Raw genomic sequence first — 130,159 nt, 5'->3', positions numbered from 1 at the left:
ATTTGGTTCTTGGGCTCCCTATCGAGTGGCATAATAAAAGAAAAGAAGTAAACTCTGGTCCCTCACCATGGTAGGCCTGGTCCCAAAATTCCATCTCCATATTATGATTCAAACCCTCAAAATATATTTCATGTCACATAGACGACTTAAAAAGTTCAAAATAACAACATCAATGTCTACAAAGATAAAAAAATGGAAACATAAAAACATCCACAACTCATCTTAAAGAGAAGATTTTTGGGACATGACCTATGGAGTAGGCAGTGCCCAAAAATCTTTTTAAATTGATCTAAACCCTTAGATAAATTTAAATGTAACAAAGACGGCTTAGAAAGTTTTAAAAAATGACAATAAAAACCTCAAAAAAATTTAAAAAATACAACTTAAAAGCCTCCACAAATCAAAGGGTTAGAATCTTCCTTTGGAAAAGATTTTTGGGCACGAGAAATATTTATTTTTTATCTACTATATTGTTCTATAAGTGATGATTTTATATGATACTTGGATGTGTAATGATATTTTATGATGTGTGAGTGTGTATTTTGACATAAATACATGGACTCAAAAACAAAAGTCGGTAGATGGGTGAGAGCAAATCAATTACAAGGAGACTTGGGCAGCTGAGGTAATGTACAGTAATTCATTTTACATCAAATTTTCCGACATCCAGAAAAGTTTTACTTATTAGATGGGATCCAGATTTGTGGCAATTAGTGACAGACTTGGCAATGGAGAAAAATTGTAGAACAGGCTTGAATGGAGACCTTAAAAAGCACCCCACACTAGGTTCTTTTGAGTCCCAACTTATGTATGTTTTTGTGGGTTTGTGTATTTGTGAGGGGGCTGTATGTTCTATGAGTCACAACTTATGTAGCAAAGGTCTGTGTGAGTGGTTTATGTATATAAATGTTGTATGAGTCACAGCTTATGTAACACTGTGTAATAAGGTCTATGTGAATGTTTTAAACCATCATCTTATGTAACACAGTAGTTCCAGCTGAAGCTTTCTTCACTTCTCTGCGACTGAGAGTAAACTGAAAGTGGTTTGCAAAAAGTCCAGACTATTGTGTACGGTTTCCATTGCTTTCTACTGCAGCAAAGCTCACAGCTGAATTGGAAGGAGTCAAAGCAGCAACAAGAGATAATGCTCGGTCTGTTGAGGTCATTTGATTCTTAATCTTTAAATTTATTTGGCTCATTTTCATGTACCCTTTTTACCTCCTTATTAATTCTCCTTTTTGTCATTTATTTTTAGAAATTCTCGCTCACAACTTCTTGAATAGAGTAGAACTGAAAAAGTGGCTATTGAGGTCAGTTTAAGAACTCACTTTCTCATCTTTTTTCTATTGATTTTCAGGCAAAGAGACTAATATTTGAAGGTTTTATCACTAATGTGAAGGGTTTTTGTCAGTTGAAATCTCACAATTGGTCATCTAAGTTATATATGTACAATGGGTCCGGACCCTAACCCAAGAAAGGCACTATATAAGGTAGGGTTAACTATACAAGCAGAGTAACCAATCCTAGGACTGTAACCCATGAAAGGCAGCCAATCTCCATGGGTTGTAACCACCATTGATGGTGTTTTCTATTGGATTGGCTAGGCCCTACTAGTCCAGGCTTGAGGCCGTACCTGCGTAGGGTTAGATGCGATTCATTTGTTTGTCCCACCATAAGTGGCAGTGCCCAAAAATCTTTTTAAATTGATGAGCAGCCCAAAAATCTTTTTAAATTAATATAGACAACTTGGAAAGAAGAAAACAATGACAAAATAAAAACCTCCAAAAAATTAAAAAACAAAATTACAACTTAAAAGCCTCCACAAATCAAAGGGTTAGAATCATCATATGGAATAGATTTTTGGGCACAACCTATCTATAGGGGAGGGTATGTAAGTAATCTTTATGTTTTATCTACTACTTTATTTTTTTATAAGTGGTTTATATAATATGGATGTGTATTTTAATATTTGGACGAGCCCCAAAAATAAAAATAAAAAGTGGGGTCCCCATATTTAGATGTCATTCATTTGTTGGTCACCACCATATGTTGGCCGCGCCCCAAAAATATTCTCCAAAAGTTGATACAAACCCCCCAAACACATAATAAAATTCAGTGTAACATGACGACCTAGAAAGTAAGAAAAAAAATGACAACGTTAAAATCCTGCACATAAAAAAACCCTTAACGAATAAAGGGCTTAAATCATCCTATGGTGAAAATTTTAGGGGCACGACCTATCTACATCAATGCAAGTAATTTTTATTTTTTATATAAAACATTAACGTTTTATAAGTGATGATATTATATGATACATGAGTTTGTATTTCTATGAAAATACATGGAGCCTCACAGACAAGGTGGGTGAGGTAAACATATTAGTAATTCATTTTATTTCAAATTTTCTGACATCTAGGTGGGATCCTGATTTGTGGTAGCTCTAGATCAGGTCTTGGCAATGGAGAAAATGTGTTAGAACAAGCCTGAATGAAGACCCTTTTGGAGAGAACTTATGCATGATTGTGTAGGCTTGTGTATGTATGTAGTATGTAGCTATTTCTGGGGCTTATGTGTATGTTCTTGTTTGTGGGGGGTCATGTATGTATGTTCTATTAGTCACAACTTATGTAACAATGTGAGAGTGGTCTAACCATCTTGTTCTTGGTGTGAGGTCTGTGAGGATTTTAAACCATCTTGTTCTTAGTGGTTTGTAAAAATTCTCAAGTCCAGACCGTTGTACGGTTTCGATTACTTCCTCTGGTAGCAAAGTTCAAAGCTGAATTGGAAGGAGTCGCAGCAGTGGCTAGATCATGCTGGGTGTGTAGAGGACGTTTGATTCTGAGTCTCGAAATTTATTTGGCACATTGTTAAGTACCCTTTTTGCCTCCTTATTTTAATTCTCATTTTTTTTTGTCTATCTTCACGAATTTTTGCTCACAAGTTCTTGAATATAAGTTCAAGTGGCTGAGAGAAACTGAAAGTGGCTATTTAAGGTTAGTTTTAGAACTCTCTTTCGCATCTGCTGTAGTAATTTTTTAGATGATAGACTAATATTTGAAGGTGCTGATTTTGTGCAGGGTAGTTGGTGTTATTTGTCACGCGATAGCTCACAAGGCCATCTGAGGGTAGTTGGTGTTATTTGTCCCCCCTGTTCCTGTTACTACTTTCAATGGGTCCCAGGGTTACTTTCAATGGGTCCCAAGCTGCTATGTCTAGGCCCGAGCCCACAGTCGAACCATATAAGTTCATTGACCCTAGAGGCCCGGGGCCTAGCCAATCCCTAGTAACCCATACAAGCAAGGTACTAACCACGGATCCTAAGGGTTAGTAGGGGTGCAGCTTGGGTTGGGTTGAGTTGAGGTTTTGCTGAAAAATGAATTGGAATCAATCCGAACCCGACCCGATTTAAAGGTAATCAACCCGAATTCCAAAAAATCAACCCAAGTTGCACCAAATATTAGGCCTAGATCTTTTAGTTTCACGTTGAACCTCACAATTTTCATTGGGTACCGCGTGGGGTGTAAACCAATGGTGGTGTTCTCCACAGGATCGGCTAGGCCCTACTAGCCCTTGGTTTGAGGCCCTAGGCATTCAGGGTTATACAAGCATGGTTTATTCAATGTAGAATTATCCGGTTAGGCCCCACAGAGATCTATTTGGGGGGGGGGGGCGTGCTAGCCGGATTATGTGAACATATTGTGATTCCAAAACCAATTATTGGACTCAAAATTAAACGTAAATTTGAGTCCAATAATTGGTTCTTCGGCTCTCGAGCGGCATAGTAAAAGAAAAGAAGTAAAGCCTGGTCCCAAAAATCCATCTCCGTATGATGATTCAAACCCTCAAATATATTTCATGTCACATAGACAACTTAAAATGTTCAAAACAACAACAACAAAAATAAATCTACAAAAACAAAATAACAACATAATAACATCCACAAATCATCTTATAGAGAAGATTTTTGGGACAACCTATCGATAACGAGGGTATGCAAGTAATCTTTAATTCTTATTTTTATGGCAAGTGATATATCTGCCCGCCCCTTTGGACTACTCGAGACACCCAGTCAATGACTGCAGAGGGTCTGATGTACTTCACATCGGAAGGATTCAGTGGGGTTAATTGCCACGTACATCTGCTGGGTGTCATGAGTAATCAAAAGGGGCGGATTTATCACATAAATTTAAGTCTAATAATTGGTTCTTGGGATCCCTATCGGTTGGCCTACTCTTCTTGACATGTATGTTATACTCCAAACAAAAAACATGTAAAGTGTGGTCCTCACCATTGGTAGGCCTCATCCCAAAAATCCATCTCCATATGATGATTCAAACCCTCAAATATATTTCATGTCACATAGATGACTTAAAAAGTTCAAAATAACAACATAAAAATCTACAAAAATAAAAAAATGACAACATAAAAACATCCACAAATCATCTTAAAGAGAAGATTTTTGGGACATGACCTATCGATAACGGGGGAATGCAAGTAATCTTTTCTTTTTTTTTGTCTATTATTTGATAAGTGGCGATTTTATATGATACATCAGTATACTTACAAAAGTAAAGTGGGGCCCTCATATTTAGATGCGGTTCATTTGTTTCTCCCCACCCTACATAGGCAGTGCCCAAAAATCTTTTTAAATTGATGATCCAAGCGCTGAGATAAATTTAAATGTAACAAGATGGCTTAGAAAGTTTTAAAAAGTGGCAATAAAAACCTCAAAAAAAGTTTTAAAAAAAATACAACTTAAAAGCCTCTATGAATCAAAGGGTTAGAATCTTCCTTTCGAAAAGTTTTTTGGGCAAGACCTATGGTACAAGGAGGGAATTCAAGTAATGTTTATTTTTTATCTACTATTTTGATCTATAAGTGAAGATTTTATATGATACTTGGATGTGTAATGATATTTTATGATGCGTGAGTGTGTATTTCGCCGTAAATACATGGACTCGAAGACAAAGGTGGTCGGTACATGGGTGAGAGCAAATCATTACAAGGAGACTTGGGCAGCTGAGGTAAAATGTACAGTAATTTATTTTATATCAAATTTTCTGACATCCAGAGAAGTCAATCCAAATTTGTGGTAATTGTAGAACAAGCTTGAATGGAGACCCTAAAGCACCACTAGGTTCTTTTGAGTCCCAACTTATGTATGTTTTTGTGGGTTTGTGTATGTATGTTCCTATTTGTGAGGTTAATGTATGTTCTTGTTTGTGAGGCTGTATCTTCTATGAGTAACAACTTATGTAGCACTATAAAGTGAAGGTCTGTGAGAGTGGTCTAAAGTCTAAACCATTTTTTTCTTAGTCTATGAGTCACAGCTTATGTAACACTGTGTATGGTCTATGTGAATGGTTTAAACCATCTTGTTCTTGGTGGGGGGTCTAAGTTCCAGCTGAAGATTTCACTCCTCTGCAACTGAGAGTAACTAAAAGTGGTTTGCAAAAGAGTCCAGACTATTGTACGGTTTCCATTACTTTCTCTGGCGGCAAAGCTCACAGCCGAATTGGAGCAGCAACGAGATCATGCTCGGTCTGTTGAGGTCATTTGATTCTTAATCTTGAAATTTATTTGGCTACCCTTTTTACCTCCTTATTAATTCTCCTTTTTTCATTTATTTTTAGGAATTCTCGCTCACAACTTCTTGAATATGTTCAAGCAGCTGAGAGTAAAACTGAAAAAATGGCTTGCAAGGTTAGTTTAAGAACTCTCTTTCCCATCTTTTTGAAGTGATTTGCAGGTAAGAGACTAATATTTGAAGGTTTTTTCTCTAATGTGCAGGGTAGTTGCAGTTATTTGTCAGTTGAAAACAACATCTAAGGTATATCCTCTGCGATTACGTACAATGAGTCTGGGGCCTGGGCAGTATGTCTTAAAAGCCCTAACCCATGAAAGCCAGCAAATCTCCATGGGGTGTAACCCCACCATTGATGATGTTTTCCACTGGATTGGCTAGGCCCTACTAGCCCCGAGCTTGAGGCCATACCTGCGTAGGGCTCTCACTTTAGATGTGATTCATTTGTTTGTACCACCATAAGTAGTCAGTGCCCAAAAATCTTTATAAATTGAGGATCCAAGCCCTTAGATATATTTAAATGTAATATAGACAACTTGGAAAGATGAAAACAGTGACAAAATAAAAATGTGCAGAAAAAAAAATTACAACTTTTTTGCCTCCACAAATAAAAGGGTTAGAATCATGATATGGAATAGATTTTTGGGCACAACCTATCTATAGGAGGGTATGCAAGTAATCTTTATTTTTTATCTACTACTTTATTGTTCTATAAGTGGTTTATATAATATGGATGTGTATTGTAATATAAATAATATCCCTACAAGAAGAAGAAAATTAAAGTGGGGTCCTCATATTTAGATGTCGTTCATTTGTTGGTCTCCACCATAGGTTGCCGTGCCCCAAACATGGTGGGTGAGAGCAAATCAAATATAAGGAGACTTAGGCAGCTGAGGTTTATATCAAATTTTCTGACATCCATAGAAGTTTTACTTATTATTATGTGGGATCCTGATTCTTGGCAATGGAGAAAAAGTGTTAGAACAAGCATGGACGAAGACCCTTTTGGAGAACTTATGCATGATTGTTTAGTATGTATGTATGTATGTATGTTCTTGTTTGTTGGGGCTCATGTTATCTAACAATGTAAAGGTCTGTGTGAGTGGTCTAAACCATCTTGTTCTTGGTGTGAGGATTTTAAACCATCTTGCTCTTAGTGGTTTGTAAAAATTCTCAAGTCCAGACCGTTGCACGGTTTCGATTACTTCCTCTGGTAGCAAAGCTCAAAGCCGAATTGGAAGGAGTCACAGCAATAGCTAGATCATGCTTGGTGTGTAGAGGACATTTGATTCTTAGTCTTGTAATTTATTTGGCACATTGTCAAGTACCCTTTTTACCTCCTTATTAATTCTCATTTTTTTTGTCTTCAGGAATTTTCGCTCACAACTTCTTGAATATGTTCAAGCAACTAAGAGTAAAACTGAAAGTGGCTATTAAGGTTGGTTTAAGAACTCTTTCTCATCTGTTTTAGTGATTTTGCAGATGATAAGAGTAATATTTGAACGTTTTTACCTAATGTGCAGGGGTAGTTGCTGTTATTTGCCACTTGAATGCTCACAAGCTGCCATCTGAGGCCTATGATTACTTTCAATGGGTCCCGGGCCACTTGTCTAGGCCCTAACCCCCCACAGTCGAACCATATAGGTTCATTGACCCTAACCAATCCCTCAGCAACCCATACAAGCAGGGTAACCATCCTAGGGATTAGTCAAGATAATATTAGGCATAAATCTTTTACTTTCGCATTGAACCTCACAAGGTTCATTGGTAGGCGTGGGGTTCTCCACAAGATCGGGTAGGCCCTACTAGCCTTAGGTTTCAGAGGCCCTGGCCATGCAGGGTAACTATACAAGCATGGTTTATTCAAGGTAGAATTATCCATGTAACATCGACGACTTAGAAAGTTAAAAAAAAAAAAAATGACAGCATAAAACCAACCAGAAATAGTAACATAAACCCCTCCACAAATCAAAGGGCGAAGATATTTTCAGTCCCCCCTGCAGTACGCATGCGCCCCCCTTATAATGTGAACATTTGGCAACTTTAACGCTTTTTGATGTCCGATCACGTTAAAAGGGGAGCGTATGCGTACTGCAGGGGGAGTGAAAATATCATTGCCCAAATCAAATGTTTAAACTCCACAACGAGTGAATGCAACTGATCTTTATTTTTTATCTACTACTTTATTGTTTATAAGTGGCAATTTTATGTGATAGTTTGTATTTCAACATGTATAAATACATGCCTACAGAAAAAAGTAAAGTGGGGCCTTCATTTGTCTGTCGCCACGGTGCCCAAAAATCTTATTAAATTGATGTTCCAAACCCTCAAATTAACATAAAAAGCCTCCACAAATCAAAGGGGTAGAATATTCCTATGGAAAAGATTTGTGGGGACGACATCTTTATTTCTATCTATTATTACTTTATTATTGTACAACTGAAAGTTTAATATGATACATACATGGATGAGAATTTTAGTACAATTATATGCATACAGAAAAAAAAATGAAAACGAAAAGTGGGGTCCTCATATTTAGATGGTCCCCACCGTAGGTAGGCCATGCCCCAAAAATATTCTCCAAATGATGATCCAAACCCTCGATCGGATATATAACATGATCAGTACAACATTGATGACCTAGAAAGTTCAAAAAATGACAACCTAAAAACTGCCACAAATTTAAAAAAAATGCGTATGAAATCAACTTCCAGGAGCCGGATCCCTTCCTCCTAGGTGGGTCTCTGCACATTCAGTCGCCCCATCCCCTTCCGTATTTTCCGCATATGATGGTGTGCCACAAAGCCGATTTTTCAACTCCAAATCTCCATAGCCACTTCCCCAACATTGATATATTACGAAGTTTGATTCCTCCAATCCCAAGCCCTCCGTTCTTTTTAGAGATGCATACCTTTTTCCACTTGAGCAGATGCTTGAGACTCCCTCCCTCCCCCCCCCCCCCCCCCCCCCGTCGCAGGAACTCCCTTTGTAATTTTTCAATTCGGTTTGCAATCTTGACAGGTATCTTGAACAGTGACATGAAGTACATGGGCATATTGGACATGGCTTAATGATGGTAATTCTGCCCCCGAACGATAGGTATTTTCTTCTTCCATGATGCTAGTTTTCTTTCGATCCTCTCCACGATCATGTCCCATTGTGCCTGTTTGGGGATCCCATATCCCAAGGGGAGGCCCAAGTAAGTTACTGGTAATGTACTCTCCGTACATCCTAGAATTTGTGCGTATTTGCTGATTAAATGGTCTTCCAAGTTTATGCCTGCAATTCCACTTTTGAAGAAATTTATCTTTAGACCCGTTGTCATCTCGAACCACCTGAATAACCGTCTGAGATTTACGACCCGTGATTCCTCGTCCTTCAAAAGTACCAATGTATCGTCAGCGAACTGCAGATGAGAGACCGTCTCGGAATTACGATATGCTTTAAGCCCAGTGATGAGCTTCTATTAGGAAAAACCATAAATACAATATAGTTACGAAAGGTGACTTCTAGAGTGAAAATTTTACTTAGGCAATAGCTTGGAAATATATATAAAGAATGGAAACGAACAAATTGAGTTAGAGAAGAATTTCTAGCAATTGAACAAATTGATTGACATCATTCACACAAAATAAGGGAGCTTTTGTAGGTCATGTTGGTTTGATTAACTATCCTTGTTAGGGAACTTTTGGAATTTAGTGATGATGGTTTGTGATTTCAAAAGAAATATAATTAGTAATTTATAGATGTGTGTCAGCTTGTTTCCCTTTTGAGGTAGCGGGTTCTGGGGTTTTGAAAAAAGGAAAAAAAAAAATTCATATCTAAAAATTTTGCCCCAAATCCGGGTCATTACACACCTTGAGCAGGGGACTGTGAAACTGGATTTTCATGTCTAGTGGAGGCTGTGAAACTAAATACGACCTTCAGCAGTAGGGGTTGGACCGATCGCCAACCTATTGCCAGTAGTAAACTCCCCTACCTTGCATGTAACAATCTATTGTCCCTACCTCACATGTAACAATCTATTGTCTAGCCATGGTTTTAAATTTTGGTTTCGGTCCCAATTCCGACCTTGGCCGAAACCGAAATCCAGTAATATGAAAAAAAAAAGTAGTATTTTATTATATCCGAAATTTCAGCCAAAATTACTCAAAATTCAGAATAATACTATATTTTAAAAAAAAATCAATTTCCTGAAATTTAGATCCAAATTTTCGAAATTTGGAACCAGCCCAATGTCTAGGTGAGTGTCCTATCTTCCGGAGCAAGCCGAATTAGAGAGAAAGAGAGAGGGTGGCAATATCAAAAGAAGAGGATGTGCTATTTTCTATTTGCAAAAAGGTGCGCCAAAGACGCCCATATGCTTCGATGAAAAGGCACAAAGAGTACATTTCGAAATCGAGAGGGAAAGCAAGGAAGAACAAGATTCATCCATGGCGAGTCTTTCAAGCCTTGTTCACGAGCTTCGTGAACGCATAGCAGCTTCTTCTTCCTCTCCTTATGAGCCAGGATCCTCAGATTTCGACCCTTTAGAAACCCGATTTCGCACTGTACTTCCTAACCTCCTCCAAGCCTACGTCCTCCCCTCTTCCACAGGTTTCTCTTTCTCTCTCTCTCTCTCTCTCTCTCTCTCTCTCTCTCTCTCTCTCTCTAAATTTCCCCTCTTTTCTTCAACTTCTAAACAAAACTTTTATACTGCAGCTAATGAGAGAGAGGTGACAGCAGTGTTGAAGCTCTTATCTCACACCGCGAGGAATTTCCCCGGAGTTTTCTATCATGGGAAGGCTAGTGCTATTCTCCCCATCATCGGTCGAATCTTGCCTTTCTTTTCGGAGCCCGCTTTCCGGTCAGTCTCTGTATCTTTCTCTCTTTATATATCCATCTATCTTTATCTCTCTAACCTAGGTCATTTCTCTAATAAAGAAGGGAACTCATAAGATTTCTTCAAAATAATGGAATCTCCAAAAACCCCCAAAACATAAAACAAAAAAAATGTTTTGGAACACTTAATAGAACAGTTCATTTATTATGTCAATTGATTAAGCTATGCAGGATTAAGACAATGAGTTGTAAAAGTTAGAATAGAAATACACATAGAGGCTTAGGAAAACATAAAACGAAAGAATAGAAGAATTTCATCATAATAAGGATATAAGTAAGTATCTATTTGGAAGAGGAGATGGCTCAAGGCTTGGATGGAATCTTGGGATGCAGAATAAACTCCTTTCACCCACCTCTTATCGTGGGCTACCTCTAGGGGGCAGTAGGCCTAATAAGGCGAGTTGTGGCCATATAGTAGAGAGGGTAGAAAGAAGACTGGATACATGGAAAAGGAATTTAGTCTCGAGAGGAGGTAGAGTCACTCTCATAAAAGCAGTTCTAGCAAACATTCCTATTTATCAAATGTCGGCATTCAAATGCCCAATGAATGAGGGGCTCAGATGATAAGAGTAGCATTCCTTTGGTGAAGTGGGAGTAAGCGTGTAAACCCCTTAAAAGTGGGGGCCTTGGCATTAGGAGAATAAAGGAAGCAAATATTGCCCTATTAAGAAAATGTCTGTGGAGGTTTGGTAAGAAAGAGAATCATCTCTGGGTTAGAGACTTAGAGTTATTGAAGGTAAATATGGTGCTTCACCGGGACATTGGGTTACAGGAGTGACATTATGGAGAGATATCTTGAAATTTAGTCACCTGTTTGCAGCTGGTGTAAGATTCAAAGTCTATGCAGGGGATAGAGTTCGATTCTGGTTAGATAAATGATGTTATGATTGACCCCTAAAAGATATGTTCCCGGATTTGTATGTGCTAGCATTGTTCAAATTTGGTTTTGTTAAGGATCATTTGGAAAGAAAGGAAGATAGCGTGGTTTGGAATCCGAGATTCAAGAGGAAATTCTTTGATAGAGAACTTGCATCCATTGCTAGGCTATTGACAGTACTTAAAGAGGGATACATTAAGCAAGATGGGGAGGATAAATGGGTTTGGATCTGGAATACATCTGGTGAGTCCTCGGTTAAGTCCTTTTATCATCATTTAGTGGCTTGTCCTATGGTTTCCAAGGTAGCTAAAGTGTGGACATTCCAAGCCCCCTTAGAATGTGCACCTTTGGGTGGGTGGCCTTACGTCAGAGAATTCAAGCGGTGGACTTTCTTCGCAAGAGGGAGATGCTAATTGTGGACCACTATGGCTTATGCATTGAGGCGGGAGCAATAGCGGACCACCTTCTCATTCATTGCAAGCTAGCTCGGGAGGTGTGGAGCAAACTCCTAAGTAGATTTGGTATCAATTGGGTGTTCCTAGAAAAACTCGTTGATCTCCTTCAATGTTGGTCGTTAGTCCCTTGGAAGAAGAAAGGAAAAATCTTATGGAATGTGTCCTTCTTAGCTGCTGTTTGGGTGCTATGGAAAGAAAGGAATTCAAGAGTTTTTAAGGGGGTCTCAAAAAGTCCGACCTTCCTGACGATTCCCTGGGTGAAATCTCTTCCAAGTTTCAAATTTGTATCAGCCTATGACCTATGGGAAGGATGGAAAGGAGTATGCTGTAGTGTGGAAATTAAGCAAAAGATTGTTCAAGAATGGGTTCCCCCCGCCCCTAACTTTTTAAAGTTGAACCTTGATGGCTCTAGTTTGGGAAACCCCGGTCTAGCGGGAAATGGAGGCGTTCTTAGAAATGATCTGGGGAGGTGCTTTGGGCATTTGCAGGTCCCATAGGGGAGGCGGACGCATCCGAGGTCGAGGTGCAGGTGGTGCACCAAGGCTTAAAGTTGTTGGTAACAGATCGCTTGGACAATGTGGTGGTATAAGGGGACTCCCTAAATGTCATCCCGTGGCTCAATGGTTTGCAAAATCAATTTTGATGGTTCGAAAGATTCTTTGATGAGATGCAAGATTGGGTGGCCTTTTTCTCATCGATAGTGTTTCATCATGTTCGTCAATCCGCTAATAAGGTGGCGGATAGCCTAGCTAGAGGAGTTTCAAAAGAAGCCCTAGCGTTGTTTGATTCCTTTCCTCCCTGACTTCATATGTAGTTGCTATGTGATTTGCCCTCATTTGTATTGTGCATATTTTGTACTTTGACCATCTCGGTTTTTTTTAGCAATAAAATTGGCTGCCATTAAAAAAAGGATATAAATAAGATAAATGTAAAGGAAATAATGGTTATCTCTTCTCTTGACATGTTACTTTTATCATTTTTTTATTAATCACTCTTATAAACCTGCCTAAATTCTTCCAATTTTTTTTCTTTCCAACAATGGCAGTCTAGACAGTAGTTGGGAGCTGATGGTTTGCATTTTTTATTAGTCACTCTTAGAATTCTTCCAAAAAATGTTTTTTTTTCCTTTCCCACAGGGCCCACAGTGGCAGTCTAGATCGTAGTTAGGAGCTGATGGTTTGCAATAACAGCTGCAAGTAGATTAATTGACTTGAACTGATAATGGTGAAGATCATTTGAAGTAGGAACTCATGAAGCTATTTTGGGCTGTGACTGCTTTAAGCCATACTTTTATCGCCGGCATTGCCTTTCAACTGCAGATTCTGTGATCTGGATTTTGGTTGCTTGGCATTTGAGAAACTCCTCTTGAGTGGGCCCATACTAATTGGATCATAGTTTTAAAACTCCCCATGTCATCATGGACTCCTCCGATGTAACTCCCTTTTACCTTGGTCGTGTTCCACTCTTTGCCGCTGCATTCCACAGTCTGCCCTAGAGAGTCAATAAAAACTCCCTTGACTCTCCCGAGTTATGACTGTGTCAACCGAGTACTCAGCCGCGTCAACCGAGTACTAGACCGGGTCGTGCCAGGTCGACTAGGATTTTCTTCGACCGCGTTTTGACCCGCATCCGTCTTTTGAAACACTTCATTGGATAAAGTGCTTTTACTGTTGATTATTGTTATGAGATCATCATCCTTTTAGAAATTGTAGTTGATGCCCTTGTCCCGCAATAAAATGCTTTTCCGCTATGATTTGTGGACACGGACCATAATCATGGTTTGTGGACACGGATTTGTGTGCCGAGTTGTACACAGATATGAGGTATGTAACATGGCAACCCCTAAAAATCTAGAAATAGTGTCACACTAATACACATACATGCATATAAAGTTACTAACACTTCTAACAGTATACTTAAAAAGTGTCTAAAGGAGTGTCGACACGTGTGGACACGGGTGTTGTGTCGGACACGGCACAACACATGTGCCGGCCTTAAATTCAAAGTGTCAGCCAAATCATAGCTTTTCTGTCACATAGTGTTGGTATTCTGAGGGCATCTTGGATAGGTATATGCCGTTGTTAAATTATTTTCTTCTCATTATGTGTTGCATGCTTTGATGCCTGTTAGTTTTTTTAGCATTTTGATATTGTTTGTGTCAATTTTGACATCGTTCCCCTCTGCAACATGTTGGTTGGTGGACGGTATTGTTTGAACTTTCAGCTCTCGTCACGGGGTGATTTTTGAGACAGTTGCATCACTTCTATCCTTGCTCCGTACAGGAGAACGAGAAGCATATCGCCAGTTTTTCTTAGATGCCATGTTGGTTGTTGAAGGTATCATTCCTCAGTAGTCATTCACCTTTGAAAAATATATTATGGTATGGCATATCATATACTTGCACATACATATGTGTGTGTTACATGTATATATTTATACTTTACATCTCCATTAGCATTTATTTTCTCACATTTAGTCTATTCATGAGATGTGTGGGGACCATGGTTTTAAATTGCAACCAAAATGCCGAAAAATTTCTGGAAATTTCAGATTTTGTCCGGGACCTAGACCACAATTCTTAAAATTTCGGCTAAAATTTTAAGATTTACACTGAATTTTTAAAAATTTCCACCGAAATTTCGGTTTCAGAAACCTTGGTCAAGACTCTGGACTTGAGCTCTGTAAAAAAAAACTGACATGCCTATTCATGAGATGTGTCAGGACTCAGGACTTGAGCTCTGCAAAAAAAAACTGACATGATCTTCTTTTCATACAGATCTTTTACCTGTGGCATCACTGTATGCAGACAAATCAAATGTCGCCGGTTCCACTAAAGTGTCATTGAAGTGTTTCCACGGGTCATTTGCTTTAATATCTAGTGCCCCGGCTCTTCTTAGTGACCTCCCAGCATGTTGCAGACCCACAGATGGCCCTGGTGTTCTGATTGATCTCACAGATAAGCCAAGGTGGCAGCCTTTTGCCACTTGGACTATTAAGCTTCTTAGTAAATGTCTTACTGAAGGAACTCTTTATGTGGAAGGACTCATCAATGCATCTTTCGTGACTGCTGCGTGTACTCTATTATGTTATGGGGATTCTGCTTTGCATATGGTAAGTAGCATCTCAGATATGGTGTTGGGCATTATTAGTTATTTAGTTGAATTCTGAGATGTGCTTAAACCAATAGTTTTTAATTTGCTGATTCTTTACATTCTAAGGCATGCTTTGACTTCACGCGCATTACAACATCAGTGATAGATGCAGATATTGTTCCCAGCGAAAAACTTATTCGATCAATATCGTCCATATTGAGCCAAGATAAAAAGGAAATAATGTTCAGGTATGCCTTCATTTTTTTTTTTTGAATAATTCAGGTATGCCTTCAGCTATCATAAAATCCATGCCAACTTGTCTCTGTCTAGCTTGAATTATATGCCTTTACCGTGCTACCATAATTCAAAAACTTATGAAACAGTATTGGGCTTAGTACATATATTGATACATACATATTTTGTTTTTGAAAGATATCTATAGATACATACATATGTAAGTACGTATATGTATGGATGTATATATAACACATATATATGTAGTATATTCGCATGCCTTATGTGACGCTGTGAGGGTCATATCCATTAGATCCTTGATAGCCATATCCTTTAGGTCTATCATTGATCTTCCCACAATATGTGGATTAATTGATTAATTGTTGCTGCTCCCTCTCAACTGTAGCTATGTTGGCACTCATTGTTCTCATCTTTGGGCGAAGATGAGAATGGAGATCCCAACAAATATCTTGTGCATCTCCTCTTTTCTTGCAATGAACACATTTCATTTTGTCTCTATCATCCCTCAGTGTCCCTACACATGGTTGTCTTCTTCCACAATTGTTTCCACCTCCTTTATTGCCTTCAGTATAATCTGCTACAAGAGTTGAATGCTCTACTTTTGTAGCTGAACGAGGACCATAAAGGTTGCCTTTCGATTGGCTACTTGGATATAACTATAGATGGATTCAAGAGGAGGTAGCTCATCTTTCCCAAGCACCTGAACCTGTTGGAATTCTAGATCTTGGTTCAAGCTTGCTATAGATTAAAACTTCTTGCGTTGCTTGGTTTGTTCTTTATATCTTAGAGAGTAGGGGCTATTGGCAGAGAATGATCTAGTTCCAATCCCCATATGCAGCTGGTAAATTCAGGATACATCCTTCCTTTAAGAATAGGTTTGTGCTACTGTTTCCCATATATCCTAGGCAGTCCTAAAAAATAGTAGATTTCTACAAATACTTGTCTCCATTGAATGTGAGAGCCAAGCCATCATTGTGGGATTCTCACCTTCCCAATCATCATGGGATGGATCTTTTCTTTGGGTTCTTTAATCTTCTCGGTTATTTAACACAACTTACTTCGGCTACCGGTAAACATCCTATCCGATTATACCCATTCCAAATAGTTTCTTCCATTAAGTAATCCTGGGTGCTCATTGTTATCATTAATCCTGGGTTGTCATTATGAATTTATGACTACTTCAGTTGATTACTGGTTGTTTAACGTCAGACACCTTATTCAATGCTTCTTCCATAGGCAATATATCAAATCAAGATCTCACCCAAATAGAACATTGATAGAAAGAGATTAAGGATAGATTTATATGTTCTCAGAATGTCTTGCTCAGAAAATCTTCCTATTATGTTTTTAAAGGTAATATTTTTTGGACAAATAGAAAAATGACAAACCATTGAAGTGGGGTTGGATTTCACATGATTTGTCTTCACAAGATGGAATTAAGTTACGGGAAAGGATTAATTTTTTTAGGTTGTAATACTATTTTTATGTCTTCCTATCGTGCTTCGAGTTCTGGTTAGTATAGGCTGAAATTTTTGTCTTTGTTTTTTATCAATTTTGAGAGAAATGTAATAATCTGTGCGGCAGAAGCTAGTCTATTCAGAAGTTATTCTGAAAGTTCATGGGTACAAATTCAGAATATGGATAGTAGAGTTTCCCACAGTCATATATTGTGGTCATATCTTGCAATGTCAGAGGTTTATTTTCTCTCTTTTGGGGAGGTAAATTGGAGTTTTGGGTGATCCCTGCCAGTTTTTTTTTTTTAATGGTACCCCTGCCAGTTTATTAATTAATAAAAGAAAGTATTAGCATTACGTCTGAGTCATCTAGTTTTTGGATCTCAAACCAGAGGCTGTGCAGGAGACTCCAAACCCTCTATAAACAGAGAATGTTATTGATATTAACTTAACTCCATGGAGGAAATGGACTAGATGCAAACTGCAAATTCACAATTTAATATATTTATAGAAGAATGCTTTAATCTGCCTTGAGTAATGGGAGAAAAAAAGATGACGATCATCTATAATCTGGCTCCCATTTCTAGAATAACCAAGCATCATTTTGTGCCGTGGTTAAAGGTTTCTCATTGGTGATGGTACAAACATGTGGCTGAAATCTTTAATGTGTCTAAGCTCAAGAACCTGCATGTGCTTTGAGTTTCATTTTGATTTTTTAGTTAATTGAGCCCTATTTTCTTGATTACCATTTCTCTATTAAGTTGTCACTAAAAGATTTCCGTTCCAGAAATGCAGTGTATGATTCATCCATGGGTGCTTGCCTCCATGTACTTCACTCTAGCTGTCAGGATGATGTTGTTCAGGTCACAGCCGGTGACTTAGTTAGTGTTTTTCCTCAATCAATACGGAGCACAGATAGCCCAGAACTGGAGGTTAATATTTCTGCCCTTTTGTTCTTATGTAAACACACATGGCTATTCTTGTTTTACAAGTTTTACCCATTTCTTGGTAGCTGGTACCTATGTCACAAATATCTCCATTATTTTCAAAATATCGCATTTTTATTGCAACATTTTGATAACCAGAACTTGAAATATCACGATATTATCCTGATATTTTTACGATATTTTTTATTTTTTATTTTTTCTTTAATTTTATGTATTTTTATATTTATATAATTTTATTTTTATTGTTTTTCCTGATATAAACCCTACAAAATAAAAAAAAATTAATATATTTGCCGAGAAATTCCCGAGAACGATATTTGTGACATAGGCTAGTACTTGGTATGAATTTGAAGGGTTAATACTATTGATTGGAGGGGATATTTCCATATCCATTTCAGGTTGCTTTTTGCAGTGCATACATAAGAATTGCTAAAATCTGCCCCCTACATATCTGGAGGCCAGGGATCCTCATCAATATGCTCTGTTCTTTAAAACCTCCCTTGCAATTAATTGATTGCATTAGAGTGGCTTTAGGTATAATTGGCCCAGATCGTATGGGAGAGAAAGTCATCAATGTAGACATCAGAGGTGGCGAAGGATTTGAGAACTCTATAGTCGGAGAGAAGCGCCCGGCTCAGAATGTGGTCAATTTAGCAAGTAAGCGCCAAAAGATAGAGACGGAGAGATTGCTTTCTAATACTAATGCTCGACTGGGCGGTGAGGGTGCTTGTGTGTCTACATGTGAACGAGACAAAGAGTATGCTAATTACATGGGAGAATTACTTCATTCTTTTGTTGGCATTTTGAGTCCAAGTGATTCTAAAGCTGCTACTTTGACTCAGAAAACTGCTTTGATGGCTCTTAGCATGCTTTGCATTGTATTCTGTAACTATCCTCAGACCAATTTGTCTCTTACCATTTTTCAACATGTGATTTGTTGGATACCTCAGATATGTGAGCAGGTATGTGGAAATTGTTAAAAGCACTAGCAATTGGTTACTAGAATACCACCCTTTTATTTTTTTCTCTTCTCCCCCCTCCTATTATTCTAGTTAAGATTGCTTCTTGCAGGCAAAAGAAAGCAATTCACTCACATTTGATTTATCCATCTATTTGGAAGCAATTCACAGCATACTACTTCTGCAAAGTACGTCAGTTGACTGTCTTTTCCCAACTTTCACATCACATAATTAGACAGAATAGCTAATTCTTAGCACCTTTCAGGCTACCATGGTTTTAAATTTCGGCCGAAATACCGATATTTCGGCTGAAATTTTGGATTTCAGTTGGGAGCGAAATTGCAATCACCAAGATCTGAAATTTCAGCCAGAGAAAATGTGATTTTTTAAAGTTTTTTCCCCAAAATGTCGGCCAAAATTTCAGTTTCGGCTGTCGGAAACCGAACCCAAAACCAAAATTTAAATCCTTGCAGACTACTATGTCAACCTTGAGATCTATTCACTCTTCCCGAGCTTGCAAGTCTGTTTCCGATTCTGCCTCATCATTTTATATCTTGTCTATTCTGTTGTGCAGGTTCTCTTCCTTTGGGAATGAGGCCTTTTAAAGATGAGGATAATGGGTGGATGAATTGCACAGGGACCTCAAGTTATGACCATCCCAGATATGAAAATTTAATAAATTTTGTGTTAAAACTTCCTTGGACTCATTCTCTCCAAGTTACCCAAGCTCATCCTCTCTGGAAAACGAGATGTCTCTCTCTTCAAATTCTTTCCAAGATCGGAGTTAAAGTAAAATCTGAAGGTGATCTTGAAGTCCTGGACTTGGCTCTTCATGATGAAGATGAAAAGGTTAGAGCTGAAGCTGTTATTTGTATGCCTGTGATTGTCTTGTGCTCTGGTCGTAGTCTACTACAGCCTATCTTTGAAAGACTGGAGTAAGTCAATTATAACTTTTTAAACATATTTACATATGCAAGTTATGATTTGTTTAATTTCACAATTTCAGTGAAAATAATGTATGGGGTTCAGGATACCACTATGATGTGGACCGGGTCCCGGCCGAAGAGTACAAGGGCCTAGTGTAGTAGGTGTGTCAATTATAACTTTTGGAAGAATTGCTAAAATCTGCCCCTACAAGAGATTGTGGTTCTGTGATCTTTGTACTTTCCTTTTCAGTACGCCTAGTTTTAGGTACCTGCAAGAAGTAGGGATGGCAACTTGTGACCCAAGCAACCTTTGTCCAGCAATCAAACAAGCAAACACATTGTAAACATAGATATTTTATTGCCCATTTCTGTTTTCAAGCAGTACTGATCTTAAAGTCCCCTTGGCTATGCCCCTCATGATCCAGATATTTTATTTTATTTTATACTATAAAACTTGTCTTATTCACCGAAAAGATTGAACGTTTTTGAAGTTTAATGAACTTCACGTAGAATGTATACATGGCCTTCTAAGTTATTTTATTAACTTTTATTTATTTGTTGCTCAATTTTAGGTTACTGGGGAAAGACAAGTGTGACCAAGTAAATAAAATTGTTCCCTATTCTCTTGGCTACTTGTCATGCCTTTATGGGTGTTCTAATGCCATTGGTGATCTAAACGGAAATTATTGCAAAGTTTTCCTAAATAACTACCACAAGGGGCAGATTCAGACATTGGATCTTCTCTTGAGAGGATTTTGGTGTCCACAGTGTGACAAAAGGGTTCTGCATGATCAAGAACAAAATTCTGAAGTTCTAAATCTATGCCAGGTGCAAAGCATGGAGGCCGGTTTTGACTTTGATTTTCTTACTCTACAGTCTCTTTTTTTCACATTTCTATTTGATGAGTCATCAGAAGAGGTTCAACTTGCGTGCGTTGGGATCATCTCTAGAGTTCTCCAACATGGGCCTCAAGATATCCTGCTTAAAACAAGATTTCAATGGACACACTGTATTGAATATTTGCTTCTTCACAGAAAGAAAGCTATAAGGGAAGCATTTTGTACACAGATTAGCTGCTTCCTTGAAAGACATGCTTTGGATTGTTTATTTATTGATGGGGAGACATGCGGCAAAACAAAAGAACAAAAATTTCTGGACAAGTTGAAACATGCTTTGGCAGAAACTGATGATCCCCAGATTTTAGAGACTTTGTTGGAATCTACAGCTGAGATTATGAATACTGTTGATGTACATGGGCAGATTTTCCTTTTTTCGCTTATTTTATTGGTTGACCAGCTTGATAATCGTCACGTGACTGTAAGAATGACATCATCAAGATTAATACATAGATCATGCTATTTCCATCTTAAAGGAGGATTAGAATTAATCCTTTCTAAGGTTGTTCAAATCCGGGATGAGTTGTTTAATTATCTTTGTGCGAGACTTGTGAGCCGCCCTGCTATGATCCGAGAGTTTGCAGAGGCTGTTGTTGGTATTCAAACTGAGGAACTTATTAGGAGAATGGTTCCTATCATTCTTCCAAAACTTGTGGTTTCTCAGCAGGATAATGACCAAGCTGTGATGACCTTAAATGAGCTGGCGAAATCTTTGAACACGGATTTAGTACCGTTGATTGTTAATTGGTTACCCAAAGTGCTTGCTTTTGCACTTCTTCGAGCTGAAGGGCGGGAGTTATTCTCTGCTTTGAAGTTTTATCATATGCAAACTGGGTCCGATAACAAAGAAATTTTCGCAGCTGCTTTACCGGCACTTCTTGATGAACTTATATGCTTTCTGGGTGATGGTGATTCAGATGAGACTAACAGAAGGTATTTCCCTCTCTAGAAATTCCACATTGTTTTGACAAAAAAATTGCATGTATTCTGTTTCATACCTATGTCACAAATATCGTTCTCAAGAATTTCTCGGCAAGGGAAAATCTCAGGATATATTATTTTATTTTTCAGGTTTTACCGGAAAAAAACTGAAAATATATAAATTGAAATAAAATAAAATAAAATATATAGTAAAAATATAGAGGGCGAGCCTTGGCGCAATGGTAAGGTTGCTCCATTGTGACCTGGTGGTCACGGGTTCGAGTCACGGAAACAGCCTCTCTGCAAAGCAGGAGTAAGGCTGCGTACATCTAGCCCTCCCCAGACCCCGCAGTGGCGAGAGCCTCGTGCACTAGGCCGCCCTTTTTATAGTAAAAATATCGTTAAAATATTGTTAAAATATCGTGTTATTATCGTAAAATTATCGCGGTAAATGAAAATATCGCTATTTTTTTTAATTCTCGGGATTATCTCAGGATTTTGTCGTTTCATCAAAACACTGTGATAAAATCGCTATATTTTGAAAATATCAGAGATATTTGTGACATACTTTCACTCATTTGTGGACTTGAATACCATATATTGTTGTTAATTCCCTTGCTAATTACAGGACCACAAGAATTCCTCAGATGATAAAAGAGGTTGCTATAATCCTCACAGGTTCTGATGATCTGTCAGGATTTTTGAAGAATCACTTTGTTGGTCTTCTTAACAGCATCGATAGGAAGATGCTTCATGCTGAGGATCTATCACTGCAGAAACAAGCCTTGAATCGCATAGAAAAGCTGATTGAAATGATGGGCACTCACCTTAGTACATATGTTCCTAAAATTATGGTTCTTCTAATGCATGCCGTTGATAAAGAAACACTTCAAAATGAAGGTCTTTATGTCTTGCATTTTTTCATCAAACAATTGGCCAAGGTATCGCCTTCCAGCACTAAACATGTAATTTCTCAAGTTGTCGCTGCTCTTATCCCATGTTTGGAAGGATATAAAGAAAACCCATCTTTACATTTGGAGAAAGTGGTTGAGATTTTGGAAGAACTAGTGGTCGAGAACAGGCTACTACTAAAACAACATATCCGCGATCTCCCTCTGTTACCTAGCATTCCTATCTTGTCTGAAGTAAATAAATCTATACAAGAAGCACGGGGAGCAATGACTTTGAGGGATCAGCTGCGAGATTTTGTCGATGGTCTAAACCACGAGAGCTTGAATGTAAGGTATATGGTGGCTTGTGAGTTAAGCAAACTGTTGAATCTAAGAAGGGAGGACGTTACAGCTGTGATAGTAGGTGAAGTTGATTCAGATTTGGATGTTGTGAGTTCTTTGATTACATCCTTACTTAGAGGATGCGCAGAGGAATCAAGGACCGCAGTGGGCCAACGGCTGAAATTGGTTTGTGCCGATTGCCTTGGAGCACTTGGGGCGGTGGACCCCGCCAAGTTCAAGGGAATTTTATGCCAACGCTTCAAGATCGAATGCTCGGATGATGATCTTATTTTTGAGTTGATACACAAGCATCTTGCTAGAGCATTTAGAGCTGCCTCTGATACTATAGTCCAAGACTCAGCTGCATTGGCTATACAGGAGCTGCTTAAGCTCGCCGGTTGCCAGGCATCACTGGACGAAAATGTTGCAGTTTGTAATGGAAAGGAGTCAATAACGATTGGGAGTGTCATTACCGATAATTGCAATGAGATGAATAATAGGGGTCAGAGGTTATGGGATCGTTTCTCGAACTATGTTAAAGAAATAATTGCACCATGCTTGACCTCGAGATTTCAACTTCCAAACGTGGCCGATTCAACATCTGTGGGACCCATTTACAGGCCTTCCATGTCGTTCAGGAGATGGATATTCTTTTGGATTAGAAAGTTGACGGTACATGCAACTGGGTCCCGTGCAAGTATTTTCAATGCATGTCGTGCTATAGTAAGGCATGATATGCAAACAGCAATGTATTTACTACCATATTTAGTTCTGAATGCTGTTTGTCATGGTACTGCCGAGGCACGTCAGAGTATAACAGAGGAGATACTATCAGTTCTCAATGCCGCAGCTGCGGAGAACAGTGGGGCCGCAGTTCATGGAATTGCCGGGGGACAGAGTGAGGTTTGCATTCAAGCTATATTCACTTTACTTGATAATCTAGGGCAATGGGTAGATGATCTCAAACAAGAGGTCGCTCTTTCCCAGTCACTTCAAAAGCAATCATCTAAAGCTAAGGAGCCTCTATCTGATTTTGATCAACAACTTATACAGTGTAACAATGTATCTGAGCTTTTAGATGCCATTCCAAAAGTTACCCTAGCTAGGGCTTCGTTCCGTTGTCGGGCTTATGCTCGCTCTTTGCTTTACTTTGAGTCACACGTGCAGACTAAATCAGGGTCTTTTAACCCGGCAGCTGAGAGGAGTGGCATCTTTGCAGATGAAGATGTGTCATTTCTCATGGAAATATATAGTGGTTTGGATGAACCAGATGGTCTCTCTGGATTGGCGCATCTACGGAGATCGTCGAGCCTACATGATCAACTGTTAATCAACGAAAAAGCAGGTAATTGGGCTGAAGTTTTAACCTCATGTGAGCAAGCTTTGCAGATGGAGCCGAATTCAGTTCAGAGACATTCAGGTGTTCTTAACTGTTTGCTAAACATGTGCCACTTGCAGGCCATGGCCACTCATGTAGATGGGTTAATTTCTAGGGTGCCCCAATACAAGAAGACTTGGTGCATGCAAGGTGTACAGGCAGCGTGGAGGCTTGGACGATGGAATTTAATGGATGAGTACCTTTCGGGTGCCGATAAAGAAGGCCTTATCTGTGGTAACTCTGAGAGTAATGCGTCCTTTGATATGAATCTTGCGAAGATTCTCCAGGCAATGATGAAAAAAGATCAGTTCGTGGTTGCCGAAAAAATTGCCCAGACAAGACAAGCTTTGCTTGTTCCTCTAGCTGCTGCCGGCATGGACTCTTATATGCGTGCGTACCCATTTGTTGTAAAGCTTCACATGCTACGTGAATTGGAAGACTTTCATGCTCTTTTGACCGATAACTCGTTCTTGGAAAAATCATTTCATTTGGATGATCTGAGATTCTTGAAAGTAATTAACGACTGGGATAATCGTCTTAAATTTACGCAACCTTCATTGTGGGCAAGGGAGCCATTGTTGGCTTTCCGAAGGTTGGTTTTCAGTGCTAGTAATCTTGGTGCTCAAGTTGGGAATTGTTGGCTTCAATATGCAAAGCTTTGTCGTTCCGCCGGCCACTATGAGACCGCGAGTCGGGCAATTTTAGAAGCCCAAGCTTCTGGTGCGCCAAATGTTTACATGGAGAAGGCTAAGCTTATGTGGAGTACTAGAAAAGCGGATTGTGCCATAGAAGAACTGCAACAATCACTTTTAAACATGCCTGTGGAAGTTCTGGGTACAGCCGCTATGTCATCCCTTACCAGTCTATCACTTGTTACACCCAATGCACCTTCTCTATGTGCTATTGAGGCATCGAGCGAGAACAAAGACATGGCTAAAACCCTTCTTCTTTATACCAGATGGATCCATTATACTGGTCAGAAGCAAAAGGAAGATGTGATAAGTCTCTATTCCAGAGTGAGGGAAATCCAACCCAAATGGGGGAAGGGATACTTTTTTTTGGCTAAGTATTTCGATGATTTGCTTGCTGATGCCAGGAAACGTCAGGAGGACAACCTAGACGGGATAATGGACGCACGTTCCCGGCCCAGGAGCGTGCCATCTGGCACTGGTGCTGTAAATTCAACTGCTGAAGAGAAGCCTTGGTGGTCCTACCTTCCAGATGTATTATTATTTTATGCAAAGGGACTTCACAGGGGTCATAAGTATCTTTTTCAGGCACTGCCAAGGTTGTTAACCCTCTGGTTTGAATTTGGGAGCAAATACCAAAAAGATGTTTTATCATCCAATAAAGCACTGAAAACTGTTCATGGAAGGGTTGGTAATTTGTCTCAAGCATTTTTTTTTTCTGTCACAAATATCTCTGATATTTTCAAAATATCGCATTTTTATCGTGACATTTTGATAAAACGACAAAATCCCGAAATAATCCCGAGATTTTAAAATTATAGCGATATTTTCATTTTTATCATAAATATTGCAATAATATCCTGATATTATCCATATATTTTTATTTTATTTTTTCTTAAATTATATATATTCATATATTTTTAAAATAATTTTATTTTAAACATTTTTTCCCGGTATAAACCCAAAAAAATTAATATATCCCTAGATTTTTCCTTTCCGAGAAATTCCCGAGAACGATATTTGTGACAGATTTTTTCCCCCGTCCTTTAATCACTTTCAATATCCTGATTTTTCTGTTCTTTCAGGTCATGGGTGTCATGCGAGGCTGTCTAAAGGATTTGCCTGCATATCAGTGGCTAACAGCCCTCTCTCAGTTGGTTTCTAGAATCTGCCACCAGAACGAAGAAATTGTTCGGCTAGTCAAACACATAATAACATCTGTTTTACAGGAATACCCACAACAAGCTCTTTGGATAATGGCTGCAGTTTCGAAGTCTACAGTTGCTGCACGGCGTGATGCGGCAGCTGAGATCATACAAGCTGCACGGAAAGGGTCCCGCCATGGAAGTGATATCAATGGCTTATTTGTTCAGTTCGCCAGCCTCATTGATCATCTTATTAGGCTGTGCTTTCACGCAGGACAGCCAAAGGCAAGGACAATCAATATCTCAACAGAGTTCAGTGCCTTGAAACGAATGATGCCACTGGGGATCATAATGCCCATTCAACAAGCCCTTACTGTCACCTTACCCTCATATGATACAAGTATAACTGATTCTAAATTTGATATCTTCTCAGCCGCAGACCATGCTACTATATCAGGAATTGCAGATGAGGCTGAAATCCTTTCATCTCTTCAGAGACCAAAGAAAGTATGTACATAGTTGTCAAACTCGTAAGATTTATATGAGTCAACTCCCGAGTCGAGTTGAGTCGCATGGGTGACTCGCATAGCTGTCAAACTCTTATGAGTCGTATGAGTCAACTCCCGAGTCGAGTCGAGTCGATGTGCTTTCGAGGCGAGTCACATGGGCGACTTGCCTCTGTTGAAGACTTGTCTAAGTCGTTTGGTAACTCGAACGAGTCGCTGGGAGTCGACTCGAAAAAAAAAAAAAAAGACTCCTACGAGTCGAGTCGCTGGGCCTGGGCTTTCTTATTTTGATGGTTGAAAACTTGGAAGTTGGAACTTAGAACTTAATTATTTTTGTGCATGCAACTTACAAGCATATAGTTATTTATAATTTTGTCTAGTGCTTTTTATCTATGTGCTATTGTGTTATATATTTTGCATGCTTCATCTTTTGATATATAATTATATTTTTTCCAACTAAATATCTATTCTTGTCAAAAACTCTACGAGTCACGAGTCATAAAATTAAGAAATCAAGTCACGGGTCGAGTCACAGGTTGACAACTATGGTTGCTATAATGAAATTTTCCCCTTTTGGGCTGGTCTACGCTTTGGAATTCATCTTTTTAGTAATAACTGTACATGTGCTGGATTTTTCAGGTTATTTTTCACGGTAGTGATGGTATTGATCGTCCCTTTCTTTGCAAACCAAAGGACGACCTCAGGAAAGATGCACGCATGATGGAGTTCACAGCGATGATCAACCGTCTATTATCCAAATACCATGAAAGTCGCAGGAGAAAGCTCTATATTCGTACCTTTGCTGTGATTCCACTCACAGAGGATTGTGGAATGGTAGAATGGGTGCCCCACACTCGTGGGCTACGGCATATTCTTCAAGACATATACATTACTTGTGGAAAGTTTGATAGGCAAAAGACTAATCCTTGCATTAAGCGTATATATGATCAGTGTCAGGGTAAGATACCTGAGGATGAGATGTTGAAAACGAAAATCCTTCCAATGTTTCCTCCTGTTTTCCACAAATGGTTCTTAACTACATTCTCTGAGCCGGCTGCTTGGTTTAGGGCTCGGGTTGCGTATGCCCACACTACTGCGGTTTGGTCCATGGTTGGCCATATTGTAGGTCTGGGTGATAGGCATGGGGAGAACATCCTCTTTGATTCCACCACAGGTGATTGTGTACATGTTGATTTCAGTTGTTTGTTTGACAAGGGTTTACAACTTGAGAAGCCTGAATTGGTGCCTTTCAGACTGACCCAGGTAAAAGAACTCATCCTACAACTGTAGTGTCTATACCAGCAAGACTTGTCCTAAATATTGTTAAATTGGACATGCAGAATATGATTTGTCCTAAATATTGTTTAATTGAACATGCAGAACATGATAGATGGTTTAGGCATTACTGGGTATGAGGGCATTTTTTTGAGGGTCTGCGAAATCACACTTTCGGTTCTGAGGACACACAGGGAGACTCTACTGAGCGTTCTTGAAACTTTCATCCACGACCCTCTTGTCGAGTGGACAAAATCTCACAAGTCAAGTGGAGTAGAAGTTCAGAATCCCCATGCACAGGTACGAATCATCATCATCATCGTCTTCGTCGTCATCATCGTCGTTGTCGCCATCATCATCATCATCATCGTAGATGTCATTAATCATTATTATCACGACAGCACCCTTTGTTTTAACCCGGAATTTATCTAGGAACACAGGGTGGCACCTTAAATTTTATTAATAAGATAAAAAATAGTTAGCCTCTAACCAATCAAGATTCAAGAAGAGGAAAAACAAAACCCCTTTACAAAAAAAAAAAACACAGCAATATTTGTTTAGTGCGAATATAAGGGATACATAATTGGTCGCATCTAACAGCTCCTCTAGAATTTTTGGGGAGAGTAGCCCAATCTCAGTACGACACCACCCTTATTATTACTGCCAAATGTAGCACAAGCAAGGCCTTGATTGATTATTATCTAAATGTTTTTCTGTCTGAAAATTTTAGAGGGCCATCAGCAACATTGAATCAAGGCTACAAGGAGTTCTAGTTGGTGTCGGAGCAGCACCATCTTTGCCTCTGGCTGTGGAAGGACAAGCTCATCGCTTGATTGCTGAAGCAGTATCACACAAAAACCTAGGGAAGATGTATATATGGTGGATGCCTTGGTTTTAATAGCAATGGCAGGGGTCTTTGGATGCATCAAATCAGCAATGGATATTTTGTATCATTCCTCCTCTTTTCTCTGGTTTGCCTGGCCATGTATCATTATCAGGGATGGGTATTTTGTGTCATTTCCTTTCTTTTTCTCTGGTTCGTCTGGCTATGGCAGATTTTTCATTCATTTATGCAAGTAAAAGAACCTATGAATGTTGCCACGGACCATCTGCAGGGATTTTGGTTGTAGCCTTGTTAATGGGGGTGGGGGAATGGGATAAATTTTGTATTTTGGGTGATTCTATGTATATAGATCATTGAGAAAAGGAGATAGGTGCAAATGAAATTGTTGGAAATGCATCATCAGTGTTGAAATTGAAACTTTGAGTTATGCTTATGTGAGGCTTAATGGGTGTTCATACTTCAAAATAACATCTGAATATGTTCACTTTACCTTTCTAAAAATGTTTGAAAGAAAAAAGGAAGTGAAAATATCAAAATGTAGAGCAGATAGGAATATTGGGATGAGAAGAATATAAATTATAATAATTTTTATGATCTCTAGTAATGGGATTTTTCCTGTGTACAAGCTACATTTTGAAACTGGGTGTATGAACTCTCTCTACATTTCAGTCAGTAAACATGTCCAAGACCATCCAATTTGGATTGGTTGCCCAAAGTGCAAGGGCAAAAAGGTTATGAAGCTGATGGGATGTCTGGGAGTTTTTGCAATTTCTGAGATGAGTACCTCTGTATCAATACCTATATATAATATGAATTGTTCCATTTATTGTTTCTATCTATGCTGTTTTTTTTCTTTAATAATTATTCTGATAGTGTGGCAATTCATTTTTTAAGTACATTTTTTTTTTTTTTTGGTAATTCATGAAATTTTTTTAAAGGATTCATTAGCTGACCCCAACTAGTTTGGGACGAAGGCTTAGTTGAGTTGAGTTTTTTTTTTTCCAGGTAAAATTATTAGAAATCCTTTATTTAAAGAAAAAACTCGTGCTATATTTTTTAAGGTGCGGTTTTTTTTTTCGGGTAAAATTATTAGAAATCCTTGAAAAATATTTGTTTTTTATTCTGGGAAAATTTTCACTAGAAAAATAAAAGTCTAAGGCCTTCTTTGGATATCTGCAAAAACTATTTGCATATAATCTAGGGTGTGTTTGGATTGCCAGAATCAAAGCTGGAATGAAGTTTTTAGATTAAGATTTTAATTTTTTTCCATTCCGTTTCCAATAGGATACTGATTCTAGTTGCTGTTTCTGGTAGTCCAACACCTGTCCTAACATTTCTACTCTCTTTTGTTTGTCTTTTCATAAAAATTGGGGGTTTGGGGGGGGGGGGGGGGGGGGGGCGGCGGGGCGCGGTGTGGTTTAAAATGTCAGATAAGGTGGATATATCATTTTTCCAAAATCTGCTATCCTTAAAATTAGATCTTAAAAGCTGTTTTCATATAAGAGTTATTATATGGTGTCCCCGCCTTTTTGTTTTTTTTTTGTGTGTCCGCACTTTATATGCATGTATTTTTAAAAATTACAATGGGCCCACTCTATTTGATGATCCAACCCATTCATTTATTGGGACCCGCGTAAACGCCTCTACAGGATGATCCTAACCCTCAAAGACCTGTAGAGGTTTCCATAATGTGCCGTCCCTCTACAAATTGGAGGGTTAAGATCATCTTAGGGATGCGATTTTTGGGGCATGACCTATTTACATATAGAGATGAGAGAGGCAAGACTAGTTCCACAGCTCTTTTTTAAGTTTTTTTAGCTCTTGTTTGCTGCCTTGCTCTCACCATGGCCTTTTTTAGAGCGGTTGGGTCAAGCAGCAAGAGCCTGGAGGTTGTTCTGAGCGGGCCTGGGGTCAAAGGAAAGGAGGTTTCTAGCCTCATGAAGGACCCCAAACAAGGGGTCACTCCCCGTAAGTATTCAGAAGCCAACATCTAAGTTCTAAGAGGAAGAAGACTTATAATTGGAAGAATCCCAAGTGTCAGTTTATGACCCCAAGGGCGAGCTCGACTCAAATTAAAAGGTCCATGCAGTGTGGGTGAAGTCTTGCCAGGCTTGTTATATTATTCAATCCATCATAAATAAGACACAAGAGTTTAAAGGCCCCTTTATATGTACTGGATTTAGAAGTAGTGGTGGGCCTCATGGAGAAATGGAACCATGGGCTCGCCAATGTTGGACCCTTCTATGCAGTCAAGTACAACCCCGAGCCCCGTCCGGATCCAATTTCAATGGTATATGCACTCACCTTTGCTACTCCAACCCAAGCTAAGAAAATCACATACACAAAAACAAACCATGTTTAGCCAAGTAGACATCAGTTGCATTCTGTCTGTTGTAAGTAGGAAAGATCAGAGTAAATAGAGTTACATCTTTTCTTTCCAAATATATCCCAATTTTTATTGTTTTCCTCAAATGTTCTTTAATTTGCTGGGGTCACACAACGAATTTTCATTGTACATGTTACACACTGGAACATTCATTCATCACCATGTTCCTATCTGAGCCAAAAAAAAAACATTTTTTTTGTACTTTTTTTCCACCCTTTGCCTTCTCTAGGCCTCATTCCATTCTATGCACGAAAAACTGAAACAAGAGAAGATTAAGGCCCTGTTTGTTTTGAATTTTGAGAAACGATTGTGAGTCCAAAACTAATTATTGGGCCTAAGGGGTTAAGTTGGTTTAAATGGTTAAGCATGATTGAGAATTGGAATCTATTATGTTCAGATTTCTGGAAATATGATGCAGGTATTTTGGAGAATATAAGGTTTTGGAGACACAACACTATTTCCACATGCCATTGAACTACAGCTGCAAAGAGAGAGAGAGAGAGAGAGAGAGAGAGAGAGAGAGATATTACAGGCAATCTTCTTGAAGGATTCCCCAATTTCAGCAAAAATTGTTGGAAATTTTTGGTTGATACAGAAACCTCAACTCAACTCAACTAAGCCTTTGTCCCCAACTAGTTGGGAAGAAACCTCATTACAGATAAAAAAACAGAAATTACCAACTCGATGAAAACACCCATCAACGTTGAGCTTATTTGTGTGAGAAGGTGACTCACACCCATTATTTCATTGAAAATGTCCAGTGTTGTCAGAATTGCCATAGAACTTCGGGCAAAATCAATGTGGCAAATGCTATCAGAATGACATGGGAAGCTAACCTTTCCGGGAATAAATTCAACTAATCATTTAATTAATCTTTAGATCCTAATGATGTCATCTAGTTAAGTCGGATAGACATTAGTCTTTAATTTGTTTGCCATTTTTCTCTTAACTTTCCATTTCATTGAAGAAAAAGATGCATTGAGGAAAAGTCTTCAAAGGGTTAGTGTTGGTTTTTCCATGGGACTTGGCTTAGATTCAAGTGTAGGGTGCCCAACCAGCTTTAATCTTCATTTACTCATTTGAAAGTTGAGTTCACATTTTAGAAGCTGAAATAAAAATTCTCAGCAAGTTAAGAGTTAATCCTTTGCTTTTTTAGGGTTTCATGTTCTCTTTTAAATTAAGCTTGATCAAGCAATTGGGTTTCCATATTATAAACTCCCTAATCCTTGGATACTAATTGAAGAGAAGAAAAGGTTAATTAATTTGTTAAAGGAACGTTCCCTTGTTTCTTGTGATCTTTCCTTAATAGGCATTCAACTTTCTTTCAGTTTATAGTTTTTTGTACTAGAATGTAATAGTTGCAGGCTATTCCAGTTTCACTTTTTTTTTTTTGAAAGGTAACTTTATTAATCCAATGCAGAAAAGAAGATGGGGACAAGATGTCCCCTACACAGAAAAGGCCCTTCAGCCAGAGTACATGTGAGGAGCTGTACAAGGTCCCTTGCTTTGAAAATGTAATTGTCGAGTCTCCAAGGTCCCTTTGATTTGCCATTCGCCCAGGCAATAGCATATGTTGAGTCTCCCTCGACGATTAAAGGCTTGGAGAGATTTGAAGCATACCATTTGATCCCAAACAGTAGAGCCATAATTTCAGCCTCATTCGCGTCGCATTCTCCAATTGGACCAGAGTAAGACATGATCATCCGTCCCTCGTCATCCCTGGTAATTCCACCAATTCCAGCCAGACCGGGGTTGCCCTTAGTGCTGCCATCAAAATTCAATTTTATCCACCCTTCCGGATGTGCCGTCCATTTCGGTGAAATTTTCTCAACCATCTTCCGTTCAAATATGATTGTGTTCCAATGCTTTAATATCAAGCCTGTATCATGAGTGAGTCCTCTGATGCTTTTGGCCCATGAAATGAGTAGCGCTTTAACTTCAATGGTGATTCTGTCTATAGATTGATCTTGGTACCAAATATACGTTCATTCCTTTCTTGCCATATGGATCAAATAATAGCAAGAGGTAACAGTTTCCAGAATCTTTGTCCCACCTCACCAAAAGCTCCTCCCGTCCACCCAATAACCACTCTGCGGATTGACCTTTGTAGCACCCATTTTAGCCCAAACGATCTAATCATCCCAGTCCATAGTCGGTACGGAAATGGGCAGTGAATTAGTAAATGGTCGATCGATTCTTCCGCATTGTTGCACAAGACACCTACTGGCCAAGTGAATTCTTCTTCTCTTTAGCTGGTCACAGGTGTTTATACTTTTGTGGTGGACTGTCCATACCGGCTTTCCACAACTGGGTCCCATTGAGCAACGGGTGGGATCCCAAAGCCCAAAGGGAGGCCCAAATACGTTACAGGAAGGGTTCCAGAGTTGCACCCAATAATTCTCGCATACCGGTTAATGCTACCCTCATCGATATTGACACCGGCCAGCATGCTTTTGCTGAAGTTTATCTTCAGCCCCGATACAGACTCGAACCATCTGAATATTCTTTTTACATTTCGAACAGCTTCTTCGTCCTCGATCAGTACCAACGTGTCATCGGCAAATTGAAGGTGAGTGATGGTTTCCGAGTTGTTGCTAGCCTTGATTCCTTTGTGCCCTGTTTGGTTGCATGTAGAGTTTCAAACAATGAGGAGATTACTTAGCTATTGTCTTTGTCTTCCCACAAATGATACCTGCAAATTACTGACAAAATCCAAGCAAAAGAAAACCCACCAAAAGGTGGTCTTTTGCAACCAAACTGACCCTTGATGTATCCCTTTTCCTCGGCCTTTTTTATCATTTGACTGAGGATTTCCACCACCATAATAAAAAGATATGGGGATAGCGGGTCGCCTTGCCTTAATCCCCTGCTGCTTTTGAAGAACCCTTCAGGCACTCCATTCACCAAAACAAAGAAAGAGGCCGTAGATATAGAAGATTGCATCCATCCCCTCCATTTCTCCCCAAATCCCATTTTCCGCATGATGAACAGCAGAGCTTCCCAATCCACGTGGTCATAGGCTTTCTCAATATCGAAAGTTTAGTGCAGATATTGGGCAGATCTGCAGATATTGTCTCAATAGCTGGATAGCCAGTTGGTCGATTTGCCTTTGGAAGGTTCCAGATTCACCAGGGCAAACAATCAAGAATCCTTGGTGAAGTGATTTTAGTGCAGATTGCATCCATCCCCTCCATTTCTCCCCGTTTAGTGCAGATATTGTTTTTTAATTGTGTGGAGATTCTTTCTTATGCTCTTCTGAACTCTTTGTTAGGTTCTTGATATGTATGTGAATTTCGAATAGCTACACTTTTTAAGACTTGGGAGTGCTAGAGGACCTATGTATCAGAAATCTTCACCTCCCTTGACAGCAAGGGGCATGTGCAGCTACGTATCCAAACCCCAGAAGGTTGTGTGTATCCAAACCCAAGAAGGTTGTTTGTATTTCAAAAACAAAGAAGCAGAAGAGACAATCAAACAGGAAACAACTCAAGTGGATCTACTTTGGGTTCATGTGCTCTTTGTTTTTTGTTTTTTTTTTGAATGGCAAATGCCCCCATTGTTTAGAAACTAGAACTGTGGCCAATTTTCAAAAAGAGTTGGATCTTAGTCAATGCCGTAAATTCTGCATTGATATTATAAGTCCAGAAAGGAATAGAAATATGTATAGTTTTATATATATACATGACGAATATGTTGATAATGCCTCCCATTCATTTAAATGTTTGGGTCCCGCTTAAGCGAACCAATGGGAGGCGTTATAACCACTTAAGAGCAGCGTACCAAAAAAATTATATATATATATATATATATATATATATATATATATATATATATATATATATAGAGAGAGAGAGAGAGAGAGAGGAAATGGTTTGTATCCAGCTGCACAGATAAGCTATCTGTGCATGGCTGCACAAACCAATAACCATGGGGGGGGGCCACATTTTTTGGGGGATCCAAAGCATTCATTTAGAAGGCCCTTTCATGGGTAGGGTGTGTATGAAAAATCAGCCATTTAGGATCATCCTAACCCTGCCATTTGTAGAGGGAAAAAATGGGCAGAAACGGCGTCAATCCATTTTCCCCTCCAACTTTGATTGGGTTAGGATGATCCTATAGGGCTGATTTTTGGTGCACACCCTATCCATGGAAGGGCCTTCCAAATGAATGCTTTGGATCCCCCAAAAAATGTGGCCCCCACCATGGTTTGTGCAGCCATGCACAGATAGCTTCTCTGTGCAGCTACACACAAACCGTTTCCTCATATATATATATATATATATATATATATATATATATATATATATATATATATATATATATATATCCCCGTGCGATGCACGGGCCGACAAAGAACTGTACAGACCACATCATAGGTTGATCCAAACCGTCCATGTGATGGAACGCAACATAAATATTGTGCCCAAAAATCATTTCCATAGGCTGATCCTAGCCCTCCAATCTATAGAGGTTTCCATAATATGTTGTTCCTCTTAAATCGGATGGTTAAGATCACCCTATAGATTTTTTTATTAAAAAAGCATAAAGGAGGGGGGCTTTATAGGTTGATCCAAACCGTCCATGTGGTGGAACACAACATCAATCGGTTGTGCCCGTAAAATCATTTCCATAGGTTGATCCTAGCCCTCCAATCGATAGAGGTTTCCATAATTATTGCTCCTCTTCAGGTGCCCGGAATCCGTCAATATTTTGCAAGTGTCCTTCATGAGTAATGTAAAGTAGTTCTTTCGTCATTGTCATATGTCTTTACCTCTTCTTGGTAGTTTTTTTCCGTAATTGTCATAGACAGGTACCCCGTGTCGGTACTTTTCGTATGTAGATTACGATTTTACCATCACATAGATAGTATTACAGATATGTGGGGAGGGCAAAAAAGGTAAAAATCATCCACATCGAAGTGTTAAATGGACAATAATTCTCCCTTTTCTCTTCTGCATCATCTAGTAACTATAGTGGGGTATCTCACGTGGTGTACGGCCAAATGCTAAGTTCTGTCCGTTTGGAGAGCCAGCAGTTAGGAAGATTATTTGGAGTAACACGAACGGTAACCAAGGACGCCCTTTCTACAACCAAGGACACCCTTACTACACTTGCGTCGGAAAGAAAGTGAGTAAAAATTCAATATTTGTTTTGTAGTCCTCTTATCTCTATCTTATCGAAATTATAACGTTTGAACATTATGCAGGGTCACAAGTGCAAACATTTCCATTGGGCTGATGATGACTTAGATGGGACGGAGGCAGGCAGTGAGGCAAGGTTTTACGATGGACGTGAAGTCGGTGGTGAAAATAGGATGTTGGAGGACCGCATTAGAGCACTGGAGATTGATAATGCCATGATGAAGAATAGATGGATGCCACTTTTGATCAATCCGGAACATCTAACTGTTGGATTTTAATTATGTTTATTAGAGACCATATTACTAGTTTAGAGAACTGATAAAATAATTGAAACATGTACTATCAAACATTTGGGGATTTAGATGGCCAGGATTGTTAGTGGCTGAGAATGCAAACTGAACCGGTATTGTGTTTTAGTGGACGTAGCCCACATGGTGATCAATCATCAATGGCTTAGTGTTTTGCGAATTGGGGTGCTTGATTACTGTTTTCTGCGTCATGGTGTGTAGAGTCTTATTTAGTCGTATTGTTTGCCATGGTTGACCCTCTAAGGGCAGATTTGCAAGAAACCAAAATTCAAAATCTTACTCGTTTTTTAGTTGGAAAACAGTTGAAAATAAATCTCTTAACCAATGAAAAATGGGCTTTCATTTACTCAATTTGGGTAGGCGGTGGTGTAGTAAAAGCCCACCTTCTCCTCTATAAATACTCCCTGCCAACTTCTACTTAGCACCACTCAGAATTCACTGCTCTTAAGCTTCTTAGCTGTAGTAGTAGTTCTTGCTATTGCTTTGTTTGTAAGGTGGGTGTGATTGAAAGCTGTTAAAATGAGAGTTGAAGGTTTCATGTGTTATGTTGTAGTACTAGCTGCACTTGCCTTTCTTGTTAGTGATATTGTGGGGGAGGGAAAACAGAGCATGTTCGTTCGGTTACAAAAAAGAGAAAACAGACCCTTCTTATTTTCAAAAATAATTTCACTCATGGTAGAGATCAGCATGCTTAAAGTCATGGCAGAGATTAGCATGCTTACAGTCAAAGAGAAAACAGACCCTTCCATTCATGGTAGAGATTAGCATGGTTAAAGTGAGAGAGAAAACAGTCCCTTCTTATTTTCAGTACCTTATACTTTCAGTTTTAAACAGATTTCTTTATCAAAGCTGTAAACATGTTTTGGATTATGGGTTTTACATACTTAAAAACCCAACAACTCCTGATATTAAAAAAAGTACTAAATGGGCTACAGTGTAGAAATTTCCAAACCCTCCAATATTTATCAAAAAGTACTAAGTGGACCACACTGTAGAATTTTCCAAACCGTCCATGAGTTGTGCCTAAAAAGTAAATTCCATATGATGATCCCACCCTTGTGGCCATCCAAATGGACATTCTGTATCATCCTATGGTGACCCATACAGTATCTCTTGAAAAATACCTGACTCTACGGGCTTAAACCTTATTTTAAAAAAACAACAGGGGAACCTTGTTCTGAAAGCAGGGGAACCTTATTCTGAAACCCTGTATTGTCCTGTATTTTGAAGCAGGGGAACCTTATTCTTGGGGCATTTTCAAACAAATGGTAGAAAGAGCGTAGTACATTTTGAAACCTGTATTCAGTAGAAAGCACATGGTGTTCTCATACAATCCCTGTATTTTCAACAAGAAAAATAATAGAACAAAAATACAATCTGAAGAGGACAACATCAACAGCATCAACAACATCAACAACTTCTTCATTTTGAGGCAAGGTTAATATAACAAAAAATACAATATGAAGAGGACAACAGCAATAGCTTCTTCAATTGGATGAGGCCTGTGTCATCACCAATGTGATCACCATCCAGGTCACCACCAAAGCATTCATTTGGATGAGGCCTGTGCAAACGAAAAAAAGCATTAACTAACCATAAACATATTGAAGAGAGAATCAATATTTAATTCTAGAGAACTGATAAAATAATTGAAAGATTCATTAGTTATCACAATGGGCAGTGAGAAATGACACCATCATCTAGAATGCATGTTTCTATCTCTCTTCATATTACTCATTTCCATCTTGGTTCCCCTCATTTTCCTCTCCCTCGTCATCCTTTTGCTTCTCATTTGCAGCCACATATAATTACTCAATCACAAAAATAAGGCCAAGAGGAATGGAATATGGTATAGGGCGCCAACCATTGTAGTATGCTATCTTTACTCATGTGCTTGTTGAAGAATCTGCTAACATATATTGATGCACTCCATCTTGATAAACTACTGGTTCCTTTTTTTTTGGTGCTTTCATTAATAGATTGTGATTATCAGCAATATGATTGATGACCAGACATTATTGGGGTAATAGGTAGCATACCAAAAAAACATGGTGCAAAGAGTCCAATTGTCTAAGCTAGTAAGGCTGGTTCCCTCAAAAAATGAAATAGGAATGACTCTCCTGGCTAAACCGAGATGAATGCCGGTAATAATACCACTTGTTTGCCGATCTCTGATATTGAAGATACAACTACTTTAGTTGTTGACAAAATCCAACTATTTACATTCTATCTTGTTGCTATTATGACAAAGCATCCTTTGGTTTGAGAACGAGATTTTTTTTTTCCGTAGTCTTCTGAAAGACTTACGGGCCGTTTGGATACGCTGATTTTAGAATCCGAGATTTCTTCAAAATTGTAGCTAAGAGACAAGAGAAGAAGCGGACCAGCCGTCGTTTTTTACTTTTCGCCCTTCTTTACGACAGCAAGAGAGTAGCAGATCTTCCTATTTTTCCAGGTTTTAGAAATCTCAGGATGCAGGAGAGATTTCTAAAACCTGGTTTTCTTACTTAAAATCTAAGAAACTCTGCCAGGCAGCAGCAGCTTGATCATGAACCCTCTTTTACACTGTTTTCAAACTAAAAACCTGGATTCTAAAATCCGCGTATCCAAACGGCCCCTTAGTGACACATTATTTCATGTTCGTTATCACAACTGACTTTTCAATTTGTTGCTAGGATCAAATTCCACCTGTTCCAAATCATATTGCAGTTAGATTGATTGAGTCTCAATTGGGAGCTCCAATTTCAAGAATATTTGCTGACATCAGTGCCGAACCCATTGCAGCAGCATCTTTGGGGCAGGCGTATAAAGGTTAGAAAATCTATTATCATGGATAGGAGGGAATTATGGCCTTTTTGTTTGTTTTTTTACTTTTTTTTATTTTGCATGTGTATTCTTAGGTAGATCTTGAAGGATCAATATATTGAGTTCTCTATGCCTAAATGCTTTCTGGTATTGTTTTTGAGTCATTCAGCCCATCTCTATTCTGGGGAACTTGTAGCTGTTAAAGTTCAGAGACCTGGTATGTCACACTTGATGCCCTATTGTTTCACATGATTGGAGGCCAGTTAAAGAGATTTGCCAAGGCTCGGAAGGATTTATTGGTAGCAGTTCTCTTCTTTGTTTCATGAATTTGGCCACTAGTTCTCTTCCACGTACCTTTATGATTTCCATTCATGAGGTCCGAATGGAAAAATCTCCATTCATGATTTGCAGTGGTTGTAAAAAAAATGATTTCACACGGAGAGAGGATTACAATGACTGGATCAAAACATAATGAAAAGTGAAATAGAGGATTTTGTTTTGTCTGCAAACCTCAAAATTTCACATCAAAAAAAAATTCCATACGAAGACCAAAATTATTTTTTCATACGAAGACAAAATTTCCAGACGAAGTTTCCAGGCCTCTCTCTCTTCTTCAACTCGACGGTTTGGTGCCCACGAGTTTTTTGTGCCCTAAACAAAAGAACACTAACCCTTTAAACTCTAAAACAAAACCCAAAACCCTAAAATTTTCATATATATAAGCTTCTGTCTAAGAATTTTAAACTGGATTTAGGGTTTAAAGAGGAAGGGGGTTTCATGAAAAAAAGCCCTAAATCGATTACCATATCAAGCAGAAAAAAGAGAGGAAACTGAAAATCTCTGCAACATTCATGATTTTTGCAGCAAAAAAAGAGAAAAAGAGAAAGAAGTGAGGAAGGCACTAACCTTACAGGTGGGAGGATAAGATCGGTCGGAGAGGTGGAGGTTTCGGAGATGAGTCTTCGAGCTTTTGTGGAGAAACCCTCGAACAAACGAAGAGTATTTGTTTTGCAGGTAGGGTTTTTTTTCGGCGGAGGTTTTTTTCCGTCGGAGGGATCATCGAAGGGGGCGAAGCTTAGGGTTTTTTTCTTCCCACATAGAGTCGAAGAGAGAGAGAGAGAGAGAGGCGGAATTTTAGTTTTTCTCGAAGGTACGTCCGTGACACACCCTCGATAACACACGTCCCTTTTGGTCTTTTCGTGCAGGGCCCACTACCACCAGCCAATGGGAATGCCTTCTCTCTCTTCAAGCGCATGACCCTTTGGTGAGGTTGAGCGCACACTCTTTTTCCTCTCTCTCTCTCTCTCTCTCTCTCTCTCTCTTTATATATATATATATATATATATATAGAGAGAGAGAGAGAGAGAGAGAGAGAGAGAAAACGGTTCCTACACATATGTGTAGATAAGTTATCTACACACTAGCTTAAAATACAGTGGGGGCCACATTATTTGGGTGATCCAAACCTTTCATTTTTAAGGCCCTCACATAGATAGGGTGTCCACGAAAAATCAGATCCATAGGATCATCCTAACCATTCGAACTGTGGAGGCAAAAAATGACTAATTTGTAAAGGTTTAAAGACATCCATTTTACCTCCACAAATCGTAGGGTTGGGATGATCCTATGGATCTGATTTTTTGTAGACACCCTATCTATGTGAGGGCCTTTAAAATGGATGGCTTGGATCACCCAAACAATGTGGGCCCCCACTGTATTTTAAGCTAGTGTGTAGAGAACTCTCTACACATATGTGTAGGAACTATATTCTCATATATATATATATGAGGAAAGTGTTTCTACTCGGCCGAGTAGAAAAGCTTATCTACTCCTCCCTTTAAAAAGTACAGTGGGCCCACACATTGTGGATGATCCAAAGCATTCATTTGATAGGTCTTAACATAGATAGGGTGTGCCCAAAAAATCAGCACCAAAGGGTCATCCTAGCCCTTCGTTTTGTTGGGCCTTGTAGAAACAGAATGGACGCACTGTGTAAGATGCGTAAGATGCGTCCATTCTGTTTCTACAAGGCCCAACAAAACGAAGGGCTAGGATGACCCTTTGGTGCTGATTTTTTGGGCACACCCTATCTATGATAAGACCTATCAAATGAATGCTTTGGATCATCCACAATGTGTGGGCCCAATGTACTTTTTAAAGGGAGGAGTAGATAAGCTTTTCTACTCGGCCGAGTAGAAACACTTTCCTCATATATATATATATATATATATATATATATATATATATATATATATATATATATATATATATATATATATATTAAGAATGGCAACCAGCAGTACAGAAAACAGGTAAGAGTTGTCCCCAAGGCACCCAAGGCCTTAAAAACCACTGACCCCTACTGAGCCTAACAAAAAACAGCAGAGCAAAACACCACAAACCATTTTAAATAGCACAAGAGAATGCTCTGAGGGACAAATGATATGCTTTGATACAAAATCCATAACCTAATTATGGCTAAGAATTTGAGATTAGATACCCCTAGAGTTGGGTTTACCTCATAAAACTGTAGTCACAAATATCTCCTATAGTTTTTTAAAATAGCGCAATAGCTTGCAATTTTTCATAAAACCACAAAATTCTGAAAGTCTCCCAGGATTCTAATATAAAATGTCAAGATATATTCATATTGTATTTTTACCGCAGAAAATATCATGAAACTATCGTGATAATTCACGATATTATTTGTTGTCCTAGAAAAAATTTTCTTAAATTTTATATAATATTTTTTGGTATTTTTCTCGATATAAATCCAAAACTAACAAAATAAAATAAAATATTCGGAGATACAATCTTCCAGAGAAATTTTCGAGACAAATATTTGTGACTGCATAAAATTAAAGAAAATTGCAGATGAGGGCCCACTAAAACAACAATTATCTTTTAGGAGTTTCCACCTCCCCTAGCAAGAAGAGCTTTTATGCAAGCCAAGGGAAAGGAATCCATCCCATTCTGAGGTCATCAAAGAATATCTAGTTTAAGGATACTTATATTCTCATCACATACTGGCTCCGTTTCAATGGCATGCTCCCCTAATTGATTGATGTCTACCATCACGGTCCCTTGCTGTCTCCAAATAAGAAGGGGATATATTCTCTCAGCCTTCTAGTTAGCAATTTTCTGTTGCATACACGCATTTACCTATATAGAAGCCAATAAGGCAATCCAGAGACAGCGTCTCCTTAAAAGTATAACAAGCATACCATTAGGCAAAGGATTGTCGAGTAGAAATATGGTGAGTCTGACAGATATGAATTCACTTGCGGGCAATATGCAGTTTTTCACATGCAAGACAACAGACCCTCTTCGATTATGAAAATATGGCTACAAGGAAAGATTGATCATATAGAATTTAAAGAAGGGTTGTCGAGTAGAAATATCGTGACAACTAAGAATTCACTTGTGGGCAATATGCAGTTTTTCACATATAAGACAACAGACCCTCTTTGATTATGAAAATATGGCTACAAGTAAAGATTGATCATATAGAATTTAAAGAAGGGTTGTAGAGTAGAAATATTGTGACACTATAAATTCACTAAATTGTAGGTAATATGTTGTTTTTCACATATAAGGCAACATCCCCTCTTGGATTACTAAAAATATGGCTACAAGGAAAGATTGATCGTATAGAATTTAAAGAAACCCAAAAAATACATGATTGCAGATTTACATTCAAAGCAGTTCCACTTATTGAATTAGACATGTACATACCATCCTTTGGCAGTTCTCTTTAATTCATGCAAATGTTTGTTAGAATATTGTTCTTCCGCTTGAAAATTCCTGGATAAGAGGGAAAGTATCCATCGCAAAAATGTAAGTATGTTAATATCAAAGTTTCTGAGAGGATTGAAGCATCTCTTATGTGCACACTGACTGACTAAAATTCAGAACTGCAACCATAGGAAATAACAACTTAATGGAAGTCATGATAGTAAGAAAAAAGAGTGAAAAATAACCAACCCATCAAAATAGTGGTTAAGAATTAGGGGAGATTTTTATGATAAAATTGGAATTGCAAAGGGCCTCACCCAGCCTGGGGCAAATTTTTGTATCTCATAAGTTCACCAAAAAAACAAACAGGCACATGCAAACATCTAGCAATTACCAACAATATGCCCAGCAATATGTTGACAAATTTTCATTGATTATTTTATTTTACCTTTGTTCGTCTTTGCTCTTGGGATGCAACCTTTGGTTGATAGAATACATCCTTGGGCATTGTATCTCTGAGGGATTTTATTTCCGTGGTAGCCAATTGAAAATTGGGGGACAGAAATCTTTTAAGACTGAGGCTTAAGTGGCTTTCCTTGGTCAAATTCCTTGATCCATGCTTGCTTTGTTGTCTCTATTGTTTAGATCATAAACCAATTCCAATTTTTCAATTTGTATTTCCTACTTTGATCATCTATATCTGCATTGTATAACTAGTCATTCTACCACTTGTCCCCAACATATGCACAATATTTTGATGGTCATGGACAGAATTTTGCAAGAAAAGGCTTTGCCTTCTTTATTCAGCATATTCCAATAGAGTATCAGTAAGAGAAAGCACACATATCGTACATGGCCCATTTTTTTCATGCTTTGGTTCTCATATAAAGACAGGCTAGTGAATCCATAAAAAATTGACTAGAACGCACACTATGTCTATGCACTAGATGCTAAAGTAATACCCTAGAGCATAGTTACCAGGGTGTGAAGCGAATTTAGGAAGCGAAATGTGAAATGGGAAATGCAGAGAAAAAAAATTAGAGGGGAAACGAGAAACAGGAAAATGATAGAAAAACACATAAGAAACGCATTGAGAAATGTCTAAGGAAACGCATTAGAAACATTTCAGAAATGATAGAAAAATGCAAATGAAAACACATGAAACACAAGGAAAAAAATGTCAATTTTAAATTTCTATTTGAATATTTCTTATTTTTATTTTTTTATCACAATATATGCTATTGTTTTCCTTCTTAATATCTATTCCACAATTTTTTGGTGTGTTTTTTTCCAAAACTATTTTCGTAAGTTTCACACATGTTTCCCACACGTTTCAAATACGTTTTCTCTGAGTTTTCCATACGCTTCTCAACGTTTCACATAAGTTTCTCATATGTTTTGGAAACGTTTCCCCATTTTTTTCTATCATGTTTCGGAAACATTTCCGAAACGCGTTTTAGAGGAAACGAGTTTCACACCCCGTCCAAGAAGTTTCCGGCCACTATGCCGTAGAGATCATAAATCAAGTATGAAATCAAGGAATTTTGACAAGGGGAATTTTGACACATCAATAACAATGCATAAACTAAGAAACTTTTTCCCTTCAAAGGGAAGGCAAGATTGTAACATTGAAGAAGCAAACCAGGTTATATCAAACTCTTTTGCACATGATTTTTTTTTTTGAGACGATAGGAAAGGAATATATTAAGAACCGAGCTGGTTCAAAGCAAGATACAGAAATAGTGAGAGAAAGAAAATATAAAATCAAGGAGGGAGAAAATCAAACCGCTCCAATCTAGGCCTAAATACACCACTCCGAGCTAGGGAGTCAGCCTCTGAATTAGCTGATCTCCTCACATGCCTAAAGGATATAGACGAGAGAACAACTAAATCATCTAGTTCCTCAAAGAGAGATAAAAAAACGCCACGGAGGAGAGGCCGCACCCAGAAGCCAGAGAATAACATTAGAGGAGTCCCCTTCCACAATCACCTTATCTAACACAGACATATCCAACGACTTAATCCCACAGTGAAGAGCTCTCACTTCCGCTTCATTCGAATCCGCCACTCCAATGGGGCCCGAGAAAGCCCAGAGAACATCCCCCTTGGAATCTCTGCATAAACCCCCAATCCCTGCATCACCAGGATTGCCAAGAGAGGATCCATCAAAATTCAGCTTTATCATTCCCTCAGGAGGAGGGATCCAAGGTTGATTAATTTTAACTTTGCTGCTCCCCTCCTGGCAAATAGTCTGCCAACCTTTCCAAAGATCGTACGCTGAGACGAAATGAAACATAGGTAGACTTCTAGCCCAAGAAATAACCTCGGAAATGATATTGATAAATATCCAGTAAGACGATTTTGCCACACCTTTAAACACTCGGGAATTTCTTTCCTTCCAAATGAACCACCATGAAGCCACCATATGCATCTTCCATAGCAACTTACCCTTTCTTTTCCAGGGGCACCATTCCCAGCTTTTAATGAAATCAGATAGGGTGTTAGGGAGAGCCCAAGATACCCCAAAGCGAGATAGAATATAGCCCCATATATCTCGAGCAAATTTACAGCGAATGAAAAGATGATTAATGGATTCACCATCTGAAGAACATAAAGGGCAATGATTGACCAAAATCATCCCTCTCTTGCGCAGAAAGTCTATTGTCTGGATACGACCACAACATACTGCCCACGCAAAAAAGGAAATCCTTGGCGGGCAAGAGAAATTCCAGATCGAAGCATAAGGAGCCTCCACTTCGCTACACACCAACTGATGATAGAATGATTTAACAGAGAAAAATCCGGATGTACACCAAAACCATACGCGGGAATCACTCCCACTCTTCTTAATGTAACACCCTTCAATCAAGGCCATTAATTCAAGGATTGAATTCAACTCCCGATCAAAAAAATTTCGTCTGAACTGCGGCTTCCAAACCACTACTGAGTTTACCCTTTCAAAAGAATCTGCCACCCATCCCGCCTTTTGAGAAGACACTAGGTACAGATCATGGAACATTTCCTTAAGAGGAGTTGCTGAACACCATGGATTTGACCAGAAACGGATTCTGTCCCCAACATAAACTTTAAAGCGAATACCTTTGGAGAATGGAACCTCAACCTTCAAAATATCCCGCCAAACAGTGAGACCTTTGAACTTAAAATTATCCGCAGTACACCAATTTCCTTCCCTCACCCCATATTTGCTCCCTAATACTCTTACCCATAAATCAGAGGGTTCTGACCCCAACCGCCACAGCCACTTGCCCAATAAAGCCATGTTAAAGCCTCTTATTCTCCGAATCCCTAACCCTCCATTTTTCAGAGGGAGGCACACCGAACTCCATTTAACCAAGGGAATTCCACCAGAGGGAAGAGAGCCCCCCCACAAAAACTCTTTTGCACATGATTCCACAAGAAATAGGGGCAGATGCATTTAAATGTTTGAACCAAGATATCATTTAAATTTGATCATCTATATCTCTACTGCATAACTAGTCATTATCCCATTTGTCCCCAACATGTGCACAATGTTTTGATGGTCATGGACAGAATTTTGCAAGAAAGGGTTTTTGCCTTCTTTATTTAGCTTATAGCTAGGATTGTTTATCTGAAATGACAAGGAATCGAGAAACTATCAAGGAGATCGAAGATCTGTTTCTACTAACATGAAATTTAGAAACCATAAGAATCTTAAAACATGATCACAGTCCCTGAAATACCAAGCAATATAGAATAAACAAAATGCAACAAAGTAGGTAGAAGTGTTTGCACCTTAGTTAGATTTTAGGAAGCAGCTAAAGTTCATGTCTCGACGTGCGAAGCTTTGTAAGTTTGTCTCTCCACATAGCTACAAGAACCAGGAAACAATGCAATATGTCTAATGAGCATAATATGAGGAGGAACTATAAGTGGGAGAATCAATGGCCAAAAAAACAAGAATATCAGGAGCATTTATACTTCAAAAAAAGTTGAAATTATTTTCTTTAAACTACCAGCATCTTTGTATCTTTCCTCTGTGATAGCCATATTCATTTTCCTCATCAAATCAAACTCCTCAACTAGTGAGTCTGGACCTTCTGCAGCACTGCATAAGATTTAACTTGGACTTCAGAAATATTGGAGGCATGTGGTAAATCCCCTCTCTAAATACATTACAGGATTTTTTTTTAACTTCAAAGAAAGAAAAGAGAATATAATTGAAATAAATATAAAACAATGGAATACAAGCTATGATTAAGGGAAAATATACTGCACATAAGGTAGCAACTAGAGGATTGGAACCAAAGATTCATTTTTACCTATCCAAAAAAACGTCATAAATAGGCTTTGAGTCACTGCCTCTCCACTTCCCATAAACAAGTCTAATAGCATCAGTTGAGACAATCGTCTTGCTTACATAAATTGGCACCTGCAATTTGAATGATTTCAAACATAGTATATACATAGCTGCCTTGAATCGATTGAAATGTATCTATTTTAAATTATTTTTGTGTTCTAAATCAATAAAAATAAAAAGAGAAAAAAACTGCAGAGGTGTGTTAAAAAAATTAACTTTATTATTATTTGTAATAAATAGATATCGTACATTGAGCATTTGTAATTTATGTCAATAGTTTAGTTCCTCATACTTTATTAGATCCAGGATATCTAGATCAGTGACTTTCACCAGAGTGGTGCTTCCCTGATCGAGATCTAAAGTTCAAACAACAAAGAATAGTAGAAGAAAAAACGAACCAAAACACATTCTCTGTATATTCAAATACAAACTTACTCCAACCTTGTGAAGTTCAAGAGCATGATCTAGATCCCTACAAAGATCCAAGTCCAAATGCAGATCAAGACATCAGTTCACCATTTTTTACCTAATCACATCACAAAATCCTGTTGCTTTTTTCTTAGTTTTTTTTTTTCTTTATCGCACTGTGCACAAACCTTCAAAGTGAACACAGCTGAGCCTTTGTCAGGATAGGAATACAGTGTTATGAAACCTGTTCCAGACTCGCATGGGTCTTATGACTCTTAATACGGCGATCCTACAAAGAGCTTCTATGATGTTGAAACTTTCTTGAAAAAGTAACACATTCAAAATTGAAACCATTGAAAATATAATTTTTGGAGTAGAAACTTCCACAAAATTGAAACCATCACAAAGTTGAAATCCCATCCATCTAATAGGCCTCTAATAGGGAAAACAATCCACACTGCTAACATCTAAGCCCCTTCCAACCAATCCCTACATTCATTTGTTCCTAATGTAGCCTTTCCCTCAACTTCCTTCGTTCAACAATCAGTAACAACCAGATTAGATGTAACAAGCTTCTTACTTTGGATAGTTCCTCATAGGTAACACAGCTTTCAGTATCATGATTGAACATATATTCTCCCAGTCAAACATCTTCCTTCCATAATGGAAGATTGGAAGTAACATTTCATCTTATCTTGAGCACTACAGTCAAACAACTACTTATGTTGTTGCCTAGGCACTTGAAGCATATGTGGTGGTGATGCAAGACGGATACGTAAAGATCTCTATACATGCAGCTCTGATGCCAAGTTGAACTAGAACGAATCTATGGAAGGGACGTTACGGGTGAAAGGATGGGTGAGAAATTAAGGTATAGAATCCTAAAATTTGTGATTAAATTGGAAAAATATTTTTACTAGTTTTAGGATGGGTTCAGAAGGATGCAGATGTATGCCGGGAATTTGAAGAGATATGCCGAGAAGGTGCAAAAATATGTCGGGAAGGTACAAACAAGGGTTTATGGTGAGACAAAAGGGTGTAGGGAGCAAAGAATAATATGTGGGGATCAAGAACTGAAAATAAAGAGGATTAAAGTAAGAAATTAAAGAGAAAGCTCAGAAAAAGAAATAAAGGAGGAGGGAGAAAGATATTACACCTTAGGAAATTCTGAGTAAGGTTTTATCCAAGCTTGGGAGCAAATTGCAATCTTCCATTATGTGATGTACTAAGAAGTGGGCAAAGGCTTAATTCAAGAACTCTAATAGAACCCAAATACCAACTCAAGATAAATTAGAATTTCTAACTTAACTAGAACTTCCTATATGAGCATCTCCTACCATCAATAGACTAATAGGCTTCTTTAAGTTGTAAGGGTGGGTCCTCGAGGTTACTTAAACCTAAGTGATTAATTATAAATGACTTAACTACCCTCATCAAGAAACTAAGTGAAAATGATGGGTAAACATTGTGTTACCCTTACGATAACTTAAAGGACTTAAAAGACACCTAAATGATACTCAAAAACTAAAATATGGGCGATGGTCCCCATAATTCCCCCCACATGAAAAGATCCGACCCGGTCAAATGTAATGATAGGCATAAGGGATAGATGTTCTTCAACTGGAATCTTTGCACGCATCACATATGGTTGTCCTTTCCAGCGCAGTAAGTATTTCCATCAAACGAGTAACATCAGACACTCATGTTGTCGGTTCGAGGTAATGTGGTCTTAAGGTGTACTCTCGAGGTAATCCTTGCACCACATTAGTTTAGGGGAAAAGAAATTTAGTCTCTTTAGTTCCTTAGGTTTATAGACATTTGCTGGCGTGTTTGCGATTAAATAGTATTAATTCACAAGGGGCACAGACAAAATGATCGCCGACTTTGATGAGCATGTACCGAAAGAAATAGCTTTTTCAATCTACATGTCCTCTCCTTTCACAAATTCTTGCTCTTTTACCATGAGCATGATCAGTTTGTTGAATTGACATTGTAGTTCTAAAAATGCAAATCATAAAATTGCATTTTCTTCTGTTAACGTTTTCTCCATGTCAATCCCCACTTGCGTTGTTTGTTCTAGTTGTCCTGGAAGCTCTTCAACCTGATTCTCCAATGCTAGATTGGCAAAAAGTTCCTTAGGCATCATTTGATGCTCCTGCTGGATATGTCGAATGATTCTCCTCATCCATGCATGTTGGATAATACATGTTGCCTTTTCGGTTCTTAGAAAGTATTCGCGGGCTAGCTTTATGAAGAAACTGAGACATTTCTTCTGAACAAGGATCAAACACGATACGCAGCAAAACGTCGATAAGAGATGCAAAGAAACACAATCACACAAGAACGAACATAAGGTTTATATGCTTAGGTAGTGTGCCTACATCCAGGTAAGAAGAGCTTTCACTATTTCAGTTTAGGGTTACAAACTTCTCTTCCTCTTGGCCAAGAAAACCTAGCTTCTAACTCTAATATGTAGCTTATATACCAATGTCATTACATAGAGAAAAGTACCAAAACACACTTTGTCGCAAAACAAAAAATTAAATTTTCCTTCCGGGGCGTTCCCCGGAAACCACAGTAGAGGCGCGCTGCACCTTGCACCCCCAACGAGCTGACTGCACAACTCGGCGTGCGTGTGCTCACGCACATTAGTTCGTCAAGGTCCCATACAATGCCAGAATACAAGGCATTTGCACAACACTTTTGGCAGAACCGATTCTGAAGGATGATGGTCACTTTCTTAATCTGTAAGTAATATGAGCGAGCCAGGTACTGTTAGAATTGACTCGGATGACGAACGCATCTCTCATTTGTCGCTAGAAGTCAAGCACTTTCTGCACTATCAATCCTCGTACACAAGCCTGCATTTGGATGGTTGAAGTCCCCTATCTATTGTCTGCATGCCTGGCCCAAAACATTCTTCAAGTTTTCTAGATCCTAATACAAGCGGATAGCTTCACCGAAGCCGTTTTGGCCTTCTTAGCTTTCTTTTCTAGTATCCTTCGAACTCATAGCCTTTTGGATTTCTGAAAAGTCTTCGGCCTAAACTTTTCTAGAAATTGGTTCCTCATGTTGCTCTAAAGAATAGTGGGTGGGTTTCTCATTAGCCTTGGATTCTGTTCCAGTGTCGTCCACCATTCTCATGACACGTCCTGCCAAAGTTACGTAGGCAATACAAATCACCTGGTCATTGTCCTCACTATGCTGCAACAAATACATCTCCAATGTTTCGGCCCATTCAACACATTCTCTTTCAATTAGTCCAAAAGCCGGTATGTCTATAATCATAAGAGTGTATCGATTACGATCCAAAGGCTTGGATCTTCCCCCAACAATCCCGCTACGATGAATAGCCATTCTAACTTAGGCTCTGATTCCAAACTAGAGGCAGGACATATATAAAAAGATCATTATATATGCCGCTCTAATACCAAGTTGATGTAGGACAAAACTATGGAAGGAATGTTAAGGGTGAAAAGGTTGGATGAAAAATAGGATTTTGGATCTTGAAATATGTTATTAAATTGGAAAAATATTTATATGAGCCTAGGTCGAGATGTCAGAGTTTTTACTAAAAGAGTCGAAGAAGAAAGGGGAAGGGGTATTTGTTCGAGGGTGGAGGGTCGACGCGCTAGGGTTGTTATTAAGAGATGATGGGATGTGCTTTTATTAAAAAAATGTTAAGAAGAAAACGTGGTTAAAGAGAAAATATATGTGTCGGGTTCGCCTGAAAAAAACAGGATTCATGCAGGACACGGCTACGACATGAATCCGGATGTGTCCCACGCAAATCCGACACAGATTCGCATGTTGAAATGTGTCGACGCAGATTCGGAGTAGGGGGCAAAGAATCTATGCAACACAGCTACTAGGTTTAGGGTATGTTCAGAAGGGTGCAAATGTATTCTAGGAATGTGCAAACATATACCGGGAAGGTGCAGACATATGCTGAGGGTTTTGGAGAAACTAAGGGGTGCAATGATCAAATAACAATATGTAACAATATGTAGGGATCAAAAACTGTAAATAAAGATGATTAAAGTAAAAAAATTAAAGAGAAAGCTCAGAGAAAAGAAATATTACCTCTTAGGGCATGTTTGACTACCGTGAATTTTTTTTTCCCTGAAATATTGGCTTACCCAATGGTGAGGGACGGTGGGAGAGGATAGATACAAAAGGTAAAGAGTGAGGAGAGGGCATGAAAAGCCTAAAATCCAAGAAACAAAAAACTCTACTAAAAACATGATCGATTTTTCCCTAATCTTTTAACCACTCTCACCCTCAACTCATTCGTCGCCTCCGATGTGTCTTTCTCCTACCTGCCCTACGCTTCTCTCACCACTTGGAGACACTAATTTATCATGAAAAAAACTATTGGCTGCCAGACATTGCCTTAAGGTCTTCGCTCCTGAGCAAGGGTTCATCCATGGTTTTAAATTTCCACAGAAACGGACACGAAATGAACGAAATGTTTCTATTTCCATCCCCATTGAAACCGAAACCGAAATGACCGAAATGCATAAACCAAAATCGAAAGTGTAATAGTGGTATACTATATTAATAAGTATTACATAATTAAATTTATATGAATTGCATGCAAAATGTGATGCATTATTGTGTATAAATATTTATATGAATCGCATGCAAAATGTAGTGCATGTATTAAAGTAGACATGTGCGACGGAGCATGTCACTAGTGTTCAATGTTTTTAGACCATTATGGATGGTTTTCTTGCTTATGTGATGGTTTCTAAGTGTGCATTTGTGCTTATTCTAGTATTTCCTAAAGTTTCATATTTAAATTCTATCATTTGCATATGTTTCCAAATGTTTCCTTGATTTTATAGGATTTCTACCGAAATTTCCAACCGAAACTGAAACGTTTCCATTTCCGTGGCGAATGAAACCGAAACCAAAATTTAAAACCTTGGGTTAATCCAAGCTTGGGAGCAAATTGCAATCTTCTATTCTGTAATGTCCTCAAAAATAGCCAAAGGCCTTACACTTCCTACATGAACATTTCCTACCACCAATAGACTAATTGACTTCTTTAAGTTGCAAGGGTGGCTCCTGCGGTCACTTAAACTTAACTGATTAATTACAAATGACTTAATTACTATTATCACTTGGGATTTTCGTAATACACTTGTAGGCCCATTTTAAACACCTGTAACTTAAAGAAACTAAGTGATGTTGGTGGGAAAAGACCACCGTACCTTTACTATGACGTAGAGGGCTTAAAAGACACCTAAACGACACTCAAAAACTAAAATATGGGCCACAAGATGGTCCCCATCAGGAGGCTGGCTAGGCAGCCTAAGTTTCTTGGCAGTCACCAATGACCCAGTAAATTTTGCTGCAAGTCCGATCCATAGAAAGACAAAGCAATTTTTCGAAAAACAACTATAGATGGAGGTTTATAAAGCCCATAATTCCTTAAAAAAAATCAATTTCCTCCCTTTTTTCGAATAGCTTCATTTTCCTCTCCAAATAATATGTTAAAAGTTTATATTTTCAATTTATAGTACATATTCAAGAAACATTTTTAATAGGCACACAGAATCAGTAAGTTCCTAATCTTTCCACATAATCCATGTATTCTTCTTTTTGTTGATTCCTTTATCTCCCCCATATTTGTCTAGAGAAGGCTTGTCTAGTGGTTAGGTCACAATCAGAGTAGAACCCCCAAAACTTTTTCTAAACTATAAAAGAAGTGGTAAAGTAACCATATTCAGAAGAAGAAAAAAACTCGCTATTTGAGATTTAACAGTGGTCTACATGGCTTAACTTGTTATAATTACTGACCACGGGATTATGTCAAGAGTCTAAATGTTGCAAATGATACCTTGCAATGTTCTGCCACATTTATGGCATCTGACGGGCGTGCATCCACACTAATAGTAGCTTTTTCTCCTGGCTGCAGCTTTTAAAAAAACCTTGATATGAATATATAAACGGATTTCATAAATTAGATACATTCTCAATTGCAGAGCTTAATTGTATGAAATTATGAATAACTTCTCAAGAAGTGAAATGAACTTTATGAATAACTTCATAACAAGTAATATGCGGCATACATTTTATTAGTACCTTGCCAACATATATGCGTGCATAGTAAGTATTGACCACTCGTTTTGTAATCCGCACCATTTTTACCTAAAATTGGAAAAAACAAATAAGTTCACACTAGTAAAATTAATTCTACCAGATTAAGTCTCCCAAATTGTAGAACAACAAACAAATTTCAACTTGGAAAGAATTAGTGAATAGATTCTAAATGTGCACTAGACCTTAAAATCAGGCGGTGTTGCCATTATTCCGCATTTAGTAAAATATGTCCTAAGAACTATATTACAAGGATGCTATATAAAATGTATATAGTCATTTAGAAAGTGCTAAAACAGAAGAAATTCTGGAAAAATTACAGAAAACAAGAATGGCAAAAGCATGTCTGCAATAGTATGTGAATACGACAATATAAACAATTTAAGAATCCAGATATTTTATTCATTTATCTATCTATCTATTTGCATAAATAACACAATTTTTGATGAAAATAGTAATCAAGAGATGGGGAAACCCCAAGACCGAGGAGGGAAATAATACAAGAGGAAAAAAGAAAAGGAAGACACAGATCAAAGCAGAGTCTACGGCGGAAGAAAATAAAAAATTTCCAATGATGACTGATTCACCCCATCTCTGGCTAAACGGTTCACCTCACTATTAGCCGAACACTGAATGTATTGAAAAAGGATGAGATGGACTTCCAACCGGTCTTGAATCTCATCAAACAACTCAAAAAATCTCCATGGATGACGCCGACTAACGTCCAACCATCTAATAGTATTGAGAGAATCTCCCTCATCTATTAGCAGGCCAAAACCTGTATACCCATCGAGTGAATAAGCTCCATGCATTCTTCCTGGACTACTCAGTTAGAATCAATTCATAGGATTTTGAGATACTTGAAGGCATCTCAAGGTTGTGGTATTTTATATGATTCCCATAACCCTCAGCGCATTTTAGCATTCTCTCTAACTTTTATTTATTTGTCCTGCTCTCTACGCAGCTGATACCAATACATCCTCATGTGCATGTAAACAACAATGCTAGGCAATGTCTCAACTCAACTCAACTCAACAAAGCCTTTGTCCCAAACTAGTTGGGGTCAGATAAATGAATCCTTTAGAAAAATTTCATGAAGAAGGTGAAAGGAATCCACCCGGCTCTAATCCTGGCTCTAGTTGGGTTCTTCTACGTGGATCATTTTCTTCCATTCTATCCTGTCCAAGGTCATGTTCTCTGTTGTGTTCCTAGCTATCAAGTCTTTCCTCACTGTTTCTACCAATGATAGGCAGTGTCTGATAAAAAAAATTAATGAGAGTTTTCGAGAACAAATAACATCAATGAAAATTTGCACCATAAGAGGGAAAATATAAGCATAAAAATACTAATTAGAGAAGTTCATCATGCATGTTTATGGAGGAAATTTAGGCATTTACTTCATAGCCAAGCTTTCCTACAAGACTTTTCACGAACTGGAATTGATTGAGGGATTCCTGCATGAAGACCCAGTTTCAGTGCCAATTTGTGAAATGATAACTGCCATAATCTGAAATGGAATATTACCCCATTTGTATCCTCCATTAAGGCCTCTATAAGTTTCTCAATAGCATACTCCCCTGCACAAGCAAATAACCCATGCCTACTCAAAAAAAAAAAAAACTCTCTTGAAATGACAACTGAGTACAAATGCAACAATGACAAGTGCACAAGAAAGGGATTATGATACTCCAGATGCATCTACATACCCACAATAATAGGCAACAATAGGTCTCCATCACAATCAATTTTAAGAAAAACAGTGGGACTTTGAAACCGACGAAGAAATGCATGCCCAATTGAACTAACATCAACCTTTGGCTCCTTTGCTTGAATAGAAAGGGGATGCATTTGACCAGATGAGTGCCACTTTGTCTCTTCTCTAAAACCTTGTCTGCGCAAGTGATGGTGCAGGACAGTTTCTGCACTAATAAAAATGATGATGGTAACTTCAAAGTCTTACAAATAAGACAAAAAAAATTAAAGAGTAAGCCTTGATTATTTGAACTAAATCGTAATTTGTATTTTTTTACTTCAACACTTCTCTTATTTGGTTTAGCATACTCCATAGCTTACAATGTCAAACCCAACCCGTCAAGAAGATCAAAATTTCAAATACTTACAATCTTCGATTCGACTACTTTAGATCAACGGACTTTACTGAAAGGTATTAGTCTTTGATGAATCTTTGGATTTTAATCTTCATCGCTTATGGTTTTGATTAAACTAAGTTGATTTGATCTAGACTTATCTTAATATTTGTGTAGATGATCTTAGCCTTTGATTGACTTCCTATATGTAGGTTTGTCAATATCATATTGCATCATATTGATTCAAATTTCACCTAATTAGTAAGATAGAGTTATAAAGATAACTCGTTTGGACTCTAAAATAATTGAGAATCTAAAGTGGGGCTTAACGAATTTTAAAGGCATTAAGACAAGGGAGACTCAAGTATATCTCGATTTGTAATGCAAACAAAATCAAGGGTACAGATTGAGTATGGCTTGGTTGAATTTCACAGATAGAGCTACCTAAATCCCTTGAACGATAGGAGGCTCCAACTATCTTTAAGAAACATCAAGACCGCAATTCTATGCTTCGATCCAAGGCTAAGGATTAGTCATTGTGCAAGCTTATTTTTAGCAGAAGAAAGTAATCCCAGATGCAAATTGAATGTTTGAAACACATATTTCAAGATCAATTCAACTAAAGATTCATAATGCAGGGTCCTTTCATGCATTACTCATCCATATGTTTTTGTATATATAAATAATTATTGGTGCTACAAAAATGCTAAATTGAAGTGCGCCCTAGCGAAAAACTATCTACAATGGCGTCCAATGAGATGGTCCAACAAGGGCGCCATTGTAGCTAGTCTTTTCAACAGCGCCCTTCAGTTTAGCATTCCACTTATAATTAATTGTGCAATAAAGATGAAGAACTAACAAGTTAATTCTATTTCTCTAACATGGGTTAACCATAAAATCCTACAAAAACCAATGAATCACATCACACCATGTCTCTTCCATGTCGATAAGACGTGTTTGTGAAATCAGAATAAAAAATATCAAAGAAAAATTCATAATATCAAAAATTCAAAAGACCTGCTTTAAGCCCATGTTTGAATTTTACATGAATTTTCTAGAAAAGTTTGAAAATAATTTTTTTTTTTTTTAGAATGTTCTAATTTTCCATTGTTTGATTACACAAGAAAAAGGGGTAATTTGAACTACCCCAGTACAAGTTCTATTTACATGGACCTTCTATTTATAACAACATCCTCATATAATTTCCCTCTAAATCATAGAAATAAAAAAATTCATTAGAGAGAATTTTCCAAGAAATGTTTTTCTTCCAAACCAAACAGGGAATATGAATGGAATCGAACCTGCAGTGAGGATAAATGCCTCGAGGAATTCGTCATCGTGATGATCTCCATTCCCTCTGAAATTGCTGTGAGAAGAAGATTTACAGGAAATGAGAAGGGAATTTAGTTGATGGGTTTTTTTGTTTCTGGAAGGGAATCGGATTGAGAAAGGAGATTGGGAGGAATTTGAAGATTTGGAAAGGCCGAAAGCAGAAATGGGGCTGAATCGGAAATGTATTCGAAGCATTTTTCTGGGGAATGGAAGAAGAGAAGGAACCTATGAGGAAATCAAAGCATAGGAAAAATTTCTCTCTCTCTCTCTCTCCCCATTTACTAATTGATGGGGAAGTGATATATTCGCCTCCTTTTTCCTTCCCTGGACCACGCTCCTATGATGGACTGGACCTTATAAACTAGCTTATTATATCATTTCCCTTCTTCATATGAGCTCTCCTGTTCAAAAATCGCACTTGATTGGATGATCCTAGCCAAGGTTTTAAATTTCGGTTTCGGGGTAATTTCGGTCCTCACCGAAACCAAAAGTTTAGCCGACATCCTAAAATTTCGGCCGAAATTAGGTAAAGGCATTAGAAATGTCGGTTTTTTGGGCGAAAATTTTAGAATTCTGTAAAGAAATAAAAAATTAATGTTTTATCAAAAATTTCGACGAGAACATCGACTAAATTTCTGAAATTTCGTCGTCCAGCAATTTCGGTTTTGGAACATTTCATTTTCGTTTCTCACCGAAATTTTGGTCCAAATTTTGGGATTTCGGCCGAATTTTAAAACCTTGATCCTAGCCTTCTTATTATTAAGTTGAAAGTGGTTTGTGAAATCAAGACCTCGTGTAGATTAGCAAGGGCCGATCTACAGTCTTTGTTCCATCCTGTCTTAAAACTATAAAAATCAATGTGTCTTAAAGGACTAAAAATCAACGTTTTAGCTTTTTTTTTGGCAGGACCCCTTGATGGATGAAGGGCCTAGGGTTCTTAGATCAAGTTGTTCTCTATAGCATTTGGCTAGACTTTCGGTTGCCATTCTGAATTAATGGATTTGATCATGTAAACGAGACAGCGTAGTATCACCCAATAACCCCAATAACCGAGCATAGAAGTGACTTTCTTTTACCATTTTTCCTATTTATACTAGTCCATTTGTAAAATTGATTAAACTCATCAACTACATTTCAATGTGTATAAGGTAGACCCCCTCAGTTGATGGTCCAGTCCGTCTACAAATCGAATGGTTAGGATGATCCTATAGAGCTGATTTTTTGGGCACGATCTATCTATGCAGGGCCCATCAAATGAATGCTTTGGATCGTCCAAACAATATGTGCCCACTGTGGTTTTGGTCGGCGGATTAGAGAAGGTTCTCTAGTCGACCGACTAGAGATCTTAATTAACATTGAGGACATAGATATACAGGAATTCTTACGAGGACAGTATACTCTTGAGCATGAACTAATCCACTGAATTTGCCTCTCTCCAAACGTGAGTGACATCCCAACGCATGAACTTGTGGAGAGCTTGCAAGCATGATAATATATAAAAATGAAGCTTGTATCATACCTTTTAGGTGGATAAATAATCCTATGCTACAAATCATCGCGTCCCTTTCGCTAGTATTTATTTTGAAAAAAAAAAAAAAGATCACAATTTTGTAGTATCTATGCTATACGTTTTCAAAAATAAGAGAATGACGATCCAGAGGAAGAGAGTGCAGGAGAGCTGCAACTATTCTGTCCAAATGTAAGGTGCCTCCCATACATGAACTTTAGAGAGCTGATATCATACAATACAAATCCTTTTTCTTACTAGGTAAGATTGGATTGAACCTCCGAACTCAAGGTTGAGATACAAAAGCATCAACCAATTCAGCTAGAGGCCCAATCCCATATCATACCATACAAATTGTGCCCACTAATGATAAATGCGCCCCCTTTCATTACTTGGGACGCCCAGCTACAGCAACAGTGTATCTATGACTGCAAAGGGCTGATGTACTTCACATTTGAAGGAATGAACGGTCCTGATTGCCACGTACAATGCTGCTGGGGCGCGCATCCAACTCCCAAGTGATGAAAAGGTCGCATTTATCATTTCCCAATACCATATATAAGCAAAGCCTCCTACTTTTTAGAGGGCTAATTAAAATGTTTTTTTTTATAATAAATAAATAATAAAGCGCAGATACTATTACATAGTTGGCCCAACTTTAAGAGTCACTGCTTTGGGCTTGACTTCAGTTGTATATCAGGAGAGGGAACAAAAGCTACCCCTATTAATGAGGGTCAAGGTGAGAGCTTCATCTGTAACTGTCAAGTAGTAGCAGTGTAAGTTAAATGTAATGAAGTTGCAAGTTCTCATCTGATTTATACATATTTTACATGCAATCACTCTGAAATAATCCATTACATGCAAATACTCTGTGAAATTAGGTTTCTTCTTCAAATGGCAATCAGATATACTTAATGCAATGCATGTGCAGTGGACGTAAAAGAAGACGCTCACAGACAAACTTGACACAACATGGTGCCACTTTGGGTTCCAAAATATAAGACAACAATCCATCATACAAACTCCTGAAAGTAGTTTGTTTAACATATGGAATTCAGCAGGAGGGATAGTTGAAAGAGCATAACATAGTAGATCCATTACCAAAACTATGGGGAATCAGCATACTTGCCCCGAGTTCCAAGCAAACCAAACTAAATAAAAAGTAGACTATAGTTCGCCATAGTGGGTCACCATGAAGATGTTCTATTTTACCCCATCACTAGGAGGTACAAAAGCCAAAAGATCTGTCTTACCGAGCATACCCAGTTGGGCGGCGACCATAGCCCCTCTCCGGGCTTCTGTAAGGAGAGTAAGGCAGTGACCTTGAGCGGTCTCTTCTTGATTTCCCACGGTAAGGTGAGCGGCGAGGGGAATAATCACGGCCTCCCCGATAAGGTGAGCGCCTTGGAGACCGACGGTATCCACCACCATAGTCGTCACGTCCATAGCCTCCACGATAGCGGCCACGATCATTACGGCGGCCTGCCATATCCACGAAAAACAGGGGAAACGGGGAAAATAATGGATGTAAATGAGAGATAATGAGAAAGACAATAATCGTTTTGTTTCTCGTGCGTAGAAACTCACTGGACTCTATCTCAAAAAAAAAAAAAGGAAACTCACTGGACTCTCGGGTACTTTTCACTCCAAGGTAGTTTCCAGGTGTAGGCGTGCGCGGACGTTTCCTCCTCGACTGAAAAATAACAAAAAAAACATCAATTCTTTACATGCTTCTCCATGTCATTCTAGCTCGATCAAAGAATGTGATCATGGCAAAAAAATGAGAAAGAAATATACACCATGGCAAAACAATTTCACATTAGAAACTCTAAGACAAGAATAAAAGGATGAAACAAAATCAAAACTGAACTGCCATGAGAGTAAAACCCCATTAAAGTAGAAAAAAGCTTCAAGATAAACACTCATATCCAGGCATATGGCTAATAGCATCATCAGTTGAATGCCAGGTGTGCGGTACCATAAATGCTTGACTATAGAGTTGTTGGTAATGTCCGTTGATTAGTTGAGAGAGTTGAAGGTGAATTGCTCAGGTTGAATGTGAATTGATATTCGATCCATTTCTCGACTATAAGAGTAGTTGGTAATCTCCGTTGATTAGTTGAGAGAGTTGAAGGTGAATTTGCTGAGGTTGTTTAGTTGGGCATATTTGCTAAATTTAGTTGATGAGATGCATGGGAAAACCATTAGGCTGGCCATTCATGACTTAAGTTGAGATGGATGAACTCATCATCTTGATTGCTGCCAACATAGCTGACGCAATGTCTTCTGAATATAACCAAAAACCTCCAAGTCAAAAAGAGGAAAACCAATAAAAAACCCTCCGTGATATCGTCAAAAGTACAGAAATTACCTTCTCCACAGTTATGTATCGGCCTTCCAAAACTGACTGATTGAGATGCTTGATGCAACGTTCGGCATCTTCAAGGGAGCCCATGGTGATAAATGCAAAACCTCGAGAGATGCGGGTCCGAGGCTCAACAACTAGATGGCAGTCGGCCACCTAATAGGAACAAAACCACTAACATCAATATAATGAAACATACTGAAGGCAAGCGCGCACGCACTCACACACACACACACACAAGCATTTCTGGACAAACTAACCTTTCCCTCTTTGGAGAAGTGATCCTCGAGCTCCCTCTCTGTGACTCTAGTAGATAGGCCGGTCACATAGAGAGTATTTCCAGGATTAACAGCATCATTCCTGAAACCTCATATCAAGGATCATATAGTAATTCTTAAGCAAAACAGATATTCAACTGAAAAAACAGAAATGCCAAGATCAAAATTCTGCATATTCGTTCAAACCTGCCCTGACTTCCGGATCTGGATCTTGATCGGGATCGGACCCTCGATCTGGACATAGACCTGGATCTGGACCGTGATCTGGATAAGGATCTAGACCTGGATCGCCCTCTATAAGGTGAAGGAGATCGTGAATACCTGATACATTCAGTTACACAACATCAACATCACAGCAAAATATGAAACTGAAAAGCTATGGACCACAAGAAAAACTCAAAACATTAATCTTGGAATTTCATGAAATGGTCAATTTTTTCAATGATGTCACGGACGGTAGCTACAAGAGGGTTAAAGAAATGGTAACACAAACTGTAGAATCCAAAGTGTTTTATAAACAGTTCTTTAATCAAATTTGAGAGGGCACCTATGGAATTGAGGGTGATTTGATAAATGTTATCTCATGGGCTCGGCGGAGAAACTAATGGTCCATGGAGATTTGTTAATCAAATTTTGCAGATCAGAGATATTTTATCCAAGATAGATTCTAGCATTAATCGTATTCCATGAAGAGCAAATAGCATTGATGACGATCTTGCAAAAAAGTGGAGCATCTAGGGAGAATCTGATTGTTTCGAACATGAATCCAATTCCCTAAGTTCGTTTTTGTCGGTCTTTCACTCCCACCTCTGCTCGTTTGGGACCCCTCGTCCCCCCCTTGCATTTTTGGCTTAATAAAATTCGCTTTCTTTCAACAAATGAAACAATTGGGAAAGGGTGAGGTTTTATTCAATGTGTCCAAGTACAATACAAATACTAGCCCAAAAATAAAAGCAATTTCTAGTTTTGTACTGCGCGAGGAGTATCACAACGATTTCTACCATGCGAAGAGTATCAAACTGCATCTTAAGTTGTTAGGCCATACTTTGTATACTCGAGAACAATTTTATGGGATCGACTTTTTCTATTTCAGCGCTAGCATTTGAGTTGTCTCCCCTCCTTTTTCAATTGACACACTTGACGCATATAGCTCCAACGGCTCCGGATTCTGCCTCTACCCGGTGGCGACAACCTCTTATCCACCGTTAACTTGCCTCATCAACTAGCTAATCAGAAGCAAGACGCTCCTTGGGCAGATTCCTCCTTTTGCTCCATAGCCTACGGGGTATTTGCAGCCATTTCTAGTTGTTGTTCCCCTCCCACTTGCAGGTTCTTACGTGGCACTCACCTGTCCGCAAGTAGATGGTATTTAGACAAGCCTTTAAGCTTGGAGCTAGGGTATGAGGCGCCAAAGCCCAAAGGACAGATAGCATTACCAAGAACTAGGGGTGCAACTCGGGCCGGGTTGGGTTGGGTCAGGTTGAGGCCAACCCGAAGGAGCTTTTCTTCAACCCTAACCCAACCCGAGCCAAGCCCCAACCCGAAAAAGGTTAACCCGAATCGTAAAGCGAGACCAACCCTAACCCGAACCGACCATCAACCCGAGCAGCGATATGAGAATAGTGGCTAATGGATGAGATCTTTACCTAATTCCTTAATTTCTAGCAATGGGGTTGGGAGGTCTGGGCATGGAGACATGAAGTCTATACATGAAACCCTCACCATTGCTATCGAAGCTCCCTCGATTATAGGTTTTCCAAATAGGAAAAATACAAGATTCAGAAAATCCCATCTCTCACAATGGCAAATTCTTCAAGTCGGTGTTTAAAAACGCAGATGAGGCATGGAACGCGGCCGAAGAAAATCCTAGTCGCTCGGCACGACACAGTCAAGTACTCGGTTGGCGCGGTCATAATTCGGGAGAGTCAAAGGAGGTTTTACTGACTATGTAGGGTAAATAGCGGAGCACGGCCAAGGTAAAAGGGAGTCAACTCGGGGGAGTCCACGACGATGCGGGGGAGTTTTAAAACTATGCTTCAAGCAGAGAGAGAGAGAGAGAGAGAGAGAGAGAGAGAGAGAGAGAGAGAGAGGTCGTCATTGAGGGGGTAAAGGCTAGCAAGTGGAGCGGCAATTCTATAGAAGTTACAACTAGACTGGATTTCACAACAGTCGGCTGAGGTTGGGTCAACGAAGGTGATCCAAAGCAAGGCACGAGAGCGGTCAATGGTGGGGTTGTGGGGGGCACAAAGAGGATTTGAAGATGGTGGAGTTTTGGGCGAAGAAGACTGATTACTCCGTAGAGAAGGACCGATTTGGGATTTTGTGTTAAAGAGTAGGTTTTATAGCTATCAGCCCTTTTACGATTTTACCCCTGAATGTTCAAAATGAATATTCAGTAAAACCGAAAGAAACACAAAATGGTTGTGTAGGGATGGGTTGCCAACGCTTCAACCCTAACCCAAATTTTTTCGGGTTACGTCTTCCCATTTCTAACCCAACCCATCCCAACCCGAGGAAATGGCAACACAACCCGAGCAGAAATCGGGTTGAACTCGCCGGGTTTGGGTTGAACCAGACCCAAGTTGTATCCCTACCAAGAACCAGAGATGGTGCGACCGAACCAACGCCCCCCCCCCCCTTTCCCCCCTCTCTCTCTCTCTCTCTCTCTCTCTCTCTCTCTCTCTCTCTCTCTCTCTCTCTCTCTCTCTCTCTCTCTCTCTCTCACACACACACACACACATATAAAGAGTATTATAAAGAGTTTCATTTACATGAAACTTCCTAGTTGGATGGGAAGCTCGCTTCTCCGGAAATTCGCTTCGGAAGCTAAGTTCTTCTCTCTTCCCAAATTTAGGAAGAGCGCGCTTCCCGGACGCTTCCTATGTGTTTTCTCTTAATTAAGAGTGTGCACTTCCTATTTAGGTGATAATCGGATGTCTCAGAAGAGACTTTGAGGAAGAATAAGTGGAGTGTTTTTTTGACTTCTTGAGGAGGATTAAGGCGGTTTCAGATCCGTTTTGCTCCCCCACCTATTGATAATAATCAGACATCTTAGTCTCTCTATTTGTGACCAGCCAAGATAGGCTAGGATAAAGCTGCTTCAACAATGTATCATCCACCTAAATATCCTACCAGAATCTAATCTCCTCACTCCCTCAGCCCCAGTCCTAACACTGAACAAGTGAACTTAATCCCAATGTTAAACCACTTTCACTACACATACCAATCTCCCAGCACCTGACCCAACACCAGTGCAGAGGCATTTTACTTTCCATCTGAGCCATATTTTGCTCTTATCGCAACTCTCCTCAGAGCTTATTTCTCCTCACTGTTCCTCCACACCCACTTACCCAATTGCGTCAACCTCCACCATCTAACGTTACCATTCCCGAATCCACCGCATGTTCTCGTTTTACAAATCTCATTCTAATTTATTAAAACCTTTTATTTTTACTCCCCACTTTACTATCTCACAAGTAAAACCCTTTGGGAGTTTGTTTACAGTATCGAGAAAAACTGAGTTTGGCAACCATGTTTCAGGGTTCGGCACTTAAGAGAGTTACATAAATAAAATGTCTTTGTAAATGCCAGCATTAACGAAGAGGAATGGTAGCTATTGACTACAACCCGCAAGGCAACATGTGATATACAATAATACAACTCTCCTTCACCAATGTTTCTTGTTAAATACTTACGCCTTGTTCATTTCAGATTGTCTCAACCGATTGTGAGGCCCCCATCCGATTATTGGCTGAAATTTCAACATAATTTTGAGCCAACAATCGGTTCGGGGGTTCACAATCGGCTGTCATAATCTGAAACATTAGGCCCTGTTCGTTTCAGATTGTGAGAACCGATAGTGGGGGGGGGGGCCAACCGATTATTCGGTTTTAATTTTGGGCCAATAATCGGTTGAGCCCCCCACCATCAGTTCTCACAATCTAAAATAAACAGGACCTTAGTACAAGTTTTTCAGCGTTCTAAGGAGAGAAGTTATGAATACCTAATTTGATTCAGAAGCATGGGAATTTCCACTCTAACAACCAAATAACCTCTTTTTTTCGAACAAGAACAGCAAAAGATGCTTCACTCTATATAACTATGTTATTAAAAAAAAGGAACCCTAGATCTTTTAACATCTTTGCCCTGAGTACCAGATCAGTTGATTTTCCACTTTGGGGCTACTCGTGACCATAAGAAAATCGGGAAAAAAAGAAGTAAAAACAATATAAAAAAAACAAACAAACAATAATGGGTAAAAACAAGTAAACAAAGAGGGCTTCTGATCTACTTAAAAAAATGTGAATACCACCAGAAAGGAAACCCTTTTCCGTTATTTCTCACGAAATAAGAAGCAAGATGTTAACCGACAAGTAAAGAAATAAGAGGGTTAGATTTGACCTTCTACGGGGAGAATCCGCCTGCAACAAAGATCAGAGAATAGATTAAATAAGGCGTTATGAAAATCGATTTGAAAGGATGAAGAAGAGAGGGATTTGGAGTGTGAAAGTACCATTTTCGGGAGAGATAAAAGGAACCCTAGATTTCGAGAATGGTCGGGGCTTTCTTGAGCGTTTTGGACCTTGTCGAGAGGGAAATGTGAGGCTTTTATAGGGAAAAATATGGGGATAGTTTCGTCATTTCCATGTGAGGGTGTATTCGTTATTTTCATGAAAATCTTGGTGACCTTTCGTCATTAGGAATTGCCATAGGTGGCTTCCTCCGGAAAAAGGCTTTCCTAGGAAACCCCTATTTATGGTGAAACCTTGGGGTGCAAGTTTGGCCCTGTGAACCCTGACCCGTCCTAAGCCCGAACAGGGTAAGGGTTGGAAAATCCGACCCTGAGGGTGGATTTGGGTGCATTTTTTAGGCCCTAACTCAGGGTCGGGTTGGGCTCAGGGTTGATACTCCGGGCCAACAAGACCCGACCCTTATTTACACTTTACCCTTGACCCGACCTGACCCGGCCCTGTTTACACTTTACGCCTGACCCGGCCCTGAGTCTGTTTTACACTTTACCCCTGACCCGGAAATGAATATTTGATGATCTGGGAAATGAATTTTGATCACATCTATGAGAAAAACATGATGAATCACTTAGAGGAAAAAAAGCTTGACCTTCGATGCAATCTCCACACATTTTTTAGTTGGTTTTGACATGTAACATAGACACATGCAGTTACAAACCCGATCCGGATCGCAACGTGATTAATCTTCTATGAGGGAAGATCAGCTTCTTAACCCACTTCGAGGGAAGGGTCCTTTGTGTTCAAAACACAACTTCCTGAAATAAATTTTTATTCAAGACCAAACTTTACATTGCATGGCCCAAAACTTAAAAAGAGACTTGTAGCTAACTCCTACATCCTAGCAACTTAAACCCCCTACAAATCAGCAACTATCCCTATCCATATCCTACCCACAGCCAACTAAGCACATTTTATTGGACTCTTATTATTAAATAAACACCTCTTATTGGATATTTCTGGAGAAGCACATGTATCAGATAGTTGGAGAGATTCACACGTAACAGATGCACTACAGACATAGACTTGGACACACTCATACACACACAGATAGACACTCCCAAACATATCTAATTAAACTTTGTTGAATCTCTCAGAGTAGATCCATGGTGTCTTATAAAGAGCTTTTATATAAACAAATGGGATTAAGAAGATGAAATGTATTGTTTATGATCCATCTCGTGCAATTTAATCGTATAATTACTATACCTAAAGTGGGATGGTGTCGCTTCCATCCACTAGCTTTCAATGTTTTAACAGTTCCCAGTCAGCACTAGGGTATTTGTGCTAGGGTCAATCAAGGCTGGGCCGGGCCGGCGGCCCGGCCCAATTAGGGTTGCGCCAAGCCCTGCAAGGCGGGCATTGGGTTGAGGATTCTTAGGCCTTAGTCAGGGTCAGGGCCAAGAAATTAGGATCCAGAGTTGGGCCAGGGTTTTGAAAAACCCGACCCAAGCCGACCCTGTCGCAGCCCTAGTCAGCCAAACAGACCCCTGCCTAGGGGTACAACTCGGGTCGGGTTGAGGCCAACCCAATCCGACACATGGCAACCATTTTTCCAACCCGAACCCGACCCAGCTCAACTTTTTAAGCTTAGAAAAAATTGATGAAAAATGTCGGGTTTCACTCGGGTTGGGTTGCTCAAACCCTCAATCCAAACCAGACTAGACCTCAACCTAGGTTGGGAAAACTCAACCCAACCCCGACCCGACATGATTTTTTTTTTTCCGGGTTGAACCCGACCTGAGTGTCACCCCTACCCCTGCCCTAGATTGAGGTTGGGAAAAATGAGATTTTATATGGTGTAAGCCGTTGTAGTCCCATATTTTTTTAAAAAAAGTACTGTACGGACCACATCACAGCATGACCCACTCAGGTCATGTGATGGAACACAGCGTAAATAGGTTGTTCCCCAAAGTAATTTCCATAGGATGATCCTAGCCCTCCGATCTATAGAGGTTTCCATAATATGCAGTTCCTTCATAGATCGGAGGGTTTGGATCATCCTACAGAAATGATTTTTGAGGCACAAGTCACAACCTATTTAGGCCCATCACATGGACGGTTTGGATCATCCTTTAGTGTGGTCCGTACAGTACTTTTTACAAGATACGGGACCATAAGGGCTTACACCGGATAAAAACTCGGGAAAAATGAGGAAAATGCTAGTGTCAAACGTATGATCTCTACACTCACGCGCACATTTTCAGTTGGCATGTTTAAGAGTGACTTCAACACCAAGAATAGGGACACGACAAATTCGCATCACCTGTAGGATAATTCGCACCACTCTAAAGTTTAAAAGCGGTTTCTATATGGTGTATGCCCTTATAGTCCCTTATTTTTCCAAAAGTACTGTACGGATCACTCCATAAGATGATCCAAACCGTCCATAAGATGGAACACAACGTAAATAGGTTGTTTCCCAAAAATCATTACTATAGGATAATCTTAGCCCTCCGATCTATAGAGGTTTCCATAATATGTAGTTCTCAATAGATCGGAGGGTTAGGATCATCATGTGGGAATGCTTTTTGCGGAACAACCTATTTACAGTGTGTTCCATCTTATGGACGGTTTGGATCATCCTATGATGTAGTCCGTACAGTACTTTTGGAAAAAAAATAAGGGACTATAAGGGCTTACACCATATAATTTAACCTTTAATAAGTAGTGCGCATCATCCTACAGTGGGTGCGAATTTATCATTGCCCAAAGAATATCGAGCTTTCTAAAGATGTGGCCGAATGTTTTAGATCCGCGCGTGCATCTAGGTTTCTTCACGTTATATATAACTCTGCTATATAATAGCTCCTTGGACGATAATGGGGTCCTTTGAAACCTGATATCAGACTTCCTTGATTTCTTCTCCTCTTACTGTGGGCAATCTGTACTGTTTCCATTTATCTCTTTCTCTATTCTGTGTTTTGATTCTGAGCAAAGGATGAGAGGGATTTTAAAGAGGCGAGGAATCGAGGAGATATGGCAACGGGAGGTCGGAGAGCTCTCTCCCAGGACTTTTGCTCATCGTGTTGGGGCCTCTACGGTATCTCAATTTTCATCTAATTCTACTTATATATCTATCTATTTTTATTTTTTTTTATCATCAGTGTGTTTATTTGTTTGATGATGTTGAAGGGTTTTTTTTTTTCATGGGTTTTGTTGATCATGAGCTTTGCACACTGTCCTTACTCTAACCCAATTCAAGTTGGAGCGTTTTATTCTTCATCATATTACGAGTACTATTCTTGCTATGAATGTTTTAGGAGTTTTAGAAATATAGTGTGGCCTTGCATAGGCCTTGCTCAAAGATTAGTTTATAAGGTTATTGTTGAGAAAATTCACCGGGCAAATCCAATCCAATTGTGCACAAATAAACGGAAAAGTAAAAAAGAAAAGCAAACCAGTCGGTTTGGCTAAGATGCCTACATCTAAGGGTGAGAACATGATCTTCCACGGTGAGAAAAACAATATACAATGATTACAATGGATTAACCCAAACCCGCAACCCTTTCCGCGCCCTTCTCAACCAGGACCGTACCCGAGAGAAAACCTCAAGAAGAAAACTTGGAAAAAACACCGAGAGAACTCTCTCTCTCTCTCTCTCTTTCTCTCTTCCTTTTCTCTTTTCCTCTTTCCTTCTCCTTTTCTTTCTCTCTCCACCTTGTCATGTTTCTCAGCCATATGAGGATTTTTCGTTGATGTCGTCATCGGTCTGTTGTTGCTGCAAACTAACATTAGCCTTATGAAGTTCAACTACACACAATCAAATCATATTGGTTATGACTCCTCTTGACTCGATCAATACGACCAATGCACACGTGTAGTTGCCGACCCGTTGACTCACCCAGTCAACCCTTGAGATGGATCTCGATCCATCCTCCCCATCGTAAGTACCGTCACTTTCTCACCATTGTCTGCTGTTAGAAGGGTCATGTAACCCCCGGGCAAAATCAATATTCGCAGTGGAATCAAATCGCATAGTATAATAATTATTTTTCAATTTTGCCCTAGCCCAGGATTTCTTGGAACTAGATTACATTTTGGTGATAAAATAAATTGGAAAAAAACATTTATCTTTGTAGAAATTACCACGAAGAAGATCGTCTGCTTGATCTACTCCCCGAATCGTCACGAACGAACCCTTCTTCGCGAACGCCACAAGTTGATCTGATGGGATCCTTTGATCTTCACACAAAGAGATAGAACAACTCTTGTTCTATTTTCGGATCTGATCTAAATCAGATCTAATAGATGGGATTATCTTAATTGTAGATGGAGCTTTAATGGTGATAAACTAGAAGTAATGGAGAGAGAGAGAGAGAGAGAGAGAGAGAGAGAGAGAGAGAGAGAGAGAGGGACGTTTTTCACTTGTGTAAAAAAATAAAATTTCAAGACCACACACGTATATAAAAAATGTCCACCTTTTTCTATATTTATATTCAAAGTTTCTTTTCTTTAAAAAACCCTATAATATCTCATCAAGATATTATCCAATACTAGTGCAAATTTGCAAAACTATTTGGAAAACCAAAAAGTCCAATTTTTTAACGTTTTTGCAAGCTAGTATGGGCATGTGACTTGCCCATAAAAATTCGTTTACAAAAAAAGAAGAAAAAAGACACTCCTAAAAGATCTCCCCTCTTTTTTTGTAATGTGGAGTAAGAGAAGTAGAATAGAAGAAGGGAAGGAGAAGAGATAAGTAGAAATAAGGGAGAAGACAAGAAATTAGAGGAGAGAAATAGAAGATTAAGAGAAGAAGAATCCTAGAATCCACTAGGTAGAATAAAAGGAAGAAGCGGGATAGTGGAGAATCTCTGTTCTCAATTCATTTCCTTAATTCATCATCAAAATCCAAAAGACCTATTACATGAGGGCCTTAAATAGGCCATTGAAATAACTTGAAAATAAAATAACATGGAAAATAAAAGCTTTAAAAACTAAAACATGGAAATAAAAATCCTAACAGTTCTAATAAGCAAATATGCCACTTATTTGGCCTACAATACGCATCATTCTCCCCTTATTGAAAAGAACTCGCCTCGAGTTCTAGTCCGCCTGGATCAAATATGTAAATGACCCACTCTTGCAGTAGAAGTAGAAGGTCATCGAAGTCACATCTGAAATAGGCCATCAGAAGTGCTCCATCCGGGTGAGTGTGACAGACTAAAAAAGTGGCAACTTGACTGAGGCCAATCGTAGACTGTAAATGGTCACTCATGGTAACTGCATAAAAGATCTCATCAATGCCAAATGTAAAATCCACAGGCATCACCATATCTAGATGAACAACGCCTGCCAAAATCCCCTATGTAACAACGTGACCATCTACAACATTGGTATCCCCAGGCTATCATCCGCTGGTATCCCATGTGGTTCAATAATGTCGGACTGACAATCCTCAATTTCAACCTCCACAACCATCTTGATCGGAGCATAAACCGCATAGTCAATACTGTCACTGTGCTCGTCTACTGTAGAATCGGCATCCTCAGTCACAATGCTCATCATGGCCTCTGTGTCTGTAATCTCTACGTTAGGCGCAGGCTCAGTATGCTCAGCAACTATATCATCGGTGTCAGCCTCATAACCAAGAACATCCGGCCCATCACTAGCATCATCTATGTTTGGCATGATATGAGATTCGGTCATATCGATAGTGGCAACTTCCTACCCTTCTTGAGATGTGGCCTCATCAATAGGGGAAGGAGACAGATAGGCTAGGCATGAATTCCTGGTAGTTGTGGCCTCCCTGGAAGCCCCAAGTCCAAGATGCTTGGTAATGCGATCCAAAGTCGCTTTCATATTAGCTATCATCTCTGAGTGCTGATCCAAAGTAGCTTGAGTGCGTTTGTTCCCAGGCTCCTCGAGGTTGGACTCGACTTTGCCCATGATGTGAAGCATTGGTCCTACAAGCCATAACTTTGGCATGTGTTTAATATGCAGTACAATCCTATAGAGAGTGAGAGATACCAGGACACCAAAACAAGAGAAATGATGACGCTATAGTACAAGTTTGACACCTAATTGTCCTAGGATAGATCCTACAACCTAAAGATACCAAAATAGACAAGATTGACTAATCTAGACTCTAACAGGAATTTAACCGAACACTTGGTGTGCACTAGACGGGCTAGCTAGGACCTACAATTAATGACCACTCTTTCAGAACTTTTATTGAATACTTGGGCTGAAAATGATGGACATCACACATATGACCCGGACTTACTAGTTATAAGAAATCCGAAAAAATCCTAGGACACCCGAAAACCCTAATCCAAGCGTATTTGCGTATCTACGTGGAGATTAAACTTAACTAGGGAATGAAAGGGGGTGATGGGGAACGACGATGGAGACGGTGGTGAGAAAGTATGGTCGGTGCCTAAAATCCAGATGGAGAGAGAAGAAAACAAGGAGAAAGAATGAGAGACACGAAGCGAGAAAGAAAATCGAGGAGAAAGAGAATCACCTAGGATGTTTTCTGATACCAAACTGATGTGATCTGGAGTAAGAGAAGTAGAAAGAAGGGAGACGACAAGAAGTTAGAGGGGATAAATAGAAGATTAAGAGAAGAGGAATCCTAGAATCCACTAGGAAGGAAGAGAAGAGAAGAGAATAAAAGGAAGAAGAGGGATAGTGGAGAATCTCTGTTCTCAATTCATTTCATTAATCCATCATCAAAATCTAAAAGCCCTATTACATGAGGGCCTTATATAGGCCATTGAAATAACTTGGAAATAAAATAACATGGAAAATAAAAGCTCTAAAAACTAAAACATGGAAATAAAAATCATAACAGTTCTAATTAGCAAATATGCCACTTATTTGGCCTACAATACGCATCAGTTTGGGGAGGCGGATGCGTTGGCTGGGGGCGTGGGGGGGGGGGGGGGGTGTTAGTCGTATGGGTTTGGAGTGGTTTGACTTCCTTCCTCCGTGAGAGCTGTAGTTCTTCTGTTCTTTTTTTGTTTTTGTGTTTCTTGCTCTCTTGTAATGGTCCTTCTCGGTCCACATCCTCTTTTCTTTAATGATATTTCTCTGCCATTTCAAAAAAAGAAAAAGATCTCCCCTCTTTATCTATAAGGAAAGAAGTTTCCTCATACAACTAGTATTCCTATTTTCTTTTGTTTTAAATAATAAGATATTTTAATTATAATTTCTTTCCTATCTAACCCTTAATAGTTGGATGAAATTCAATTTTTAGGGCACCTCGACTAACATCTGCAACTTGGGAACCCGTCTCTGCACCAATTGCGAAAGAGACCTTATGCGTGCCATGCCACCACTCTAGTTCCAACTAGCCATCGAGATCTTAGGAACACTAGTTACTGTGCCCTCGACCATACGATATAATCCGCCACACTTCTCTCCTTTCATCAGAACTAAATAGTCACGTGTGATGTTCTTGGCTCCACCTGCATCTGAATATCTACAACCCCTAGAGTCCAACCGGCCAAGATTCTTCTGTATCTTTAAGACATAAGCCACACCACCAAAAAGTACAAACCAATCCATTGAACATCTTGATTTACACTGTTCCAATTCTTGTGACGTCACAAGTAGACTAATCACCCAAGGACACTACACTTATCCTTATCTCCTGGAACGTATCATAATATTCTCTCCTGGAGAATACATGAACAATGCAACCCTGAATCTACAATCCATTCATCATGAGAAGTGTGACTACCTGTGAAGACTGTGAGAGCATCTCCAACCGTTCGCTCTTCTCATACATCTTCAGTATGTACAATTGCCTTTTCACATACAATCGGTTGGCCAAGCTTTCCCATACAACTGCCTTTTCACATACAATCGGTTGGCCAAGTCTTTTGAAATGTAAAGCTTTTACAACTTCTCTCATAATTTAGGCACTTCTTCTTCTTATATAACATTAAACATTACGTTATCTGCCATACATTATGTTATCTGCCACACATTACGTTATCTGCCATACATTTCGGTAATTTCGGTGGAAATCTTTACATTTCGGTAGAAATTTTGTAAATAAGGCCTAAGGTTGAAAAACAAAATTTCGGGGAAATCATGTGAAAATCCGATTCAATGTAATTTCGGTTTCGGTCCGAAACCGAAATATTTCTGCCGAAATTTAAAACTATGGGTAGATGGGAAGAAAGAGCAATCTGAAAACTGGTTTCAAAATTCAAACTGCTATTTATTCCAAGAGGGACATGAAAATAGAAGTTTGTCTTCACAACTTAACAAACGAAATTTTATTCGATCATAAAACATCTGGAAACTTCTTTTCAACATTGATTTTTTATAGACTTTTGGTGGCCAAATCCTAGCTAATCTTGGAGACCAAAGTCATTTAAAACAAGAGGAAAAAATGACAAACACACTTGTAAAAATTTTAAAACTATCGTCCAACTCAAACTAAAACTCTCAAAGTTTATCCTACATCCAAAAGCAAAATCAAATCCTACCTAAAACTCTAAATATAACTTTCCTAATAAAACTAAAACTAATGCCTTTTCGGCCAATATGAAATTTTCAATAAAACTAAATAACCAAGTAAAAGTTAGACTCGTTGTAGAACTAGGGCCGTTGATTTTGAAGTCATCCGTTCTTTTGGCAATCTGGTATGATTAACCTCTTGATAACATGATCTGGCAATTTGCTCGCCCCGATTGTCGATCAAATGATCTTGACTGTCTGTTCATCGATCCGATGTTCTGATGGTTGATCCAAGGGTCCAAGTTGATCCGATCATGGCTTTGAAGTGTCCAGCCCTTGATTTGCATGATCCGAATCATGGATCTGGATCATCCGTCCTTCAAACGGCTAGGATGCACCTACATATGATTGCAAAGGGACTTCCTTTGGGAATGAGGAGAGTCCAATAAAAGATTCAAGCACCTCATGGGTTGGAAAAATGTTTGTAAATTGAAGAAACACGATGGATTATGAATTGAGATATTTAGATTGAGAAATAAGTCCTTGCTGGGAAATGACTAGAGATACAGTGAAGGGATAAATGCTTTATGTATATGATCATCGGAAAAAAGTATGGGGTGTGGGGGAGTAAGAACTCTACATTAGGAAAAGGCATGATTTTAAATTTCCACCGAAACCGACACGAAACAACCGAAATATTTCTATTTGCATTACCACCTAAATGATACCAAAACCAAAGCCATAAGGGTATTAGCGGTATGCTATATTAGTATGTGCTACATAATTTTTTTTTTTTGAAATGAAAGGGGAGACTGAGATGATCAATACTGAAAGAAATAAGGACAGTAAAAAAAAAAGTATACAAAGGAACAGAAGCTCAAGGGCATAAGGAATCGAACAATTCTAATGATGCCTTAATCACCCCGGCCCTAACAAGAGAATCGGTGACAACATTAGTTTCTTCTAACATGGTGAAAAGCAATAGATGAAGACCCCGTCTTATCTTGAATCTCATCAAAGAAACGGTCAAATCTCCAGGGATGATGATGAGAACCCTTAAGCAACCGAATGCCGTCAAGTGAATCTCCTTCCACCACCACTTTATCCTTGCATTCTGAATCCAAAAGTTTAATACCTTGGTGTACTGCGCACTGCCGCTTCACTTGCATCTGTAATCCCAATAGGACCCACAAAGGCCCAGAGAAGATACCCCTCATCATTCCTAAGGACACCCTCGATGGCCCACACTAGAGTCATCGTAGGAAACATTTCGAAAAGTAAATTACATGCACCCACTGGGAAAAGGTGGTGACTGAAATCAAAATCGAAACCGAAATTTAGAACCTTGGGAAAAGGTTTGGGCCATGGAAGTCCATCATATGTTTTCCTAGAGTATAGTATGAGTCCCTTGTTCAATTTAGGGTGGGAAGGGGACAAGATTTTGGGTAGATCTTTGGCTAGGTCAGACTTGTTTGTACCATGCATTTTTGAACCTATCCCAATTAGCGACAAATAGAAAGGCTAGAGCCTGCGAATGTATGGAGAGGAGGGATAGGAGTGTGACTTGGGACATTAGGCTTTGGAGAAACCTCAGAGATTGTGAGATTGCCATTTTATCATCCATGCTTGGTCTCCTGTGTTCTTGTTATTGTTCCCTTAATTTGCCTGATTGTAGAGTGTGGACCCCTGATGTCCAAAGAGCATTCTTTGTTCGCTCTCTTTTCTATAGGTTGAATTTGGAGAGTAGAGATAGATCTTGATGCGCACGAATTTGTAACTCCATCTCCCCATGAAGGTTAGCAACCTTTGCATGGACAGAGGCAAATAAGAAGACAAACACCTATGACCGGCTCAAAAGATGAAATCTACAGTTCATGAGCTGATGCATTTTCTGTAAGAAGCCGACAGAAACGCTAAAACACGTGTTGATAGAGGGTCCTTTCTCCCATAGACTATGGCAGGAGGATATCAAGAGTTTTGGTCTCTACTAGGTGCTCCAAAGTTTGATTAAGAATATCTTGTTGCTTTGGAATGGTGGGCCATTTGGAGATGTGGGGCTGTATGCATGCAGGTTAGTGCTTTATGCACTAATTTGGAAGGAAAGAAATTGTCGCATTTTCAACAGAAAGAGGATATGGGGGAAAATGACATAAGAATTGACGAGATGTCTATAACTTATTGCATGGGTGCCATCTTGAGGGAGTGACACGTGGCTATGGGCGAAAGAAAAAGTAAGATGATAGTGGTACCAAGATGGCTTCCTCCACCGCTTGGATGATCGAAAGTAAACTTTGATGGACGCTCAAAAGGAAATCTGCGATGAGCAGATATTGGTGGCACCTGGCTTACTTCGATATTCAAATGGTAGAATATGGATATCTTTCCCGGACCCGGATAGAGTCGTGATGGTAATGAAGTTGAAGCAGAAGCTCTACTTTGGGGTCTAAGATAGTACGAGAATGTTTGCATTGGCCCTCTAATCATCAAAGGCGATTTAGCCAATGTAGTAGCGTATGCAGCCAACAAAGCTAAGGGACCATGGAATTTAGAAGGTATCATTTCAGAAATTAGAGACTTGGTTGGGAAATTTCGGCCGCAATTCGAACATATGAAGAGGTTGACGCCAACAAGAAAGCTGAGAGGCTGTGGAGACCGTCAACTTAGTTGTGGAGGAAGTAAGAGAGGGACTGCAATTTTAAGAAGAGGGGAGGGGGGCTCTGTTTTGTTTGGGTTTTGCTATACATTCTAGGGGACGCCTTGTTCCGGTGTATTTCTGTTCGCTTTGTTCGCTTTTGATATTAATGAATCTTTACCTTTGAAAGATGGAGAGATGGGGATATAGCGATGAGCTTGCCACAGTTTTGTGGGGTCTCGTTACTAGTTTATGTAGTTCCAACTCCAATGGGAGTCACCAAAGTTTTATTTCCATTATAGGGAAACCTAGACCCATGATTTAGGTGGGTGTTTCCTGTGATTTGTGGCCTTTGGTCATATTTTCTTCTGCTACTTCGCTTGGAGAATCTCTATCTTGTCTTCGACAAATTTTGTTAATAATTTTTTGTCATCTTAAAAAAATATTGCTCGGAGAAATGACCATGGTTGTTGGATCAAGGACTTGAGATGCATCAAAATCCTAGGTTGTAGGGCTAGTGTGGGGATCATTGAGGGTGGCTTAATGTTGTTCACCGGACATCATTAGTGTGGCTTATAGTTGCCGGAAATTCCTTGGGCGGGTGGGAAATCCGTTTCCCCTAAAACACGTTTCTTGCGGGTGGGAAACTCGTTTCCCCTAAATGTGTTTCCCGCGTGTTGAGAGAGAAAAGTGAGAAAAGAGAAAAAGTGAGTTAGGGCTTCTCCCCCCCACTCATTTATTTATAATATAATAAAGAGATGTACAATGACTAAAATGCCCATAGGCATACAGGCTTATTCTAACACTCCCCCTCAAGCTGGAACGTATAAATTATCATTCCTAGCTAGTTACATATATCACTAAGCTTGGAGTTATTCAATGGTTTTGTGAACATATCTGCCAACTGTTCTACAAAATGAGTGAATACAGCGCGTATCTCCCCTTTCTGAATCCTCTGACGAATGAAATGACAGTCGACTTTGATATGTTTAGTTCTCTCATGGAAGACATGATTTGTCGCAATATAGATGGCTGCCCTGTTATCACAATATAACTGTGAAGGAGAGGGAAACCCAATACCAATCTCAGTTAAGAGTGACCTCAACCAAATAATCTCAGTCGTAATATGCGTCATGGCTCTATATTCTGCTTCTGCACTCGATTTCGCAATGATATCCTGTTTCTTACTTCTCCATGAAACCAGGTTACCTCCAACAAAGGTACAATACCCAGTAGTCGATCTCCTATCCACAAGAGATCCAGCCCAATCAGCATTTGAGAACCCCTCAATCCGTGTATGACCATGCCGTTTGAATAGTAATTCTTTCCTTGGAGCACCCTTCAGATACTTGAGAATTTGAACCACTGCGTTCCAATGAGATGTGCGAGGAGAGATCATGTACTGGCTAACTACCCCAACGGCGTAGGATATATCAGGACGAGTAATAGTAAGGTATATGAGCTTGCCCATAAGTCTTCTATATCTACCAGGATCTTTCAACAAATCACCCTCTTCTGGAACCAATTTCAAATTTGGATCCATGGGTGCAGCTACTGGTTTCACACCAAGATTTCCTGTCTCTTCTAACAAATTAAGAACATACTTCCTCTGAGATAAAGATAAACTACGAGAGGAGTACGCAACTTCTATCCCAAGAAAGTATCTGAGACGTCCCAAGTCCTTTGTTGCAAATTCTTTTTGTAAGAAGTCTTTCAATTTTTGAATTCCCCCTGAGTCACTGCCTGTAATAATGATGTCATCAACGTATACAATCAACATAATGCATCATGCTGAGGACTGATAGCTGAATATTGAGTGATCTACAACACACTATTTGGGACCAAACCTCATAACTGCCTCACTAAATCTACCAAACCAAGCACGTGGTGACTGCTTTAACCCATAAATCGCTTTTCTGAGTCGATAGACAGATGAGGACAACTCCCCCCGAGCAACATAACCTGGCGGTTGCTCCATATACACTTCTTCAAGTAGGTCGCCATGCAGAAAGGAGTTCTTCACATCTAGCCGGTGAAGAGGCCAACCATTATTAACGGCGAGGGAGAATAGAACACGAACAGAAGGTATCTTCGCAACTGGAGAAAACGTCTCATAGTAGTCTACACCGAATGTATGAGTGTAACCCTTTGCCACTAGACGTGCCTTCAATCGATCAACCGTGCCATCAGGAAGATACTTAATGGAGAAAACCCATCGGCAGCCAACTGGTCGAGCGCCGGCAGGTAGAGTGACAAGATCCCATGTGCTGTTGGACTGAAGAGCGCCCATTTCAAGGTCCATTGCAGCCCGCCAGCCTGGGTGTAGGAGAGCCTCATCCAAAGACTATGTAACACATCAGAAGACATAGACAAGACAAAGCTTTTGAAATGGAGAGTTAGACGATCATAAGAAACGAAATTAGAAAGTGGGTGAGCAGTAGAATGGGAACGAGTACGGGAAGCAATAGGAGAGTCAGATACCTGAGGAGGGGGTAAGAAGATCTCTGCATGTGAGGACGATTTCTCTGCTTGCGAGGGACGTGCCTGCTGTGGACGACGTTTATATTGAATTGTAGTAGGGGGACGAGCTACCCTGGGAGCACACGAGTCGACCTGTCCAGAAGAGCAAGCAGGAGGATGTGCAATAGGAGTAGTAGGAATGGGAGAAAGCTCAGGAAGAGAAATAGTCACCTCAGGTTCTGATCTGACATTGGAAGGACCAGAGGAAGAGCCAAAGAATGGTTCTGATTCGAAAAATGTGACGTCAGCTGATACATACCATCGGCGCAGACGTGGACTGTAGCAATGGTATCCTTTCTGGGTGCGAGAGTAACCCAGAAAAACACACCGTTCTGAACGAGGATCCAGCTTATCACGGCCATGACCCAAATGATGAACAAAACATACGCAGCCAAAGACTCGCGACGTAAGGGGGAATGGGTCCTGAGGTGGATAAACTATGTGAAATGTAGAATCACCATGAAGCACCGAAGACGGAAGACGGTTGGATAGGAAACAAGTAGTGAGAATGGCATCAGACCAAAATGATTTAGGAACCTGCATCTCAAAGAGGAGTGTGCGAGCCACCTCAAGTAGATATCGCAGTTTCCTTTCAGCGACGCCATTCTGCTGCGACGTGTATGCACAGGATGATTGATGAAGGATGCCATGAGAAGAGAGATAGTCCTGAAAGCCATCAGTAGTAGAGAAAAACTCACGAGCATTATCAGTACGCAGGCATTTAAGATTAGTACTAAATTGATTTTTTATTTCATCATGAAAATTTTTAAAAGCAGAGAAGACCTGAGAGCGGTATTTCAGAAGATACAACCAAGTCATGCGTGAGTAATCATCAATAAAAAACACAAAGTACTGGAATCCATTATTTGACGCGACCCAAGAAGGTCCCCATATATCGCAATGAACTAACTGAAATAAACAATCAACCCTAGTAACGACTCGGCAAGGGAAAGACACTCGATGATGCTTCCCGAGTTCACAAGACTGACAATGAAAATGAGAAATAGAACTAGGAACTAAAGATGTCTGCCGGAGACGCTGAAGGGAGGGGTGACCCAGTCGACAGTGCCACTGAAAGGCATCCACGGAACTGTGTAAGGCTGACGAAGAAGGGCTGCAGTCAAGACGGTACAGGCCATCCACCTCACGACCCGATCCAATCGTCCTCCCAGTCGAAAGATCCTGAAAAAGACAGTAAGAAGGATAGAATGAGATAGAGCACGACAAATTTTTTGTAATTTGGCTAACAGATAATAAACTAAAAGGAGACTTAGGTACACACAAAACTGCAGATAGAGGGAGATTAGGTGAAGGACAGGTGGTACCAATACCAGTAATAGGTGTAGTGGAACCATCAGCTAAAGTAATGGGTTGAAAATCAGATGGAAATGAGCTAAAAGAAGAGAGCTGTGATGAGTTACCATTCATATGGTTTGAGGCTCCTGAGTCAATAATCCAGGACCCAGAGCTAGAGAGTAACGTAGTGTGTGAACTACCTGGCCGGGCAAAGCCTGCAGTCTGCCTGGGAGGCACTCTGACGAAGACGCTGGAGCTCCTCATAGTCTGCCCTGGTGAAGGAGAATGAGTCATCAGCAGGACTGCAGGAGTAGAGGCAGGAGCAGAGGCTACTGTGTTAGACGAACCAAAGGCACTGAGGTGGGCTGATCGGGACGGGCGAAGCTCTGGATGCAGTGTATAACAAGTCTCAATGACATGGCCATCACGCTGGCAGTGGGTGCAATAAGGACGACCACGCTCACTGCCAACACGGCCACCGTGTCCACGAGCCCGGGAAAAAGAACTACCACCCCGGGAATGACGAGTACCTCCACCTCCATCATATGCAGCAAGAGTCGAACTATCAGAAGTAAGACGGGAGGGGGTCGCGCCAACACACTGCTGGGCACGAAAATAGACCTCCCGCAACGAAGGAATATCTCCAGAACCAAGAATCTGATGGCGCAGATGTGTAAACTTTGGGCCAAGGCTCTCAAGATAGTATACGACACGAATCTGTTCCCGTTGACGCCGGAGAACATGAACATCAGAGGTGAGGGGCATGAAGACATCAAGTTGCTGGCATAATGAAGTGAACTTCCCATAATGGGCCTCAAGTGATATGTCGCCACGACGGAGCCGCATCCACTCAGAGTAAGTAGAGCAGATGCGAGTCAGGTTCTCAGCCCCAGAATACGTCACGGCCGTGTGATCCCAGACCTCCTTCGCAGTCGGAAGAAGAATCATAGTAGAATAAATGTATGGAGTCATACTCTGCCATAGGAGACTCTGAATCAGCGCATCTTCCTGTTCCCAACGTGTATATAGAGGATCTTTTAGCGAGGGAGGATCCTCGCGAAGAAAGCGTACTTTACCCCGGCCAAGAAGATATGTCTCAACCGCAACCTTCCAGGGTAAGTAGTTGGTTCCATTAAACTTGGGAATATTCAACTGTGGATAGGAATTTTCCACAGGTGCCAATTGAGAAGACGAAGAAGAAGAAGCCGAGGGTGTGGATGAAGCACTGGCCTCAGTGGTCATGCCAAGAGAAGGATCAACAATGTCGGGAGGATCCATACTGACAGGAAATCTAGACAAATAGAGAAACCACGACCCATAACAGAAAAAAGATGAGAAACGAATAGACAGAACCAACTAATCCCGAGAGATGATCATATGACAATATCCCAAGTAAAGGACAAGAAACTAGAGAAGCCCATAAAGGAACAGGAAGAGGGTAGGGAAAATGAAAGACAAAAAGAAGAAAAAGAAACAAAGAAAAGAAATTAAGAGTAGATGAGAAGAAGGCTTCTAAAGAATAAAATAGGTTCGGTTGGAGCGAGTGTGGGTTGAAGTTGTGGGGAGGCTGACCTGGAATGGGTCCAAACCAGGGGACAGGAGGGGGGGATGCCAGGCTTTCTGCCTTTTTGGATTTGGGGGGGGGCAATCAGGTTTCCAAGAAAAACTTTTCCAGATAAATTTTTCGGGAAAAGTTTGGGGGGATGCAAATCCAGATTCTCGGGAAAAAATTTTCCAGGCTGAAGAGGCGAGGGGTGCGGGGGAGAGAAATGGGTGGGGTCGTATGGGCTGGAGGAGACAGTGGAGGTGTGCAGGGGGGGGCATAGACGACAGGGGGGGCATAGACGATAGGGGTGGGTGGAGGAGAAAGGTTGGGGCGACAGAGAGGGGAAGAAGGGGTCGAGTAGGACAGTAGGGGAAGGGTGGGGCGAGAGAGAGAGAGAGAGAGAGAGAGAGAGAGAGAGAGAGAGAGAGAGAGAGAGATGATGAGGGTTAGAGGTTGACGGAGAAGATGGTGGCTAGGGTTAGGTTTTGGATCAAGAACCCTAAGGCTTTAATACCATGTTGAGAGAGAAAAGTAAGAAAAGAGAAAAAGTGAGTTAGGGCTTCTCCCCCTCACTCATTTATTTATAATATAATAAAGAGATGTACAATGACTAAAATGCCCATAGGCATGTAGGCTTATTCTAACACCGCGTTTCGGAAATGTTTCCGAAACATTGTAAAAAAAATTGGAGAAATGTTTCCGAAACGCATTGGAAACATATGAGAAACGTACGTAAATCATGTGTGAAACGCATGATAAACGTATGCAACACTCGTAGAAAACACATGTGAAATGTGTCAGAAACATTTGTGGAACTTACGAAAATCATTTTGGAAAAAAACAGTAAAAAATTGTGGAATAGATATTAAAAAAGAAAACAATAGCATATATTGTAATAAAAATAAAAATAAGAAAAATTCAAATGGAAATCTGAAATTAACAAAATTTAAATCTACAAAACCACATATTTCGTGTGTATTTTTCTGTGATTTTCTATTGTTTTAACGTTTCTCGTTTCCCTTATATATATATATATATATATATATATGAGGAAAATGATTGTGAGCTTGAAGCTCATATAGCTTATATGAGCTTGAGGGCCCAAACACACGTGGGCCCACTTTGTTAGGATGATCCAAAGCATTCATTTGAAAGGCCCTTACATAGATAGGGTGTGTACAAAAAATCAGCTCCATAGGATCATCCTAACCCATCCAAAAGTAGAGGGCAAAATAGACAGACACCGTTTGCCACAAATCTGCCCATTTTTGCCCTCCGCTTTTGGAGGGGTTAGGATGATCCAATGGAGCTGATTTTTGGTACACACCCTATCTATGATGGGGCCTTGCAAATGAATGGTTTGGATCACCACAAAAAATGTGGGACCCATGTGTTTGGGCCCTCAAGCTCATATAAGCTATATGAGCTTCAAGCTCACAATCATTTTCCTCTTTCTCTCTCTCTCTCTCTCTCTCTCTATATATATATATATATATATATATATATATATATATATATATATATATATATTTTCATGAGTTTCCCATTTCCATTTCAAGTTTCGTTTCCCGAATTCGTTTCGTACCCGGGTAGCTATGGTCTGGCTGACAAATATAAAAGGAATAAAAGGGAAGTGACCCAAGCACATGTTTCAGGTCTTTATAGTGGATATTTCTCATATCAAGTGTCTGATCAAAAACAAACTTCACCTGATTTCCAGTGTGAGATCTACTTATTCTCGACCGATTGCAAATGCCTGCAGTGAGCATTAGCTTATCAGGGATAGCATAGGCATTGGTCTAAAACAATTAATAAATCAGTCCTCAAACTTTGTCATATAGTCCAGAAACATTTGCTATTTGTCCTTAATTCACTTGATTCAAATGTAACAAATATTTAATCTGAAAAGACTGATGAACTGGATCTATTGTTAAATCTTTTTTTTTTTGTGGAGGATTTTGCTTTGTCATCCATCATGCTCAATCCGGCATCAGTTATCACAGCCAATTATAGTTTTCCAGAACGGTAGTGTTCTGGCCTTCAGTTTTGATGATCCTTTTCTGTTTCAGGATCTTGTCCTACGACTTGACATCCACAAGAAGCTGGACAAACACAGGGGTTGCGTGAACACCATCTCTTTCAATGACGATGGTAACATTCTTGTGTCAGGCTCAGATGACAGAATGATTATGCTATGGAACTGGGATGCTGGGGTTGTCAAATTGGCATTTCACTCTGGACACATAAACAATGTTTTCCAAGCAAAAATGATGCCATATACCGGTGATCGGACTATTGTTACCTGTGCTGCTGATGGGCAGGTATCTTAATTAAGGGCTTAATCTTGTTACTTTGAATGCATTTTATTTTAGCTATGTTTGTAATCTCATAAGTTTGGGTAATGGGAGCTTGTTTTTTCTGCACCAATAGGTAAGACTTGCTCAACTACAAGAAGGCGGCCGAGTAGATACTGTAAATCTAGCATGGCATGAAGGTCGTGTTCATAAGTTGGCTATTGAGCCTGGGAGTCCTCACATATTTTACAGCTGTGGTGAAGATGGGCTGGTTCAGCATGTGAGTCTTTATAATCTAGTAGCCTTACTTGTGGAGTTTCCTTAAGCCCTGTTAGTTTAAGATTATGCCAACTGATTATGAGCATGGTTTTAAATTTCGGTTTCGGTAAAATTTCGGTCCTTGCTGAAATCGGAATTTCAGCCGAAATCCTGAAATTTAGGCCAAAATTTGGTAGAAAGTCCTGTAAAGAAATAAAAATGGGCATTTTTTTCAAAATTTCGGCTGAAATCCCCAAAATTTGGTAAATTTCGGTTTCGGTACGTTTCAATTTCGGACTTGACTGAAATCCGAAATTTAAAACCATGATTGTGAGTCCAAAACCGATTATTAGACTCAAATTTACGTTTAATTTTGAGTCCAATAATTGATTTTGAGTCCAAAACGTAAATTTGAGTCTAATAATCGGTTATGAGGACTCAAAATTAAACGTAAATCTGAGTCTAATAATCAGTTTTGGACTCACAATCTGTTCGCATAAAATCTCAAACGAACAGGGCCTTACTTTCTTTGCTACTTCATCCTAACAAATTCGCTTTTGCAGTTTGATCTGAGAACACGAACACCAACAAAGCTCTTCACTTGCCATAATAAACCAACTTACCTTCCAATCGTCCAGCTAAATGCAATTGCAATTGATCCGAGGAACCCAAATCGCTTTGCAATTGCAGGATCGGATGCATATGCTCGCGTATATGACATCCGCAAGTATAAGCTGGATGGATCAACTAATTATGATCATCCTACCGATTACTTCTGTCGTAAGCATCTAATTGGAGTTGATCAAGTCTGGATAACAGGACTCGCCTTCTCGGACCAAAGTGAGTTGCTAGTCTCCTACAGTAACGAGCTAATCTACCTCTTCACGCGGGATTTAGGACTGGGACCTGATCCATGTTCGACATCTGAATCATCCTTTGAAACATCCTTGGATATACCTGGACCTCAGGTCTACGAGGGGCATATGAATTGCGATACTGTGAAGGGTGTGGGCTTTTTTGGTCCCAATAGCGAGTACGTGGTTAGTGGCTCGGATTGTGGTCGGATATTTATTTGGCGGAAAAAAGATTCGGAGCTTTTGCGTGCAATGGAAGCAGACAAAGATGTTGTGAACTGTACCGAACCTCACCCTCATGCCACCATTCTTGCTAGTAGCGGCATCGATCATGATGTGAAGATATGGACCCCCAAAGCAACAGAACCCGCGACTCTGCCTGTAAATCTTGAAGAGGTATGTGATTTTGTAATTCTCTTCTGTTCTTTTATTTTAGGCTTAATTTTGTTTTGACAGCAGAGGAAGTTCTAATTTCTCTGCTGTTCGTGGGAAAGGTTCTGATAACTCGTCGGCTTGCTTGCTTTGTCACTGATGATGATGATGATGATGATGATGATGATGATGATGGTGGTGATGGTGATGGTGATGGTGATGGTGATGGTGATGGTGATGGTGATGATGATGATGATGATGATGATGGTGATGGTGATGGTGATGATGACGGTGGTGATGATGATGATGATGATGATGACGACGACGACGACGATGATGTTGATGTTGCTGATGTTGATTTTGGTTTTCACAACTATGCTGATGTTGATGTTGATAACAATGATTATTTTGATCATGACAATGATGGGGATGGTGATTGGCCGCGTTCTATACCCAGAACAAACTCAACAGCAGAAAATTGCAGTTACGATTTTCTTCCCTGGAAGACGTGATAACACAGATCTTCTCATTGCAAAGGCGTAGTTCGAATTTGGGCCGTAGCGGGGAAGATTCGGAGGAGAGTGCTGCCCTAGTGGAGTATATAATGGGTTTTACAGATGGCGATGGTGCCTCAGATGACAACGGTGATAGATCGGGTCAGCGTGGGGTATAAGTGAATTTTAGATGGTACCTCAGATGACAACGCTGATACACCGGGTCACCGTGGGGTCTTAGTGTTTTTAACCATCTGATTGTTAAAACGCTTAAAATTGTACATAATCAGTGAATAAAATTCTATATTTTCTCTATTGAGTTTGTTCCTGTTGCATGCTTTTGACCATATTAGTTCATTCAAATCATTTTTCTCACGTGGGTGCAGAAATTTAAGGTCAGTATGAAGCATTTGGCTTGCTTTGATGCTCTGTTTCTGTTTGATATTTACTTATGTCTTGTCTTAATTTGAAAATTTCTTATGAAAACCAGAGTTTTTATGTATTTGTTATCGCCTGTAATTGAAGAAATATTTCGCAGCAGAAATTAATGTGCTCTGATAGGCAATTGATGCAGAAATAACTAGTAATAAAACACAGAATAAAAATAATATGGTGAGTTACTGTTACAGTACTAGAGTGATGTACTGTTAGAGACTAGTAGAAAATTTTCTTGTAAAAATCCAAAGATAAATGCTTTCAGTTCACGATTTTATGGCACCTACAGATTCAACAAATTAGCAATCTGAAAAATTGAAGAAATGATCTATGGGACGTGCTATAAGGGATAAAGGATAGGATCACACAATTGACATCATACAATTGACATCATATACAGTTGTTGAAGTAGAACTACTCCACAAGAAAAATCTCATGCATTATTTACACCCAAAGAAGAAACCTCATTCTCATGTCAAAATCATCCTTAAATCCAAAGATGGATATCCCCCCCCCCCCTCTCTCTCTCTCTCTCTCTCTCTCTCTCTCTCTCTCTCTCTCAAGGTACATCTCTCCTTTACTCCTAAAATTTTAAAACTAATCTTGATCCTTCGTCTTAACCAGAACTAGGGCCATTGAGAGGGCCAGTAGAAAACGTCATAAATCAAATTTAATAAGGGTGTGTTTGGTTGCACAAAAGTAGGAATGGCTCAGGTGTTTTGCTTGGCATTTGGGTGCGACATCAGCAAAACCCTTTGTTTGGTTGCCAATATAGAAAGCGGACTTCTGTAATACCTTACCTAGCTAGCCCTAGTTTTAGGGAAACTCTAAACCTAAAGTTTCTAATTATTCTTCTTCCTGGGATTTACTCCTATAATACCTAATCCTATGGTGAGATCTCACATATTCTAACATGCCCCCTCAAACGCACGTGGATTAAAAGTTTACATGCATTTGATTAATGAGTTGAAGCTTCCAGACAGCTATTTTACAGGCAGAACGACGAGCTGTCCTCCTTTGTATGATCTGAAATGACTGAGAATCACTCCCAATCAGTCTCCACTCCAGTGGCAAAGGGATCTCGCAGAGATGTTGCTACTGACAACTTTTTTTTTTTTTTTTTGGCTATTCTCCTCGAAGCAAAGCTTCTTTTATTGGTGTAATGGGAAAGTTTTAGATAGTGGTTAGGGGAGATTACAGTTTGGTGCTAGTGAATCAAAAGGAAGGTTGTGGATGGAGGTTTTTGGAAGACCTAGGGTTCGCAAAAATTACTCCAAAAGCTTAAGCTGTTGGAGATGGAATTATTTAATTTTTATACTTTAACACCACCACCTGTGTGGCCATAGCTAGCAAAACTTCGTTTTAAACTTTTTTTTTTTTTAAAAAAAAAAACACGTTTTAATTGGTGTGCCGTTTTAAACTTTTACAAGGAAAAAAACTCCCTTCTTTGAGGCAAACATTTTAGACTAGTTTAAAACACGTTTTTTTGGCCAACTTTCCAACTTTAACCCCTCCATATCTTGTAAATGATAAAATTTTAAACTCATTTTCTTGTGTTTCGCCTTGTTTTTTACTATGTTTTTTTTTAACCAATAACGTCTTAGACTCGAATTTTTGCCATCCTGTTTTTTGCCGAATCACGTTTTGCTAACTATGTGTGTGGCCCATCTTATTAGTGTAGGCCGCACATGTGGTCCCCTCTTTTGGGTTGCCCATTACATGTGGATTTTTAATATCAAGGAGTTTTGAACTCATGACCTTTGCTCTGATACCATGTGAGACAACCAATTACTCCAAAAGCTTAAGCCGCTAGAGAAGGCATTTATTTTAATCTTTTATACTTTAACACATATGCGGACTGGAGCCTAAGAAAGGCTTTTGCTGGAGATGGTTGAAGTTTACTATAGATGGGCAGACAAAGGTCAGACGCAGGAGGACGGTGTACCTAGATTTTAGTTAGGCCAGAGGGATCCATGGCTTTGATACCATAAGAGGCGGAGCCAGGAATTTACACTTGGGGGGGCCAGATTGGTCATTGATGGGGCCCACCCCTCTAGTGATATATTCGCCTTTTTTTCTCAATTAGGATAGCCACCTCTAATGTATTTATAACTAGTGGGAGCTGTCCCTAGTAAAAAAAAAACAGCAAATTTATCATTTCCCTTTTCTCCCTTGTATAAAAACCGTCCCAACCTCCTCTCGATACCCTAAAAATCTCTCCTAATATAATTCTATCTTTGTTAAAGCTCTATCTTTAAACAAAATTAGTAACTATATGAGATCCTAAAAATCCTAAACGAAATTTACTAAACTAAACTAAATTTAATAGAAAGAAGAGGTTAATGGGCTCGGCAATTACATAAACTACATCACAATTACAAGTAAATTGCTTCTTGGAGAACAAGTAATTAAACTACTTTTTGGAGACTTCTGGAGAGATCTCACAATTGAGACTTGTCTCTATACACATGGGGTTGGTTCATAGAGTAGTCCACTAGAGAATTTTCTTCTAATCATAGAGAGAGAGTATATAACAAGCCATTAAAAGTTATAACTTATAACAGTAGAACTGTAGAAGTGCAGTAAGCTAAAAGTTTTCCATTCACTCCAAGAATGTTAGTGTTTGGGTTTTTCCTATATAAACTGGGGAAGACAAAACAGAAACCAAATACAATGGATCTCCCAAACACTAACATTCTACTATTGACCACCCCTAAAGGAAAACACAAGTTGAAGAACCGAACCATCCTCAATGTCTCCAACAGTTTTATCATCACGAAGTTGCTTACCATATAAATAAGACTTTGATGAGTAAGAGGGATATCCCTTCTCTTTCCTCGACTCGTTCCTTAATCCGATCGATGGTATCAGTAGGTTCAATATCAATTTCGATTTCCTTTCCAGTTAGTGTTTTCACTTTGATCATTGTCCCACCTCTCAAAACCAAGTGAAGAGTTGATTCCTTCTTGATGTTATAATATGCAAGAGTCTGGCCATCTTCCAATCTTTTTCCACCAAAAATTAGCTTCTGCTGATCAAGTGGGATACCCTCCTTAATTTTGGCTTTAACATTGTCGATGGTGTTGGTGCTCTCGACTTCGAGAGTTATTGTCTTCCCTGTTAGAGTTTTCACGAATATTTGCATCTTTTCTTTCTTAGCACGCGCACACACAGAGAGAGAGAGAGAGAGAGAGAGAGAGAGAGAGAGAGAGAGAGAGAGAGAGAGAGAGAGAGAGAGAGAGAGAGAGAGAGAGAGAGAGAGAGAGAGAGATTGTATAATGGTGGATTCAGACAACTAGTAATGCCTTTATATAATGGGAAAAGTTACTAAAAACAACCTAAGGAAGCATTCCTCTTCAAAATAGAATTTTAAGAGGTGGTGGACTCTTTCTAAAATAATGAGAGAGAGAGAGAGAGAGAGAGAGAGAGAGAGAGAGAGAGAGCCCTCTTTACTTCTTTCTAAAAGCATACAACAACTGAAGAATTTGAATCCTTGTAGGAGTCTAATCATACTTGTCTTAAATTAATATGGACGGTTGGATATATAGTCCTAGCTAGTCCATGAAATTTTGTAGCCCTAGTGGGAGTCGAATTTAAAGAGGAGTCTTGCTTTCTATAATAAGGTCTGAATAGCTAATTCTCAAAACAAATCATACTACAACTGGGAAAACATGATTAACCTATTGAAAGTTTCTTTATTTTTTAATGGGAAATGAGAAATTTTAAATTATGTTCTTCAGTTGCAACCACTTAAGATATTTTAGGGGAGTTCCTGTTAGGGCTGGCAACGGGGCGGGTCGGGGCCGGATGTTGGGGTCCCCTACCCCTTCCCCTCTGCGGGGAATTTCCCCCCTCCCCCTCCCCTCCCCGCGGGGAATATCTAATCCCCTTCCCCTCCCCTTCCCCTCCCCGCATCCTTCGGGGACAAAATCCCCGCCCCGCCCCGCCCCAACATCACCCCTCTTTAGTCATTGGTACACTAAGCTGGGTGTCCCTAATCAACTTGATGCAATTTCAATATATGAAAATGTTATAAACTAACAATCGATAGGCTAGCTGTTAATTAAATTAGCAAGAGATTGGTATAAGGAGTTTGTCTTCTCTTCTTTATATATTGATTGAAATGCTGGGCAGCAACGAACGTCCAGATTTCACTTGTTTGCAGTGTTTTTTTACTTGAAGATTTAATAAGAGAGGGCAGATCCATATTCGGTATTTGTGTGTGGACGATGGATGGATGGACCCATTGGACCGACAGTAGCTGTTGTTGGATGATGGGATTTTCGCACATTGCTAATTGGATTCGATCCAACTTCAATTTTAGATCAAGTGGTATCATAGCCTGCCACTTAGAGTACCCAACATCCAAACCCCATTTTGGATCATTAATTTTGGGAAATGTTATGAGCACTACTGTATTCTGATGATCGCACTCCTGACTTTATTAAAAGTAAGGTATGGCCCGCACCATAGGATGATCCAAACCGTCCATTAGATGGTGCACACGCTAAATAGGTTGCGCCCAAAAAATCATTTCCTTAGGTTGATCCTAACCCTCCGATCTGAAGAGGTACTGAATGATCCTATTCCTCTATAGATCGGAGGGTTAGGATCAACCTATGGAAATGATTTTTGGGGCACAACCTATTTAGGGTGTGCCCCATCTAATGGATGGTTTGGATCATCGTATGGTGCGGGCCATACCATTCTTTTAATAATAAAATGCAATTTATTTTGGCTACCAATGTTGGCACTACGATTTTTTGATAATTGCATACACTCACTAACTCGGCTTGTCTTTATTATTTCAACATCTGTCAAAAGGTTATTATAGTTCCCAAAATGCTCTCAGAAGCTAATTAAAAGGAAAAGACAAGCTAAGTCTATGTTTGGGGGAATCTTGTAGTTGATCCACAGAGTTTCTAGTAGTTTTCCTAAAAAAAAAACACTTAAAAATATACAAAAAAATGGCATTGATTAACGGGGCGGGGAGGGGACAACTCCATCCCCTTCCCCTTCCCCTCCCCGCACCGGGGAATTTTTAAAATCCCCTTCCCGTTACCCTTACCCTTCCCCTCTCAAATCGGGGAATCCCCGCCCCAAACAGGGCGGGGCGGATCCCCGCTTTTTCGGGTGAAATTGCTAGCCCTAGTTCCTGTCTTAGAAAGTTTTTGTTTCTGCAACACACAAACTTGAAAAATTAACGTTTATTTTAGGGAAGTGATATTAAATGGGCACCCCAACTATCATTGGACCCACCGGCCCACCCAATAGCATAATCTCCATTGAAAATATCAAGAGAGTGGATATTATATAGGCCCTCCCTTCTATGATTCGGGGCTCACCCAACGACATGATCTTGATTGATCACTTCCACATATGATTGGGTCTACACACCAATAAGATCTTGGATGATCACTGAGTGGGACCAATTCAAAAATTTTAGTTAGTGATTTAATATAGGCACCCATCTAGGATTGGCCCCATGCAACAACATAATTAGACCTGGCAAACGCGACCCGTGCCTGCGGGTCGACCCGACCCACCCGCAAATTTGCGGGCACGGGTCTGAGTTTTAGTGACCCGTCAAAACTAACCCGCGGGTGACCCAACCTGCAAAAATACGGGTCGGGTCGGGTCAACCTGCGGGCACCCGCAGGTCACTTGGCTTTTTTAATGGTGGTGATTTTGTTATGCTAATCTAGTTAGATGGCTTTTTTTTTCTAAAGCAAACGATGGTGATTTTGTCATGCTAATCTATTTTTTAAGGGTTTGATGCCTGAATAGCTTATGGCTGGCACCATAGAATATAAATAGGTTGTGGCTAGCACCATAGGTTGATCCCAACCCTCCGATTTGAATGTTAGAGGGTTGATCACTTTGATTCTAACCCTCTATAGATCGGAGGGTTAGGATCAACCTAATGAAATGATTTTTGAGGCACAACCTATTTAGGCTGTGAGCCATCTAATGGACGGTTTGGATCATCCCACGGTGCCGGCCATACCCCCCTCATCAAAATTCAGTGATAACATTTTTCAAAATAGAGAAGATTTCCAAAAATCATTTATGGAATCTTCTACAGATCGGAGGGTTAGGATCATCCTATTGAAATGATTTTTTGGGCACAACCTATTTACGTTGTGCCCAAAGAGATGAACGGTTTGGATCATAAAAAAAAGTGGGCTGTATCTACTTTTTTAGACTTCACGTGTTTTCACGGCCACCCATCATATAAATTCTCTTCAAAATAAATAACTGTTTGAATTTGCGGGTGACCCGCGGGTTGACCCGGCCCACCCGCGGGCCTCGCCGGTCACCTAAATTCTGACGCGCAAAAATGCGGGTCATCTTCTGACCCGACCCGTGTGACCCGCACCCGCATCACCCGCGGGTTGACCCGGCCCGACCCACCCGTTTGCTAGGTCTAAACATAATTGATCACTTCCTTTATCCTATGTGTGGGGTCAAGATGATGTGGGTCACCTCATAAATTCTACAAGATCAACAGTATCGATTGAAAGTACATTTCACGATGTCGGGCCCACTAATTGATCTTTAGCATTGATCTTGATATGGCTGTCCGCTAGCCATTCTCTTAATATAGTGAGACTACATATTCAAACGATCTTATTACTAGATTGATGGGCCCATACTTAAATCTCCTATGGTCCCCCACCTTGTGTTATATTCGCCCCTTTTATTTACTCGAGACATCCCGAGTTAAAAAAAAAAGGCCATTTCCCAACGTGGATCGTATTCTAACACCCCTATTACAACAAGGAGACTACTTGTTAGAGACTTCCAGAAAGATATCAAGTGAGACTTGTGTCTATATATATGGGGTTGGTTAGTTTACGTGAGCATTTTCTTCTAATCACCGAGATAGTGTAGATAACAAGGAAGTCGATCTGCGTTCTTTGTCAAGTGAGTCTGCCTTCTAATCACAAGGCTCTCTCTCTCTCTCTCGCTCTCTCTCTCTCTCTCTCTCAGTAATGGCATTGATTGTATTTGGGTTGTTTTCTTTTCTCTTCTTTTTTTAAAAAGATTGACTGGCCATGATTGAATGTGGGTTTTTGATAGGTTCTATTCAGCCATCCAATCAAGGGATCCACCCACTCTTCCATTGTAGATTGTTAGGAAAATATGCAGTTAAATTTATAGTCCTAACCAGTCCATGAAATTTTGTAGCAATACTAGTAGTCAAATTCATAGAGGAGTCATGCTTTATATAATTATGTATGAGTAGCTAATTCTCAACACAAATCATGCCACAACTGAAACAAGGACTCTCTCATTGGAAATTTTGAATATCATAGAGAACTCCCCCTTCCAATTTTGTGGGGTTGAATATTGAGATGCCCGCAGGCCGGGGAAGGAGTAGATCCATTGGAGAGATTGCCAAATTGCCTTTGTGATATTTAAACTGGAAAGATTTTCTTTGATTTTATTTTGCTTTGATATGGAAAAACATGATTAATCTATCGAAAGTGTCTTGATTTTATAATGGTAAACGTGAAAGTTTAAATTATATTCTTCCATTGCAACCACTTAAGTTATTTTAGGGGAAGTTCCTATGTATCTTAGAAACTTTTGTTTATGGAACACCCAAACTTTGAAAAAGGTTTATTTTTCCCTCACACCAATCTACTGTTATTTTAGGGGAGTGATATTATATGGGTACCATCATGATTGTTCCCACCCAATAGCATAATCTCAAGTCAAAATATTAGAGAGTGAATAATATATAGGCCCTCCCTTCTATGATTCCGAAGGCCCACCGAACAACATGATCTCTATTGATCGCTAGTGGGCCATTTAAAAAAAATAAAATAGGGATTGCTATTATACAGGGATCCCATTTGTGAGGGTACACACAACAATAAGATCTCGGATTTCATATAGACACCCATCTAGGATTCGCACCACCCAACAACATGATAGAGAGAGAGAGAGAGGATGCCCTTGATGTTTCCTCACAACTGCTACCAGATACACAAGCCATTTGAATATTAGGACTCACTCAGAAGCTTCATGACTTCCAGTCACATATATGTCAAAACATGTACTAACTGAATTTTATGACTTATTTGAGATGTTAATCAACAAGAAAAAAATAATTAAATTCCAAACTAAAGCAAACACGCTAAGTTTCCTAACCCATTAAACTAAATTTACACTCTACCTTATCTTACAACATGAAGTTCTCCCTAACTCTTTTTTTGTTGACATAGGTTATCCCCTCAAAACCATTCCTAACAACTCCCTAAAATTTCTCTCCCTAAGATCTTTTTGTTAAGATATTGCGTTTAAACCAAGTTTAGATTATAGGAAACTTCAGGTTCACTGTAAAACCGACTAAGTAGATTTGCGGAGATCTTTTTGTTAAGATGTTACATTTAAACCAAGTTTATATTATAGGAAACTTCAGGTTCACTGTAAAACCGACTAATTAGATTTGCTTCTCTTAGGGACTCTATCTCTAAAGTGTCTCCCTGCCTTATTCGTCTTCTAATCAGAGTAGTAAGTTAACAAGTGAATCTGCTTGTTCCAATCAAAGGTACTCTCTCGTGTGGGGTATTTACGTTTTTTTATAATAATTATGGGTATCTACGTTTGAACCCTTTCCACATTCAACAGTGTGTATATCTTTCCTTAAAACTTTATATTCAAAATTATTTATTGCAATGTTCTGTTCTTAATTTTTTATCTCTATTCACAGCAATGGAGTCTTGGAAAATCGGTTGTTTTCTTCTAGTTATTGTGGCTTTCTCGGGTCTGACTTTCTCGTCGGAACAAGATTCGGATGATTATATATCTGCTTTGGGTGATCCGGGAATGCGAATTGATAGTTTGCGAGTAGCCATTGAATCATGGAATTTTTGCAATGAGGTTGGTGAAGAAGCTACTTTCATGGGAAGTCCAAGAGCAGCTGATTGCTTCAATGTCCACAAGGTTTCTTCATATATTGGTGAGTTAAATCTCTTAATTTACACAGCATTAGTCCAATCTCTTATTGTACATTCTTTTATTTATCTTTTTTGTTTTTGAATTTCAGGAGACAGGCCTTGCTTCTTTTGCAAATGGTTAAAATATCTGCTAATACACAAGATCATAGAAAAGGACAATAAGTTGGGTGTGGGTGATTCTTTTCCTGAGGTTACCCCTCAAGCTTTATCGAATGTAGACCTTTATGCAGCAGAGAAAGAGCTCTATTTGGGTTCAAAATGCCAAGTAAATGATGACCCAAATCCATGGCAGTTTTGGAAGATCATGCTAAAGAATGGAAATATGGACACACACTCAGGCCTTTGCCCTGAGAATGGGAAGAAGGTGGGACCCTTTCCGCAGGAAAATAGGTTCCCATGCTTTGGAAAAGGATGCATGAATCAGCCCCTTGTGTTTCACAACTACACAAACTTAGAGGGAAGAAATAAAACAACTCTCAAGGGAAGTTTCTATGGCACTTATGATTTGGATGCAGATTTGAGTAAGGGTTTTGATGAGGACACATCTTATTTCTCAGTGACTTGGGAAAAAGAGGTTGGGAAGGGCAGTTGGGTATTCCATCATGTTTTGAGAACTTCTACTAAGTATCCATGGCTGATGCTGTACTTAAGGTCTGATGCAACTCAAGGGCTCTCCGGGGGCTACCATTACGAAACAAGAGGGATGACAACGATAGTAAGTAATTATATACCCTTAAATTTGAAAACCTCTTAGTTTTATTACTTTTTCAAATTTACCTATGATAACATCAATTTTCCATGCAGATACCAGAGTCACCAAATTTTAAAGTTAAATTTTCATTGAACGTGATGAAAGGAGGGGGTCCAAAGACACAGTTCTACTTGATCGACATGGCGAGTTGTTGGAAGAACAATGGCGAATCTTGCGACGGCAATGTAACAACTGATGTGACCCGTTATACCAAGATGATCATCAATCCAAACATTACTGGATTGTGCAAACCTGAGAGCATCAATTTTTGTCCACCGTACCACACCTTCTCAAGTGGGATTCGCATACACCGTAATGATACTCTCAACTATCCATATGGTGCATATCACATGTATTGCTCCCCTGGGAACGCAGAGTATCTCGAGGAGCCATATAACTTGTGTGATGAATATAGTAACCCTCAAGCTCAAGAGACATTACAGATACTCCCTCATCCACTTTGGGCGGAGTACGGATACCCGACTACGCCAGGCGAAGGTTGGATTGGTAACCCAAGGAGTTGGGAGCTAGATGTTGGAAGGATGTCACAGACACTCTATTTCTATCAGGTATCATCTCTTATCCTTATTGCATATATTATATTTTGAAGCTTATTTTAGTCTCCTTTAAATGTCGACTCATTTATCCTTCTAGTTTCACTCTCATTTAGGTAGTATGCCAATCAATGTGTTGAATTTTCATAAATTGCTTATACTACAACCAAAATACTTCTTTTTAATTTTCTTTAAATAATTCATTTCTATACATGCAGGATCCAGATACTCCTTCAGCAAGGAGACAGTGGCCATCTTTAAACGTCGGTGCAGAGATAAACGTCGGTCCAGGAGAAGTGACCGAGTGGACACTCAGTGACTTTGACATCATCATTCCAGATCAAGGCGTGAAGTATTAGTGAAAACAGCACAAGATTGGTGGATTCTTTTTTATGTTGAGTGGTTCTTTTTTTTCTTTTTTTTGGCATTGTATTACAATTGTAAGAACTACGTGTAGGCTTGATCCCACTTCGGGTACGTAGGCAGCTCTTAAAGTTACCTAGAGTCCAGCCATTTTAGTATAATAAAAATATTTTTATATCAATCTTGAATTTACATTATCTTGTGATGATTATGCAAATATTCTTGATTAAGAAAATATAGAATAAGATTCATTGATGCTTAGGTTTGGCTTCGGCTTTGAAGCATAAATGATTTCGTGAGAAAGCATGATGGATGAGTGATCTTGGACTTAATAAACCATCACATAAGGTATGTTATATATTTCATTAATACGTGTGTCATGATTGTCCGTCATCCGCATATGTGAGCGAGATGGTTGATAATTATAACCACAAAATATCATAGGCACTAAAGTTTAGTCTTATTATCAATGATTGTCCAAGTGGGATAGTGTAAGACCTAATTTGGGCAGTCATAGATTATAGATCATGGTTTAGATTGAATACAAGAATAAAATGTGATAATTGCTAGAAATACCCTTTATCTAAATAATTATTCAAGGACAAAAGGGTAATTCGTACGCCTTAAGAATTGGGGATCCGCTAGGGACCATCCCATAAGGCATTTTGCGGAACAGATATTGCATGAGAGAGCAGCCACCTCATTAATAATGTCAAAAGCGTGGAAAAGTGAGCCTATGTGGCTGCTGTCTCATGCAACAGCCGTTCCGTTAAATGCCTTATGCGATGGTCCATAGAGAATCCCTAAGAATTGAAGTAGAGCATTGATACTTAGTGTAGCTTGATCAACCGATCGATAGGTGATTAGTTAATTATATTCTCGTCTAATTAGATACTTCATCCCTAACTCGAAATACATGAGTATGGGAGAACCATAACTCGGGATAGAGGAAATCTAAACCAAGGAAATCGAACTGCTCAATACCTATGAGTTATATTGGGGCATTTGGGAACGCGATGGCCAAGCTTTATGTGGAATTTTCTGGCATGATTCGTTGGATATCTCCAAATCTGGACCCTCTGCTTCGCTATCCTCTTGCTCCACGGGAATTAAATTGATTAGATGATGGTAGTAGATTTAGTTAGTTAAGGGACCCCATCTATGATTGGGCCCACCCAATAGCATAATCTTTCTGCATTCAAAATATTTAGAGAGGGAATATAATACATATTCTCATATGACTACTAAGTATCCTTAAAATATCAGCTTTATGAAACACACCCCAACATAAGCCCCCAAATGCACTGTTCCAGCTCTCATGCAGGTTTTCTAGTCCTAACGAAAGCAAGTTCTAGTCTTATCAGATTTTACTGTAAAACTGGTAGAGGAAGGACGTTTTACAGGGACTCTTACGACTACACACGACTACTGCAAAAATACGGCAATGCAGAGAGCCTAAAAATAATCCATGCCCAAATCATCACAAGCGGTTTTCAGCAAAACCCATTTCTTTCTGCAAAGTTAGTCAGCCGATACGCGGATTGTGGAGCCTCGAACATGAAAGATGCCTATCAAGTGTTTGAGGGTGTTCGTGAAAGAGATGTTCTATTATGGAATGTGGTAATACGTGGTTATGCAAATTCTGGTCCGTACGAAGAAGCCATTAAAGTTTATGATAAGATGCGAGGGAGTGGCATTTCTCCAAATCGTTACACATTCCCTTTTGTACTCAAGGCCTGCTCTTCACTAGGAGATGGAAGGAAGGGGGAGAAGATCCATGGCCATGTTTTGAGAGCTGGGTTTGAGTCTGATTTGTTTGTGAGGAATGCCTTTGTGGCATTTTATGCGAAATGTAACGAGATCAAAATAGCGAGGGAACTGTTTGATGAAATTCCTGAGAGAGATCTTGTGAGTTGGAACTCTATGATAGCAGGCTACAGCCAGAATGACTTTGCAAGTGAAGCACTTTTACTTTTTCACCAGATGGTAAAAGATGAGAATCTAAACATGCCGGACCGTGTTACCATCGTCACCGTTCTTCCTGTTTGTGCACAATTGGCTGCAGCACGAGAGGGCATGTGGATTCATGCTTACATTCTGAAGTCAGAAATGGCAGTAGACGTGGTTTTGGGCAGTGGGCTTGTTGGAATGTATGCAAAGTGTGGGCATTTGAAAACTGCTCGCCAAGTGTTTGATAGAATGCCTGATAGAAATGTTGTAGTTTGGAATGCAATGATTGCGGGCTATGGAATGCATGGGGATGCGGATGTAGCGGTGGGGATGTTTTACCTGATGTTGGAGATGGGTGTAGTTCCAGATGAGATCAGCTTTATTTCTGTGTTGTCTGCCTGTAGCCACGCCGGGATGGTTGATAAGGGGTTGAAAGTGTTCGAGAGAATGGAGGAATACGGTGTGAAGAGGAGCGAGGGGCATTACGCTTGCGTGGTGGATCTTTTGGGTCGTGCGGGTAAACTTGATGAGGCTGTTAGGTTCATCAAAAGCATGCCTGTGATTGCAGGGAAAGATGTTTGGGGATCGTTGCTCGGCGCGTGTAGAATCCATAATAATCTGGAGCTTGCAGAAGAAGTTGCGGAAAGGTTGTTTGTTCTTGATCCTGAGAATGCTGGACGGTATGTGCTAATGGCTAAGATGTATGAGGATGTGGGGCGGTGGCATGATGCGGCGAGGGTGAGAAAGATGATGAGAGAGAGGCGGGTTAAGAAGCCGCTTGGGTGTAGTGTCATAGAGGTGGACCGATCAGCCCACACGTTCGGGATGGAAGATGAATCGCACCCGATGACGGGGGAGATCTATGACACGTTGGAGCGGTTGGAAATGGTGATGGAGATGGAGTGTTAACTGTCCTAAGTGGGGCTTGCCTAGGTATGGAACTTGGTGGGAGATAGCCTAGTATGGCTCCTGGGGCTTTTGGTGTCTTGGTTAGTTACCTGACATTTGGTATCAGAGTCGGGTAAAAAAGCCACAGTGAAAGCCACCAGAGTGAAGTTTACACAAAGTGGGTAGTCGCCAAAGGGACGATATGTGTAAAGGAATGCTTGGTAAAAAGGCCAAAGTGAAAGCCACTACAGAGTAGGCAGCCAGCCGATGATAGTGGTTGCAGAAGTATGGTGGAATGTTACGGTCCTAATTGAGAGCCGTCTAGGCATAGGAATAAGTGGGACCTACACTGATATGGGAGGTTTAAAGGTCCTAGCCTAACGTGTTCCATCATTCCTGTGCTTTTGGGCAAGTTGGGAATCAACATAATGAATATATTTGAGAACTTGGTCTGAAGATTGAAACTTTGCGGTTTATAATTGTTATAGAAATTCCCTATACAATCATCTTGGCCAACAGAAGTTCTATCCTTACTCTGCCTGAATCATTTGGAGGAACATTGCAGAGTTAATTCTTTCATGCATGGTTTGATATATCTTAAACATAGAGGAATTCAATTAGCTTTGTTAATTACATTGCCAAACCTAATCTGCCAGAAGGATGCGTCGGGAAATATCAGGCATTAGATTCCATGGAGTGTCTGAGATTAAAAACAGAGGATAACAGGGTTGAGATCGAATCAGAACCCTGAATTGAAGATATACTTGTGCCCATGAAATGTGGGTCATTGATTTTATTTTATTTTTGTTTTAGCCATCCATGTCATCATTTGAAAGGTCAGGATAATTGGCTAACCAAAACAAAGATAACAACAGGGAGATAGGCCATAGCTCTTAATTAATTCGATAGACTTTTGATCGTTCAATGTGGGATGTTGTTTACATTTTGTTATGACCATCCATTTACATCTCAGCATTTGAATGGTGATGATCAGTTGGTTGCACAAATGTGCAACATTCATTGGAATTTCAATTGCCAATGAATGTTTATTTCTTGTTTGGTTGCCAATATTGTATTGAAGTTCTATTTGACTCCTCAACATGTTTAGACATCATTATTACTTTTTGCACATGTGCGCGTGACAATAATGTCCCCTACTCATTTTCCAACCAAATTCTACTAAAATGTTAAATTTTCAGTATAGCGGAAAGAGTCTTATCTTTTACCTTATGTCTCTTCATTATCTCTCTCTTTTCTGGTAATGAAACCCTAGTTTTTCCATTACTCTCCTAGAGGCGCAACCAAATACTGCTTAGCACTATTCCACTATTCTCCTAGACGAATCAAATGCTTTCCACCTGCCTTTTGACTTCTTATTCTACCACTCTCCGATCCAGCCCCGCAACCAAACCTAGGGATATGCTAAAAAGATTGGCTGTTAGACAATAGTTTGTAGGGGTTTGCTAAGCTCCATCGCGAAAGGTTGCACACCAGACCAGCCACCTCGTGAATGGAGACAAAAGCTGTTGTCTTTATTAACCAGGTGGCTGGTCTGATATGCGAAAGACCAGCCACGAAAACCCTTTTGCGATGGACGCTAGCAATTCCCTAGTTTGTAAGGGGAGCTAGTTTGTAACGGTAACTCCGTGGCCCCGCTTGTGCCATGTCCGTTGAGAAAAACGAGAAAACATGGATCGGATGATCTTGCCTTCGTTGATACAGTGTAGCAGTAGGCCCCATTTCAAAATGGGGAAGGATATTTTGCGAAGAATGTTTCGCCCCCCAATTAGGATAATGCGCCCCAGTTTAGCGTGATCTGACGTAAAAAAGTCAAGTCTAAATCACGTTAAAAGAAGAAAACGAGAAAAGTTAGACAGGAAAAAAGCCCCTCCTCATTTGCCATGGAAACCCTAAGCTCCGCTGCAACTATCATGTCTTCTTCTTGTTCCCGTCCTTCTATTTTATCCCCCAAGAAATATCTCTCTACAAAGAGACGATCTCTTCTCACGCTTGCCCAACACGGTACTCTCTTTCTCTTCTTTTTTCTACTTCTTGTTTTTTTCCTCTTTCGATTGATTGATTGATAAATGATCTAAAAAAACCCTAGTTTTTTAATCATCAGATGGAAGAAACGATGCTTCCGATCTCCGCCCTGATCCAGAGGATAATAAACTAGTTCCCTTCCTCAGTAATCCTTTCTCACTTTCTCCTTTCTCAAAGGTGCGAATAAATGAGATTTCTAATTTTCTGATTAGGGTTTGATTTGGAATTTAGATTTTGATTTTCGTTTTTGATGCTTAGGATGTGGCGATAGGTCTGGTTCTCATCTAAAATAGTTATTTTGAAAATTAGGTTTGATTTTCGTTTTTTGATGATTAGGATGGGGCGATGGTTCTGGTTCTGAAAATTTAACCGATAAAAAAAAGATATTTTGAAAATTAGGGTTTGATTTTCGTTTTTGTCGCTTAGGATGGGGTAATGGGTCTGGTTCTGAAAATTTAACCCATCAGAGAAAGATATTTTGATAATTAGGGTTTGATTTTCGTTTTTGATGATTAGGATGCGGTGATGGGTCTGGTTCTCATCCAAAAAAAATGTTTTGAAATTTAGGGTTTGATTTTCGTTTTTGATGCTTAGGATGGGGCAATGGGTCTGGTTCTGAAAATTTAGCCCATTAAAAAAAGATATTTTGAAAATTAGGGTTTGATTTTCGTTTTTGATGCTTAGGATGGGAAGATGGGTCTGGTGCTGAAAATTTAACCCATTAAAAAAAAAGTTATTTTGAAAATTAGGGTTTGATTATCATTTTTGATGATTAGGATGTGGCAATGGGTCTGGTTCTGAAAATTTAACCCATCAAAGGAAGATATTTTGAAAATTAGGGTTTAATTATTGTTTTTTGATGATTAGGATGCGGCACTGGGTCTGGTTCTGAGTGCTGCGACCGGCCGAGGTTGGACGACTGGGTCTGGGATGGAAGGTCCCTCCGTTCCGGCCGGAGTCGAGATGAATTCCGGCACGGATCAGATCTCGACCTTCCCATGGTCTCTTTTCACGAAATCCCCTCGCCGCAGGATGCGCGTTGCCTTCACCTGCAATGTATGCGGTCAGCGAACCACCCGAGCCATCAATCCCCATGCTTACACCGATGGTACAGTTTTCGTGCAGGTAATTGATTGATCTTAGCCTTTGAACTTGCGTTGCTTAAGGGCCGTTTGGATTCATGAATTTTATAATCCATCATTGTAAAATACTGAATTTTACAAGCTGAAACCTAGATTTCTTAAGATGAAATCTGGACATTATTAGGGTTTTCAATTCAATCTCAATTTTGTTCTTTTTCTTTGCAGTGTTGTGGTTGCAATGTGTTTCATAAGCTCGTCGATAATCTGAATTTGTTCCATGAGATGAAATGTTATGTGAACCCAAGTTTCCAGTACAAAGGTCTTGACGGAGGCTTGCACTTCAAATATCTCGATGAGGATGATGATAATGATGTTTTCCCTCTGGTGTGAAGGGATAGAGACGCCGGGATTCGGTTTGTATATTCGTGTTTCAGTTCATCCTCTATCGAAGCCATTCCATTTCAGAAGAACATTATTTAATTGCGATTGTAAATATGGCCTTAATTATACTTTTTTTTTCCTGTTCTTGATGAAAATAATCAAGAGTTATCTTGTCCTAGATATGGCTTACCAAAGTTGCACAGTTGATTTTTCGCTGGAACTGATCTGTATCATCACTTGATTTGTATATATCAAATGGAAAAGTGGAGACAGTGCTTGGTTTATGTCTATGTGATGATTCGTAGTTATATGTTGAATCACTTTTTGATTTGATCATCATGTTAATTTTTTTGCATGTTGAGCCAGTTGATCGAGGGAGCATATTGAGGAAATGCATTTCTGTGTTTCATGTATTCATTTGCATGCTTTTCACTTCCCGTGTTTGGGGTTTTATGAAAGAAGCTATTCATGCATCTGGGCACTGCTGTAATGTTTACCCATGAGCTTTTGAACCCGGACTCCATCTACTCTTTTATATTGTGAATTTCTCCTGTTTTACACTTCAATAGAGAATTTTGACGGGTAGTCAATCCACCATGTGCACAGTATAATTCTGTGCATTTGCTTGCTTCCCTAGCTACTTAAAATGGTACATAAATTTAAGGTCAGCCTGAAGCATTTGGCATGCTGTGATGCCCTGTTTCTGTTTGATAATTACTTCTGTTTTGTCTTAGTTTGGAAATTTCTTGTGAAAACCATGGACTTACTGATGCTTGTACTTTTGCAGCATTACATCTTTATTATCTCTTGTAATTGATTAACAAATTTCCAGCAGAAATTAATTTGATAGAATTGGATGCCGTCCACCTGGGGGGATTTAACACTTGTGTTCCATGAAAAAAGTGGGAATCTACTAGAATGAGACAGTTAAGAAACTTCATTAATGGGTTCCGTTCAGTGGATTTTCCCTTGAATGGGCTTAGTTTCACATGGATGAGAAGGTTTAATCTGATGTTTGGGAGAATTGATAGGTTCTTGGTGTGCAAGGAGTGGGACACTTACTTTAGGGATGCATCCTACTTTTCATTCCATGAGCCACTTCTGATCACTGTCCCCTTGTTCTTGAGATGAAGATTGTGTCGTGGTGCTGTATGCCATTTAGATTTGATAACTTTTGGCTTGCGGGTCCTGAGCTTCAAGGCACTGGTTCGTAAGCGGTGGTTGGAGATGGAGGGTTGGAGTAACAAAGTGAGCTACATCTCTGTTAAGCTAAAGTCTTTGAAAGGAAAAACCAAGGAGGGGGGATGGGGGAGGAGAAGTTTGGTGCATTGCTAAAAAACAGATGTTAGTTACTTAGTGAGTTGGGGCTGGTAGATGGAGAGTGGAGTAAACCATAAGGCTTTCGAAAGAGGAAAGAAGAGAGAGAGGTTGATGTTCAAGGATGATCATTGCTTGGTTGTGTGGGCCTTTTCAGGTCCCATAGGCTTGGCGGATGCGAGTGAGGCGGAAGTGAGAGCGGCCCATCATGGTTTTAAATTGCTAGAGAATATTGATCTTGATAAAGTGGCGGTGGAAGGAGACTCTTAATGTGATCAGATGGCTGAAAGGGTCCCATTCACATCCTTGGCATTTTGCGTCTTTCTTTGATGAGATTCAAGATACTGTCCGGAGCTCATTTATCTTTTTGCCATGTTCGTAGATCGGCTAATAGGGCGACCGACACTCTAGCTAGAGCCAGGGTTCCGAGGGCAGAGGTGGAGTTATTTGACAACCTTCCACCTTGAGACCCGTATTTTTCCTTCTTCGAGTCTTTCTATCTTGCCCAAGTGGGGCTACTCCTTTGTGTTTATTATTGTGCTTCTTTGTTTTTCTATCTTGCCCCAAGGGTTTGCCAATTGTATATACCTCCTCGGTCTTTTATTGGAATGATATTTATCCTTGCCATTCAAAAAAAGTTAGCCGTGATTCTCAAGTGGGAGGAAATCACTTGTAGGCAACACTCCAGGGTCATCTGGCTCAAGTTGTTGTTTGGGGTGGGGGTGAGGGTGGGGACTGCCTTTTTCTAGCACCTGGCCAATGGGAGAGGAATAGCTACATTCAGAGTCTTATGGTGGATGGAAGGCCTATCTTGGATGATGGGTTAGGGCTTCCAGTCTCTCAGTGACCAAAAAGTGGTGGTGGAAGATATTGTGGAGTTCTTCTATGAGCATATATATAAATTGGAAAGATGGCGTAGGCCTATCTTAGATGGTATCCGATTTGCTAATATTACTGTGGAAAGTGCTCATGATTTTAAGAGACCCTTTCTGGAAGAGGTGAGGGAAGCCATTTTTAATGTGGAGAAAGATAAGGCTCCAGGCCCGGACGAATTTACCTTTGCCTTCCATCAAGAAAATTGGGAGAATTGGGAGATAGTGAAGTGAGATGTCCTTTTGATGCCCTCGATGTTCACATTAGTAGAGATGCTAGTTCCACCTTCATCACCCTCATCCCTAAGAAGGAAGGGACCATTGTGATATAAGAGATTACCATCTAATCAGTTTGGTTAGTAGTTCCTATAAAAAATCATCCTAAAGATTCTTGCGAAGAATTTGAGAGGAGCTTTGGGGCAGATCAATACCCTAGCCAGTGGCATTATGTAGATGGGTACCAAATTTTGAATGGGGTGTTTATTGCAAATGAGTACTTCAATCTAAGAGGAGAAACAATATCAGGGGCTATTTGCAAGGTGGACATGTAGTAGGCATATGACATAGCGGATTGGGATTCATTGACTATTTGATGGGGCAAATGAGTTTCTGTAATCGATGGGCGTGCCAAATTTTGGTTGGGCTGTTTATTGCAAATGAACACGTTCAAGAGGCATTACTGGCTATTTTTAGGTGGACATGGGAAAGGCGTATGACATGGTAAGTTATCTACACACTAGCTTAAAATACAGTGGGGGCCCACATTGTTTGGGTGATCCAAAGCATTCATTTGATGGGCCCTCACATAGATAGGGTGTGCCCAAAAAATCAGCTTCATAGGATTATCTTAACCCTTCGAACCGTGGAGGCAAAAAATGGACAGATTTGTGAAGGTTTATACACGTCCATTTTACCTCCACAAATCGTAGGGTTGGGATGATCCAATGGAGCTGATTTTTGTGTGGACACCCTATCTATGTGAGGGCCAATCAAATGAATGGTTTGGATCACCCAAACAATATGCCCTCTACTGGATCACCCAAACAGTATGCCCTCTACTGTATTTTAAGCTAGTGTGTAGATAACTTATCTACACTTGTGTGTAGAAACCGTTTTCTCATATGCATATATGAGGAAAGGGTTTCTGCACACGTGTGCAAGTAAGCTTACCTGCACACGAGTTCATAAACAGGGTGGGGGCCCACATTTTTTGGGGGTCCAAAGCATTCACTTGGAAGGCCCTTCCATGGATAGGGTGTGGCCCAAAAATCAGCCCCATTGGATCCTAACCCAATCAAAGGTGGGGGGAAAATGGACAGGCACTGTGTCCATGTTTCTGTCCATTTTCCCCTCCACAAATGGCAGGGTTAGGATGATCCAATGGGGCTGATTTTTGGGCCACACCTTATCCATGGAAGGGCCTTCCAAATGAATGGTTTTGATCCCCACAAACATGTGGCCCCCACCCATGTTTCTGCACTCATGTGCTGGTAACTTACCTGCACACGTTTGCAGGAACCCTTCTCTCTCTCTCTCTATATATATATATATATATATATATATATATATATATATATATATATATATATATATATATATGAGAAAAGGGTTCCTGCGCTCGAGCGCAGATAGCTTATCTGCGCTCGAGTGCTGGAAACAGGGGTGGGGCCACATTGCCGAGGGTGGTGGTGATCCTAAGGCAAAAAACCGAACAACACAAAGAGACATGAAAAACAAGACAACACTCCCTCAAGAAGACAAAGACAACACTAACAACACTCCCCCTCTAGAAAAGACAACAAATTGGACAACACTCCTAAGAACACAAAGAACTAAATGAAAACACTCCCCCTCAAGTTGAATGTCAAATACCTTCAACTTGCAACGAAAAGAAGACAAATAAGGCACTACACCGCTTTCGGACATTTGATCAAACACTTGGTGTGCGCCGTAGAGAAGAAGACAAAGGAAAGATGACAAACAAGGCACCACACCTCTCTTAGACATTTTATCAAATACTTGGTGCGCGCCTTGAAGAACTACATAAAAGACATAGAAGGTAATAGAAAGAAAGAGATGATAAGAAGACGACAACAAGACAAGCGCAAGAGAACAACAAGAAACAATACAAGACAACACTCCCCCTCAAGTTGAGGCCAAAGGCCTTCAACTTGAAACAAAAAGAACACTTTCAAGGCACAAAATCCTTTTGAGACATTTCATCAAACACTGGGGGTGCACCTTGAAGATGAGATGGGAAAGACAAAGGCCATAGGCCAAAAAAGCTATAGAGAAGAGAAAATAAAGAGAGCTTTGGAGTGGAGAAGAACCCAAAAATGGGTTTACACAAGTAATACAAACATGATTTTTGTTTTGTTTTGAGATATACGATACAGGGAAAATGGGTTAAAAACGAAATGGGTTTGACGAAATGAAAGAGAAAGAGTGAGATTTCTAGGGTATAGAAATGTTTTTTTTTTTTTTAATATTTTATTTGGGTATTGTAGCAGGTTACTGTAGCGTTACTGTAGCAGTTACTGTAGTGGCTTACTGTAGCAGGGAATTGAGGGGTTAGGGGAAAGGGAAGAGGGGCAGTGGGAGGAGGAGGAGGAGGAGGGAAGGACACGAGCGAGGAGAAGAATTGAGGGAGAAACTATAGAGAGATAAAGAGAGGAAAACGAGATACGTGAGTAAGGGATGATGGCATAGAGGGAGATACTCTTCTTCTTTCCTTCTTGAAGGATCAACCCATTGGCTCTGATACCATGTTAGAAGTAATCTAGGGTTAGAGAAGAGGAAGAAGAAGAGGAGTGAAGGATGGAGAGTCTCCACTGGGAGCTCCTCATGAATATGATGTATATATAGGCCCAAACTAGGGCAACAACATACAATGACAACAATACCCCTAACTAATGCAAGTAATGTCTAAACTAACCTAATACATTATTCAACAACTAGTACCTTCATTCTAAGAAAAGAGAAAAGGCATTGTGGGCTATTTGTAAGGTGGACATGGAGAAGGCCCATGCCATGGTGGATTGGGGTTCACTGACTATTTGATGGGGCAAATGTTTTTTGATAATAAATGGTATAGGTGGATGATGGGGCATATGACCTCCCGACACTTTTCCATTATGATAAATATTAAGCCTATTGTTCCTTTCAAGAGCACGGGGGACTTGAAGCAAAGGGACCAGCCCCGATCGTCCTCTCCACACCTGTGGGGAGGCTCTTAGTAGGATGATCCACAATGTGGTGTATTAGGTTATTTAGTGGTTTTCTATGTGTAGGAATATAGGGTCTTTATATCCCACCTTCAATTTGCCGACAATGAGGTGAACTTTGTGATGATTCCACAACTCAAATTAGGAGGGTGTTTTGTGGTGGTTTGAGGTGTTGGGTCTGAAAATTAATGGGGTAGTGTGTTAGTGGGCGTTAATTTGGTGAAGGTGTTTGGTTGTCGAAAGATACACTTCGAATATCATAACTTGGGCTCCCGCTTGCGCTTGGCATTCCTACCAAGCTTTATGGAATCCGATTATTGAGAAGATTGAAAAGAAAATGCCCAACAGAAAAATTCCTACTTATTATATGGTGGGATAATTGCACTCATAAAAGTTTCCCTTTCCAGCATCTTGACCTATTTCATGTTGGCTCTTTAAAATCTTAATTGTACTTTCCAAGAGGATTGAGAGGCGCCAACGTGTTTTTTTTTTTGTGGGATTGAAAAGATGAAGAGGGTGAAACCCTTAGTGTGGGGGTAAAATGTTTTCAAACCAAAGATGGAAGGAGGCCTAGGGATAGGCAATATAAAACTAAGGAATGCAACTCTTCTAGGCAAATGGCTTTGGAGACTGAGGGAAAGAAAAATGCTCCTTTGAGGGCCATTATTATGGGCAAATATAGGGGGGTTTGGGGGTGATGGAAGAGGCTCACGCACATGGCGGTCAGTTTGTAGTGTAACAAGTCTTTTCGGGTCCTTACTAAGTTTACGTTGGGAAGATGGGGATAGGATTCAGTTGTGCCATGCGTACCCGAGCCTGTATAGGTTAGTTTACGGGACGGATGCCTCTATTGTGAGTTCCTTATCTAAGATTTGAGATGGCATAGTTTGGAGGTGGGTCTTTAGAAGGAAATTCCCATTAGTGTCTTTGTTTCCCGTTTGCCCTGTTTGGTTTTTGGGATTTTAGTGGAAGTGGTCAAAGGGGGAGGTGACAAGCATGGAAGTTGTGTAGGCTTGTCTTGGGGAGAAGAGTGGTAGTCAAAAGGAAAAAAACGGTAAGGCGTTTGGTTGCTAGAAGAGGTGTGGAAATATTTGGGGTGTCATTATCAAAATGGGCAGTGGAAGAGAGAGAAAGGGAAGAGAGAAAAAGAAAGGAAAAAAACAATGATTATATAAGACAAACAAATTCCACTCTTTTTCTCACAAAAACTCCAAAAAGGAGGTTTGCAATTGGAATTTTAGTAGAGGGGACAACTCCCGCCACATCAGTGCCACCTAGGAAAAAGTGTAATAATGATGTCCCCTGGATGCCTGGTAGTCAAATGGAATTTGAGCCCAAATTTGGCAACCAAACATCTTCCAGCATTTCATATTCCATCAAGAGCCCAGCCGTCTTCCACTCTTTTTGCAACCAAACAGGCCAGTTATGTTACGGATAGGAGAATATGAACTCCAGACCCAAGGGGTATGTTCTTGATCGGTTCGTTCTTTCATTGCTTAGTGAAAGGAAACATCCACTCTGTTAGGTGGATGCTAATGTGGAAATCCTTTGCGTGAAAGGGAACATACACTTTGTTAGGTGGATGCTGATTTGGAAATCCTTTGCGCCATCAAATGTCCAAGGTTTGTGTTGGACAGTTGCACACTCTTGACGCTCTCGATTAAAAAGCTTCAATTTAGCAAATAGCTGTGCATTTTGTTGGAGTTATGAGTAGTCTTCTAACCACCTCTTTCTCCATTGCAAGCTTGCCAGTAGAATTTGGTGTGTTATTCTAGCCATGTTGAACATTCAGTGGACTTTCCTGGCAACTTTTAAGATGCTCTTGGCTGGTGGGTGGTATCGCCAGTTGGGTGAGAAGGGACGTATTTTGCTTATGGCATTTTCGTGGTGGTGTGGGTTCTTTAGAAGTAGAGAAAGCTGGGCACGGGCTCTCCTTACTTCATCTTGTCATTTCATCGTTGTTCATTCCCGTTAGGCCGAAATCAGAATTTTCTCAACAGGGTATCTGGATATGGTGAGACTGAGATTGCCTAGATCGAGTATTTTTCGTCCCTCATCATCAATACATTTCTGGATTCACTATGAACAGGGGCTTTTGCTCATGGAGCCTCCCATTAGGGCTGGGTGATGAAATCCTCTCGTAGCCCTTGGAGACTTGCCAGGCCTTTCCATGAGATATTAGATCCCTGTTCATCTTCTATTTCCTTTCCCCCATACTCCATAGCACAAACGATATGGCTGATTGTCTTACTAAGGACGGAGTGTGAAGAGGATCCACACTTCGTTTTCCTTTTAGTTTGCTTTTTTTTCTGCTTTAATAAAGTTTATCGATTCAAAAAACAAAAGAAATTTCGTTTCAAAATAATAAGGTTTTCCTTGGAATTATTCAAAATAATAATAATAATAATAAAGTTTTCCTGTGATACTGCTTTCTTTATTGAAGTATATCCGAAATTAATGTTTACCTAGCATTTATGTGATAGTTTTTTTTAGGGATTTAATTTAGCCCCAAACTGGCCAGATTTGATTTTATACTTACTGCATGTCTTCAACACAGGATGCTAAATGTGTAAAATATTTGGCTATTGAGTTCCCATGTAGCTCTACCTTCTATTTCTGGGATCACCTACAGTGCCCTAGTCTCTGGTGATTGTGAGTTGTGGAAGTCCATTTCTTTCTCATGGATTGTAATGGTACTATTTAGTTTGATTATTTTTGCTTCATGTAGTAAGAAACACCATCCTGTTACCTAACCAATAAGGTGTGTGATGTCTAATGTGCATGTTGGGCTTGTATATCCATTTACATCAGTGGTTGCCTTTTTTATGCCAATAGGCAAGGTGGTGCCCAAGTTAATCTATTTCACCAGTGTTCTAAGTCTCAAATCTTTTGATGCTCAAATGTGCCTTACCCCAGAGATCATTGATTTCACCAGTGCTCTATGTGCATTTATTTTTATTAGTGGACTTGACGAGATGACAGCTTGAAAGTATGGTTGTCATGGAGAGGAGAGTTTGAAAAGTTTAAGGGGCTATTAGGTTTTAAAGTTTGGTGATTGGGGAGTAATTAGTTTCTGTTTGGTTTATGATACTCGGACTGAGCATCTTGAGAGAAGATTTTCTCATTTGTTTAGGCTCGTGAATTACCCAAAAGTTATGTTACATGTATTCTTTCTTCTGAATGGGCAAAGTTTCCTTGTTGTACATGTTTCTGATACTTGGGTCAACAACTTACTAGGCCCTGTTCGTTTGAGATTATGCCAACCGATTGTGAGCCCAAAATCAATTGTTGGATGAGTCCAACAATTGGTTTTGGGCTCACAATCGGTTGGTATAATCTAAAATGAACAGGGCCTTAATAAAGTTTATAATGAACAGAGTCTAAAGGTTAGCGTACTTTGAGAAGGGAAATTCTTGGGCGGTGTCAATCTTCAAGTGAAGCCTAAAAGTCCAACAATTGGTTTTGGGCTCACAATCGGTTGGTATAATCTAAAACGAACAGGGCCTTAATAAAGTTTATAATGAACAGAGTATAAAGGTTAGCGTACTTTGAGAAGGGAAATTCTTGGGCGGTGTCAATCTTCAAGTGAAGCCTAAAAGATTCGGGTTCACAAAAAATATAATGCAGACATGGCTCTTAACGTTGCCTATATTTTGCCATAAAAATGAGGGGACAAAGGTATAAGTGAGGCTCACATGTTCAATGGATCAATGAACAAGGCCTGAACAAGTGGTCCCCACTTGGAGGTTTAAAATCAATGGTCTTCATACATTGAGGAGGCACTTTATAAATTTTCCAAGGGTCCTTACCAGGGATGGACCGAGGATGAAAATTCACCTAACTGGAAATTTTGGGCTAATTATTAATAAGACGATTAAATTTGAAGCCCCATAAGGGCCCGTTTGGATACCTCAGATTTTGTATTTGGGTTTGGAATTGAGTTTTCAGTACAAAATGAATGAAAATAGATCTGTCAGCTCATGTTGAGGGAGACAGAGAGGGAAGGGGGTAATTCTTGCTGCAGGGGAGAGGTTGAGGAGCCAAGAGGGTGAAGGAAACTGCCACATCTATGGATTTCCAATTTCTTATTTCCACAGCTTATTTGGAAATTTGATTTTTTCACTGTTAGTCGCTGAATTGGAAATTCAAGGATTTGATCGGGATCCAAATGTCAACGCAAAAAGGCTGCAAATGTGAGAATTCCAAATCAAAATCTTCTCGACATCCAAACGGGCCCTAAATGTATTTGTTCAAAAATTAAAAATTTAATGATAATAACCTAAATCCTACAACAAAATTTTACTAATGAAAATTCCCTTTACTCAATTCTGAAAGCATATATTTTCCTTCTGTTTTTTCCTATCTTATTGTTTTCTTCCATACTTAAATGTGTAATTTCTTTAAAGAATATCAAGCAAGATTTTTTGGAAAACTTGGGCGGCCTCAGAAGTTATTTAAAACCTTATAAATGTAAGTTTATAAGGTTTCCTTTTTTTAATTATTAAATATCTTATAAATGTAGATATTTTTAAGGTGTCCTCAATAGCCACGAAGCCCTTCCACCTATCTTCTTTTTCCCTTTTCTAATTCCTCACCCCTCCCTTTTGATAACCACACATGCCATGTCAGAGGATAACAGGTCATCCATAGTAGCCAATCAGATGAAGATGAGGTAGATAACCCTTTTTCTGCCATGCATTACCCAATCCTCTTCCACCTCACCTCAACCATACACTAAACACCCGCACATACCCTTTTATTCCTATTATCAAATTCCCCCTCACTCTCCACAAAAGCTTTACTGCATCTCTAGCAAGAACAAACCAAAGAGAAAACTAAACCCAACAAAAACAAATGGCCACCATGACCACTTCAGCTGCCATCACCATCCCCTCCTTCACCGGCCTAAAGGCCGGTGCCGGAATCCGGCCAAGCACTGCCAAGTCGCCCGCCTCACCGGCCGCCCCAGCCTTGTCTATCAAGGCCTCCCTCAAGGAGGTTGGTGTGGCGGTTGCAGCAGTTGCTGCAACCGCCTTTCTAACTAGCAATGCCCTCGCCATGGAGGTCTTGCTAGGTGCCGATGACGGAGGCTTAGCCTTTGTTCCCAGCACCTTCTCCATCCCCGCCGGAGAGAAAATTGTGTTCAAGAACAATGCAGGGTTCCCCCACAACATCATATTTGATGAGGACGAAGTACCCGCCGGCGTTGATGTGTCGAAGATCTCCATGAGTGAGGAGGACCTCCTTAACGCGCCCGGCGAGGTCTACTCAGTCACTTTGGATACAAAGGGTACTTACAGTTTCTATTGTTCCCCTCACCAGGGAGCTGGAATGGTTGGGAAAGTGACAGTTAATTAGTTATTTAGATGGGGTGTGAATTTGTATTTTTTTTTTTCTTCTAAATATCATTTGAGTTATGGGTCTGTAGTTGTTATGGCTTAGAGTGTTAATTCATGTTGAGGGATGAGAGAATGGATGAACCAGAAAAATATATGTATTGCATTCTTCTCTCCATATCAAGATCCTAATGGTTTTACCTTTCAATTTCATGTATTGTAGATTCTGTTCTATCTTGTTATCTTAATTTTCTTAGAAAACAAATCTCTCTCTCTCTCTCTCTCTCTCTCTCTCTCTCTCTCTCTCTCAAAGGATTGACAAGTGCAGCCAGGCCCATTGACCAATGGCAGCTTGCTATTTTCCCATTTCTTGGAATCATATTTAAAGTAGATTTACTAAATTTACAAATATTTGTGAGGGATACACATTAAATTTACGAGATTTGCGAGGGTTACACTAAATATTTACAAGATTTTTGGGGGATACAAAAAAAAAAAAAAAGGCATTTCAATTTCTCTTCCCAGAGCAGCACTCAAATCAGAAAACATTTGGGAGCTACCAATCAGTTTGACAACTAAATGAACATGAATAATTTACAAGACAGTGTTACACTAAATATTTACAAGATTTGTGGGCTTGCAGACAAAACCACAGCCTTTTCAATTTCTCTTCCCAGAACAGCACTCAAATCAGAAAAAACATTTGGGAGCAACCAATCAGTTTGGAACTAAACTTACAAAGATTTTTTATGGTGTTTACACACTAAATTTACAAGATATGTGAGGGTTATACTAAATATTTACAAGATTTTTTTTTTGAAAATTTATTTACAAGATTTGTGGGGATTACAAACAAAAACACAGCATTTTCAATTTCTCTTTCCAGAGCAGCAGCCAAATCTGAAAGCATTTGGGAGCTACCAAAAAGTTTGACACTAAATTTACAAAGATTTTTGAAGGTGGCTATACAGTAAATTTACAAGATTCGTAAGGGTTACACTCAACATTTACAAGATTCGTGGGGGTTACAATAAATATTTACAAGATTTGTGAGGGTTATACTAAATATTTACAAGATTTGTGAGGGTTATACTAAATATTTACAAGATTTGTGGGGGTTACAGACAAAAACACAGCCATTTCAATCTCTCTTCCCAGAGCAGCACTCAAATCAGAAAACATTTGGTAGCGACCAATCAGTTCCAATGCTGCAAAAAGCTTTACTAAAGCTGGGCCTCACCAAAAAGGTTTTAGAGGCTATGTGGTTAAGAGGTCAGGAATAGAGGCAATAGGTGCTCCAAGCACTTTACCACCCACATCTGGGAAAGCCTGAAACCCTTCCAAGGGACCCACCTTCCCATCAGCTTCCACCTTGATTGGGTACTTCAGAAGGTGGCCACACAACAGTTCCATCTCCTCTGCTGTGTACTACCTTCTCCAGTTTTCTTCAGCTATTTCGTTCACATGGTTCACACACTCCAAACTATTTGGCTCCTTGAATCGATCATCTACCCCACCTAGATTCTCTGCCCAAAGTGACATCCTGTATCCATATACCTGCAGTAAAAATCACCAATCAATTTTATTAATCTGATTTTGTATTCATCCTCTTAACACCTAACATTGTACATTTCAATCAGTAACATTCTGACAAGAGCCAATATAATGTGAGATGAAGTGATTGTTTCTGTTCTTTTGGTTGGAGATGTGAACAAGAAATTGAAACCATGTTCTTTTTTTTTGAATGGTTACATGTTATTTTTTTTTTTTTGAACGTCAGAAATTGAAACCATGTTGCCTCTTGATTGGGAAAATTGACGCGATATAAACCAAATGAATACTGGTAACATCCCATTAAAAGCTCCAGAAAAGTTTGGGGAATCCAGAGACAGTTTTTGCAGCAGACCACAGAAATAAATAGGATTTTCAGAGTTGCATATATGCATATTTGTTGGTGGGTCTGGTTGGATGCCTAACAATAATAGAATAGACACATAATCACTATATAAAATAACAAATAAAAAGATCAGAATATATTCGTTCTCTAGTTTTTTAGCTCAATGGATACATGAAAGCAGACAATATAGCTTAAATGCGAGGGACGAAACATCCTAATAGTGAATAGAAGATTATGGCATTCTTTATGATGACATTAAAGAACAAATGAACATGAATAAATACCAAACTCATCTTTCAGGAAAAAAAAATACCAACCTGGCCAAGGGGATGCCTTTTCTTCTCAGCCCATGTATGATGGGGTTGATAGGTACCCATGGCTATCGTGTCTCTTGAACCATCCAAGGATCTTTGGTTAATGTTGGCGGATCCCACAATCGCATACTCATCATCTACTATCATCCCTTTGGAATGAACATAAATCATAAACCGCCCGAATTTTTTCACCCTTAAACTCTGCCACAGATTTCCATGGAAATTATTAAAGAAAATATGTGCAGACTGAAAAATAACTTTAGTGCACCTAATAATAAATAATAAATTACCTATCACTAAGATCAACAACTTAGAAAACCAGAATGCACAAAATGAAACACTTGATGCAATAGTAGATAGCCATGTAAAACATCTATCTCAATGCTGGATATAAATGAAGACATAACCAACTAAATATTGGTGGGATAACGTCAATTTGTCACTGGAAAGTACCGAATCACATTTTTGAGAAGGTTGATTTGTTGACTGTATCACTTCCTCGGGCGGTTCTTCCTGCTTACCAAGACAGTAGAAATTAAGGTAATCTTGTGGATGTGAGTTCTCAAAACCGCTGGATTTTAGTTCATTTCCAGCAATATCATACATCATTTGCCTTGTCTGGGCCTGCAAAATGGGAGTACACAAATCTTAAATCATTTCTGCAATTTTTTTTGAATGGTTTAAATTAATTCAGTAATTGAAATGACAAATGCAGTGATTTTAAGAGAATCAATATAAATCTGTTAATCATGTGAATTTATAAAGATCCAATCAGGCAAGAGAAGGGGAACTATTGCGAGTAACGGCAATTCTGTCAATTACACAAGGACAGCTCGTGGGATCTAAGTTATGAATTCTGTTTGGTTCTCCATTTCGTTTTGGCTACTGCAACGGAACGCTTCAGTGTTTCGTTCGGTGTTTCAGCCCTTTTCGTTTTGGCTACTTTTCAGCAGATTTTGTCTTATTTATTTGATTCATCTGAGGTGGCTGCTGCTCTCTCGTGCAACAGCCAGCCGCGGAATGCCTTTCTGCGATGGTCCCTAGCAAATCCCTCAAAGAAAAGATAAGAATTTTTTTTGAGCTTGGATTGCCAACAGTATGCCTCTCTCTCCCTCCCTCTCGAGTGATTAGAGTTTCAAAACACCTTCATAATATCAGAATTTTTTCCATGAGGTTATATATTTTGAGCTTTGCATCAGTGATAGGAAGAAAATGCCTTACCAGGATCACCGAGAAGGAATAAAAATATTATTATTAAAAATCATTGGTGTATGATTTCAAATTATGTCAAAGAATAGCTGTGAGGCTAGATCAATAATCAAACTCATACCAATTCTTAAAAGCTTCTAATGTATGTAGAATAGATATGCTAGAAGCTTTTAAGAAATATAAGTCCAAAGAGTTAAATTGTAACACATTACCTACCAAAAGAGAATTTCTTGCACCGTGGCACTAGAAGGATCACCTTCAGGCCACATTGGTATGACTACATAAACTGCAGATCTTTCCTTTGCTCTAATTTTAGTGGGCAATCTTTAAGGCCAATTCCATTGGAATCAGATTATCAGCACCTATTCATACCAACAAGGCCGACCTTAAAAAAAAGTCTAACACAGGAAAAGAAATACCAAATGTTAGTCTACAATACATATCACAACAATGTAGCAACATCAATGTCATGAAAAGATAACAACGCATGGATCAAGAACAAAATCACTTCATTGTTAGACTTAGACCAATGTCACTCGTACCAAGATATTATAAGGTCAGACTTGCAAAACCTCCACTAGGCATATTTCGCTTTATGAAAGATTGTATCTTGGCCTCAAGATTTGGATGTTTCAAGAGACAAAGTTTAATCTTTCAAAAAAAAAAAAAGAGACTAAGTTTGATTTGTTGAGGCCCAAGGTTCTTGGTGGGTTGATGACTTGATGCCAATTGTAATGTTTCCAGGTCATTTCCCAAGAATAGAGAGTGGATCGAGATGAAGGTAATTTAGAGCAATAGTGACTACCAATTATGATTCAATTTCCTATACTATTTTTATGTAGCGGTAAAGTAAAGAAGATCAACAACATATATAGATATGTAAATCATCATTTACCTGCATCTTTGTAAGAAGGCCATCCATAAGAAGATCCAATAAAATACTGATTTTCAATATAGATGAAGTGCTGAGCAGATCTGATTGCTTTTACATATGCTGTGTGTATGCTCCTGTCTATTACCAGTTTCTTTTCGAAGAAAAGGTTCTGCAATAGAAAATTGTTTCTAAGTTTTCCATCATGATCTAAAGAACACCAAGACCCAACAAATATTGATACAGTTGTATTTCGAAATAAAACACAGTTTCAATATCTATGTACTGGTTGATGACCCTAGATATATGTCACAAATATCTCTGATATTTTCAGAATATCACGTTTTTATCCCAACATTTTGATAAAAAGACAAAATCCCGAAATAATCCCGAGATTTAAAAAATGTTGTGATATTTTTATTTTTATCATAAAATATCGCGATAATACCGATATTTTACAATATTCTTATTTTATATATTTTTCTTAAATTTTATATATTTATACATTTTTAAATAATTTAATTTTTATCATTTTTTCCCAATATAACCCAAAAAAAATAAAAATTAATATATTCCGAGATTTTCCCTTGCCGAGAAATTCCGAAGAACGATATTTGTGACAGTCCTAGTTGCATGGCCGATCCTTACTCAACAAATGTAATATATTCTTTTTCTTTTTTTTAACTGGTGAGCTGAGATCGAACTTGAGACCTCAGGGTTGGAAAACAAATGAAGTATATTCTAACACAATAGTCCATAGAAAAGCCATTTTATTATTTTAACAAACCTTGGCCTCAGCTTCATGAATATTTTTAGGGAATCCTTTTACTGATGCAGAGTCAATCGATCGAAAAATCTGACAAAAAGAGAAGCTCAACTTAGATTCAAGTACAGTAACCAACAGAATCAAGTAAAGAAAGGTGCACTTTTGCAAGAAGTATATTAAACCTGAACATGCCAGTTAGGGTCATCCTCCTCAGAGACCCATAGACGAGGATCATCTTTGGGAACAGATGAGGAAGGACTCAGTATCCATGAGATACGTTCTAGCTTTATTAAGGCATCATCATCCCAGTGAGATATTTTTTTGAACTTCCATTTTATTGTTTTTCTCCATCTCTGCTCAAAGTTTGTAAGTACATCATATGCGGCAGGCCCTTCAATCTTGCAATGTAAATCATGCCATGGTTCTCTTGGGCCCTTGGTTTCTGTCTATATACCCGAAAGAAGAGACAGATCTTTCAAAGAGCTAAAATAGCATTGGAATATTAACTAAGAGCTAAAATAGACATAATAAGAATAATTGGCAATTTGGCATGACATAAATAGCATTGGAATATTAACTAAGAGCTAAAATATTAAACCAAGAAGGTTTACTGACAAATGGAAGGTGATCCCGGTGGACAGATCTTTCAAATGTAATACAAAATGGGTCGGTCGCCCCTCTGCTGAATTTGATATAACTTATTTTTATGGGAGTTCTAGGGGAAATCCTGGTCTTGCTGGGATAGGAGGTGTAGTCGGAGAACAGAGGTGCTGTTATCATCAGATCCTTCTCCTGCCCCAATTGCTGCTCAAATGAAGCAGAAATTAGAGCTCTCTTGAAGGCATCGAGCTTTTTTATTGAATACCTGGACAAAAAGGTTTGGTGAAGGTGATTTGGCGAACGTGAGTTTGTGGGCATCTAACAAATCCCCGGGCCCATGCAGATTTGCCAAACTCATCTAACAAATCCTCGCTTAGCTAATCCTATGGCCAACGATCTTGCATAATCTGGGTTAGATCGTGATAGCCTCATTTTTCGGACTCCTATCTTGTTGGATGAGTGTGTTATAATCTGCTTTTGTACTATGATTTAGCCAACACTTTGAATTTATTGACAACACATGTATCCTATCACGTCTAATACGACACGCGTGTTCACACATGTCGACACTTCTTTCGACAATTTTAAATAAACTCTAGAAGTATTAGACTTAATGTGGGCATGTCGACATATTTTTGTACCGTGCAAGTGTGACATTTTGTTTTATTGAATGCTGTGTTTACCTCTTTTAGTATTAACTCTTGTTTTAGGTCTTCTTAAACTAATATTCAGTGTTATATCCCCTTCCCTATAACCTAAACACTCTTATTCCAATATTATATTCATTGCATCCTATTGGTCTCCCTTTCTTGTTACATATCAAAGACGGAAGAGAAAAGATTAAATTGATGAATGCGTAGTTATTTGATTATCTCATGTTTATTTTAGAATAGTTGATTAATCATAAAATTTATAAGTTTGTTAAATGAATACCATATTTATATGATATTACGATCAGATTGGGTACTAGAAGTAGATTCTGGATTTAATCCGTTCTCTATGAATGATATAAAGACAGAATAATCAGGAATAGAGTTTCCTTTGATTGATAGTAATCAGTAATTTTATATGTATGTGCGTGTCACCATTTCTAGATTTTTGGGGTTGCCATGTTAGACACCTCATATATGTGTCAAAAATCAACACATGAATCCGTATCCACAAATCATGATTATATATAGTTTCTATTTTAGCCATGCCACTGTTTCTAAATTTTGGGGCTTTGCTGTGTCTGTCACTCCGTGTCCGTGTTGGCACGAGACAGTCATGTCCTTGTCCACAGATCGGAGCTTTTGTATCACCAGGGATGAGTACATTGTAACCTGTTTTTGTATCGCTACTCTATGGCTACCTTGGCCCTGGTCTCTTTGGTTCAATTAAAAAATTTATCTTTGCAAAATATACAAAAATCGCGACATTGGCAGCATGTAGCACTTGATGTCAAACTTGCGATAATTGCCTGGGCAAACGAAAAGGCGGGCATACCCGATCCCATCAGGTAAATTCTGCACAATTGAGTATCGGTTATCAATGAGAAAGGATGAGTGGATGAGTGGCTCCTCTGCACCAAAATGGGAGGCCCCACCTGATGGGTGGATTAAATTGAATTTTGAAGGAAGCTCTCTTGGGAAACCAGGACCAACGGGCATTGGTGGTGTTTTCCGCGACTCAAATGGAGTAACAATGATGTCTTTTGCTGGACCGGTAGGTAACTGCGGCGCAAATGATGCCGAAGCGCGAGCTCTCTTGTATGGTGTACAATGGTACGCAAAAAACAACAGTGGTCAATGTGCCTGGGCGATGGACAGATGCTCGGGACCGTGGCGTCTGGCTCACACTGGATGAAATTCGAGATTTGGTTTGATCACTAAAGAAGGAACTCATATGACCACTATGACCATCTCGATATGCAAATCGGTGTTGGGGGAAGATTTTAAACCTTAACTAAAATTCTGGGTTGTTATTTTCCCCCTCTGGTTTATTCTGATGATTCTGTGTACTGGGGATGTCTCGTCCCCTTATGCAACTTTTGAATTATTGGAATGAAATTGTTATCTTTCAAAAAAATATATACAAAAAGGTTAAATAAAAGCCAGTTAACGCACTGGTGTGGAACTAAGATAGGTCTATATTGTGGCATGGTGGGGGTGTTGCACAAATGATGGCACCATTAACTACCTCTAAACACAATTATGTTTAGGTGGTCACCAGCTGGTCTAGGATCTAGCAGATTGAGCATATAGAAGTGATTGGTGGGGGATACTGCATGCACTGCATACAAGTGTGGTACTGATAGGACTGTTGAGTTGCAGTCTTGCAGTTGATGGTTCTGATAGGACAGTTGAGTTGCAGTCTTGCAGTTGATGTAGGCCAGGGAAGAGAAATAGAAGAAAGAGGAGAAAAGAGGAGAAAAGGAAGAGAGGAGAAGGAGAAGAATAGGAGAAGAGAAGAGGGAGAATAGAGGAGAATAAGGAAGAAGAAATATATAGAAGGGAGAAGTCAAGCAATCTTTAATCTTCCAAAACTAATAATCCCTAATACATGAGGCCTATATAGGCAATTGAAATAAAATTCCATGGAAAATAGAAGCCCTAAAACCAAAAACATGGAAATATAAATCCTAGAAACTAAATACCATGGAAATAAATCCCTGAAAGTCCTAATGGGCAAATATGCCACTTATTTGGCCTACAATCCGCATCAGAAGTGTTACCAGTACATGGAGACTCTAGTGTCAGGGTCACAAAACACACTACAGGGAATACAGTGATGAGGATGCATGGCAGGATAAAGGAGATACTCTACCAGGAAAACAATAGTCTTCACTGTTTTAGGTAACTCCAGAGTGGCAGCGAGACATATTTCTATTACCTCTCAGTTTGAACAACGTTCCACAACCTAGCTGTGGATGTTTATTAAATAATAGAAAAGCTTTCTACTGATGATAAAGGAATTTCAGAAAATAAGGAAAGGAAAGAAAATTAAAAAAAAAGGGAAATGATAATAGCGTGCAGGCAGCTGCGGAACACAATGGAATAAAGTTAAATGGAGAAAATATGGAATTGGTGTAAGCCTCTGCTTGATCTAATATTCAGACCTGAATTCCAAGCGAAATTATTGCTGAAGTTACTTGAAAATGGAGGCATTACTCCTTGGGATTGGGAGTGTTTAAACCTCAACGAATTCGGCCAGACACCACCCATTATACACTAGTTCAAATTTCTGAACTAGTGACACAATTTCAGCAGCCTTTATATCACATTACTCAGGTTTGTCACTTCAAAACTGATCACCCCATTCCCCTGCGACACTCATAATCCATCAATATCCCAAAACATGGTCACCCTTTTGACTACCTAGTTGAAAAATTCCTAAAAAAATTAACCTTCCAGCTGATCCTTACATCAATTCTGATAAATGAGTTTCTTATGGACACCTCCTTATAAGTTTCTAGGAAAACTTTCCTGCAACGTACATCAAGGGTCCATCTAGAATAGGATTCTATCACCTTTCGTAGGCACTGAAGCGAACTCTTCTCATGAATGAGACTTTGAGCTTCATAATTTCCCTCTATACCGTGACCCCAATGGTTCTATAGCTGTCTCGTGGTGTCCATTTTCTAACACCAACTCCGTACTTCTGATCTATGACCTTGGTCCATAGATTGGTTCTGTCTTCACCAATTCTCGAAAGCCATTTACCCAACAAGTCAACAACACATTGTTCATAACCCTTAGGCCGCGGATACCCAAACCCTCAGTTTTTTTAGGTCAACACACTTCCTCCCAGCACGCACGCGCGCGCGCGCGGACACACACACACACACACTTGGTAAACGGATTACTGCCCACCCTTGTTTATTAACTGAAATGAAGTGTATGAGAAAGGTTCATGGGACATACTACTCACGAATTATATTCCCTTCCCTCTCCTTTCTTCACCTTTCTTTCTCTGTTCTTTTATTCATATGAAAGCCTAGAAACACATATTTCAACTTATATACCTATACGTAAGAACTAGTTGAACAAGGGGATCATGTTCTCTGAAGAGTTCTTCCAGGAAAAGATCTCTAAACTCCCCACAAGAAGAAAACCCAAGCTCAAAACTCTACGTCCACTTAATTTAAAAAAAAAAAAAAAAAAACACTATGTCGGCATACATTGTGTGGAAAAAGTTTTAGACCTGAGATTACGGAAAGAGTCAATCACTCTGAGAACCCTTTAGCCAGATTTGGATTGCAAGAATTTTGTGGAAAATTTTGGAAAGGAAAAATATTTGTAAAATTTCCTACTTTTCTTACACACGAAAAAGATAATTGGATTCAATTTTTATTTAGAGGGACCTTTTGTTTATAAGGGTATCCCTCTAAATTAACCATAATCATATCATTTCCCTCTACATCGTAGAAAGAAAGAAATCCCAAGAAATTTTTTTCCATCAGAATTTTTTTTCTTGCAATCCAAACAAGAACTTAGGGAAATATAAAGTTTCAAAAAAAGGGTTAAAGATTGAAATATCCTTTGAAAAGCATATAGCAAAATAATAAAGGATGTCCTCATAATAAGTATATACATACGATGACAGAAGAGAAACCAATCGATAAATTCCTAGCTTCAACAATGAAGAGAAACCCCTTGCTTTCCTTCTCAGATTGGGGAGTATGAGAGGGAGAAGGGGAAGTGCTGGGACCTCCATATATTATAGCCCTTTGAATGGCAAAATAACTTTGAAGTAAACGTGAAGATAGTAACAAAAATACTGGAAAAAAGATTTCTTCCTTCCAAAGAGTTGAAAAATTCAACTGAGCCCCCAATGGTTGGGGACTTGCATGCAGAGTTTCAAAATCCTCAACAGATCAGACAAGCCTCTGTGATTGTCAAGTAGGATCTTAATTTTTTACAGAGGCAATAGGAGACATTTTTTCTGAAATGGACATCCTGCTGCTATTCAATAAAGAAGTGCTCAATCTCTTATATTTTGGGATATCAGCCATAAATTTGGTTCATATCCCAAGTATAAGATACATACTTCACACAAATTTATCAGGTTTTGACTTCCAATCGTGATGTTCATCTTCATCTCAATCAGACAAATGCTAAGGGTCTGTTCGTTTTAGATTATGACAATCGATTGTGGAGTCCCCAACCGATTATTGGACTCAAATTTAGTGCAATTTTCGGTCCAATAATCGGTTTGGGGCTCCACAATCGGTTGTGATAATCTAAAACAAACAGGGCTAATTATATGTTGTATCAGGACAAATGCTTGATCCATTCAAACAGATTATCTGCCTATATAATATTGTCAATGAAGTTCAAAATAACTTGAGCAATTCCACAAGATAAATTTGACGTGCAGTAAGGTAGTAAAGTTTACTGAAAATGTTGATTTAAAACAATAAAGAAGCGAAATTTTGCAAGGATGAAACTAAAGACATAATAACTCACAGGGAAAGTAGGATTGTAAAAATCATCCTGAAAAACAGTGTCAAGATCATGAAATTGTCTATGTTCAGGCGTGCCGTAGCGGCCGTTACAGAGATCAAGACCCCCTAAAAAAGCGGTAATCTTTCTGCAATTTCCATAAGCTTGTGTATCAACGAGCAAACATTTCTGGTGGTGGGTAAAGACTGTTCCCACAACCTGGAGGCAGATGTAACCAGAAGCAATATAAGATAACATGATAGATCAAAAGTATTGTTAACATAATGAAAAACTCCTAAATGAATTTGCAGCTACTTCATGGCCAAAGAAGATGTGTATATATATATATATATATATATATATATATATATATATATATATAGAGAGAGAGAGAGAGAGAGAGAGAGAATGAATGAGAGAGTTTTTATATGATGCCTGACCATCAAAATTACAAGGGCAGGGTGTCAAAACCCTGCCCCTTGATTTTTGATGTAAGTGGGAAGTCAAAAAAGATGGTTTGACCAGGATCAAAAATCAAGAGGCAGGATTTTGCCACCCTTCCCTCGTAATTTTGACGGTCGGCCACCATATAAATTCTCATATATATATGAGAATTTGGTTTGTGTGCAGCTGCACAGATAAGCTATCTGTGCATGGCTTATCTGTGCATGGCTGCACAAACCATAGTGGGGGCCACATTTTTTGGGGGATCCAAAGCATTCATTTGGAAGGCCCTTCCATGGATAGTGTGTGTACCAAATATCAGCCCTATAGGATCATCCTAACCTAATCAAAGTTCGAGGGTAAAATAGACAGACACTGTTTCTGCCCATTTTTTCCCTCCACAAATGGCTGGGTTAGGATGATCCTAAAGGGCTGATTTTTGGTACACACCCTATCCATGGAAGGGCCTTCCAAATGAATGCTTTGGATCCCCCAAAAAATGTGCCCCCCCCATGGTTTGTGCAGCCATGCACAGATAGCTTATCTGTGCAGTTGCACACAAACCAAATTCTCATATATATATATATATAAAGAGAGAGAGAGAGAGAGAGAGAGAGAGAGAGAGAGAGAGAGGTGTGCCTACTCGATCGAGTAGGGAAGTTTCCTACACCCACTTCTCACTCAAGCGCCTATTCAATGTGATTCGTTCGATTCGATTCATCTCAGCCCTTCATTTTGACAAAATGAAGTGTACTGTCGAGACCCACTTCCCAAATGGACTAGGGCATCAACGAACGAATCCACGATTCTCTCCGGTTCTTCGTCTCGCTCTCTGGTTCTTCCGACACCTCCGAGAATTCAGAATCTCCCTCGCCTCTCCCTCTCGCTCAACTTGCTCACAGGTGAGTGGTTCTAACCTCCCTTTTTTTCTTTTCATCTGTGTAATGTAGGGTTAGGGTTTTAATCTTCTTCTTTTTTTTCCAGCTATTGGCTTCTGTTCAGCTATTGGTTAGGCTCACTTTTCTTCATCCATTTTGTTTTAGGGTTTACAGAAAAATGAACCACGATTTAGGGTTTTCATCTATTTTTTTCATCTTCTTTTTGTTTTAGGTTTTAGGGGTTCATGGTTTTCAACAACATCGAAAGAAATTTTTTCGTTTATGGTTTAGGGGTTGATGAAAACCATAAAACGAATTTTTAACATCTGGTTTTTCATCTGGTTTTCAACATAAATCGTTTCATCTGTTTCTGAATTTTATCATCTAGTTTTCTGATTTTCATGGTTTTCAACCATAAATCACTTCATCTATTTTTGAATCTTTTCATCTGGTTTTCATCTGTTTAAGCTATTTAATATGAAGCTATTTTTTCAACTGTTTTTCATCTGCTTGATGCTTTTTATCGTTTTAGAGGTCTAGGGTTTGAAGGCTTGTTGGGTTTCTGATTTTAGAAGATACACCATATATGGGGGTATTGAGCTTCTAGAAACCATTAACAAATTCTAAAATCAGAAACCATAAAAAAGCTTCCGGAGGAGGTACGAGAGAGGAGTTGTCGAAGCTTTCACAGTGCGTGATTCGGGGTAAAGTCAAGGAAACTAGGGTTTTCCGATAGTTGTGGTCGGAAATGGTGGAGGAGTAAAGTCGAGGAAACGGGATTTCCACCTCATTAATTTGATTTTCCACGTAATATTAAAACGTTTCCATGGAAATTAATGAAACACCCAAAACCACGGTTTCCACGGAGACCTAGCGTGAAGGAAAGTAAGAGAACACGGCAATAGAGATTAACATAATTATAAGCAGCCTACCAAACTAAAGGGTATCTTCAACCTACTTACAGGTTTGGACAACTTTCCCAACTTAGAGTTTTTTATATTTTAATAGCTTTCGATGAAGCATTTGCTGATAAAAAATTATGCAATCGAAATCGAGCCATATCCTAAAAAATGAGAAGTTCCTGGAACAACTCAATACAAGGTGAGATCAATCCTAAGATTGTAAATTATCTTACCTGAGATATTGTCCTCAAATATTTGTAAATGATCATACAGATGAAATCATGGAGACCAATTAATCAAACTAGTCAAAGCCATAAAAAACCTGGAAGCACTGAGTTGGATGATCAAAAGGAAGCACATGTAAGCACAAAATAGAAAATCAAAGCAAATTCCCACAGAATGTAGACCACCAACAAAAAAATGAAGTGCGAATCGATAATGGAGCTAGAAACTCAAGTATTCTTATGAAACAAAGTTCAAACAGCATATTTCAGCTATGAAATGTCCCCATAACTACACCGCAAGATCTAAGCCTGCTTATACGATATTCAAATCCATAGAACAAAATCATGTAAACCTAACAGAACTATATAACAAAGCAATTTTCCTACTTGTGTTCGCCAGAAGGATCACAAAGCAAAGAGCCATATCTTATTTTAACTTCTTACCGTCCTAATGAAGAATTTGTTGTGGAAAGTCCTATCATCCCAAATCGACAAGCACACGCGAACTCCTTCTTGCGACTTGTACTTGAGAAGCTCCCCAAGAGTGACCTTTCCCGCGCTAGGCAACAGCCTCGTTGGCTCTCTAACCAGCCTCACCTTATGGTAAATCGACCAACCAACGATATAAATCAAATGATGCGCCTCCAATATCGCATGACACATATCGTCCCAACACTTCTCATGCTGAAAAATCTTCCCATTCTCCAATTCAATCTCAGGAAGCAACTCATCCAACACATGCGCATCCTGATAAGGAGTCACCAATCCTCCTTTTTGAAGCGGAAAATAAGTTTCCCTCACACCCAAATGATCTGGGTCCGCCGCAATACTCCGCCGATAACCTGGGTTTTTCTCAAATGCCCTAAATTGCAACTTTAGTCTGAGAGCCGAATCGGGTTTTGGGGGTTTCCCCATCCACCCAATTATAGGAAACCAACCCTCAATAAGCTCACCAGACACAATCATCTCAGCAGAAATTCCAACAATTCCAATCAATTGAGAACCAAACACATCATTATCCTTAACTTGAAACTCAATATAAGCAGCAAAGTGCGCGATTGGGAGATCAAAATGTTGGTTCCAATTAGGGTTTTGGGAATTAGGGATTACCGCAGTTCGTGCTATAGCCGCGCCTGCGAGGCAGATTTTGACATAGGGATCAGTGGTACTGATTTTGGGGCGGTGGGTCCGTGTTTTCTTGCTGGGATTTTGGCAGCAATTGGGGATTGCGAAGCATCGATGAAGGGTTTCGCTGAATAAGTCCATGTTGCGTAATGATCTCGCTTCGAGAATCCATAAATCGAGATCTCCATTTAAAATAATCAGTTTTTCTGAAGAAGAAGGACTATTGTTTTTACCTTCTAAAGAGATTTCTTCTGTGGTGGTAATGTTGTCATCTGTAGAAGAAGAAGAAGAAGCCATGAATCTGAGCAGGATTTCACCCTTTTTTTACAAGCATAGATTCTTAGAACCGCTTTGCTTGGAGGTATAATTAACTTCATATTCTCGGAGAAATTCTTCTTCTTCCAATCCGAATGAAACACCATGATTGTTATGAGCTGGAGGTTTTTTGACCTGTTTTACTAGGGTTTAAGAGTTTACCATTAAAAAAACTAGGGTTTAACTTTGAAGAGTTTTAGAGACAAGAGAACCGGGCCCACCCACGCCCCAACGGTCACTAGACAGGTTGAAAATGATATACTCAACCCCCATTTATTCCACGGGGCACCCCTCTGTAGGCTTAAAAAAAGTAGTCACTACTTTAGTCATAGATACATTGGGAAAGAAAAGAAGGCGAATATATCACGTCCCTTCAAAATTTAGCTTTAAAATTTAGGGGAAAATACAAATACACCCCCTCAACTTTCTGACATTTTCAACGATAACCTGACTTTTCGAAGTCATCATCAACAACACCCTCTTAGTTTTCAATAATGCGTGTTAGGTGACGGGGTGGACGGGAACAAAGAAATTGTCAGGGGGTGTCTGATAAATTTCAAAATATAAGGTGAAAAGTCAGGGGGTCTACTTAATGGACGATGAAAAGTTAGGGGGTGTTGTTGATGACTTTGAAAAGTCATGGTTATTGACTTATTGTCTAAAATGTCAAAAAGTTGAGAGGGTGTATCTGTATTTTTCCCTAAAAT

At 39.4% G+C, this 130,159-nt stretch overlaps 7 protein-coding genes, 1 long non-coding RNA gene and 3 pseudogenes across 16 annotated transcripts; 7 read left to right on the top strand and 4 right to left on the bottom strand.

Moving 5' to 3' along the window:
* Window positions 1-9,917: 9,917 nt before the first annotated feature.
* Window positions 9,918-28,761, top strand: ATR (Ataxia telangiectasia-mutated and RAD3-like protein). 5 transcript variants are annotated; one of them, XM_077390622.1, is made up of 15 exons: window positions 9,918-10,180; window positions 10,286-10,430; window positions 14,021-14,133; window positions 14,604-14,908; window positions 15,016-15,137; window positions 17,386-17,530; window positions 17,944-18,507; window positions 18,617-18,692; window positions 19,079-19,439; window positions 20,003-21,259; window positions 21,876-25,233; window positions 25,632-26,198; window positions 26,837-27,460; window positions 27,578-27,772; window positions 28,203-28,761. In XM_077390622.1, the coding sequence occupies exons 1-15, from the start codon at window positions 10,018-10,020 to the stop codon at window positions 28,368-28,370; spliced, it is 8,163 nt and encodes a 2,720-aa protein (XP_077246737.1). In that variant the 5' UTR covers window positions 9,918-10,017; the 3' UTR covers window positions 28,371-28,761. The 5 variants fall into 5 exon arrangements, with proteins under 5 accessions (XP_077246737.1, XP_077246736.1, XP_077246738.1 ...); XM_077390621.1 differs by having other exon boundaries at window positions 14,574-14,908; XM_077390623.1 differs by lacking the exons at window positions 9,918-10,180; window positions 10,286-10,430; window positions 14,021-14,133; window positions 14,604-14,908 and having other exon boundaries at window positions 15,012-15,137; window positions 17,394-17,530.
* Window positions 28,762-37,425: 8,664 nt separating this feature from the next.
* On the bottom strand, window positions 37,426-57,323 carry LOC143886573 (Wound-responsive family protein). 3 transcript variants are annotated; one of them, XM_077390618.1, is made up of 11 exons: window positions 56,932-57,323; window positions 55,250-55,462; window positions 55,068-55,120; window positions 54,941-54,997; window positions 53,529-53,594; window positions 53,284-53,361; window positions 46,993-47,102; window positions 46,652-46,778; window positions 46,466-46,541; window positions 42,692-42,760; window positions 37,426-37,715 (listed from the first exon to the last, which is right to left on the bottom strand). In XM_077390618.1, the coding sequence occupies exons 1-9, from the start codon at window positions 57,155-57,157 to the stop codon at window positions 46,467-46,469; spliced, it is 1,005 nt and encodes a 334-aa protein (XP_077246733.1). In that variant the 5' UTR covers window positions 57,158-57,323; the 3' UTR covers window positions 37,426-37,715; window positions 42,692-42,760; window position 46,466. The 3 variants fall into 3 exon arrangements, with proteins under 3 accessions (XP_077246733.1, XP_077246734.1, XP_077246735.1); XM_077390619.1 differs by having other exon boundaries at window positions 53,284-53,355; window positions 56,932-57,321; XM_077390620.1 differs by having other exon boundaries at window positions 46,687-46,778; window positions 56,932-57,320.
* Window positions 57,324-59,419: 2,096 nt separating this feature from the next.
* Window positions 59,420-65,801, bottom strand: LOC143886572 (uncharacterized). Its single transcript, XM_077390617.1, has 7 exons — window positions 65,626-65,801; window positions 65,514-65,533; window positions 61,299-61,433; window positions 61,095-61,194; window positions 60,841-60,990; window positions 60,093-60,162; window positions 59,420-59,951 (listed from the first exon to the last, which is right to left on the bottom strand). The coding sequence occupies exons 1-7, from the start codon at window positions 65,782-65,784 to the stop codon at window positions 59,719-59,721; spliced, it is 867 nt and encodes a 288-aa protein (XP_077246732.1). The 5' UTR covers window positions 65,785-65,801; the 3' UTR covers window positions 59,420-59,718.
* Window positions 65,802-68,432: 2,631 nt separating this feature from the next.
* On the top strand, window positions 68,433-86,666 carry LOC143886571 (uncharacterized). Of its 2 annotated transcripts, none has more exons than XM_077390615.1 (5): window positions 68,433-68,681; window positions 84,117-84,368; window positions 84,478-84,621; window positions 85,163-85,849; window positions 85,948-86,471. In XM_077390615.1, exons 1-5 carry the CDS (start codon window positions 68,580-68,582, stop codon window positions 86,335-86,337), a joined length of 1,575 nt encoding a protein of 524 aa, XP_077246730.1. In that variant the 5' UTR covers window positions 68,433-68,579; the 3' UTR covers window positions 86,338-86,471. The 2 variants fall into 2 exon arrangements, with proteins under 2 accessions (XP_077246730.1, XP_077246731.1); XM_077390616.1 differs by having other exon boundaries at window positions 68,434-68,681; window positions 86,283-86,666.
* Window positions 86,667-89,454: 2,788 nt separating this feature from the next.
* Window positions 89,455-89,899, bottom strand: LOC143885977 (ubiquitin-NEDD8-like protein RUB2 pseudogene; annotated as a pseudogene).
* A 5,207-nt stretch (window positions 89,900-95,106) lies between these two features.
* Window positions 95,107-97,509, top strand: LOC143886216 (uncharacterized). Its single transcript, XM_077390163.1, has 5 exons — window positions 95,107-95,314; window positions 95,477-95,725; window positions 95,813-96,438; window positions 96,528-97,043; window positions 97,247-97,509. Exons 2-5 carry the CDS (start codon window positions 95,479-95,481, stop codon window positions 97,385-97,387), a joined length of 1,530 nt encoding a protein of 509 aa, XP_077246278.1. The 5' UTR covers window positions 95,107-95,314; window positions 95,477-95,478; the 3' UTR covers window positions 97,388-97,509.
* Window positions 97,510-98,102: 593 nt separating this feature from the next.
* Window positions 98,103-101,358, top strand: LOC143886215 (pentatricopeptide repeat-containing protein At3g24000, mitochondrial pseudogene; annotated as a pseudogene).
* Window positions 101,359-102,068: 710 nt separating this feature from the next.
* On the top strand, window positions 102,069-104,023 carry LOC143886214 (Zim17-type zinc finger protein). Its single transcript, XM_077390162.1, has 4 exons — window positions 102,069-102,251; window positions 102,352-102,449; window positions 103,140-103,397; window positions 103,580-104,023. Exons 1-4 carry the CDS (start codon window positions 102,131-102,133, stop codon window positions 103,742-103,744), a joined length of 642 nt encoding a protein of 213 aa, XP_077246277.1. The 5' UTR covers window positions 102,069-102,130; the 3' UTR covers window positions 103,745-104,023.
* Window positions 104,024-105,807: 1,784 nt separating this feature from the next.
* Window positions 105,808-112,065, top strand: LOC143886213 (uncharacterized). The gene is made up of 2 exons (XR_013253706.1): window positions 105,808-106,644; window positions 111,706-112,065. It is a non-coding gene; the product is annotated as an uncharacterized LOC143886213 (long non-coding RNA).
* A 1,817-nt stretch (window positions 112,066-113,882) lies between these two features.
* On the top strand, window positions 113,883-114,716 carry LOC143886570 (plastocyanin). The gene has a single exon (XM_077390614.1). The coding sequence runs from the start codon at window positions 114,003-114,005 to the stop codon at window positions 114,504-114,506; it is 504 nt and encodes a 167-aa protein (XP_077246729.1). The 5' UTR covers window positions 113,883-114,002; the 3' UTR covers window positions 114,507-114,716.
* A 612-nt stretch (window positions 114,717-115,328) lies between these two features.
* On the bottom strand, window positions 115,329-129,629 carry LOC143886569 (phospholipase D delta-like; annotated as a pseudogene). The gene is made up of 9 exons (XR_013253872.1): window positions 128,457-129,629; window positions 125,589-125,783; window positions 119,724-119,987; window positions 119,563-119,631; window positions 118,800-118,947; window positions 118,117-118,266; window positions 117,149-117,319; window positions 116,699-116,896; window positions 115,329-116,041 (listed from the first exon to the last, which is right to left on the bottom strand). The product of XR_013253872.1 is annotated as a phospholipase D delta-like (transcript).
* Between the last annotated feature and the right edge of the window lie 530 nt (window positions 129,630-130,159).

The sequence above is a fragment of the Tasmannia lanceolata genome, unplaced genomic scaffold (assembly GCF_043159265.1).
Source record: "Tasmannia lanceolata isolate RefF3 unplaced genomic scaffold, GAP_Taslan_0.1 ptg000011l, whole genome shotgun sequence".
NCBI classification, from domain to species: domain Eukaryota; kingdom Viridiplantae; phylum Streptophyta; class Magnoliopsida; order Canellales; family Winteraceae; genus Tasmannia; species Tasmannia lanceolata.
The sequence above is the reverse complement of the archived record's forward strand: the minus strand, read 5'-3'. Positions and strand labels throughout refer to the sequence as shown.

Excerpts from the sequence above, each read along its gene's own strand:
- ATR (XM_077390621.1), top strand. The coding sequence starts at position 10,018 with ATGGCGAGTCTTTCAAGCCTTGTTCACGAGCTTCGTGAACGCATAGCA. Across the intron at positions 14,134-14,573 it reads TGCCATGTTGGTTGTTGAAG|ATCTTTTACCTGTGGCATCA; the intron begins GTATCATTCCTC and ends CTTTTCATACAG. Across the intron at positions 15,138-17,385 it reads AAAAAGGAAATAATGTTCAG|AAATGCAGTGTATGATTCAT; the intron begins GTATGCCTTCAT and ends TTTCCGTTCCAG.
- LOC143886573 (XM_077390618.1), bottom strand. The coding sequence starts at position 57,157 with ATGCTTCGAATACATTTCCGATTCAGCCCCATTTCTGCTTTCGGCCTT. Across the intron at positions 46,779-46,992 it reads TATGACGTTTTTTTGGATAG|TGCTGCAGAAGGTCCAGACT; the intron begins GTAAAAATGAAT and ends AATCTTATGCAG. Across the intron at positions 46,542-46,651 it reads TAATTTCAACTTTTTTTGAA|CTATGTGGAGAGACAAACTT; the intron begins GTATAAATGCTC and ends TGGTTCTTGTAG.
- LOC143886572 (XM_077390617.1), bottom strand. The coding sequence starts at position 65,784 with ATGAAAATAACGAATACACCCTCACATGGAAATGACGAAACTATCCCC. Across the intron at positions 65,534-65,625 it reads TTTTATCTCTCCCGAAAATG|GCGGATTCTCCCCGTAGAAG; the intron begins GTACTTTCACAC and ends TCTTTGTTGCAG. Across the intron at positions 60,991-61,094 it reads ACTTCTCCAAAGAGGGAAAG|GTGGCCGACTGCCATCTAGT; the intron begins GTTAGTTTGTCC and ends TGTTCCTATTAG.
- LOC143886571 (XM_077390615.1), top strand. The coding sequence starts at position 68,580 with ATGAGAGGGATTTTAAAGAGGCGAGGAATCGAGGAGATATGGCAACGG. Across the intron at positions 68,682-84,116 it reads ATCGTGTTGGGGCCTCTACG|GATCTTGTCCTACGACTTGA; the intron begins GTATCTCAATTT and ends TTTCTGTTTCAG. Across the intron at positions 85,850-85,947 it reads TGCCTGTAAATCTTGAAGAG|GTTCTGATAACTCGTCGGCT; the intron begins GTATGTGATTTT and ends TTCGTGGGAAAG.
- LOC143886216 (XM_077390163.1), top strand. The coding sequence starts at position 95,479 with ATGGAGTCTTGGAAAATCGGTTGTTTTCTTCTAGTTATTGTGGCTTTC. Across the intron at positions 95,726-95,812 it reads CAAGGTTTCTTCATATATTG|GAGACAGGCCTTGCTTCTTT; the intron begins GTGAGTTAAATC and ends TTTGAATTTCAG. Across the intron at positions 96,439-96,527 it reads CAAGAGGGATGACAACGATA|ATACCAGAGTCACCAAATTT; the intron begins GTAAGTAATTAT and ends TTTTCCATGCAG.
- LOC143886214 (XM_077390162.1), top strand. The coding sequence starts at position 102,131 with ATGGAAACCCTAAGCTCCGCTGCAACTATCATGTCTTCTTCTTGTTCC. Across the intron at positions 102,252-102,351 it reads TCTCACGCTTGCCCAACACG|ATGGAAGAAACGATGCTTCC; the intron begins GTACTCTCTTTC and ends TTTAATCATCAG. Across the intron at positions 103,398-103,579 it reads ATGGTACAGTTTTCGTGCAG|TGTTGTGGTTGCAATGTGTT; the intron begins GTAATTGATTGA and ends TTTTCTTTGCAG.
- LOC143886570 (XM_077390614.1), top strand. The coding sequence starts at position 114,003 with ATGGCCACCATGACCACTTCAGCTGCCATCACCATCCCCTCCTTCACC.